Genomic DNA, 144179 nt, shown 5'->3' with positions numbered 1-144179 from the left:
GAATACCATGCCCTTGGTATAAGTCCTTCTTTGACTTATAAACATAATATTCTTTTCCTAGCACTTCAAAACCCTCGGGCTACTCCACATAAATTTCTTCATCCACATAACCATTTAGAAAAGTTTATTTAACATCCATCTGAAATATTGGCCATTTATATTATGAAACTAATGCAAGAACCATCCTGATTGTATCCAATTTTTCTACAGGAGAGTCTCAATGTAATCAATGTCTTCTTTATGTATATATCACTTTGCAACTAAACGACTCTTATACTTATCAGTTGTGCCATCATATTTATACTTGGTTTTATAAACCCACGTAGCGTCACTTCAATATTTTACCTTTAGTAAATTTACTAAGTCCTATGCATCATTTGTCACCAAGGCATTCAATTTTTCTTCCATAGCTTCATTTCATTAATTATTTCTTGATGCTTCTGCATAATCATGTGGTTCATCCATTTTAATTACCTATGCCATAAGTGCATAATTTATTAGAGAAATTTGGATCTAGTAATCCTTCTTTCAAAATTTCTATCCACCATACTGCTTTCTAAATGTATCATTTCAAGCCACTTAGGCTTCTTATATTGGTACAAAGTCCCTAACTTGTCCCACAAAGCCTTCACCGTAGCTTCCCCTGATACATTCAACAAATTGAATCTGAGATACATCATCGTATTGTGCTCTTAGCCTTCTGATCCAACTTCTTCCATTCTTCATTGGACACTCCCGTTGGTTTAGTACCTGGATCGACCGCGACCCACTGATCTTTATCCACTAATAGATCCTCCATCTTGAGTTTCCATAACTCAAAACTCTGACCATTAAATTTCTCGATCTCTATCTTTCCACTGCTCGCCATCTTCATTCACCACCAGAATCGATCCCACAGATCTCCCACTGAACAGGGTCTACCACAAGCCCGAGCGAAATCCCTCAGCAACAAAGGCATCCCCTTGAAGCCAAAACAACTCTGATACCAAATGTAGGTTTTAACCCTGTATAGAAATTACCTGCATACGAATTCAAAAAACCCAAAAAATAAAAAATGCGATAACATAACACATTAAACACATATACACAAAGATTTTTCCCCGGATCCCAAAACTGGGACTACCAGCTTGATTTTTCATTATGTTCCTTTCAATGTTACAACACATATTTATACATGTCGAAGCATCCAATACCATGGACCGAAAAACCATCACGTCCAAAACCATGGACCGAAAACCATCGCGTCTAAAACCATGTGTGAAAATCATGCAAAAAACCATAGGTAGGTACACCCAACCTAATATAGGGTCCAAAAACAAAATTTTCTAAGGCGCTGCCCTGGACCCCATAGAAGGGGGCTACCTGCACCCCTCAAACCCCCTGTGACCCCCCCGCTACGCAATCGGCACAGCGAAGTGGGGGGGCTCTGCTCCCCCTCTAACCCCCCCAGTTAACTACATGGGCTAGTCATTGAAAGAATATAACACAACCCAACATGGGGGAGATGTTGGTTCTCGTTTTGATACCCATTCCAATACAACATCAGCTTTAATTTCTCTTTACTTTCTCCATTTTTCATTCCATATCATCCATTTCATTATTATTTTAGCCCAAAAGTGCGAAGTAAAAAAATATTTTATCATTTCTTTTATTTCTTATAATTTTGACAAAAATTAGGCATTAGAAATAATTTTTTAACAGAAAAATTACAGGAAGTTGTTACTTCTATTAAATGCATATTTGTTGACATGTGTATTGGACACTTAGATCAATTCTGAGATATGGAACATATTCCTTGATGTGTAATTATGGTGAAATACCTATCAATCAACGAAAATATTCTCCACGTGTGCCAAGTCAAAGCTTGGTCAACTTAGTTACTTTACAAGAAAATCCCCTAATTTTGGGTAAAAGTAATAATTAATTCAGATTTCTTGGGACTTTTCCCCATTTTTGTGTATCTTGAAGATTGAACTCAACCTGTATAGAGCCAATAATAGTTTCTTATTGTTAGTTTTTATAAGTCTCATGTTATTAGTTTTAAACTTGATATAAATACCCAAGACTTTAAGGGAAAAGGACATGTCATTTTATTAATAATATTTTCAGATTTGGAACTTGGAGATATCAAACTTGCGTGGATGGTTTGAATTATTTATTTTCATTGATATATATATTGTTGTTTAAGTAAATCTAACTGCTAAGTTTTAAGGTTTACAAGTTGAGCATTGGAGGGACTCCTTTTCTAAGCATGTACACTCTTTCCTTTCTTTTTTTTCAATTGTATATAATTGGTATGTACATCTTTGACTTGATTTACTATTATCAATTTTTGTTTTATCACGAGCTCATGATGTGTACCTAATGACAAGCTAACTAATATATGTGTAAAAGACTATGAATGACCATCCTTAATAGGAAAAGGTTGTAGTTGCATGATATATACAAGTTGGTGTTGCATTAATGCATCATAGGTCCCGCTTTCATAGATTAAGAATGATTTGAGGAGCAAGCATATTATTGAGTTTTGTAAAAGATTAGGCGTGTCGAGCTCTTTGACAAAAGGCCCTAATCTATGCTATTTTAATTAAACTAGACATACTCAAATATTCATTTCAATTCCATTTGTGTGTATCTTCCTCTAAAACCCTTTCAAAGCCACTTTCACAAGTTGATGTGAGAAATGGAAACATAGTAACTATGTAACATGCGATGTTGTCACCTAAGGTCAAACTGAGCCCCAATTGATCTCACTAAAGTACTTGAAGAAGATTAATTGGTTTCATAAAGAGTTTTAGAATTTTTCAATTAGGATAAGTTGGTCAAGCTTTGATCTTGCACATATTGTGCTTGCACCTTGCATGCTTACGAGTCCCATTTGACATTTTAATGGTTGGAAAATTAAGTAACATAATCTTAACCAATAACTTTCAATTTAGTTTAAATTTCTTTGCAAATGGTTAGACAATTAGTATCAATTTGAGGTTTTATAAGACATGAGCATCCTTTTTCTTGTACCTTTGAATGAAAGAGATGTACTAGAAGAATTATATGTTAAAAAATGTTACTACTTTGTCTTTTTATTCATTTTAAATGATGGTCATAATTTCCAAGTATTTTTTTGAGAAACTCGTGCATAAAATGTTGGAGATGGAGAACTAACTACAAAACACAATATATTATGGACTACCAAACCCTCTCTTATTGTTTTACTGTTATTAGTTTTTTCTACTACTTGTGGATCCAATGCTTTTTATCGATATTGATCTCTATCCATTTTCTAAATGTAAGGAACTCTTTCCATTCCAAAATATTCATAGTGTTTAGAAAAGTATTTCATGTATTTAATATTTTTCCTATAATGGAATTTTGGCCATTGGACAAGCTTTATAAATTGAAATAGAATGGCTAAGAGGAGACCAAAGGGTTTGGAGAAGAACATCGAAGGAAAGGATTAAGATTAGACTTAAAAAGTTTACACATATTTTAGGTTAACATCACCTATAATTGGGTTTACCTAAAAATCCTTAACAATGGGAAATCTAATTTATTAATTGTTTTAATGAGAAAAATACCACACAATGGAAAATTTTCATTAAGATTCAAAAAGCTATAGTTTCAAATGAAAATGGCATAAAATGGAAGTAAACTTGAAAGGATATCTTGCTTCATAATATAAGATAATTTTCATTGGCTTAATATTGAAAGTTTTTAGTAAGCTTGAGTTTAATTTAAAACTTCATTTTCATTAGTAAGGGATTCATATCCTTATGAAGGCAGAACTTCCTTCCACTTCATATTTGAATGAAAAAGTTCAAAGGAAGCATATGCATTGCCAATGACATCCAACCTATCAAGGAGGATATTTTATTTATTAGGAATCATTTCAATTAAGTTGAAACTCAAATGGATGTAAATCTTGAGTGAATCCTAACAGTCAATAAGATTTAATAAAGCTAATATTTCTAATAAAAAATCTATACAATGTTAATATGCTTGGAAATTTATCTCTTTCCATGCTATGATTTCATCATCTTAAGATTCCTCTAAATCCACTAGGCCCTAAACCCCCTAAACCTACCTTAAACCCTAACCTATTAACCCCTAACCCTTTAAACATTAAGCCTTAATATGGCCTTATAACCCTTAAACCACTAAAATATTAACCCCTTACACCCTATACCCCTAATTCTTGAACCTCTTAAACCCTAAACCCTAATTAAAATCTACAACTTATGTCTACTTCTCAAGTTACTCTCAATTTATTGTGTACTTAGAATATATCAATAAAGAAAAAATAACACGTTATTTTTCTTCTACATTTAACATATAAACATTTATAAAAACAATCTACAATATAAAGAAATATAATGAATAACTTACCAAGGGACAATATTCATTCTTGTCTTCAACGTGTCCATACTCTCTACAATGTCTTTTAGTTATTTTTATTAAAATTTTCCTCCTTTTATAGCCCTTGCATTTATTACAAGGGCAATAACATTTTCGATCGCCCAAATCCTCCAATGCAGATCTCACATATCCTTGTCCTATTGGATGAATGTTATGTGACATTTTTCCTCACCAAACTTTCAGTGACTATTATCTTCAAAAATAAACCTCAATAGTGTTTAACTATTTGTAATGTAATTAGTAAAAAAAATATTTTTGTATTATGGCAAAAAATAACCATTATATACATTCATACATACATATATCACTTTTCATTGGAATTCCAACGAATATTGACTAGAGACACTTTTTTCAATAGGAAAAATATTGACTTCACTAAATGTTAGTATTCTAATAGATAGATTATTGACCTGGTCAAACATTAGATATGCCACAAAAGGTGAATTTTCTTCGAACATCCAACGAACATTCAATGTTTGTAGCATATCTAACGAACACAATTTTCATCAAATATTTTATGAATGTACCACCATATATCCAAAAAAAATTGCGTTCATCAGATATCTAATGAATGTTGGGGCTTTTTTGAAAAAATTACAAAAAATACAAGTAAAATACGATAGTACAACTGAATGTTTAGAGCACGATGTCACATTTTTCACCTATATGTATGAGTGAGCATAGATCCATGTTAACTCTGGATCTATCAAGCACAACTAAAGGGATCAAATATCTCAAGGTGAAAACCTCTTTTTTGAGTTCAAAATTTGAGGAAAGGTTTGCACCTCAAGAAATTTGATCTCTCTTAGTGCTTGATAGATCTGGAGTTAAGATGGATCTATGTTAGTTTAACTTTATATATATATATATATATATATATATATATATATATATATATATATATATATATATATATGTTGCTTTTCTCATAGTCACACTTGCTTATTTTTCCATATTTTCATATATTTTATATGAAAAGGGAGCTTAAATTCATAGAAGATTCATATCTTTAACTCAACATATCACAAGAAACGTCATGCCCTATCTCTCCTTCTTCTGAATATTAATTGTAGCTTGATCCTTGAAAGAAGGCAGCGGATAAAACCCCAGTCCACACTATCATATGCCTTTTTGAGATCAATTTTTAATAAAGCAGCTTCTAACTTCCTACAATGCATGGAATGTAGGCATTCTTGAGTGAGAGCCACCGCATCCAAAATATTCCTTTCCTTTAGAAATCCATGTTGTTCATGGGACAAATGAAGAGATAAGATATTCCTCATTCGAATAGCAATAATTTTTGAAATAATCTTATACAGGACGTTGCACAATGAAATTGGCCTATAATCTGAAAAAGAAGTGGAGAGTTTCTTCTTTGGAATCAATGTTATATAAGTGGAGGAAATATAATGGCTGATGAAACCTTTTAATCTTGATTCTTCAACCAATTTTAGGATATCAGACTTGAATAATTCGAAAAAATGGATAACGAAATCAATAGTCCAGCCGTCCGGCCCCGGACATTTATCTTTCTAAAAAGATTTCATTGTCGCCAATAATTCTTCCTCAGAAACTTCAGAAAATAGGGCAGTGTTTTGATTGTCATCAAACATGGTAGGGTATGGTTCTATACCCCATAGAATATCCTCAATGTTGCTGCCAATGTCTCTGCTGTATGCATTTTTGAAATATTTCACAGCTTCACACGCTATGGCCTCCTGGGAATAATATGCATTGCCAACTTCATCCTTGATTTCCCAAATAGTGTTTACCTCCCGCCGCTTATTTGCAAATCTATGGAAAAACTTTGTATTTTTGTCCCCCTCTCTGAGCCATATGGCTCGACTCTTAAGACGCCAAGAAGCTTCTTCCATTGCTAGAATCTTTTGCTTTCTTTTCTCTAGGTCCCATATTTTTTTCCGAATACAAGAGGACATGTAGGGATGTTTAAAGTGTGAGGATAAGTATTCCAAATTCCTACATATGTCCTTCAGGGCCATTCTATTGGAGGCAGCTTTCTCCCGTTGCCATCTTTTAACCTTACTTCGAAGAGAAGACAGTCGATCTAAAAAGACCGAGATTGATCTTGTGCCAGACAATATGGAGGGAGCCAAGATTCCATTATGAATTTATTGAACTGCTCATCAATGAACCAAGTCCTGTTAAATTTAAACGGATAACCGAATCTGCGCCCAATATATTTCCAATGTATAGAAATGGGGCGGTGATCTGATATAAATGTAGGAATAATTTTCACCGAAGGGGAACCAAATCTTTCAATCAATTTTTCATGTAAGAGGAATCTGTCTAGTCTTTTAGCCAGAAATGAGTCATTTGATCGCCCATTGTCCCACGTGGGCCCCTGACAAGATGGCAGAACATCTACGAAGTTATTTTGTATGATGGCATCCCGAATCAAGCGGCCAACCGGGTCATTTTTCCTGCCATTGCCCCATATCTCATCGTTACATAGAGTACAGTTAAAATTGCCTCCAATTAATAAGGAATCAATATCAAGAAGTTCCGATGATAGAAAATATTCCCAAAAAGGATAACAATCTTTGTATGGAACATAAATGTTTAATATGTGGACAGGATATGGAGGATCTCGAATATAGGCCATGATGAGTATACCAGCAAACGGAGCCGTGTGGTCAACAAAAAGCGAGCTATTCTTTCACCTTTTACTAAAAACATGTTTTTAGAGACACTTAATCATTTTAAGAAATATTTCTAAAAATTCAAATAAAATTATATTTTATTTTTACAATTATAAAGGTACATTTTTTCATCATTATATCGAGGTAAATAATGATGATGATTAATGTTTAATGGAGTTTATCTGATTTTAAGAAAAAAAAAAGAATTTAATTGTGATTCTTCAAACTTTTATTTCTGTGATAAAAAATAAAAAAAAGAAACGCTCATTATAATTGAACTGGCTTAATAAATTCGAAATGTAAACCATATAAAAAAAATGTTTTTCATTTTCCACTTTTTCCTGTAAATTAATATAAACACAATTATTTAAAAAAAAAAAATTTACAAAACATTTTAATTATTAGTTTTTAGCCTTTGCAAATCTACAAACCGACAATCACACCCAAGAAAAGAAGACGTTAAAGTTGGTTTTTTCGAAAAAATGAAACACAGATTTAAATGGAAGTTTTGAAGATAGGTTTAATGGTTATATGAAAAATTGGTCTCACAAATCAATCGCAAACAAAACTATTTTTTCAGAGAAAAAAAACAACATAGCTTTATATTAAGAGAATATAAAGGTCAAAATATACATATTCAGAAGAGACTGATTGGCTTGGATGCCCAGGCCTCTGTATAATGATGCAAGACTAAATCCATGGCAGCAGATAATACCTATCATCATTACAAAAACCCTGACAAAAGAACACATGTGAAGAAACAGTGACAAATACAGTGACAAAATATAAGCATCTCCCGGATCAAAAGTTTATGGAGATGAGACAAAACTTTAGTGGCTGTTCCAAAAAGGAAATCCCATCCAAAATACAAATAGGAAGACGGTAGCTACATCCTGCTTTATGAAAAGGAAACAGAAACAAAAGAAAGAGTGACAATCTGAAGACAAAGCCACTTCAAGGGTCACCACCCACAGCAAAACTAATGGGATCACATGTTGTAGCAGAAAGATGTTAACGATAGGAATCATGGCAAGCCAGAATACGCTGAAGAATAGCCTGGAGAGGCTCCTTAGAATCTTGGAAAATATGCGCATTCCTCCAATTCCACAGGTGCCAGCAAGTGATAATGAACAACGATCTCCAAGAGAGGGATTGTCTGCTCCACCAGAGAAAACCTTCCTGTACAGAAGAAAAAGAGATGAGAGGAAAAACAAAATATGTTGATAATTCATACCAGATTGTGAGGGACGTCGGGCACTGAAAGAACATGTGCAAATTTGTTTCCAATGCATTTCGGCACATGGAGCATCTACTTGGACCCTGCCAATTTTTCCTTTGCAGATTCTCCCATGAAAGATTTTTGTTCCGAAAAAGCAACCAGGAGAAGGTGATCATCTTCATCGGGCACTGAGCTTTCCAATAACATAGAGGAAAAAGAGGAGGAGGATTTCCGGCAGCAACAGAAATCATTTCCGCGTATATGTTCTTGACGCTCACAGGTTTATGAATTGACCATACCAGATTGTCTCTAGTGCCCGAGCGGGAGATTCCCAAGCAGTCAAGACTCGCTTTTACCCTCAGCCATAGAGGAGTCGACTGACGAGGCAGATGGAGCTCCTCCCCATCCTTCCAAATCGGAGAGGCTCCAGACCAACCTTTGATTAACTTGTCCCACGTAAAGATCCCCAATCTATGAAAATCATATAGCAGTGTAAGAGGAAATGTGAACCCCCGGCCAGATAAGATAGGATCAAAAGCAATAAAAATATGTGATCCTGAATATAAAGTCCAGCAGAATTTTTCAATGAAGAATGGATGGATTTTTCGCAGGCTGTTCCAGATCATGGAGCCGCGTCTGGTACCAAGGATCCGTTTCCTGTACCAGAATTCAACAGGCTTATCCCTCAGATATTTAGTCTTTACAAGACTACTCCACGGACCGTCCCCAAAAATTCCTCTGTAAAGAGACTTACAGAGAAGGGCGTTACCGAAAGAACGGAGGTGTATCAGGCCCCATCCACCCATACGTTTTGGAACAGAAATGGATGCCATCTTTACGAGATGAATTTTACACTGATATGCTTTTCCTCCCCACAAAAAATTTGCAATCAACCTGTTCATCTGCTTGATAATTTTGCTGGGAAGGTAGAAAATGTGAGCCCAGTAGACTGATAGTTGACAGAGGACAGATTGTGCTAGTGTAAGCCTGCCCGCAAGTGAGAGGAATTTATATTCCCATAGTGCAATCTTCTTGTAGAACCTTTCCAGCAGCCATTGCCAGTCCCTAGTAGAATATCCTTTTGCCTTTAAAGAGAAACCCAGGTATTTAAATCCCTGATGTAATGAGAGTGTAGATATACCCATCAGGTCTGAGATCCACTGAACAATATCCAGCCCGACTTCATTGTGATACAAGAAGGATTTTTCCTTGTTAATAAACAGGCCCGTAGCCTTCTGGAATCTTGTGAGAATGTCATTTATGCAAGCCCAGGAGGCCCGACAGAGCATTGCAAAAATAAGGACATCATCAACAAAAAGATTATGTGAGATGGAAATATTCTTACAGATCTTGACCGGAAGACATCTTTTGTCCGCAACAGCTTTGTTAATCTGAAGACTAAGTGAGTTCATCACCAGAATGAAGAGCAATGGAGAAAGGGGACATCCCTGCCGAAGGCCCCTCTCAGCCTGAAAAAAGACCGAGGGAATTCCATTCACAATTACCGAGTATTTTACATTCTCCACACAAGACATGACCCAATTGACACCTTGAGCCTTAAGTCCAATCTTTGCCAACAGAATTCTCAAAAAGCCCCAATCGACACAATCATAAGCTTTCTGTAAGTCTATCTTAAGGATTGCCGCTTCCACATTCTTTGATATCATTTTAAAAAGGCTTTCTTGTGTCATGGCAACCGCATCCAAGATGAATCTGCCCTTTAAAAAAGCATGCTGGTCTCTGGTGATAAAGGAATTCAGAAAGGGCTTCATTCTCTCTGCAACAATTTTTGATATGATTTTAAACATGATGTTACATAAAGAGATTGGCCGAAAATCCTGAAAGGATTCAGTCCTATGCTTCTTTGGGATAAGCGCAATGAATGTTGAGGTAGTGGCTGAATGAATGTTTCCTGCCATGCGGGATGCATCTACCATGCTCAGCAAATCCATCTTGAGGAGGTCAAAGAAATGTAGAAAAAATTCTATTGGCCAGCCGTCAGGCCCCGGGCTTTTATCCTTTTTGAAGGATTTCATGGCCTTAAGAAGTTCTTCCTCAGAGATGGGTTTAAAGAAGTCTTCATTTGCCTCTTCGTTAAACATTTCAGGCACATGCTCAACACCCCAAAGGGCATCCTGGAAAACAACCTCCCTTCTTCTGTATTGTCCTTGGAAATATCGCACTGCCTCTGACGAAATCTGGTCCTGTGCTAAGAGAATGTTCCCCTGATCATCTCTAATGCTCCAGATAGAATTTTTCTCCCTTCTTGCACTAGCAAATTTGTGGAAGAATTTTGAGTTCCTGTCTCCAGCTTTTATCCATATTGCTCTGCTCTTGAGGCGCCATGTTTCCTCCTCTTTTAGGAGGATCATGTTTTTTCTTTTTTCCAACTTTCTGATTGTATTTTTCATTTCAAATGAAAGGGAATTGGGGTCATGTAACTCCCAAAGGGAATCCAGTTCCTTGCGGATGCTATTCAGTTCCTCATTATCCCGCTTCTTCTTGTTTTTTTGCCATTCTTTGGAGACCACTTTCAGCCTTTTTAGCTTTTCACGGAATGGCATGAAAGGAGCCATTTCGGACTCCTGTATATGCTTCCAGTTTTCTGATACGAGTACATTATAGGATTGATCCTCCAAGAGAGTTCTATTAAATTTAAAGGAGTATCCAACTCTATAAGTATTCCCGTGCCAGGATAAAAAAATGGGCCTGTGATCGGATGTGTGATCTTTCCCAATTGATAACGAAGGCATGCCCAGAATACCAATGATGCTGGCATGAATAATAACCCTGTCAATTCTCTTAGCTACATATGCTTGCCCGGTCCTGCAGTTATCCCAAGACGGCATTAATCTTTCTGGAGCAACATCCGTCAAATCCCTGTTGAGTAGTTCCTTCTTTATTCTTTCTGACATAGAGTCAAATTTCCTGCAATTCCCCCAGCACTCATCAGCATTAAGAGTGAAGTTAAAATCGCCAGCTAATAGCAACGATTCTACCTCAAGTATGTGAGATTCAAAAAGCTTTTCCCAAAAGGGCAGTCTATTCTTATATGGAGCATAGATGTTCAGCAGATTGAGGGGCCAAGATTGTCCCCTGATTGAAGCATGAATTAAGATCCCAGCACAACATTTATATGCCTTCGCCATGATCCATATAGGATCCCATAGAACTACTAGACCACCCGACTGACCGGTTGCTTCAGTTGCCACCATATGCCATTTAGGGAACATTTTTCTAAAGTATACTATGGATGCTAGGCTGGGATGCATGGTCTCCTGAATGAATATGATCTTCGGATGGGCCGCATAGAAGACTTCTTTGAGCGCATTAAATTTGGGGGCTGCGCCCAAACCCCTGATGTTCATAGAGACAAGGAATGTCATTTTGATGATTCGCCAGCCTCGCATGCTCTAAGGGGCCGGAACTCAGGTGAATCCAAAATAGGAACTTCCACTAGAGAGAAATTCCTAACATCATGCTCTGTAGCAACAGTTCTCCCTCTGAAGTGACGGGTGCCTCCCTTTGTTTTCTTTCTAACAGTGATATTTTTTGCGGATTGAGGACTGATGATAGGATAGGGCGGGCTGGACGGTTTGTGAATAGTAAGCGGTTCAAGTTCCAGCGAGGTTCGATTGAGGAGGCAATCGATATCACTATCAAAATTATTTGCCAGAGAATCAGGGGAAGCATTTCCCGGGGAAGGAGAATGACACAGGTCATTTTCTTGTGACCGGATGGGTTCTTTACCCTTCGAATCAGCATGACAGTGATTGACAGGAGACGGAGTGGAGGATGAAATCTGAATGGGAAGGGAACCGACAACAAAGTCGTTTTTGTTCATATCAGGTGGAGGTGGCACGGGTGGGTCCACCCGAGGTTCAGGAATATAAGAGTGTAATGGTGGCGATGAGATTGAGTCTAATCGGATTTGAGAGTCTCTGTAGGAGCAATGAGGATCCAGCTGAGCAGATGGGTCTAATGGTTGGGAACACTCATGAGACGGTAAAATTGGATGCGCCTGCTTTCCGATGACCGGGATGTCCGCTTCCTGGGAAAACTCAGATTCATATCGTCTTGCCCGCCTGATATTAGATTTCCTGACTTTATGTGAGGATCGAAGGCTGCAATTCCTGATCAAGTGGCCTGTCTTATGACATAAGGAACATCTAAATGGGATACCCCAAAAGTCTAGCCTTTGCTGAATTTTGCTGTTGCCCCATATAATCTCTAAGTGATCTGGATAAGCGCCTTTATATGGCTTTTCGATAAGGACCCAGGCAATTCTTTTGTCTTTCTCTCCCCTGCACCAGGGATCGACGTAGACGAATTTGCCTATCGAGTTTCCTATCTTAGCAAGAGATTCTTCCGACCATAACTCCAAGGGAAAATTTGGTAGCTTCACCCAAATCAGGCAGTTTGAAGGGGTGTTCTTTAATGGATCAAATCCTATGTACCAGCGCGAGAGCGCTAAGAAGCTTCTTCCATATACCCAAGGATTTTTTAGGATAATATCTACGTCAGAGTCTTTCAGAAAGTGGAAGGAATACCATTCCTTCATCAGGCGGGAAATGATAGGGGTATAACCAATCAGGGGAGCCCATTTGTCCGTTAACCATTTACGCATATCCTGATCATCCATCTCGGGAAATTGCCACTTCCCAACCAGCGACAATTTCTTCAGGCTATCAATTCTCTCCGTGAGGGTGGCACCGTCCACACATATGGCTTTCGGAGGGGGATCAGTCTTGACAGGGTTCTTGGCCTTGTTAAAGAAGGAAGAAGGGGATCCGGTTAATTTAGAGGAGTCCTCTTTTGGTTTATGAATTCCTCTATGAGCTGGCTTGACAATCATGTGCTCCACCGTGGCTTGCCAGCCTGTTAAGGAAGGATGTTTATTCCGATCCTCCTCAGCTTGAATGGCAGCTTGTACAAGCACCCGCGTGGCAGAGGAGTCCGAGTCGTCCATTGCTTTTAATGGGAGAGGGTGTATATTAAAGCCAGTATCATACCAGTTGTACGAAAATCCGAGAGCATTCTCCCAATATCCCAGAAAAATCCCCAAATATAAAAGACCTGGAGGGAAAGGCCGTATAGAATTGACTGATCTGATGACAGTCACTAAATGAGGTAAGGCCCCAAGTGAATCACTGCTATTAGAAAAAACCAAGGAAATCAGAACCGTAGATTTCGGTTCTGACAAGAGCCGTGTCGGACAGGAAAGAATTTAAAGGTCCAGAAGGGAGAGGACGCGGGATCGGCACGGAAGAAGACTCCAGAATAGGAATAGGAGGCGGAGGTCGACGAGATGAGAAAAAATCTTCTAGCTGATATGATAAAAATGAAATCCCTGCCCCCGAGACAACTTCACATACGTACTATGCCGGCTATGGAAAGATTTCGAAAGAAAAAGATAGATACAGAACAATTAAAGCTTGTAAGGACCCAAGGAATTTTGAAATTTTCCGGTGGCCAGAAAGATAAGGTGCTGCCCGGAATTTCTCTGGTTTTCAGGCATCCCTGATAACCAGCGCACAGGAAGAATGGAAATGCTATGCTGGAGAACAGTCAACACAGCAGCATACAAGCTGAAAGACACACCACCACTTCCCTATTCTGATACGAAAATCAGTGCACGGGCTGTAGAAGACAATTGAGTTCTTAATCTTTGAAAAAAGGGATTTCAGCATTGTGTATGAGGACCAAAACCAACAACACTGTTAACTCGAAAACCCAAAAAGCTAAAACGAGACAAACTACAAATCGACCTCCATCAATTTTACCTTAACAACTAAGAAAACATGTAAGGAAAGGCAGATATAACTGACCTTATACGTGCTTCACCGGAACGAACGGGAGAGAGAGCGTCGTTTACATGACCATCCGCTTCCACGAGATGTTCAGGCATCCTCCAGAGCACGGAAACAGGAATTGAGCTGATTAAACCACTGAAGAGATGATAATAGAATTCCACAATCAGCCCCCCAGAAAACAGACAGAGAGAGAACCTTCCAATCACTAGGATAACAAAGCTAACACCTGAGACACGTTATCGCCTGATAGGAAAGCGACCATGTGAGCCTTCGTTTCGAAAGAGAAAGGACCAGACAGAGGGCTGTCGTGCAAGAAGCCGACGTTAAAGGCCTGTAATGGAAGGCGGAAACCACAGCTTGACTATCAGAGGACAATATATAGCCTGAACCCAGATAATAGAGAATGCTCCCAGACGTCCTCCTGCATGGATGTGCACCGTGGCAACGCGAAAGTGCATGCAGTGGCTCTTCTATACCTTGCCGAGTGTCACTGTCTAAAAGAAATCTGCCCTATCATAAGCAGGCGTGTTTACTCTATTAACCAATCAGATAAACACTCCCCACCTTCCTAACTTGGAAAACCAATAGACCGAAGGAGGAAAGTTCGCTGTCTGTCTCCGGGAATGGCGGGTGGCCGCAGACTATTGGGTTCTGTCAATCTTGTTCCGGCTCCGCAAACTCCGTAGACTCTCCCGCATTCCGGCTATGCTCCAGTCAGGTGAAGGTGAAGGCTTTGCCATGGAAACAACCCAAACCTTACCTAATATACTAACAACTGCTCCAAATAAAAAAAATCATTTAAAGAAAACAAACTGAATTTCTAAATCCCACATAGAGGCGAGAAAGAATAACAACACACCTTTATCATTCCACGATCCAGATCCATAGCTTCACTGTGTTCTCCTCTCGTTACGCTCTCTCACTGTTACCAGGGTGTGATTGCAGAAAGAAGTCAAAAGAACATATAAGAGCATCAATGCTCAGACAAACAATTTTTAAAATGGTAAACCACTCTACAAAACAATGGGCCACAAGACAATATCTGAAGACCAGTAGAAAGTGGTATTTAAGGTTTTTTGTCCACTACTTATCAAACATTGACAGTGGTCATGGAAAGTTTTGAAGGTTTTATATTAGCAATATTTAACTCCTATCAGGGTTGGAATTTCAAAACAAATTTATTTGTCGTTTTCACATTTTTTTCACAGTTTCATGATAAAGTTTTAAATGTTTTGTAATTTTTCAAGGAAGTGTTTAGGATGTTGAAAAATTGCCTGGACTATCAAAAGTGGGAATTTTTTTTCAAAAATTCTTGCACCAGCAGTGTTTGAATCATGTTTTTGACGGTGGAAATAGATTCAGCGCAATCAAAAATTTCTGGGCATCCAAAATCTTAAAATCTGACAGCTATAACTTGAATTTACAAAAATCCTCTTGACCTGATTTTATCAAAATTTCCATGATTTTCAGAACAAAAAAACAATTTGATAAACAACTGCATTTTACATTTTTTAAACATATACAACTCCCCTGACAAACCAATTATTTGTTGCCAAATTCTATCCGTGGAAGCCTGGATGCTTGCGGGCGTCTTAAATACCTGTACAACAGCGACGAACAAGAGAATTTTTTAAGACTGCACAGAAGTAACTCTGACTGTTGTGAATGTCAGCGGATTTGCTTAAATCCTGCATCCATATTTCGACCGAAGCCCCAAGATTCCATAACACTGTTGCGAATGTCAGAAGATTTGCATAATCCTACGTCCATTCTTTCATTTAAATCACACCAAACCCGAATCCCATAACACGAGTGATTGAGATAGGGAATTTAATGATTATTAGTGATTGAGATAGAGTAATTAATGATTTATTGGGTTATTTAGTGATGAAAATGGGTATTAAATGAGTGGGTGCTGTATGTATATGATCACTTTTGGATAACTCGCTTGCGAAAATCTAACGATGGATATATACAACCTCGGCTCATTTAAGGTCCATTAGCAGGGCTATTTATTTTCAGTAGTGAAAATGGCAACTGCGTTATTTACAATTTTAATAGGAATTTTATGAAAATAATTTGAAGAAATCTAATTCCAAGAGTGTTTGAATTGTTTTTTAATGGTGGAAATCGATTCAGCACCCATTAAGAACTTTTGGGGCACCCAAAATCCTCAAGTTTGGCAAGTGTAACCAGGATTGCCAAAATTTTCTGCCAAATTGATCAAAATCCTACCAAAATTTCCATTATTTTCCAGACAAAATTGTGACCTCTTTACACTACAGCGTTTCTCTCGAACCAAGCCCGATATGGCGCTGATGACTTTAACTTCAGATTGCAATATTGTATATCAATGTAAGATGGCTAATCAGACGAAGCAGCGGAGTAATGGATTGGCAATTAGTAAGAATATGACTATGACCGAGTCTTATATATAATATGGATATATAAAATGTATGTTGATTATTATTATTGGGTTTAGAGTATGCTTTAAAATTGTTTTTGTTCTAACTTATTTTCGTTACACTTTAGGGAAATGTTAATAGAATGCTTCCATTTTTATGGACCACCATAATAATTTCAGGTGATATGGTTTTTTTTAATTATAGATAGTAATCATTGTCTCCACTTTTGATTTAACAACTGAGTTATAATAATTTTCCACTTATTTAAAAAAATATATCAATTATTATAAAATTATTTATACTATAAAATTTTATCCAAATTTAATGAATTTTATATTTAGCTTGTTTTCTTTTGACTGAAAAAAGTTAACCACATGCCTGCGTTCTTAGATACCACCACCCTAATTTCAAATAACATGATTTTTTTAATAACAGATAAATTGTCACGGCTGATTATCATGACAACTGAATTAAAATAAATTTTTAACTATTTAAAAAATATATATCAATTATTATAGAACTATTTATACTATAAAATTTTATCAGATTTATGTGAATTTTATATTCTATATATTTAGACCAATGTGAATTTTATATTCTATATATTTAGACCAGGTTTTTTCATGGTAAAGATTTAAAAAAAAATGTCTTTCTGTCAACGACCTATCAAACATTGACATATTACCTAGCAAACAATGACATGTGATCATGGACAATTTAGTAACCCCAATAACACATACCAGTTTCTTTAGAGTCTTCAGAATTTTTTAAGACTATAAAATTTTTATTGCATTAAGATTGCTATCAGTAAGATTTCGACTTCATTCCGGTTGTCCTTTGAACTTGTTCCCACAATTTTCAGTTATAAATTTGATATACGAGTTTGGTTATTTTGACAAATTATTGCTTCTTTGAAATATTTTGCAAGTGTAAATTTTTGGATATTAAAGTTTTTTTTTTTTTTTTTTTAACAATTTTATTCTACAGTGTAATGTAAAAGCAATGTGTAAGTATGTTTCTATTTAATTGGGATCTTACTTAATTTGAAGTTAATATATATCTTTCTTAAAAGAAATAAAACTTTCTTTAAATAGAAAAGTATTATCACTATAACAAAAAAAAATAAAAAAATATGTTATGCATGTTTAATTAATGGTTTATTTGACTTAATATAATTTTATGTAAAATAATTAAAAGTAAAAAAAATATGTAAATAAGAAGTTTAAATCTTATACTTTTAAAAAATATTTCAAGTTATTTAAATAAATTATTTGAAGATCTATGTTAATCAACTTATTTGAATATCAAAATATTTAAATGTTGTATATAATAAAATATCTAATATAAGTTATGAATAAAATATTTTAATATAAATTATTATTGAGATACTTAAAAATATATATCATTCAAGAATACAATTTAAACAATGAAAAATTGAACATTGTTTTTTTTTCACTCTAAAATAAGTTTGCACTTAAAGAAATTTGATTTCTCGGTTGGATCTCTATTGATCCTTACACCTATTGTTATGTATAATTTTGGTTAACTATCTTCTAAACTTTTGGCACTAAATTTGTGAATTTTTTTTTGGAGAATATAGCAGAAACTGCAACTTGTAAAATTTGTGAAGTTATATTGGTTTTGAGAGAATACAGTGAGTATATTAAGTAATAGTAGTCTATGGTGGCGGAGGAATTTCTGGGATGGCCAAAAGTGGCCGGAATGCAAAAAAAAATTCAAAAAATCTTGTAAAGACATTTTTTGAATCATGTTTTTGATGGTGGAAATGATTCAGCACCATGAAAAACATCTAGAACACCTAAAATTATGAATTTTGACAGCTTTTACTTAGATTTACAAAAATCCCTGCTAGATTTTTTCAAAATATAACTGAAATTTCAATAACTTTCAAAACAAAAAAATATAATTATTAAACTACGAATTAAGTAATATATCAATTTTTTTTATAAAAATAATGTATTCAAACGATTTGAGTCCCAATTTGTTTTCAGAGAGCAAATCAAAAAATATAACTAGTTTGATCTTCCAATAGGTTCGTAAATCAATGTGATTTTAAGGATGTCTTTTTTGTCTCTTTATTTTCACTAAGAGGGACCAAAATATTTAATCTCGGCTTGCACTAGGTTAAATGGTTAAATAGATGGTTGATATATTTTTCAAGAAACTACATATCAATTTAAATAAATTGATCCCATACTAACGTTAGCTTTAATTCCAAATGTCCCCGTTGTCCTCTAAAAATGAATTTAATTAAATCAATTTGGTCAATTTTATTCTTCATGTTTGGAAGAGGACTTGTTTTATGATTGTTGCTAATGGCTGCTAATCTTGTTCGCAACAAAGGATGTGTACTTCTACCAATTAATCATGATTGAACCTTCTCGTCAGATATATATGTTGAAGTGAATAAACTACAAGAAAACTTATCATGTCAAATCAATAATAGGGACAATCATCACGGAATGTTATCCACTCATATAGATTAATTCATGCATATTGTTTTTTCACACATATATATATTATTTTTTTCATAAAAATAAGTTAAAATAATATAGATAAACATTTTCATAAAAATAAATTAAAAATAATTATGTTATTTAATTTTTTATATAAATAAATTAATATATTTAATAAAGATAAATTAAAATATTTAAAATATATTTGCATTGATTGATTTTTATATGCCATTCATATTCACATTCACAACTAGAGATGAATCTAATAGGGCTTTCTTGATCTTTGTGTCCCCATCTCTCTTTCTATCATTCCCTTTATATGATTCAAATTAATTTGCAATTAATTTGAATTTACTCTCCATAATAATGATGATCAAAATCAAACTACTAAACGCACTCAAATAACAATATAGATTTCAAATATTACAATTATTTATGCAGATTGTCATGGTAGGCATATTATTACATATTCCATTTCGTTTTGACTTGCATATTAGTTTGTTTTTATAAAAAAAATTTGCCATTTAAAAATCTAATTTTTGTGAATTTTTATTATTATTTAAATTTATTTATTTGTAAAGTGATTGGGTGAAGTTTTTTTATGGGTTATATATATAAAGCACATAATATATATAAAAAATACACACGCACACACACATATATATATATATATATATATATTAAAGTTTATATATGTTAATATAAGCAATATTAGTTAATCATATTTCTTACTTTCTAGTGATATTCAACAATACAAAATTTTATTTGTTTTTTTTTGTGATTAATTATTTGTTTTATTATTTTTTAGTTTAATTAAGCTATATTTAAGCTAAGCAACAAGTATTAGCTATTATGTAGCATTTGTTTATATTTCAAAAAAAAAATTACCGAAAATATAAATTAATTTTCCATTTTTTTTTGGTAAATAAACATCCACGGGCGATTTGAACCATGACCTATCACAAGCACTGGCTTAAAAGTGCACTTATTCACCGTCAACCCAAAACCCAATAAATAACTTTTCAAATTCAATTACACATAGACATACAAAAATAAAAATATTTAAAATGATTTTTTTTGAAAGAAAAATTTTAATTAGAAAAACAAGTACAAAGGCCACTTGCCTCTTCTTCACGCCAAACTCACCAAATCCATTTTGTAAAGCTCGCAGGTCAAACACTTTACTTCTAGGACGTCCTCCTCAAGTTGATCTCGACACTGGGCAAAGCATGGAAGGTGTGGCAATCCATGTTCCACGCACATGTTGAGTGGGTAAAAATATTGTGAATTATTATTGCCCTAAAGTGGCCATCTTTCCCTGCGCGAAAATTGTACATATCATCCTTGTCACCAAACTCGCGATCTGCCGCTTTGGAAGCCATGGACTCTTTGTATCCTTCATCACTTGTAAATGAGCGTTTACCCTCGCGTCAGGGGTAACTTATTTAGATAATAGGTGTTTTGGATATTTGGTGAATTTGTTATTGTTCGGATTAATCTAAGGGAGATCTAGGATCAATTATCATTGATGTCACTATAACATTAAGAGTATATTCAACAACATGTATGTTTGGACATGATTTATCATAGTTGATGCCACTATAACACCAAGAGTATATCCCCCAACATGCAAGCCAAATATACCAAATTATTATGATTTAGCAGGACACTATACTCCTTGAGTAGAAATCATAGGAACACACTATACTCAATGAGATTTGAAGATTTGAACGGCGGTTTGGTGGGCTTTACCCAACTAAACTTATCATTAAACCACCCATGGATATTGTCTAATTTGTTTTTTTTTTTTAACCACGTGGTGAATCGGTAACTGCCAGGCCTAATCTATGGGAGACCAAGGATCAAACCTCATAGCTGCCACTATAACACCAAGAGCATAACCAACCACCATACTAAGTTCCTATCTATGGGAGACCAAGGATCAAACCTCATAGCTGCCACTATAACACCAAGAGCATAACCAACCACCATACTAAGTTCCTATGATTTTAGCAAGAGGAGGTATACTAAGTTCCTATGATTTTAGCAAGAGCAGACTCACGGGAAAGGCGAATCCGCCTAAGTTCCTATGATTGCCAGGCCTAATCTATGGGAGACCAAGGATCAAACCTCATAGCTGCCACTATAACACCAAGAGCATAATCAACCACCTGCAAGTCGGGTATACTAAGTTCCTATGATTTTAGCAAGAGGAGGTATACTAAGTTCTAAGTTCCTATGATTGCCAGGCCTAATCTATGGGAGACCAAGGATCAAACCTCATAGCTGCCACTATAACACCAAGAGCATAATCAACCACCTGCAAGTCGGGTATACTAAGTTCCTATGATTTTAGCAAGAGGAGGTATAGTAAGTTCCTATGATTTTAGGAGACTCACGGGAAAGGGGAATCTGCCCCTCTAGCTGCCACTACAGCAGGTCATTGTACTCAATGAGATTTGAACTTCGGTCTGCCCGGGCTTCGCCCATGTGACTTACCGTCAAACCACACATCACTGTACGATATTGTCTAATTTGTTATTGACAAATGACTAAAAAATTTCGAGGTCAGTGTCCTTAAATGAATACCTTCAACACAATAAGAGAAATATGTAATTCATTCAATTCTTAATATAAAATTGATACGTGACATTTAAAAATATTCATAATTGAGTCCAAAAACTCATTCTACAATCAAGTATGAGAGAAATGTGTAATTTTGTTCGTACCCAACCATATATATATATATATATTTAAATTAACAAAATAATGTTAGCAATAATCAAAATAAAAAACAAATATACATATTTGGCCAGTTTTACTTAGAAGTATTATAAAACGTAATCCCATTCTCACTCTAACTATGCTTGCTTTTGCATGTCCATATGAAACAAGGAGCCACTGCCGTGGCGGTAGTCCCTGCCGAGGTGTGCAAGGACAACACAAATGGATTGTATACTGTGCAAGGACAACACAAATGGATTGTATACTGTCCAATTTGAAATGGGATTTGAAATGGAACTGAAATAGTTCACCTAGAGCTGTCAAATCGACGGTGATGTGCAGAATTTGATATGCAATTGGGTGTTATTCGAAACCTATGGATTTTGTTTTAGTTAGACCTACTGATTAGCTGAAACAGAGCTTATGAAGGGTGCAATTTTTCCTTTTCCTTTTGCTTTTGCAGTCACAGGGTGTATTTCTATTATATAAGCGTAGGGTTGCTTATTGAAAAGACAGAAACATAGGTAAAATAATACCAAATACAATACAAACCTCTGCGGTGCTGAGCCCTCCTTTCATGGCTCCACGTTTGAGCTTCATTTGAGCTTCTTCTGACATGGGAGCGTCATCCGAACTCATTTTTCCTACCAGATAATTAACTACCTATTACTCTGGGATCACCCTTTTCACTGGTTGATATCTCTATTCTATTCCGAACAATATGCAACATGATGTGCTCCATTGAGACAATGATGTATATATATATATATATATATAGATATAGGTTCCTCTGGTACTCTGAGGTATGTTCTATTGGATAAGCTTTAGTATTCGAACGACATGCAGCATGACAGGTATTAAATAACAGGTATTATATAATGCGTCTATTTCATATATGGGTATTTGTTTATCCACCATGTTTCACTCTGAAAGAAATATTCATGTTCGAAGGGTACAATCACACAAAACTATTTAATTAGAAATTATTGAATAATTTATAAGAGTGTATTTTTTTAAAAACAAAATATTAAAATAAATTTTTAAATGTGCAATTTATTAATGTCAGTGGAATTTTCCAATTTTACATCAAAATTTCATAAATAGATATTTATGGTTAAGTCTATGTAATATTTGAAGTTCTATTTGAACAACTAAGAAATGATTTGCTTGATTAATCTATATGTTTATACGATAGCTTTGTAAATTTTAAAAATATTTTAGAATTTAATGAAAAATAAGGCGATCAATTGTTTGACAATTGGTTTAATTTTAAAAATACATATAATCTTTTAAACTGAAATCAACATTAAAAAGTAAAATAATCTATCAATTTCAAACTCAAAATGTAGTAATATGTTTAATCTAGATGTAAAAGGACTAAAGTTACTATATTTAATTTTTTAATAACTATAATTATACATATTTTGAATTCCTATCATATTTTTACCAATACGGGAAACTATTGGTGTAGTTCAAGACTTTTAGTTGAACAAGGTATGAACTATATTTAATTTTGAACATTACTCTTTACCACTAATGTTTGAGTGGAACATATTATTATGCACCATTGTTGTATAATTATTTAGGATAATGTTCCTTTTCTCATAAGCCGACTCGTTTTCACGTTTTGTATCCTTGTAAAAAATAAATATTTCAGCTTAATAACTAATATAAATTCAATTTCCATAAATATTTGAGCTTCAACGTAAACCAAGTTAAACACTGAAATGCATAAATAAATATTTCCTCTTCAACGTGAACGAGGTAAAACACTGAAAACATAAATACATGTTTCTATTTGAACGTGAACAAGGTAGAAAACTGAAATAAATATGTAAAAATTGGTTTGAAGTAGCAATGGAATTTCAAATATTGAAAGTACATTTTAGTAGTACACACCATGAGTACGTGCAGTTCTACATCTTTACTTTCGATACAATTTTAAATACATGGTAGTTCTTTAGTTTCTTTGTTGCATTTCTTCGGCATTATCTTCTTAATTCTATCCTTACACAATTAAACATAATTTAAATGTTACTACTTTTATTTTTAGAGAGCTAGATTACTACATGTATATGCTTGAATATAAGATTGACAATTTTTGCATTTTTCTATATGTATACTATAATATAAGATTCACCACCAAGTAAATACTTAAACATTCAATCTTTACACCTTCCTTATTTGATTTTATTTAATGAGTGCCTATTCTGCATCGGTGTTTCCTCTTGTACAACATTCTTAGGTAGTAGTTCGATGCTACAGAAATATTTACATGTATGTTTTACTTCTTTATTAGAGTATGTTATACCTCCCTTGAACTTCCTATAACAACTTTATTTAATTTCTCTTTGTATTATCTTTCCATTTAGAACAAAGGATGGAATCACTTCTTCTGTTATTATACTTTATTCACGTCAGCTACAAGCTTAAAAGGGCTATGGGGTAATAATATTGAATTTTTAGTACTTAACACTGGACAATCTTAGTACACTCATTACATATCTCATCTACTATATATTGATATTTCATTCTTTTTAGATCTAAGCAGGTACATATATACTAGTAGCATGTTTTTGTTTTTTTTTTGGTATAACTACTCTATATAGATATCACCACCACATTCTCTTTTCTACTAGTCTCGTCCAATTTCTTTAAATCTAGTAGTGTTTTATTACGGTGTCTTTTGTTAATTTAACTTTCTGTATTGCATCTCACCTTACTAGGGGTCTTTTCGAATATACATATACACTCGAGCTTTTAATGTAATTGGTTTTTATTCTATTTTGTTATTCAGACCTTAATACAACTCATATCCTAGCTATAACTCTAGAAAATATTATGTTACTAATATCTCTCTTCCTCAACCTTCTTATGAATTGGTTTACTACTAGTTAGTTCCAGTATTCCAATCTTTTTCACACCTAAGTCTGATCTAGCTAGTGCTCATTCTTATTTTCTAGCTATAGGTTGGCCCATAGGCCTCAATATTGAACCTACCACTCTGATACCATATGTAATGTCTCCATTGCAACACTGCAATACTCTTATCTAATTTCAAGACATTTTTTTTTCTTTTTATTTAATTTTACTACAAAGCTCTTCGCTACCATTAATGTCTCCTCCTAACACTTACAATTAGTTAGTTTATTTACTTAATAACTATTTTATTTTCGTATCTTTATAACGATGTCAATTGTATACTCTTATTTATTTAGATACATAAATATATGTGTATAGTTCTATAATATTATTTCCTCTCATTTTCCAACATCAAAATATGGCTTACATTAACCGTACGTGATATTTAATTCACATAAAATTTAATACGTATAATTATTCCATTCCTTTGTGCCTTCGTTACTATATTTAATTTTTTAATAACTATAATTATACATATTTTGAATTCCTGTCATATTTTTACCAATACGGGAAACTATTGGTGTAGTTCAAGACTTTTAGTTGAACAAGGTATGAACTATATTTTATTCAGTAGTACTCTTAGCCCCAACAACAATTGGCTCATGAAGAGCAAAACATTTCACAAAGTGGGATATGAACCCATTGTTGGGGGCGGGGGAGGAGGTGGTGTCATTTTGAATGTAAATTCAAGCATTGCATAATATAAATACAAATGTTTTTCAAATGTAGTTTGATTTTTCAACAATCTTAAGTGTGAGTTATTTTGAAAGTGTTATCCTTTCATATGAGCTTTGAACTTTGAAGTAGTCTACATTCTCTTATGCATACTAAATTTAGAACATGAAAATGCCTTCATCTAAAAAACTTGGACAAACAAACAAAACAGTTGAATAAAACTGAATTCTTAAAAAAATTAAATGTTGTATAAGTAAAAGTTAAAACCCTACACATTAAATATGTGATTATATTTTCAATAAAAAATATTTTATTTCTTTAACACCTTCTTTATTCTAAAATATAAACAAACAAACAAAGGGTGGAATAAAACTGAATTCTTAAAAAAATTAATTGTTATATAAGTAAAAGTTAAAATGATTATATTTTCAATAAAAAATATTTTATTTCTTTAACACCACCTTTATTCTAAAATATAACTTGGACCAAATAACTTGCAACATGTTAAGAAATTAAATTAAATATCATCAAAAGCATAATTTAAACCAATGTTAACAAAATCCTTAATTATCCATCTAATATTAAATGGTTTCTTTTATTATTTGTTATTTTTTTGAAACTTTTACGAAACTCTTTATTGGCTTCACTTGAACCTCTGATTACATAACAAGAATCAATTATTTATGAAAATAAATATTGCATGAATAGAGTTTAAGATAAAAAAAGATATGTAAAGATAAGATGAATAGTGTCGAGAAACCGTCATAAACATAACAAAAAGAGAAACCATCATATTCATGATAAAATAGATATGTAAAATTAAGAAGAGTAGTGTAGAGAAACCATCATAAACACAACACCACTAATGTTTGAGTGGAACATATTATTATGCACCATTGTTGTATAATCATTGTTGTATAATTATTTAGGATAATGTTCATTTTCTCATAAGCCGACTCGTTTTCACGTTTTTTATCCTTGTAAAAAATAAATATTTCAGCTTAATAACTAATATAAATTCAATTTCCATAAATATTTCAGCCTCAACGTGAACCAAGTTAAACACTGAAATGCATAAATAAATATTTCCTCTTCAACGTGAACGAGGTAAAACACTGAAAACATAAATACATGTTTCTATTTAATATGTACCACTTACAAATTAAGTTGAACCATTGCTTGCATGGTCAAACATGGTCAATATAAACAAAAATGTTGAACAAGGCCAGATGTGGTTAAACTACGCTCAACCACTGTTTGCTTGGTAAACATTGTATGTATTGTAAACATATTCAAACATGGTTATTAAACCATTGTCATCCATTGTCAACCATGGCCAAACGTCATAAACTATAGTTAACTATACTCAATAAACTAAACCATGCCAATACATGGTCAACCATTGTCAGCATAGTTAAACATGGTTATCCATGGTCATCCATAATCAACCATAGTCAACCATGGTGAACCTAATCTATCATAGTCAACTATTGTTAAATGTGGACAACAATTGTCAACCATGGTCACTCATAGTCAATCATATTTTTAATGAAATAAACCCTCAATCATCATAACTTAACAAGGTAGAAAACTGAAATAAATATGTAAAAATTGGTTTGAAGTAGCAATGGAATTTCAAATATTGAAAGTACATTTTCTTGGTAAATGAGTGAAAATTGCAAGTTAAATAGTTCTATTACAGTAAGACCATAATCTGAAGAAACATATTCGTATCACTTTTGCATTTGCTGTATACATGAAGGCTGCCATGTTCCTGGATTTTGTAATCTGTATAACAAATAGTTAGTTATAATAAAATGATAACATTGTGGATTGAAGAGAGGACATATTTGAAACAAAAGATGTTAAGGCATATGTTGATGTACCTTCCATTTGTTAGCCGACATGTAATAGTTCACTATCTTCATTGAGTGTGAACTTGCTGTGAATTTTGAAGTCACGTAACATGTATACAGTGGTAGCTTTCTGTTGCAAATATGCCTCATATGACATTGCTTTTAAATCAGGAAGTAAGTCATGTAATAAGGGTTGCCTGATAATGCACTGTACAAAGTTATTTGTAATGGATTCTATTACAGCATTTATACAATGCTTGTAGATGAAAGGGCAATTATCATTGCATTGTGAACAGAAAATTGTCCCATTGGTTATCGCTATGGATGAATTGACTGGGGAGTTACAAATTGCACAAACAGGTTCGAAAGGAGTTGAATATGGATTTGTTGCCATCAGAATACCTTCGACCTGTTTATAAAATATTCAAACGTTAATCTACATTACTACATGGGAAATGCAAAGCTAGTAAAAACACCATTATTGTTATACTTACAGCATAGGTAGATGTAGTTAGTTTTCTGAGATTGTTTACTGCATCTGTGTTAAGTTCAGTCATGAACGTTGACTTTGATGCTCTGAATATTGTTTCTTTTGTGTTTACCTTTTTTGTTAAATTTTTGAAAAGGATGAGGGGGAAGTCTCCTTTCTGCAGTTGTTTTTCCATTGAAAGGAAAAATTGTTCATACGTGTCAAACAATTGCAACTGCAAGAGAGAAATTGTTATCCATTGAAAAATACGAAAAGTAATATGCAAGTACAAAGCAATATGCAACTACATTGTTCGTATGTGTTGAAAAATTGCAAGTGCAAGAGACAAATTACAATAACTATAGACAAATTACAATAACTATATATTGAAGTGATGCATGTTATCTACTGAAAATTAGGAATAAGTAACATGCAAATACATACAGTTGCGTTGTCATTTTCAGAATCTCCATCTTTGATATGGAGTATGTAATGCAATCCAACCCGTTTCGCAAGTGTAACGGCTGCAGCGATTGTGCCAATTGGGTACATTTCTTTTTTGTTTGCAAATTGCCTAATGGTTGTATTGGGAATGAAGCGATATTCTTTGCAAACTTCAGGTACAGTTTCTATGATACTTGATTCATTAAGCAAAATTATTTTGTCACAGTCACCGCGATCATAAACAGTTTTAGGCAATATCTTGAAATTTGTAATTGAGATGCTATTTCCTTGCAAAATTTTCTGTTCATGTCGCTCCACTAAATGTGCAGGTACAGTTAACGTTATAGTCATCATTCCTTGAGCATCTGTCAAATCAGCTCGTAATATTTGACGTGATTTGTTTGCTTTATCAAGGAATGCAGTATAGACAACCATTATGTCTCCAACAAATCGCTGCCCAATTCTACGACTATTGAGATCTTCAATTGATACTTTAATTGGCAGTATCTGTTTTTGCCTATAAAAATTTCTTAGTTAGATACTGCTATAAACATTTCTATGATGCTATGTTTCTCCTAAAAACTGAATAAGTATAAATAGATTACAATGTTGTGTTTCATATGCATACCTTTTTGATGTATCATTTTGTACATTTGTTGAATCAAGTTTTGTTGTCATTGTTTCAGTTGGACTAACACAAGTAAATGCACATTTCAATATGATGTGGATATTATCACATGTATTTTGTGATAAGCAATTAATAAACAAATTATGATATCTAACCTGTACATGTCTTCTTGCTGCATTGTCTGGGGGGACTTACTACAAGTGCTTTCTCCACTCGTCCAACATTTTCTAATTTATATAGATTTAAATATACATATGTAAAAAGAGAATGTATATATAATAAACATTAATATTCTAAATAGAAAATAACATATTTGTATAGTTGTCATAAACATACCTTTTCAAAACAAGCGGTTGGCTTGCCTTTTCTATTTGAGTTATGCCCTCTATTTCTTCAATTGTTTCTTTTCCTTTTTCAGAATTTATGCTATATTATAGAATAGCAACATATATTTAGTTCAATTTGAAAGAGCATATAGAACTAAAAAGTGAACAAGAACATTAAAACCATAAAACCATACATATGTAAAAATAGAATGCATATATAGTAAACATTAATATTCTAAATACAAATTAGCATATTTGTATAGTTTTCATAGACATACCTTTGCAAAACAAGCGGTTGGCTTGCCCTTTCTAATTGGGTTATGCATTCTATTTCTTCAATTGTTTCTTTTCCTCTTTCAAGATTTATGCTATGTTATAGAATAGTAAGATATATTCAGTGCAAATTAAAAGAACATATAAAAGTAAAAAGTGAAAAAGAACATAAGATCCATAGGAAAGGAAAGGCAAGAAGAATATACTCTGTTTGTTTATGTTCCATGTTGTTGTTCTTTTCTCTTGGTCGTTTTGTTCAATTGAAAAAGGTTTTACTGGTACAATCTGCATTCATAAATAGATGAGGTAATATCTGGAAATTTATGATAGGATTGTAAATGTACGATAGAATGCATAGTATGTATAGTGTTATTATTTGGTTTAGTACAAAAAGAATATTGTAATATGCTTTAGTAAAATAGAAATGGTAAAAACAATGAGGTATTGCAAAAATGTCAAAATTTGCAATTTTGTAAACTGTTTCATGTGTATATCATAGCTCAAGGACAAGAGATATTGTATCATGATCAGACCAATATGTATCCAATATGAAAATTCTATATTTTATATTAGCTAGATTTGCCCAAACATGGTCAATGAATGATTTATGCATGGTATTAGTTTTGTCAATAAGGAAATGAAGATTGTAGTTTTCCATGTAGGTTTCTAGCTGCTTTGTTTTTTGATTGCAATGTAGCATATCAATATTGAAGTCCCCTAATATAACTATGATATTGTTTAGATCTAAGTGGCATAAAGCTTTTGCAATGACATTCAAAATATTGTTTACATTTGCATGTGGCGATGCATATATATTGAGCACTGCAATTTGTAATCCGTGAACTTTTATTTTTGCGAGCAATGCTTCTACAAGTTGCTCTTCAAAATGGGTATGTTCAAGGATAATGATATTTTTCTTTATCAATATCATTACTCCATGCTTAATGCAACTTGAGATGCAATTGAAAATTTTGAAATATTCATTTTGCATACACAATGACATATGTGTTTCTTGTAAGCATAAGATATCAGATTGCATTGTGTCATAATCATTGCATATGTCAGTAAGATGTGCATGAAGATTACGAGTGTTCAATGAAAGAATAAAGATGGATCGCAATGATTGTATTGATGAATAGTCATATTCTAATTGCCATTTTGCAGTGGTTTGCAAACGTTGCATTTCACAATTTACTTTTTGCTTAACCTTAAAATTATTGTCTTTAAGAGGATTAAGCAAATACAATGATTCTATGTTTCTGACACGTGATAGTGCTGTGTATACTAGGCCATGCACTTGTACTCCAGTAGGGTCGAATGCAAGCCTATCCAAGGTTAAGCCTTGTGATCTATGTATTGTGCGTGCACATGCAAGCTGAATTGGAAATTGTTTCCGTATTTTCAACTGGGCCATATTTGATGTGATAGGCATTGCTTTTGATATTCGCAGTATTGGTGTCCAATTATGTGCTATGTCTGAAGTATACAAATGAGCCAGTTTTCTAGATTGTCGATGACCAATATTAGGGTCGTGGAACTTAATCCATAGAACATCGACCTTATCTGTATGGGTATATGATTTAACTATTCCATCTGCACCATTTACTAGCCCATCTGGTGCATCATAATTGCAAGCATACATTTCAACTAACATGTTCAACTTTATCAGAAGTTGCGAAGGCAAAGTAGCTGTATGTTGATGTGTTGGGAAATTGCCGTTATTCTCCTCATTTTCATCAATTGCATTAATTAAAATTTCTTTGCCAGGCATGAGCATTAACATTTTCTTGTTATGCATTGCAACATCTTTGTTTTTGTAAAATAAATAGGGAAATGTTGGATCATTTGGTACAGGGCGCATGCAACTTGTATTCATATATGTTATATCATCAGATGTTTGACAATTTGTTCGCATTCTATTTAAAACTGATATGAATCTCTCATTTGTTTGTCGCATAGTCATATGCAATTGGAAGCACTTGACATTATCCTTCCAGAAATCATGTGTTATTGTTTGATTGTTGATTCTTGGTTGTTCAAAAATAAGAGAGTCTTGAATAGGTTGTGCTTGATAGAAATCACCACAAAATATGATGTCAATGTTGCCAAAGTATTTGGTTTGGACATGTTTTATGTTTCTGAATCTATTGTCAATAGAATATAAGAACCGACTACCGATCATCGATACCTCATCTATCAAAGCTAGCTGCAATTCTTGATATAGCTTTGATAAGTTGTCCAATACTTCTTTGCTGAGTGGGAACAGATGAGACTTGTTAAAAGGCATTAGCAATGCAGAATGGATTGTTGTTCCACCTGCATTATATGCAGCCTTTCCTGTGTATGCTAATATTAGACCTTTTGGTTTCATAGGATCAGTTGTGTTTTGTGAATCATAAATTCGTATAAGCATTTGGAAAATTGCTTTCGCTGTGAATGTTTTACCTACGCCTGCTCCACCTGTAATAAAAAGGTAAATTGGTTCCTTGGGTTTTTTTTCTTTTTAATTGCAACGTCTTTTACAATTGCTTGTTGCTCTTTGTTCAACATTCTTCTAAGTTTGTAATACTCATTGTTCTCCATTAAAAATGGATGGGCAGTAATTTGAAATCCAAGATTGATTTTTTTCTTCATTTCAAACTGTTTTGGAAATTGCAAGTCCGATTGCAAATCATATTCTTCATAATGGAAACTGTTCTCTTGGTTTCGCATATTCATTTGGTTAGTATTCAAAGAACTAATTTGCTCATTTGTTGCAGTCTCTAAATCACCCCATGTTGGATTGATGTTATATGTAAATTTGGCTTCATTGGCTTGAATTGTTTTTTCATGTAATGTATATGCAGAGAGCCACGTAGGCAATTCTTGTTTCAATGTATTTTCAGAATTTTCAAATGGCATATATAATAATAATTTCTCTCGACAGAAGTTTTCAATATCATTGTGCTTGTTATATTTGACAAATCGTATAACATTTGGTTTTTTCCTTTTAGATATGGGTGTGCCATCTTTCCTGTAATTTGATACAAATTCTGCAAGGTAGATTTTGCTAATGGAACTTGGGCGTCCAATGTAGTAGTCAATAATGGAATGGCACATAACATCTTCTGAATCATCAGGTTCTTGTTTCAAAAGAATAGGCGGTTTAAGCATAAATGTGCGTTCATCAACTGGAGATGTGTTTATGAATATACATTCCCTTGAACTACAACTCAATGGCAATGAAAGTGCTATATGCACTGCTTGTTGAGCTGACATTTGTTGCAGATTGAGTAATGTATTTCCGAGTTTACGAATCATTTGCATAGCATCAATTTCATTTTTCTGATGCTCTTTGCGTATTCTTCTAAATGCATTTGTCATAGACTTGTCAATTTTGGTCATATATGAACTACAATATGATGCTGCGGCATATGCATTTAGCACAAATTGTGCATCTGTATTTGCATTCCATAAAGTAGGCATAGCCTTTGCAAAACTGTTATTCCAAATGTGAGAAGGTTTTCGTTTCAGGAAAATTGTTGGTTGCTTTACTGTATGTTGTAATAGTTCTATGTACTCACTTTCTGTTAGTCCTATTTCCAGGAGGAAATTGTCATGGGTTATTGAATCATTGTAGTCTGTTTGCTCCAAGAATGCCAAAAGTGATATTGATTTCTCGACGATTTTTTTATTTTGTGCATTGATTGGCTCGATGATCATTGTTGATTTCATTGGTGGCATGGGGAAGTTGTATCTGCAGTTTGAATTTTTTCGCTTCTTACAACTTCTTGTATGGTGATGTTTATGCAATTTAGCAACATCTGGCTCCAAATGATCTGTATTACAAGTTATGTAATTGTCAAGAAACTTCTCAATTTCTGAATTGCTTTGTTTTCCATATATTGGAGCATTCTCTATCCATAATAGTCCATGTTCATGTTCAGTTCCTCTATTTTGAAATTCTGTTACGAAATAGTAATCAGATATTTTTCCAAAGAATGTAGTATCTTGACATATCATTCGCTTTACAACATTAATTCTATGTCTATAGTACTGGCTACATGTGACTGGATATTTTCTTATAAGGTAGTCAATGTCATCATCTTCTAATATATCAATAGCATTTTTACTTGCTTTATTTCTAAACAATGTGACCAGTGTATCTACTAATGGTTTCCATCGATGTTCTGCACTTGTAAATGTCACAAAGAAAGTTGGAGGTCCCAATTGTCGTATCATTGCAAATATGTTTTTCTTAATCTGTTCCAAATGATCAGAAGATATGCGAATGTTTTTGAAATCTATGTATCCAATATCAGATTTCAATAACTTTTCCAAATTTGCTCGATACTTGACATCTTTTGCTAATATTTTCCTGCCTTTTAGTTGTCCTTTTCTTATTCGTACCCATATGCAAGAAATCACTTTATCAATTATTATTCGCATTGTCTTGAAAAACAAATTTGTTGTATGATATGAGAAGTCACCACTTGCTTGTAACAATTCCCATTGTACAATTTTTTGGTAGCTAAACCTATTTGTGATGTCATGATCACGTGCATCGCCATAAAATAATGTTGGAAAGTTCATTTCTTCTGCATATTTGTCCTTGAAAATCCCCAGTGGTCGTTGTCCTTCAGCAGGTGCTACTTCAATAATCTTGTCTTGCAAATCGTAGATGCGTTGTGACTCTATTAATCCATGCACCAATGTTTCAGTAGGTGCTTCGTTATTTGCATCACTGTCTGTATCACTTTCATTGTCGCTGTTTGAATTTTGTACAATGTATTCATTATTCTCTTGTAAAACATGGGCCCAATTCTCATTTATACAAATGTTCTCAGCTTTATAAAGACTTCTAGAACATAGTTCGTTCAATGCTTTCATGACAATAATTGGACGTACTTTACCTGTTTGGTATGCATTTTTGTATTGCAATCGTCTTTTTAATGCAACTGCAATTGTCATTGTATCACTTAGATATTGTGGCAATGCTTTTTGCACAATGTCCATATGAACCGGTACATTGATAATTGATCCTGTTAAGCCAATTTGTGATCGCCTATATCCCCATTGTCTGATTTGTGCAAATGCAATTCTCAATGATACAAGTCTTTCTTCTAGATCTGAAAGTGTATTTACAGTTGGCAATGGAATGTTACGTCTTATTTGTTCAGGTGTTGCAAATTGTGGAAGCTTTCCATTCTTGAGTGATTTTTTGCAAGCAACACATATATTTTCATTGCTGAAGGTCCTATTGTTCAATGTCAAATTCATATGCTTTTCTTGCAACTCTATAGTGAAGAATCTGATATTTTTTGCAAAATGCAATCTGGTACAAACTGCACATGTATTCCTAGGCGTGTCTTCAACTTGTTCCATATAAATCTGTACTGCATCTTTCTTTCTTGTCATTCTTGACTTCTTATTAGAAGATGCTTTTTTGCATATGTCATTGCATTTGCTTCTTGTACGTATGAATTGCTTCATTTCGTGATAAGTAAGCTTATGACACCTGGGCAATTTTTGTAAGCAAGATGCTATTTCAAATTCAATCTTGTTATTGAGATGTATGCGAGGACTAGATTGTTGATTTTGGAGTACATGCTTATGACAAAAGATGTTATCATTGTTATCTACATCACTCCATTTGCTTTTTGTACGTATGAATTGCTTCAGTTTATGATAATTAAGCCTACGACACTTAGTTGGTCGCATTTGTTCTAAATGAGATGCTAGCTCAAATTGAATATTATTGTTAAAATGTACTTGAGATATACATTGTTGTTTTTCTAGTAAAAAACAATCAATGTTGTCAGGCACAATGCATTGTAATTTGAATTTGTCATTGTCAACATCTATTGTTTCTTGCATCATTTCCAATTGCTTACCAAAGTTGCTAATGCAAGAACTAGGTTGTTGGTTTTCTAGTACATGATTATCACAAAAGATGTTATCATTGTTATGTACATTGGTGCATTTGCGTTTTGTACGTATGAATTGCTTTAGTTTGTGATAATTGAGCCTACGATGCTTAGTTGGCTGCATTTGTTCTAAATGAGATGCTATCTCAAATGCAATATTATTGTTAAAATGTACTTGAGATATACATTGTTGTTTTCCTAGTATATGCTTATGATGCAATTGATTACAATCCTCTTTTGCTTCCATGTACACTTGTTGAGAATTATGAACATATTTTTGTATCATTGCGTGGTAGTGAATATGTGATGTATCTGTCCTGAATGACATGATGTTAACAATATGATTGCATGTCGAATAAGCAGAACTGTAACTGACAAAGTTATTAGCAACAGAGGACCATACCTGGATATTGACTTTGAACATCACAGATATCCATTGCAAACAGAATGGTCCACCTTCTACCTGTCCTTTCTCATATGGCATTGCCATATTTATGAGATATTGTTTCCAGTTGTTATTCATTGCATAATGTATCACATCAAGTACTAGGTATTGTTCTAAACAATGTAATGCATCTCGATTCTTATGCATAAGTGCATTGCAAAAAGATTGGACAATGTAAAGTCGCAAACACTGTGCATCGAATTCTGTTGCCACTAAATAGCAAATTGCATTAAAGAGACTGTCACCACAATTAGATGTCATTTGCTTTGCAATCGTTAATTCATTTAAAAGCATATTATCTGTAATATGCATCCAATGGCTTTCAATATCTTTGCAAATAGATGACAGGTAGATATTAGACTGGTTGCAAATGCATATTGGAAACTTTTGGTAAAGCAATGGTTCATAATGACCACTAACAGGATTTGCATCATGAAAGAGAATGCAATATGGAATTGTATTTTCATGTTGATTAAAAAGAAAATATCTTGTTTTTCTTGTCAATGACCAAACTGCAATTGATATATCTAGCCATTTAGCTAACCAAAGTATGCAAAATGTATCGCCCCATAAACCTCGGTCAGACTCCTTTATATTTGTAGATGCAGAACAACGCATTCTATGAAGATATGTACCAATATCATTAATTCCATGTAACTCGTATAGGAAGTCAGGTGCTAGCTCATACTCATATGACTATATTGCTTCAACATCATTATTGTTTAAGCAAAAAAGAAAATGTTCTATTAACCCATTTCGTAGTTCATTTGAAGTATAACGAAAATGTAGAAGCATTTCGAATGAGTCAAATAGACAATCTCCTACAGTATATGAAAATGCATTTAATCTAAAAAGACCATTTCTTTTTAAGACAGTATCAATGCTGTCAGGCAAAATGCATTGTAATTTGAATTTGTAACTGTCAACATCTATTATTTCTTCCATCATTTGCAATTTCTTACCAAACTTGCCTTCTGCAATTGTCTTCTACAGCTTTGCAAAAAATATTGATCAAATTAGCAAAAAGTGAAGATGATTGTTTTGAACAAAATATATATATTAAAACAATAGGCTCTTGCATTATGTTGCTAGACAAATATCAAATTTGTAGCAACAAGTCATATTTATAAATAAATAAGGAATTGGAAATGGAGAAATTGCTTTGGAGAACAATATAACTTGACAAAAGGAAGCAGTGGAAAGACATAACGAAAAAAGGTAACATAACTTTGGGAGGCAAAGACATAATAAAAAATTGCAGCATAACTTTGGGAGGTAGGGAGTGACAAAGAAGCTCCAAAGGCAATGAAGCTTTTGTCTAAACTCTTACCTAACAAATTGACTGTGAAGATGCCTCAAATATTTAAATATTCTTCCAAATTTCTCATTTTAAATACAGGAAGAATCCTTAATTGTCATATGAATAATAAACAGGAGGTATGTCGTACAGAAGGTTTTGGGTTTGGAGATGAACATCCACTTCATTCATGTAAAGGATCTAAAAGGTCCCATGAGGCATGACTGTGGGAGTAACAATTTGACTAGAATAAGTGGATCCTAGAGTGGCTACATAGCCTTGCATTGGAAAGGGGTTTTGCAACATGGCAGGTTGTGACATCGAAGGTGGATTGGGTCACCTTGGCTGTAGTGCGATCAGCCCGCAGAGCCTGTTGAACAATCCACTTGGGGAGAGCCCTCTCACATAATAATACTAATGATTGTGAACAAATATTATGGACAATTGGAGGTTTATTTTCAAATATTTCAAGATTTCGAGCCTTCCGCCTATCCCATACTATAAATAAAGGTAATGCTTTATATCTACTTTTTCGATTAAACCACCACTTGAATAAGGAATCCAATGAATCAAAGGTGCTTAAAAACTTGAACATGTTACATTAGGCTACTCAAAACCTCCACAAACATAGGGCAGAATATGAAAAGATGTGAAACATCCTCCTAGGACTTATAATAGAAAATACACCTAATTTAAGTCATGCTCGCACTCCAAAAGTTCAGAATATCTTATTGAAAGTAGAATAAAATCCCTTAAAAAATTTCATGCATACAAAAAGTATACAGATTACATTCTCCTGGATACAACATTCTACCGTCCTCTGTAGTTAGCTATTGACATCTCAACCAACATGACAAGCCTACTAATAATGTAATGCAACTTGGAAAACTAAAGAGATGTTGATTATAGGTGGCCTCTTGAAAGTTGACTTGAAAATGCCCTACAAAATTACTTTCCTCTGTTCTCAGAGTAGGCAATATCATACTCGCCAATTTCAAAAATACATTGGCCTTCATAACTATTTCAGAGAGTAGCACAACTTTAGAGCTACTATGTTGAGTAAGTGTATTCTTGGATGTTGACGAGTGTTCACTGGAACTACTTTATCATCACAATCCTTTTTTTATAAATATGTAAAAGGTAATATCCATTTTCGTGAAAGAGAAGAGGGCTTTTTGTGTTTCTTCCAAAAAAGATATGGCATTATCCTTATATAATATCTCACATAAATCATTAGATGTATGAGGGCAGTAGATGGAAACAAACAAGTAATGCCAACTTTGTCATCTAGCCATTCCCACTATATTTAATCCGTTTTTGAAATTTTAGCCTCCTTTTCTAATCACCAAGTTGTGCAAGGAGACCAACTGGCTCCCCTTGAATTAAGGGGATCTCTTTTACATTATATTTGTTTCAAGTAGCCACAATCTAAATTATATATATTAAGTGAACACATGCATCAATTATGTTATTGAAATTCATCCTTGATACTTAGCTTGATAATTTGACAACCTATATCTATATTATAATTCTGATAGAGTTAGGGTTACTCTTATGATGAGGTAAATATGAGGTGTACCCACTAGGAAATATTAACTATTATAGTATAAATGATGACTCGATATACATGTTTCAAAGGGTGGAATTTTAAATTTGATGTGCAATTTAATATTATATAACTAATTATTTATTGTTTGATGGCTCATTAAGGCTAATCTACTAAACTATAAAGAGACTTGCAACTTCAGGTCATGTTCTAACTTCTCTGTCTAAGAAACATTATATGTCTTAACAACTCAATCTATGAGATGCAAGCAATCTCTCAAAAAATTGGGACCACATTCTTCGGAGTAGGATTTAAGTCATGCTCGCACTCCAAAAGTTCAGAATATCTTATTGAAAGTAGAGAGTCCATAGGTATAATAAGTGCATTAAAAACTATGGATATGGATTGATAGGTCTAAATTTTCACTATCCAATGATATAGTTTCTAACCAAGGAATATATGAAGGAGTACAAGTTGCCTAAAAGAGAATAATTAGACCACTAGAAGGAAATTCAAGAAAGATGAGGATATTCACATGCACATGACGCAGATTAGACTCATTACAACCTCAACAACGTCCATAGGAGCATCACCTTCTCAAAATCAGTTTGAATATTGGTTGCAGAGCATCACCTTCTCAAAATCAGTTTGAATATTGGTTGCATATGTACATGTAATGAATTTAGTTAGCGGGAGATTACTAGTGCCCAAATTTTCATATTTTTAGCACTTGTCCAATACATTTTTGTCAATATTTTTCTCATTTCCATCTCATATTAATACCTTGTTCATACACAATGATTCATTTTTGGTCAATCTATGATTATCCTATTAAAATTCCATTTCAGTGTTTATTCTTATGAAATGCTTATATTTTTAACAATGGTAGAATAAGTGTTGAAACTTGCTAAATAGTTATTGCAACTCCTATGTGTAGTATTTACAACTCTACTTCAGTATAGGTGTTTCAATTGTTGAGTGTATTTTATACAAATTTATTTGAGTTATGGACATAATTGCTACAACTTTGATTTGTTGCCATCATTGATACAAATTTGTTTGCAACAACTCCCACCTCACTATGACGTGGATCTTGCCTCAGTAGGGATGCTACAACTCCCCCCATGGTTTTTGTTGCAACTCTTTTTTTCGTTTTATTTTTACATAAACGTACAATTTATGAATATCGAAACTAGTTACATTCTCCGATACTCCCTCTTAACTAGGGGTATTCATAATTGTATACTCGATGCATGGATACTCTCAAACTGAAATATTCTCATAAGAAGAGTCGGATTGATAAGCCATCTTTAAGCATCGACATCATGACCAAAATTCTCAACATAGTAAGGCCTTAAGTTGACAAGCTCTTCTCATACCAGAGCATAATGTTGGGAGGCTTTGCGTGAGATACCACACTACCTCTTCAAGGTACATACCCCATCTTGATGTTCATTAGGTATGTCCTTTTAGGATTGTTCTTATCTTAGATTACCTATCCTTAAAGAATTCTATTCCTCATTGACCATGCTTATCTTGGATAAATGTCAAATCCTCAAACAATGTCAATTTACTTCCTACCATAGATTACAAGGTTTAGGATTGTTCTTATCTTAGATTACCTATCCTTAAAGAATTCTAGTCCTCATTGACCATGCTTATCTTGGATAAATGTCAAATCCTCCAACAATGTAAATTTACTTCCTACCATAGATTACAAGGTTTATACTTTGCTGTGGTTTTTATCATTATGATTTGGTTTAGAATATCTTATTGAAAGTAGAATAAAATCCCTTAAAAAATTTCATGCATACAAAAAGTATACAGATTACATTCTCCTGGATATAACATTCTACCATCGTCTGTAGTTAGCTATTGACATCTCAACCAACATGACAAGCCTACTAATAATGTAATTCAACTTGGAAAACTAAAGAGATGTTGATTATAGGTGGCCTCTTGAAAGTTCACTTGAAAATGCCCTACAAAATTACTTTCCTCTGTTCTCAGAGTAGGCAATATCATACTCGCCAATTTCAAAAATACATTGGCCTTCATAACTATTTAAGAGAGTAGCACAACTTTAGAGCTACTATGTTGAGTAAGTGTATTCTTGGATGTTGACGAGTGTTCACTGGAACTACTTTATCATCACAATCCTTTTTTTATAAATATGTAAAAGGTAATATCCATTTTCGTGAAAGAGAAGAGGGCTTTTTGTGTTTCTTCCAAAAAAGATATGGCATTATCCTTATATAATATCTCACATAAATCATTAGATGTATGAGGGCAGTAGATGGAAACAAACAAGTAATGCCAACTTTGTCATCTAGCCATTCCCACTATATTTAATCCATTTTTGAAATTTTAGCCTCCTTTTCTAATCACCAAGTTGTGCAAGGAGACCAACTGGCTCCCCTTGAATTAAGGGGATCTCTTTTACATTATATTTGTTTCAAGTAGCCACAATCTAAATTATATATATTAAGTGAACACATGCATCAATTATGTTATTGAAATTCATCCTTGATACTTAGCTTGATAATTTGACAACCTATATCTATATTATAATTCTGATGGATCCCACACTATCATTCCGGGGTATTGACCCGTAATAGGTTGAGGATACTGAGATCCGTAACCGGGTTGAGGGTAGGATTGATAATTGAAAGGTACATTTCCTATACCTTGAACATAAGCTTAACCTTGAGGTGGTAGATAACCTTGACTCGAGTACTGACCTTGGGGTTGATACCCTTGAGGCACGTACTGATACTGGGGTTGACCTTGACTCGAGTACTGACCTTGGGGTTGATACCCTTGAGGTGCGTACTGATACTGGGGTTGACCCTGGGGTACGTATTGAGGCTGGGGTTTACCTTGAGGAATGTATTGTACCACAGGTATATACTGTCCTTGAGGTTGCCCCCCAGACGCAATTTGTGTACCTTGAGGTTGCCCCCCAGGCGTTACTTGAGGCTGCCCCCCAGGCGGTAACTACGCACCTTGAGGTTGAGAACTAGGATTTGAACCTGGCTTCATGTAAATGTCTCCTACGCTCAACGGTTTATTACCATTGTTTCCAGTTAATAACCCATGTTCAATGGGTTGAGGAGATGCTCCCGCAAAAGTACCAGAAAGTGACTGATACCCAGTGGTAACAGAAGGACCGCCGTACAGAAATGATTCAGGCGATTGAGTAAACATGGACGACTGACCAACATATTTACAGGAGTATAAATACCTCCAGGTGGATAAGGAGTACGAGGTGGAGAAAAACTTGACCCTGAGTTGTCTAAATAATTAGTTAACGAAAGATACCAAGTAGTACTTCTAGGAGGACTGTAAAAAATAGATTCACGCTATTTCAGGTTCTTCGCCTATATCACTAGTAGATGAAAAACTACCAGCAAGCTCGGAAACTCTAACAACTTCAGGATTATAGCCTGTTTCTAGACTTTGGTAATTCGGATGAACTACCAATGAAGACTCTCCTTCTTCAGGTGACCCTACTTTACTGCCACTAGGAGTTACAAGGACTTTCAAACCTTCGTAATGACTCGGAACCTCTTAAGGAGGTTGGCCTCGAAGTCTACGAGACCTCCTCAACAAATCGGCCACGGTTACAACTTCAGGAGACTTGCCCCGAGTTCCAGGGGACTCTCTCAGTAATTCATCCACAGTTAAAAACTTTTAACTACTGCACACGCAAACAAAGTAAAATCTCAAAGCAAACCGCCTAAAGTCTCTAAAGAACCAAAAAAATTTGAATCACACGCCTAAAGAATCTAGGGCGTCAAACCATGCACAAACAGTAGCCTTCCGGACCGAAAACGCTAGTTGGTGATGAAGCCCAACATCGCCGGATTCAGTACAGAAGTGGCGGGCGGAATAGTTACCCCGGCAACCTGCTTAATGAATAGACCGGCACAAGTTCCTCCACTTTAACTGTCTCGAGTGAAGTGAACCCCCCGGAAAATCCAAGTGAGTCTAGCCAACGTCTGCTCCAGGTACAGTGGGATCTTCCCTCCACTGTCACCTCGGTAGAATCCTAAAGATAATGGTCACTAAGGTTACCAACAACAACAAATATACCTGGGGGAACAGTCTACGACCCAATAGCACACAAGGGCAGAGTAACAGGCTCAATCCCCTTGCCGGCTCCTTGACAATAATCCAAGGTTTATCGACAAGTGACCCCAGGCTCCTCGACAATAATCCGAGGTTTACCGTTTGTAGTACGTGCGTATCTGGCGTCTTTCCCAATGAAGGAGGATTGATCCCCTCACTGGTTCGGACACGGTCTCGTGCTTCTCCTTTAAGAGGAGCTTTCCCAGAGCATAAATGAAACAACTGGATTTATCCTATTACAAGATGAGCTATTTGTTTGGTTTTGTTGTCTTGGAGAGTTTATTACTCTCCTACTCCAAGACACTAGCCTGATTTATATTGGTGCTTCAGAGCCCTAGTAAATAAAAAGTTACTAAGTTAATTTTACTTTAAGCGTTAATTTTATGGCTTTTCTTTAGGACAAAAGGTAGTGGAGATGAAATTGGTGGTGTGTAGACTCGACTCGCAACCACTAAAAAGATGCACCTAACATTTAATAATTGATAATGAGAGGCTATGATATATAGATTTTTGAATTACTTGATAACATGCTCGATATACATGTTTCAAAGGGTGGAATTTTAAATTTGATGTGCAATTTAATATTATATAACTAATTATTTATTGTTTGATGGCTCATTAAGGCTAATCTACTAAACTATAAAGAGACTTGCAACTTCAGGTCATGTTCTAACTTCTCTGTCTAAGAAACATTATATGTCTTAACAACTCAATCTATGAGATGCAAGCAATCTCTCAAAAAATTGGGACCACATTCTTTGGAGTAGGATTTAAGTCATGCTCGCACTCCAAAAGTTCAGAATATCTTATTGAAAGTAGAGAGTCCATAGGTATAATAAGTGCATTAAAAACTATGGATATGGATTGATAGGTCTAAATTTTCACTATCCAATGATCTAGTTTCTAACCAAGGAATATATGAAGGAGTACAAGTTGCCTAAAAGAGAATAATTAGACCACTAGAAGGAAATTCAAGAAAGATGAGGATATTCACATGCACATGACGCAGATTAGACTCATTACAACCTCAACAACGTCCATAGGAGCATCACCTTCTCAAAATCAGTTTGAATATTGGTTGCAGAGCATCACCTTCTCAAAATCAGTTTGAATATTGGTTGCATATGTACATGTAATGAATTTAGTTAGCGGGAGATTACTACTTCCCAAATTTTCATATTTTTAGCACTTGTCCAATACATTTTTGTCAATATTTTTCTCATTTCCATCTCATATTAATACCTTGTTCATACATAATGATTCATTTTTGGTCAATCTATGATTATCCTATTAAAATTCCATTTCAGTGTTTATTCTTATGAAATGCTTATATTTTTGACAATGGTAGAATAAGTGTTGAAACTTGCTAAATAGTTATTGCAACTCCTATGTGTAGTATTTACAACTCTACTTCAGTATAGGTGTTTCAATTGTTGAGTGTATTTTATACAAATTTATTTGAGTTATGGACATAATTGCTACAGCTTTGATTTGTTGCCATCATTGATACAAATTTGTTTGCAACAACTCCCACCTCACTATGACGTGGATCTTGCCTCAGTAGGGATGCTACAACTCCCCCCATGGTTTTTGTTGCAACTCTTTTTTTCGTTTTATTTTTACATAAACGTACAATTTATGAATATCGAAACTAGTTACATTCTCCGATACTCCCTCTTAACTAGGGGTATTCATAATTGTATACTCGATACATGGATACTCTCAAACTGAAATATTCTCATAAGAAGAGTCGGATTGATAAGCCATCTTTAAGCATCGACATCATGACCAAAATTGTCAACATAGTAAGGCCTTAAGTTGACAAGCTCTTCTCATACCAGAGCATAATGTTGGGAGGCTTTGCGTGAGATACCACACTACCTCTTCAAGGTACATACCCCATCTTGATGTTCATTAGGTATGTCCTTTTAGGATTGTTCTTATCTTAGATTACCTATCCTTAAAGAATTCTAGTCCTCATTGACCATGCTTATCTTGGATAAATGTCAAATCCTCAAACAATGTCAATTTACTTCCTACCATAGATTACAAGGTTTATACTTTGCTGTGGTTTTTATCATTATGATTTGGGTGAGTATCCCTTGAAAAGCAGACAAGAATCATCTGTTATGTGTGACAGGACTTCCAGTGCCTACACAGTACCTCACCTCATCCCGACGCAATCCATTGATTTTGTGCTTAGGTTTATTCATTAACTTCTCAACATCTGGTTTTAGGAATATTCTTGTTTTGTGAGTATAATCGTTGTAGGATTTATAAGAGTCCTATCTTCTTGCAGTTAAATATAATGCTCGCTATCATAGCCACCAATTGTTGCATTCCCATTGGCTCTAACATTCATTCTAATACTCTTATGTTCATCTCTTAAGTTGCTCATGTTATGTTCTCTATGGTTGTCCATGAGAAAATATGAAGACTAATTGAAATCAACATTCTTAATTGAAAATTGTAGATATTTGTTGAAAATATGATGGTTACATGAGAGAATAGAAGTTGGATAAATTAGTTAACCTTCACTTACTATGCATTTTCCTCTTTTTGAATGGTTGAGAGGAAAGTACTGATCTCTTAAGAAATTCTAAAAAAAACACAAAAAGTTAGGATTTATTGACCCACACTAAAGAGAAAGGAGAATATCCCTAGGCACTTATATCAAGCACAGAAGGGAAAGAACTCACGGCGGTGGAAGAAAGGTTTTTAGTTGTTGATGGTTACATGAGATATCTTTAATGTTGTGTAGTGAGTAAATGAATTGAGCATGAGAGTAAAATGGTTCCGTAAAAAGATAAAGACGCATCCGAACATGTTTTCTTTGCCTTGATGGGTTCAACTTAGCTTAGGGGTAGTGTCTGGATACCTTGGTTAGAAAATCACGCTTTAGCATTTAGTTTCATGGACCTCTTACTTAAAAGATAAATGCGGTAATGTTGATTAGTGAATATGCAAAATTTATGTATATTTTCTTGTGTGGAAATTAATGTATTTTGCAGGTATGGTTATGATTATTACATATTCACACTGGCACATGAAACGCGTTATGATTTTTTATTTAATTAATGAGAAAGAATGCCAGCGACAGAAGGAAGAAACGAAACAGAGACCGTGGTATTCCTCAACATACGGCTGTCAGTTTTGCGGATTGAAGGGTTTGGCGGAAAGCTGAGCATATATTACTGAGTGTTCTTCTAAGACAGTGATGATAATGAGGGCAAGGCACTCCTACCATCCATGTGAGTCGCAAAGTTCGACACGACTTATGGAGGCCCTTCGGAATCGATATCGTCTTACGCTGCATTTTGGACGCTTGTAAAGGTGCCTATTATTCTCGGCGTCCTATTATTTATAAATCCCATAAAAATTAGAATCCAAATGGGACTGGACATCTCATTGCACGGCGACACCTACTGTAACGCGTCAATAACTACATCATTAACGGACTGTCGGCATGGGATGGAATTTCAAAATCAAATTGTACGGTTCAAATACAACTCTAGAAGCTTCACTGGAATAAGAAATATGCCAATGCTGTAAGGAATAACAACTGTTCATATACTACCAATTTATTTAATCTTTAGACTGCATCTAAAATTGTTTAGGAAAAAAAACAATTTTAATTCATTAAGAAATTGTTGTTTCCTTGTTGCAGTCCTTAATTTGAATAGTCATACAATGCTTGCAGGTATTGGATGGTCGACAGGGACCCCTATTGATTAATTATGCCAGACCACAAGTAGGTACATTAATGCTTACTACGGGATCAAAACTCTGTGAACATGTATGTTGTGTTACTAAATTCTTTTCACTTTGCATCTTCAAAGCAATATCTGTATGAATTCTATGATTTTCTTTTATTTAGAATCCTCTTAATGTGTATGTACATGGCTTCTTTTTCAGTAGTTTACTTAGCTACAAATTGTTTTGCAAGCCATGAAAACATTATTGGTGTAGAGGACTGGCCCTGTTTGTCTTTTTGTTTAAACCATGTGTTTACTAAATATTACTAAATGTTTATAAAGATATGCTTAGTTGATTAACCAGCTAGAAGTGGATCAAACGCAAACCTCAATATATGTTTAGATAGACCAATGATGGAAAGCTAGAAACAAACGAGGAAACATCAAAAGTGTGTAGTCAATCAAGTCTACTTAAGAAAGAAAAGATTAGACAGGCTAATTAAGCACCAGACAGTGCATCACATATTCACTGTTTGAGCTAGCGTTTAGGAGGCTAGACATAATCACTTGAAGATGTACTGCTTCTGTGTTGATTTTATGAAGGCCTTTCACCCTGCCTCTTTATATGCTTCCAAAGTTTCACTCTCCAAATTGCTCTCTGCAACAGGAAATTGATTGGGGGAAAATATTTCATCAAGGGGCGTGATGCTGAAAATAAACCTTTGAATCTCTCTGAAACAGGGGAATTTCTCTCTGCGCGAGACAAATCTGGACATGGAACTCATACTCTGTGTACAGCAGGGGGAATTTCGTGAAAAATGTAAGTATATATCGACATGCAAAAGGGATTGCAAAAGGAGGAGCCCCTCATGCTAGAGTTGCAAGTTATAAAGTTTGTTGGCCTACAGATTCAAGGGGCTACAATTGCTATGATGCAGATATTCTTGCAGCATTCGATGAAGGGATACATGACGGAGTTGATGTGTTCTCAGTTTCACTGGGAGATCAACCTCCCATTCCGGATTATTTTCAAGATTCAATTTCAATTCGATCGTTCCATGCAGTTCAATTCCTTCCACCAAACGTTCAACATGTCAATGAATGTAGAGTTGTCTACCAACAGAGAGAGAGAGTTCTTAATGGTTAAATATATGATTTTTGTGTTGATGAACTCCACTGCTGGAAGACAACCCATTAACCAAAGCCAAATAATATGAAAGGTGAGATATGATCATGACGATTTTGTAACACTTAGATGGAGATAGTAAACAACATGGATAATTAACCAATAGCTTTTCCCATCTGTTATCTTACTATGAAATCTACTTCACACAATCCAAACATCGCCATCTGCTGTTTACTATGAAGTCTACTTCACAAAATCCAAGCATGATGAACTGTACGTACTATGCGTTGAACTGAAAATAAGGTTTCTGGTTGTTTGATTTCAGATAAGTCTAAGGGTTTATGTTCAAGGTCAATAATTGGACTAGTCGCTGGTGTAGCAGCCTAGTTCCTTGGCATTGTTGCCCTAATATTTTACGCGTTACAGAATAGAAAGAATGCAGTGAAGGATTGTGAAACAACAAATCCATTTGGTAAGAAATCTTCATACAATTTTTTTTTTCATTTTTTCATACAAATTTCGTGTTAGATCTTCTTATTTGACTTCCTGATTTTATCATGTTCCACATAAATTCCGTGTTAGAGGAGGAAACTAATTCATGTTGGTTTTTCGTTAGCTTCTTGGGGTTTAGCATACGGTTGAGATAGTCGAGATGCTCCCAAACTAAAAAGTGCCAGATTGTTCTCATTTGAAGAACTGAAACTTGCTACTAATAATTTCTCCCCTAATAACGAGATTGGTGGAGGAGGTTACGGGAAGGTACGGGACTCCCTATGTTATTTTACTTAACCCAAAAAAATGCAATGCGTATATTTAACAGTGGATTACGTTAATTATCTTTATTTTTAAATCAAGATTTAATTTATTCTAATTGATTTGATATTTTTCATAGGATTATAATTTTTATGGTTTAAAATATATTTTGAAATATCTAAATAAACTCAATACGTGTAAAAATGTTTAAATTACTAAACTACAAAAATTATTGAAATTACATTATTCCAAATTTACCATTTTTAAAAACTGTTCAAAATATTAATCTCAACGACATAATAAATACGCTGAGAGCAGTCATATTTGTCAGAGGTATTTTTGCACGTTGCCTCTTTGTTTGAAGATGGAAACTCTGAGAGCAGCCATATTTGTCACAACCTCCCATTATATAACGTACATATAAATTTTAATTCATTAAGAAATTGTTGTTTCCTTGTTGCTGTCCTTAATTTGAATAGTCATACAATGCTTGCAGGTATTGGATGGTCGACAGGGACTCGTATTGACTAATTATGCCAGACCACAGGTAGGTACATTAATGGTTACTACGGGATCAAAACTCTGTCAACATGTATGTTGTCTTACTAAATTCTTTTCACTTTGCATCTTCAAAGCAATCTATGTATGAATTCTATGATTTTCTTTTATTTAGAATCCTCTTAATGTGTATGTACATGGCTTCTTTTTCAGTAGTTTACTTCTACAAATTGTTTTGCGAGCCATGAAAACATTATTGGTGCAGAGGACTGGCCCTGTTTGTCTTTTTGTTTAAACCATGTGTTTACTAAATATTACTAAATGTTTATAAAGATATGCTTAGTTGATAAACCAGTTAGAAGTGGATCAAACACAAACCTCAATATATGTTTAGATAGACCAATGATGGAAAGCTAGAAACGAGGAAACATCAAAAGAGTGTAGTCAATCAAGTCTACTTAAGAAAGAAAAGATTAGACAGGCTAATTGAGCACCAGACAGTGCATCACATATTCATTGTTTGAGCTAGCATTTAGGAGGCTAGACAGAATCACTTGACGCTGTACTGCTTCTGTGTTGATTTTATGAAGGCCTTTCACCCTGCCTCTTTATATGCTTCCAAAGTTTCACTCTTCAAATCGCTGTCTGCAACAGGAAATTGATTGGGGAAAATATCTCATCAAGGGGTGTGATGCTGAAAATAAACCTTTGAATCTCTCTGAAACAGGGGAATTTCTCTCTACATGAGACAAATCTGGACATGGAACTCATACTGTGTGTACAGCAGGGGGGAATTTCGTGAAAAATGTAAGTATATATCGACATGCAAAAGGGATTGCAAAAGGAGGAGCCCCTCATGCTAGAGTTGCAAGTTATAAAGTTTGTTGGCCTACAGATTCAAGCGCCTACAATTGCTATGATGCAGATATTCTTGCAGCACAGTTCAATTCCTCCCACCAAACGTTCAACATGTCAATGAATGTAGAGTTGCCTGCCAACAGAGAGAGAGAGAGAGTTCTTTATGGTTAAATATATGATTTTTGTGTTGATGAACTCCACTGTTGGAAGACAACCCATTAACCAAAGCCAAAGAATATGAAAGGTGAGATACGATCATGGCGATTTTGTAACACTTAGATGGAGATAGTAAACAACATGGATAATTAACCAATAGCTTTTCCCATCTGTTATCTTACTATGAAATCTACTTCACCCAATCCAAACATCGCCATCTGCTGTTTACTATGAAGTCTACTTCACAAAATCCAAGCATGATGAACTGTACGTACTATGCGTTGAACTGAAAATAAGGTTTCTGGTTGTTTGATTTCAGATAAGTCTAAGGGTTTATGTTCAAGGTCAATAATTGGACTAACCGTTGATGTAGCAGCTTCGTTCCTTGGCATTGGTAAGAAATCTTCATACAATTTTTTTTTCATTTTTTCATACAAATTTCGTGTTAGACCTTCTTATTTGACTTCCTGATTTTATCATGTTCCACATAAATTCTGTGTTAGAGGAGGAAACTAATTCATGTTGGTTTTTCGTTAGCTTCTTGGGGTTTAGCATATGGTGGAGATAGTCGAGATGCTCCCAAACTAAAAAGTGCCAGATTGTTCTCATTTGAAGAACTGAAACTTGCTACTAATAATTTCTCCCCTGATAACGAGATTGGTGGAGGAGGTTACGGGAAGGTACGGGACTCGCTATGTTATTTTACTTAACCCAAAAAAATGAAATGCGCATATTTAACATAGTGGATTACATTAATTATCTTTATTTTAAAATCAAGATTTAATTTATTCTAATTGATTTCATATTTTTCATAGGATTATAAATTTTTATGGTTTAAAATATATTTTGAAATATCTAAATAAACTCAATACTTGTAAAAATGTTTAAATTACTAAACTACAGAAATTATTCAAATTACATTATTCCAAATTTACCTTTTTAAAAACTGTTCAAAATATTAATTTCAACGACGTAATAAATACGCTGAGAGCAGTCACATTTGTCAGAGGTATTTTTGCATGTTGCCTCTTTGTTTGAAGATGGAAACTCTGAGAGCAGCCATATTTGTCACAAGTATTTTTGTAGGTTGTGTATTTGTTTAAAAATAGAGTTGTGTATTTGTTTAAAAATAGAAAGACTATAGCCAGAATACAAGTATCACAAAGTACTTAAGGGGAATATACATAAAGGAAAATACGACTTGTTTAGTACCTTATGCACATGCCTGAGTGGTATTTCCTTATGGTTCTTTTGTCTACATCATGTTTAGGTTTCTTCGTCGTCCATTGCACAGTAAATTAGGAAGGCACTTACCATGACTCTCTAGTAACATTGTTTTTTATCACATACTCAAGCATCTTGGCATGGACAAAATGGGGCACATTAATCTATCAAAAGCGTAATGCCTACTAGCATGAAAACCCACTAAACACCGATCCAATTCGAGAAGAGATGGAAGGGAAATCTATGTTGATATGGATACTTCAGGTCCTAGGAGACTCCAGGCCAGGCTGCACTCTAGAATCTATGCCCCTTTTGGTGAATAATTTGCAAACTTGTCTAGTAAATTTGAATTGTTTTATTTACCCCTAAAAAATGTTAGACTAAATTAAATAACTTATATTAAAGAATAGTTGCATTTGGAAGTCTCTTAAATACCATATTCTATTTTGGTTTAAACTGGAATATAAGAAGTGACCCTAACTACAATGATTAAACGAATTTAGTTCTGGATATATATGCAACCATGAAAGAAACAGGTACCATGATTCAAACAATTGAAATAATATGTTTACTGAATATTACTAAATGTTTATAAAGATATGCTTAGTTGATAAACCAGTTAGAAGTGGATCAAACGCAAACCTCAATATATGTTTAGATAGACCAATGATGGAAAGCTAGAAACGAGACGAGGAAACATCAAAAGAGTGTAGTCAATCAAGTCTACTTAAGAAAGAAAAGATTAGACAGGCTAATTGAGCACCAGACAGTGCATCACATATTCACTGTTTGAGCTAGCATTTAGGAGGCTAGACAGAATCACTTGAAGCTGTACTGCTTCTGTGTTGATTTTATGAAAGCCTTTCACCTTGCCTTTTAATATGCTTCCAAAGTTTCACTCTCCAAATTGCTCTCTGCAACAGGAAATTGATTGGGGGAAAATATTTGATCAAGGGGCGTGATGCTGAAAATAAACCTTTGAATCTCTCTGACACAGGGGAATTTCTCTCTCTGCGCGAGACAAATCTGGACATGTAATAACCCCTATGCGGGCCCACCCTAAGGGGCCTCACGCTTAGCGGATCCTGAATCTGATGCACTCAAGCAGAATTGAACCTGCGCCTTTGCTGACCCTATGGAGCTAGGGAAAATTGAACCTATGCACACCCTCAGGGCCAAAAACCTGACAGAGATTCAATCACTTGGACTACCCATCCAGATTCACAAATTAATTCAAGAAGTAAACTCTAACGCCGACTGAAACGACAAATGAAAACAGGTATATCGACTTTACAAAACTGGAAATGTTATGGGCCTAGCAGACAGGTGCAGAAGAAGAGGAGACATGCTGAGAAAGCGATTAAAATCACAAGAAATCCACATCTTAGTACGCTCAGCTTCCACTCTGCACCTTTTGGGACCTTCGATCTTGTGTGTTAGACAATTGAAATATTATTAGCCGCCTAATGTGAATGTTGATTAGATAGTGCGAGTTATAGTTAGTTAGGGTTATGTTAGTTGCCAATATTGCATATTTTGAATTCAGGTAAATAGATGACATATGAAAATTGTGACAACGATCCATGGGTAGTTAAAGAACTCAAACGCACACTACTCTTCCAGACAAATAGATGACATATGAAAATTGTGACAACGATCCATGGGTAGTTAAAGAACTCAAACGCACACTACTCTTCCAGACTCTGCTCACCACTTTTCCATGGAATACTCAGGGTAACTAATTATTATTCATATGTCTATCTTTGTGTAATATAAGATTGAGTTTTAGTTGGTTCAAGGATTACTACAACTTGGGGCGAATTTTGTTATGCATTTGGTCATTTTGAAATAAAGTTCGTAAACTTATTGCAATTGCCTAAATATAACATTTGTTTCAAGCTAAATCTATGAAATCTTCAAACTGAAATCTCCATATCCAGGAAGCCGCTAGTAAGAATACTTGCATTCTTACCGAAAACGAGGTTTATTTTGAGATAAATATAACAAATTTACAGAATTCACCTGATTGTATTCGTTTCCTTAAGATAAAAAGGCTAGACATCTGTAAATTCATTCTGCAGTAGAAATGTTTGCATCTTTACCAAACATTCATAATTCTATTTAAATTACCTGATATTTTCTTTGCCTATTTAGTGGTTTACCACCAAATTTCAGAATAAAAGAGATTTTCCAAATTTCAGAATAATAATTCTTTTCGAAATAGAAAGATGATACTATTTAATATAGTGAAAGCTTGAGTGATAGAAGCAAAACTATTACCATGAATAGACAAAGGGAACAGTGCAAAGAGTTACATGCCATCAAATAACCATGTTAAGCGTTTGTAGAAATTCAACATTTTTTTATGGTGAATATTACATTAAATGGCGAATGCTTCGTTCGGTCTGGGAACTTACAAGTTGTAAAGGTGAAGCTCCTCGACGCTCTCTGCTCCTTTGCTCCTCAAATTAGCTGCTCCACACTCTCTGCTCTGAACCTACTCTGGAGAATCAGCTACTCGACACTCTCTGCTCTGAACTTACCCCGCACTCCGGACAAGGCATTTGCTTACCCCGCACTCCGGACAAGGCATTTGTAGAGCACCGTGGACGCCTCTGCACATGCAAACAGCTGGCACTTGCAGGATGCAGGACACTGCATGCATGACACAGAGAACATGTAGCAAAAACTTAGGACAAACTAATAATGAATGATATTTTAATTTATTTTAAGACTTGATTTGCAATGAAACATTATATAATAATAACATGACATATATGTTAAACTACGATATCTTAAAATATATGTAATTATGAAATTTAATTTTTGCATCCTTGTATGCCATTTAAAATATGCTTGGTTATTTATAATTATTTATAGTTATTTATTTCACATATTCACATTGATGTTAAAATAGGAAATAAATTTCCTAAACCTTGAGGATCAACCATATTTCTTCCGCTTACTAATGGTAAAAATAATGGATAGAAAAAGATCAACTATTATTATCAAATGTATACATATACAATAAATTCTCATTTTGCATAATAATTGAGAGATATATTAGTTTGGTCCTATAGCACCAAAAATATATTGAGATTTAAGTGATTCTTGAAAATCACCACAATTTATAAAAGTGATGCTCCAAACATAAAGTTATGTCAATTAGAGAAGGACAACACCTAAAAATAAAATAATAATGAATGGTATTTTAATTTACTTCAAGACTTGATTTGCAATTAAACACTATAGAATAACATGACATATATGTTAAATCACACTATCTTAAAATATATGTAATTATAGAATTTAATGCCATTTAAAGCATGTTTGGTTATTTATAATTGTTTATTTCACATATACACATTAATATTAAATAAGGAAAAAATGGAAAAATTTATTACTAAAGATTTAATGAATAAGAAAAATTCAACTATTATCATCAAATATACTTATATACAATAAATTTTCATTTTTAATAAAAATGAATAAAGCACATTTTCAAAATTTTATAATTATTAAAGACATAGTTTAACAAATATATAACAACAATGTAAATCTAGAACCTGACACTACGAATTTTCTTACGTTTATATAACTTCCATTATCTTCGTCTATAAATTACTTATTAGCAAACTACTTATATAAATTACTCCATCTTTATCTGTAAATTACTTATTGGTAAACTACTCATTTATGACACGCACCCTAAATAATTGGACCTCAAATTTAAAGTAATTTTTGTTCACCCTCAAATACATTTGAGAATAAAAAATTGTTCCACAAAACGTCAAATTTCCGCGACCCAGACTCCAATTTTCACATTCCACTGGGTATTCCGGTCCACCGATATGGCTCTGATGTACATGGAAAACGTTTTTTCTTCCACTATTGATAGCACGAAGCACAATGTATGTAAAACTTTGGATAACAAAAACTTTTCATCTATGAAAACTTTGGATATCTTATATTTACCCCGAACATAATGTCTTGAAATCTGCGAAGCGCGCAATAAGACCCCCAACTTTATTGTCCAATCAAAAATTACATAATAAATTTTATATTATTTTGTAATATGAAAACTTTGGTTAAAGTTGTGATGTACATCAATATTTTTTGGTCAAACAAGTGATTAATACGCAGTCAACGCACAATGGATTGCTAAGAGTCCAGGCAGGGACTAATAACATAATAATTGATATTATTTATATGTTTATATTTCAATTGGAAACCTAAATAAACCATTTTAATATTCAGGTTAGTTAATTTATTTTAATATCAACTTTTAAAAAACATAAACATATAAAATATTTTAGAGTCAATAATTTTTTTTAAGCTTGACAAGACTTCAATTAATTTATTTTAATATCAACTTTAAAAAGCATAAACATATATGTATCTATATGAACCACAATAAAATATTTAAACATCAATAATTTTTTTTGTAAGTTTGGCAACGCTTCATCACGTGTCCAATATACATATTATATATGGTTTAAAATAATAATAATAATAATAATAATAAAATGTATATATGCTATATAAAGTAATTGAAAAACTAAATTCGTATTGTTATGACATTTCAAGTATTATTAATTTATATTTCGACCTTTTTATTAAGGATTAATTTTGAATGGAGCAAATATTTGTTGGAATTGCGTGCATATACAACAATTAAAAAAAAAACTTATTTATTTTTTGTCAATTTTCCCTGAAATAATTTAAACAATGAAAAATCTATATATAGAGAGATATTGGAATTTATAAGGGATGAGAGGGATGCAATTTCTTTTTATATTTCATATAAAATAATTGAAAGAAAAAAATTATGAAGTAGTCTTACTATTTTTACATTTTGGCTTTTTTTTTTTTGGCAGAGATTTTTTTGGGTAAATTTTCCCTAAAATCCAAGCAATAGAATTTAAACAATGAAAAATGCAAATCTTTTTCCAAATTCTGCACTTTAAAAGAGGTTTTCACCCTGAAGGGATTTGATCCCTTTCAGTTCATGCTAGATTCATGGTTAAGATGGATCTATACCTGTGATTAAAACATTTCAAGTAGTGACACTATTATACATTTTAAGCCTTTTTCAGATATATTTATTGATGAGCCTTGTTTTGAGCCTTTTTCAGATATATGTTTTGGTCAACTTTGTTTAAAATCCAACAAAGATTTGTTGGAATTGTAAGTTTAAAATCTACACAATGCATTCATATATATATATATCAAATTTTTAATCTTTTTTCAAGTTTTATATTCTAAAATAGGTTTGCACCTCAATATACTTAATCCTTCCATCCCTTGGTAGATTTGTGGTTAAGATGGGTCTATACTAGTTTAATTAAATTAAAAAGAAAAAAGGCATAACTACCTCTTCTTAAATAAATCTTAACTTTTATCTCTTGCTATTATTAAAATTATTCCATGAATATTTCATATGGTTAAATCCCTATCATCCACCTATTTATTTCTTTCTGTAAGATTGGTGGGACTACATCTTCATCATTCCAATATATTACTCGGATAAATGCCAGAAATTAAATAAGTAACGCCACATCAAAAAGTGCTTTAACAAGATATAATTTTTTAAATATTAAAGTGGGTCTCGGAGGGAAGGTGTGGCCGAAAGTTGGACGAGGGAGGATGGTGGTGACAGGGGAGGGTTTCTGCAAATGAGGGTAACAGCGGCATAGAGGAGAAGGACTAAGCGTACTGCATGCAGTCCCGCAACAAAGCGAGCAGGGAGCGCAACTTTCATTGTACTCGGGTGAAGCAGGGATTACTAAAGGGCATCACGAGGGAACGAAAGGAGAACTAGCACTGAGGGTTTCAAATGGAAACAAATCGGGGGAGGGGAGAGATCCCCTCCTACAAGAACATGACGACAGGAGAGGCAAGCAGGGATCGCACGAAGATAGGGATGGAGATAAACGACGGCGAAATTTCAGCAAGCGGAGCAAACTGGCAGGCGGGACTGAAAGGTAAATGTCTGCCCAGGGCTACGAAGAAACCCAGGTTCGTAATACCAAACAATAAACTCGAAGAATATAGGAGTTACATAAAAGACTATGCTTTAATATGCAAATTTATAGGGCTTTGGCCGTCAGAGAAAGATCTGTTCAAATGGATACAACAGAGATGGAAACCGAAGGGCCACGTAGAACTAAAACTAGGCGCAAAGGGTTTCTTTACAGTGATATTATCTAACTTAGAAGACAAGGAAAGGATCTTTGAGGGAGGACCCTATTTCATGAACAATGCAGGCCTATTTATGAGACATTGGGTGGATTGCTATAACCCAGACAAAGAGAAAATGTTGGTGGCCCCAGTTTGGGTCAGACTCTTTGGGCTCCCAATGGAGTTCTGGGACCCAGAAATCTTAAAAGGTATAGGGAATACAATAAGATCCTTTGTGAAGGTTGCAGAGTCCACAAAGAGAGGAAGATATACATCTTATGCCAGAATATGCGCATATATGAACATAACAGAACCCCTCCCAGACTTCATTGAGCTGGAATACCATGATGGAATCTGGAAACAACCAGTAGACTACGAGCACATACCCTTTCGTTGCAGGTGATGTCACGAATACGGGCATTTATTCAGGCAATGCCCTCTAAACAGAGCAGAGGAGGAAAGGGAGAGGGGGGAAGAAGAGAAAACAACAATAGAGGAAAAGGAACAGGGAGAAGAGGGTTTTAAAGAAGTTCAACAAAGAAAGAAACCAGGATCCAGCAAAACACAACGACAAGTTACAAAGGAAAACATTACCCTGGAGACTCAGAACAAATTCAAAGCCCTACAGGAAGAAGAGACTGAAATGGGGGAAAAGGAAGACAACGACGAAGAGAAAACAGAAAACCCAAAGGAAACAGGAAAACAAATATCAGAACAAAAAGGAATAGACCCTGGGGAGGCAGGAGAAAATAATGAACAACCAAATGAACAAATACAAATGGAGATAGACCCTCAAAAAGAGAGAGGAGGAGAAGAGGAATATATAATGAAGAAGCTACTGCAGGAGTGGCGAGAGTTAGATGAAAGGTTCATCGTGGAGGAGCAGAAGCAAATGTATAAAGAATCAATTCAAAAATACATAGAAAAAGTAGGGGGAGCAATAGCAACCAGTTTGGAGCTGATAGACCCACAGGGCAACCAGAACATGGGAATGAGCAGTGCTGGCAAAGGAGGGAGAAAAAGGGGCAGGAGGACATTGAACGAGACAATCCAGGAGGTAGGAGAAACACTGGTAAACTCCGAAAGGGTCATACCTCTATCAGAGGTATTCCAAATACCACCAAAATCATTAAAATGATCATTACAAGTTGGAACATCAGAGGCCTCAACAGCAGAGGCAAACAAAGATACCTGAAGGAGAGGCTAAATAGAGACAGACCGAGCATAATGATAATTCAAGAAACAAAGATTAGCACAGAAAGAATGAGGGAAATAATGAGCAAGGGCAATACCAGATATGAAATAATGGGGCAGGATGCAATAGGCAGCGCAGGAGGATTGGCAATCATATGGAACATGGAGGAAATACAATTTGAAAACTGGATAAGTCTCCCACGAATTTTATCAGGAACATTCAAGATTATAGGATCATCGAAATATGTGGTCCTAACGGGAGTGTATGGGCCACATACCCCAACAGAACGAAAAGGATTCTTGCAAAATCTAAAGATAATGAGAAATCTAATCCCAGAGAGGCCATGGATTATAGGGGGCGATTTCAATATGATCAAGACCCTAGAAGAGAAGAGAGGGGGGCTGAGAAGGATAGATCCAGATATGGAAGCGTTTGGAGATATGATAACAGAGCAAAGATTAGTGGATATCCAAACAATAAATGGATCCCATACATGGAATAACCGTAGAGGAGGATCGAACCAAATAGCCTCTAGGCTAGATAGATTCCTGATCTCCGAACAAATCATGATGAAAGATGTGTTTATAGAAGCCATGATCCTCCCAGTAGCAGGATCAGACCATTGGCCAATAAAGCTGGAGATAGACCTTAAGCAAAGTCCCAAAAGCAGACCTTTCAGGTTCGAAGCTTTCTGGCTCAGAGACCAGAAGCTTCTGCCGAAAATAGAAGAATGGTGGAATCAAAGCGAACAAAGAGGCAGAAACAAAATGCAAACCTTCCAACTCAAACTGAAAGAGTTAAAAGGAAGAATAAAAAAATGGAATAAGGAGGAATTTGGGGACATTTTCAAGGAGCAACAACGCTTAGAACAAAAGATGAGTGAGATGCAGCAGAAGGATATATTGGAAGGTAGAAATGAGGAGAGAACCAGAGAAGAAGGAATAATAATAAGCCAATTGGAAGAACGTAGGAAACAAGAAGAAATATTATGGAAAGAAAAGTCCAAAATACAATGGCTCAGAGAAGGAGAGAGAAACACAAAGTTTTTCCATAAGGCTATGATTCAGCACAGACAGAGAAATAGGATCTTCTCAATCAAAAACAAGGAAGGCCAACGCATAACACAACACGAGGAAATGGAAAAAAACTTGGTGAAGCATTTCAAAGACCTCCTCAATGAACCCCAGAGAAACAGATCAGGAGCCATTGCCAAGGTAGTAAAAGAAATACCCAAGTTGGTAACCAGAGATCAAAATCTAGCCCTGATGAGGAGTGCTACTTTAGAAGAAGTAGAGGAAGTAGTGAAGGGCCTGAAAAGAAATAAAGCCCCTGGTCCTGATGGATACATTGTGGAGTTCTACCAAGCCTATTGGAATTTCATAGGAGAAGAAATCCTAGAAGTGGTGGAGGAGGCACGCATTCACCAAAAAGTTTGGCCAGGGCTAAATTCCACTCTATTAACTCTAATCCCTAAATCGGCTCACTCAGAAACAACAGAAGGCTTCACACTGATCGCCCTTTGTAACGTTATTTACAAGATCATAGCTACTCTAATGGTCAATAGGCTCAAACTGATCCTACCTAATATAATATCCCCTGAACAAACATGGTTCGTGGAGGGCAGACAAATATTGGATGGACTGGTAGTTTCTCAAGAAGTTATACATACCTTAAAACAAAAAAAAGAGCCAGGCATGATGATCAAGCTGGACCTATCAAAAGATTATGACAGGTTAAACTGGAAGTATCTAGAAGCCACTCTTCGAGCCTATGGGTTCTGTAACAGATGGGTGAATTGGATACTCAGCATGATAGCCACACCGAACTTCTCCATTCTCCTAAACGGAACACCAACAACAACCTTTAATGCTACAAGAGGCCTGCGCCAAGGCGATCCGCTGTCCCCTTTTTTGTTTATAATAGCAGCTGAAGGACTAGGTAGGTACTTCAAGAAAGAACTAAGAGAAAGGAAAATCAAAGGGTTGCGCCTGTGGGGAAACAACATCTCAGTGACACACCAGCAGTTTGTCGACAATATCATGATCTTCTGCAAAGTATCTTTGAGAGAAGTGAAAAAGGTAAAGGAGATCTTGGAGGTATTTATGGAGGCTTCAGGGACTGAAATAAATAAGGAGAAATCGAGAACTTTCATATTCAATTCACCGGAGACTGTTAAAACCCACTTAACAAGAATTTTGGGGTTCAGAAAAGGAGAACTGCCTACCAAATACCTAGGAACTATGCTCGATCTCAGCTCTCATAGGATAGCCAACTGGCAACCAATTATAGATAAACTCAAAAATAGACTCAAAAACTGGTCTTTTTGGTCCTTGAATATTGCAGCTAGACTGGTTCTTCTCAAATCGACACTACAAGCTATCCATATTTACCCCCTATCGGTTATGGAGGTACCGAAAGGAGTCTGCACCAAAATGAATGAAATCTACAGGAAATTTTTATGGGGAGGACCTAAACAACAAAAGAAATGGGCTCTTTGCTCATGGAACAACTTAACAAAACCTAAGGAGGAAGGGGGGCTAGGGTTAAGAGATCCACTCACCCTAAATCAAGTCCTTGCGGCGAAGCTCTGGTGGAGGTGGTTGAAAGGAGGCAAAGATCTCTGGAAGGAAATATGGACATCAAAATATAGTATGCCCACTGCAACCGAAGAAATACTAAGAAAGGAAGAAATGCCAAAAGGCTCAGCAATATGGGAACTGGCATGCCAGAACAGGGACATCATAAGGGAGCACGCATTCTGGGAAATAAGAAATGGTCGCACATCAAAATTCTGGGAGGAAGCATGGCAGCAGAGGGGAAAAATGTTGGAAGACCAGGAGATGCAAAACACCTACAGGATAGCCAAGGCAAAAGGATTAACCCTAGTCAAAGACTACTGGAAGGAAGGAGGTGAAAACGAGGTATGGAGAGAGTGGAAAGGACCGGAAGAGTAGGATAATAACATAGAGGAATATCTAAAAACTTGGATAAACAAGGAATTGGACTGAAGAAGGATCAAAAGTAGAGAAGGCCCAGATATCCTCAGATGGGCAGGAAACACAAAAGGTACTTTCACAACTAAAGGGGCATACACCATAAAAATCAAAAGCAATTAGGATGATCGTAGTCAAGACTGGAAACAACTATGGAAGAACAGATGGTGGCCTAAGGTCAGAATATTTGCTTGGTTGGTAGGAAGGAAACGCATACTCACATGGGACCAAATTCAAAAAAGAGGATTCTCAGGACCACCAAGATGTAGCCTATGTAATCAAAGCAGTGAAAATCAGGAACATATCTTGAATGGATGCATAGTAGCTCAATACCAATGGGAAGAAACTAGAGGCCTCTTCGGACAGACAAAAAGAGACCCCCAGGATATAACTCAAACTATATTCCAATGGGGAAAGGGGCAATTCCAAAGTCCGGTGATCAGAAGAGCTTGGAACCTGGTAGTGGGTTTCAACATATGGAACATTTGGAAAGAGAGAAACAGAAGGATTTTTCAAGGTAAGATATCTACACCAGAGGAGGTTTGGAAAAGAACCCAGAACCAAATCAGGGAAACGATTCTATCGGAAACATGGGCTGAGGAAGACTGGAATACTCCGGAGGAAGAGACTCATATTTTAAGAAAATTAAATCTGGAATCAGGAATGGTTTTTCCACACCACCAAAAGAAACAGGTCTCGAAAGACCAAAGCCCAACTGTATTCACCCGACCACAAGAAGGCTTCACTAAACTAAACTTCGACGGAGCATCAAAAGGGAATCCAGGCCCGACGGGATATGGTGGAATCTTCAGAGATAGCCAAGGTCAAACCAGATGGATCTATGCAGACAGAGGAGGCATAATGAGTAACAACGAAGCCGAATTCATGGCGGCTTACCAAGGAATCAAGATCGCCATAAGGAATGGATACAGGAAATTAGAAATCGAAGGGGACTCCAATTTGGTTATAGAGACACTCAAAAAACTTAATCATGGCAAGTCATGGGAACAAGTGGCCAGGAGCTGGAGAACGACGGGCCTAGTACAGGACCTGGAAGAAACAATGAAAAGTATTGATTACAAAGTCATACACCATGTAAGGAGAGAAGGCAACAAGCCAGCAGATTATTTGGCAAACTGGGGATGCAACGAAACAGGTGGAAAAGTGGACAGCAGATGGACAGCCCAGCTGGCCACGACAAGATGGGAGCACTTAGATCGAATCATTGAACATGACTATAATGCAACAATATAACCATGAAAAGGATAGCTCTCAAGCCCCGATCGGGGTGGAGAACCACGGCCAATACAGGGCAGTGATGGGATGGGGAGGTGGTCGGCAGGCATCATTAAGATCGTCGATCATTAATAGAGCTGAGGTGAAAGGTGGTGGAGTAGTACGCGAACCAAGGAAAGCAGAGAAACAAATAATGGCAAGGGCAGGAGAAAGGTCCAGCGGCGAGTATCGGCAGTAGCAGATGCTAGGTGGCGAAACCAATTTAAGAAGAAACGCAGGTGGAATGACAGATAACTGGAAGGCAGGGAAGGTGGAGAGGGTAGAATTAGTTTGGCAGAGAGACGTAAATCAAAGACTCAGACGCTGCCTAAGTGTCAAGATGGAGGGAGGATGGCGGGGAATACAGGAGAAGGAAAGCGAGGGGAAGACCACCGGGAGAGAGCAGGTTCATATGACGGTGGAGACTGATAGTTCTGATGAAAAGGATATGGAGATAGAAAAGGAGGACGGCGGGGTGAAATTAACCTTTGAAGCCGGACAGAGCAGTAGAAGTAGCAACAGAGGGAGGCCAGGTAAAAGAGGGAAAGGAAGGAGACGTAGAGGACGAGGGCGAACTAGGCAGGGGGATTATGATGGAAGGGAGACTCCTGGTTCAGCTCAGCCGAAGAGAGGAATGCACTCCATCGGGCAGGTAGCTCAGGTAGCGGAGGCAGCCTACAACAATGAAACAAATGCAGATGTAAGAAGGATAATTGACGTGTTGGAGAACAGAGTGTTGGAAGAACCCTCGGACCCTGAAATGGAAGAGTGGGATACCTTGCTGCCGGACCCTGGGAACACGAGAGGGAGATTAACGCTGTATAAGCAAGCATTACATATGTACTGGGTGATGAAGCATTTGCTTGCCAGGGCCATGGAGCAAGTAGCAGTTGAGATGACAGAGATTGCACATGGGGTGCCGGATATGAAGAAAGAACTGGCCAGCCTGCAGTTTATGACCCGGAAACAAGACATCAAAATTGAGGAGATCAAAGGTATGCTGAAGGACCTGATAAAAGCAAAGCGAGAGGAGGAGCCCAAGCAAGAAATTACGGTAGATTGACATGTCTGCCCAGTCATCCTTTTTGTTTTTGCATGCTGTTATAAACTGTAGTGCCCTTAAGTTTATGGTAGCTTGGCATGTCTCTGATTATAAACAGTTAGGAACAAACTGCAAAAAGAAAAGTGTAAGGTTTTTTGATAGATGATGGTTGTATGTTGGACAAGTAAACTGCTCTAGACAATATTTTTGAGGGACCAACAGACCTGGTTTCCCTTTGGGGCAGGTTAAGGTCGCCTTTGCATGTAAACTTCATTTTCGTTGTATATAATAGAAATGGAAATACCACAACTTACAAAAAAAATGCTTTAACAAAAACCTGATCATCCCATAAACTTCATCCACTTATTAATTATTAATAATTAAATTAAAATTTTAAAAACTTTACTCCAAAATAAACACTTATCAATATAATAAATCTTATAAATATAAATCTCAAAATTATAATCAATATAATGCAATTTCATATAAATAACATTAATGCAATTTTTATATCAAGTAGAATTATAATAAATTTACAATTTGTTATTCATTTAACAAAATTAAAAGTTATAAACGAAATACTCAAGATTAACAACGCTTTTACCTTTTAAAAATTGCAAAACTAAAACTGGTAACAAAATATTATTAGATTTCAAAGTCCAAGATTTCCATTAAAATACAAAACACCATATACTTTATGATATGTGATTCATAAAATCATATTGAGAATAAAGGGTCTACACGTTTCGAACTTAAATCTAGGTTCATCATCACGATGATGGTGAGGGGAAAAATTAACTCACTAAAATATATAAATCTCAAAGATGAAACGGTAAATTCCCAATAGTTAAATAAAATATGTGAAAGATTAACTGCCTAAAATATATAAATCTCAGAGATGAAACGGTAAATTCCCAATAGTGAAATAAAACATGTGAACCTTAGAATCAAAGTCAAAACATTTAATTTTGATTTTAGTCTATTTTATTTTGAATTTTTGAATTCAAAAATTCAAAATAAAATAGACTAAAATAAAAATAAAAATTAAATGGTTTGACTTTGATTATGGAACATTCACATGTTTTATTTAACCATTGAGAATTATATATTTTGGTTAGTTAATCTTTCCCCTCATCGTAGTTTTGATGAATTTAACTTTGGGTTCAAAACGCGTCGATCCTTTATTTTCAATGTGATTTTTCTAAAAAATCCAAACAATATACCATATGATTTTGTTTACTTTATTTTTTAAATTATGGAAAAACGATAGAGGCCACATTTTTTCACCACCATCCTTATGTGAAAAACCATGGTAAAATAATTTGTGTGCACATATAAAAATCATTTGCGAAGCACATTAACCAATTTTGTCGTAAATTTTTTTAATCATATGATTTTGTTTACGTTATTTTTTAAATTATGGAAAAACGATAGAGGCCACATTTTTTCATCGCTATCTTATGTGAAAAACCATGGTAAAATAATTTGTGTGAACATATAAAAATCATTTGCGAAGCACATTAACAAATTTTGCCGTAAATTTTTTTAATCCTAAAAACATGTTTTTCAGCACGAAAAAAAGCTATCTATATATTTGTATTATATTCATCAAAGAAGATTGTACAATGAAATGCAGATATGAGTTCAAAGCCACACAAAGTGGAAAAGACTTAGAAAAGATATCATGTTCAGCTACATATAGAACATATGGAGAAAAATATATATAAGAACAACGAATAGTGAGGAAACTGATCCTTATGACAAAATATATGAGAATTCCTTCACAATGGAAAGGCAAATAAGGGGAAAAAGATACATACCAGATATTCATCATTAGAAAGAAAATTATGTACCCGGTAAGCAAAAGTCCTGGATCTGGTAGGAGATGTTGTCCACCGTGATCTGCATCCTCCAGACACCTTGGGGAGAAGATAGGCCCATTTTGGATAAAGCATCTGCCCTTTTGTTTTTATCCCTGTCAATATGTGAAATAGTGTAGTCCCTCCTGCTACTCCATAAAGCCTCTATCCTGTTCAGCCATCCAGAAAGATTGATATTTTTTATAATGTGTTTTGACTGAACATGATCGATGATGACTTTCGAATCTCCAAAAATTTGTAGTTCAAAAAGTCAAGAAAGACACAAAGGGATAGAAGACCAGCGAGGGCCATCGCCTCAGCTCTATTGTTGGACCCCGGTCCACCATTCCAATGAATTTCAAAGGCTTGTCCAGCTTCTGGAATAATGTATACTCCACATGCGCACGAACCATGTTGTGCAGCTCCGTAAAAAAAGCGCATGGAATAGCCGTGGGCTCCCATGTCGAAAAACTTCTTCCATTTCTGACCCTGGTTTGACCTGGTAAACCGAGTGCGTTGTATAGACAAAGGATAGATTCAAAAACAAAAGAAAGAGATTCCATTTTGGAATTGAAAATCATCCCATTTCGCCATTTCCAAATGGCCCAAATAGCCAATAATGGAATGGGCCGCCACTCTTTGTTCATAATACTCCACCCTTTGAAAGCCTCAGGAATGGAAGGGAAAGAGCTGTGGATGTAACCAAAGTGTGCAGCAAGTTTCTGCCAAATTATCTGAGCTTGTGGACAAAGGAGAAAGAGGTGTAAGTTGTTCTCAAAGTTTGATCTACAAAGGGGGCATATAGCAGGCCCGCACCAATTTCGATTTTGTAAATTTTCCCATGTGAGATTCCTGTTATGAAACACCAACCAGGCAAATATTATGATCTTTAAGGGCAACCTATTTTCCAAAAAGATGTAGGAAAGGTGTTATCTGTATGTTCTGATTCTGAGATTAGAAGCTGTTGATAAATATGTTTGATATATACAGTCGAGGAGCCACCATGTCCCTTCCAAATGAGGAAGTCCTTGTCCACAGAGCGATATATACCATGAGCCCGCAGCAAAGTTATGATAGAATTCCATTGCATTGCCAGATCATCACTTAGGTGCAATTCTGTTGCGGATTTCCAAATTGGAATTGCTCCTTCCCATTTTCGGATGGCACTGACCCAGAAAAAAATACCCCTGTTGTGTAACGATCTTAATAACTGAGTGGATATTTGGATCTTTCCAGCCACTCCAACAAATTCATCCCAACCGATAATAATTTTTGATCCGGTCTGAAATTTCCAGATCAGATTTTGTCTGAAGAAAGGCTCCAATTTCCTGAAGCCTCTCCATATTGCAGAGCCGAGATAGGATCCAATGCTGTTTTCCCTAACCCAGTAAGACATATCTTTATTGTCCATGTACTTAGCACGAATGGCCATGCTCCAAATAGACATACCCATAATTGCTTTCCACATAGTTTTACATAGTAGAGCCTTCCGAAAAATATTTAGGTCCAAAATGCCCCATCCTCCCATTTTTTTAGGGCGAGCCAGCATAGAAAGTTTTGACAGATGATATTTTTTTTGTTCTTTGTGTCCTCCCCATATGAAATTGGCAGTCATCCTGTTTAGGCTGTTGATGATGGCTGTAGGGATATAGAAAAGGTGTGCCCAATATACCATTATTTGCACGAGCACAGCTTGAGTCAGAATCGCGCGACCACCAATGGATAAACATTTATACTCCCATGCTGCAATTTTCTTATAAAAACGGTCAGGAATCCAAGACCAATCAGCCACACGATATCCAACAGATTTCAAATTGAAACCCAAGTATTTTAGCCCATTCCGAAGAGGAATTGCTTTAATATTGAAAAGTTGTGTTAGGAAAATAATCAGTTCCCCATTTACATCTTCGACATGAAATGATGATTTACCTTCATTTACACACATGCCGGTGGCTTTTTGAAACCTCCCCAAGATTTCATGAAGACAAATCCAGGTTGCTCTGCACAGAATTGCTGTTAATAGAATATCATCAACAAAAAAATTATGGGAAATGTAGATTCCCCTACAGATGGGAAGGGGCCTGCATTTATTTTGAAGAATCACCCTCTTGATATGAAGACTCAAAGAGTCCATTACAAGGATGAAAAGGAGCGGAGACAAGGAGCAGCCTTGTCTTAACCCCCTGGCCGCTTTGAAAAAAGGAGTAGGGATTCCATTAATAAGGACTGCATAATTAACATCAACCACACACGCCATAATCCATCTGGAGCACTTGTTATCAAGGTCGATCCTTGCAAGAAGGCAATTTATAAAACCCCAGTCCACACTATCATATGCCTTTTTGAGATCAATTTTTAATAAAGCAGCTTCTAACTTCCTACAATGCATGGAATGTAGACATTCTTGAGTGAGAGCCACCGCGTCCAAAATATTCCTTTCCTTTAGAAATCCGTGTTGTTCATGGGATAGATGAAGAGATAAGATATTCCTCATTTGAATAGCAATGATTTTTGAAATAATCTTATACAGGACGTTGCACAATGAAATTGGCCTATAATTTGAAAAAGAAGTGGAGAGTTCCTTCTTTGGAATCAATGCTATATAAGTGGAGGAAATATAATGGCTGATGAAACCTTTTAATATTGATTCTTCGACCAATTTTAGGATATTAGACTTGAATAAGTCGAAAAAATGGATAACGAAATCAATAGTCCAGCCGTCCGGCCCCGGACATTTATCTTTCTGAAAAGATTTCATTGTCGCCAATAATTCTTCCTCAGAAACTTCAGAAAATAGGGCAGCATTTTGATTGTCATCAAACATGGTAGGGTATGGTTCTATACCCCATAGAATATCCTCAATGTCGTTGCCAATGTCTCTGCTATATGCATTTTTGAAATATTTCACAGCTTCACACGCTATGGCCTCATGGGAATAATACGCATTGCCAACTTCATCCTTGATTTCCAAAATAGTGTTTACCTCCCACCGCTTATTTGCAAATCTATGGAAAAACTTTGTATTTTTGTCCCCCTTTCTAAGCCATATGGCTCGACTCTTAAGACGCCAAGAAGCTTCTTCCATTGCTAGAATCTTTTGCTTTCTTTTCTCTAGGTTCCATATTTTTTTCCAAATACAAGAGGACATGTAGGGATGTTTAAAATGTGAGGATAAGTATTCCAAATTCCTACATATGTCCTTTAGGGCCATTCTATTGGAGGCAGCTTTCTCCCGTTGCCATCTTTTAACCTTACATCAAAGAGAAGACAGTTGATCTAAAAGACCGAGATTGATCTTGTGCCAGACAATATGGAGGGAGCCAAGATTCCATTATGAATTTATTGAACTGCTCATCAGCGAACCAAGTCCTGTTAAATTTAAACGGATAACCAATGGGGTGGTGATTTGATATAAATGTAGGAATAATTTTCACCGAAGGGGAACCAAATCTTTCAATCATTTTTTCATGTAAGAGGAATCTGTCTAGTCTTTTAGCCAGAAATGAGTCATTTGATCGCCCATTGTCCCACGTGGGCCCCTGACAAGATGGCAGAACATCTACGAAGTTATTTTGTATGATGGCATCCCGAATCAAGCGGCCAACTGGGTCATTTTTCCTACCATTGCCCCATATCTCATCGTTACATAGAGTGCAGTTAAAATCGCCTCCAATTAATAAGGAATCAATATCAAGAAGTTTCGATGATAGAAAATATTCCCAAAAAAGATAACAATCTTTGTATGGAGCATAAATGTTTAATATGTGGACAGGATCTGGAGAATCTCGAATATAGGCCATGATGAGAATACCAGCAAACGGAGCCATGTGGTCAACACAAAGCGAACTATTCTTTCACCTTTTACTAAAAACATGTTTTTAAAGACACTTTATCATTTTAAAAAATATTTCTAAAAATTCAAATAAAATTATATTTTATTTTTACAATTATAAAGGTACATTTTTTCATCATTACATCGAGGTAAATAATGATGATAATGATGACGATTAATGTTTAATGGAGTTTATCTGATTTTAAGAAGAAGAAAAAAGAATTTAATTGTGATTTTTCAAACTTTTATTTCTGTGATAAAAAATAAGAAAAAGAAACACTAGTGAACTGGATTAATAAATTCGAAATGTAAACAATATAAAAAAAAAATGTTTTTCCTTTTCCACTTTTTCCTGTAAATAAATATAAACACAATTATTTAAAAAAAAAATTATTTACAAAACATTTTAATTTTTAGTTTTTAGCCTTTCCAAATCTACAAACCGACAATCACACCCAAGAAAAGAACGTTAAACTTGGTTTTTTTCTAAAAAATGAAACACAGAGTTAAACGGAAGTTTTGAAGATAGGTTTGATGGTTATGTGAAAAATTGGTCCTGCTCCTCCAAATAAAAAAATAATTTAAAGAAAACAAACTGAATTTCTAAACCCCACATAGAGGCGACAAAGAATAACAACACACCTTTATCATTCCACGATCCAGATCCATAGGTTTAGTGTGTTCTCCTCTCGTTACGCTCTCTCACCGTTACCAGGGTGTGATTGCAGGAATAAGTCAAGAGAATATATAAGAGCATCAATGCTCAGGCAAACAAATTTTAAAATGGTAAACCACTCTACAAAACAATGGGCCACAAGACAATCTCTGAAGACCAGGTAAAATGTGGTATTTTAAGTTTTTTTGTCCGCGACTTATCCAACATTGACATGTGGTCACTGAAAGTTTTGAAGATTTCATATTAGCAATATTTAACTCTTATCATGGTTGGTTCAAAACAAATTTATTTGTGGTTTTCACATTTTTTTTCACAGTTTCATGACAAAATTTTAAAGGTTTTGTAATCTTTTAAGGAAGTGTTTAGGAGGCTGAAAAATGATAATTTAAAATTTCAACAGCGATTCTGTATGCGGAAAACTCAAAGAATCGTTAAAACTTAATGCCCAGAAATATAAATTACCTCCAGCCATTGGTGATGTTCTTGATGCAAACCATAGTCCACTTGCTTCTTTACTTCAGCACTCCAGCTTCAATCCAAGCAAAAAGAAAAGAATACAGAAAGTCTAAAGGCACTTCCAAGCCCTGCTCTCTCAACTAGATGGTGTAAAAAACTGAAGGGGATTGAGATGCAAGCTTGGGGACCAAACAGATAAATTTATAGCCAAGCTTCCATCAAGCTTCTGATGGCTATGTGTCAGGTGTTCCACAGATCAAGGTAGAGAACTCCAGATGGAGTAATGGACTACTTCAGAAGCTCCAACAAGAAAATTAATTAACTGCAATTGATTTCCTTAATTTAAGGAAATTACTGCAGTTGGTTTCCAGAAATTAAGGAAAGACTGCAGTTAGCTTCCACAATTGTAGGCAACAGTTGGTAAATAACTTAATGGAGCTTAACATTCTCCCACTTGGTCCATGCTTCCAAACTTAATGTCTCAACTTAAAACCCATTGATAATCTGTATTAAGTAATAGATACATGAATCATGACGATAAGTCCTTTAAAGACGAGTATTATCTTCCATGTATTAGTATGTATTTATTCTTATTATAATTTATGTGGCAACAATTTCTTAATGAATAAACCTTATGTTTATTCTTGGTCCTTCTTAAATGAATTTTCTCAAATCAACTTAAGGTGCACATAATTATGAGAAAAAACATCACAATAATTAAGAATTTCATTAAAATAACATTGTCCATACAATGAGAAACTACATAATGGAACCAAGTCCCATATTCATTACATGCTCCTTGAATTTAAATGGTGGCATGCCCTTAGTCAAAGGATCAGCAATCATCAACTCAGTGCTGACGTGGTCAATGACCACTTTCTTTTCTTTAACACGTTCCCTTATAGCTAAATACTTAATGTCGATGTGTTTATTTCGACTCCCACTTTTGTTGTTTTTAGCCATAAAAACAGCAACTGAATTATCACAATAGATTCTCAATGGCTTAGAGATAGAATTCATAATTCTAAGCCCAGAAATGAAACTCTTAAGCCATACACCATGTAAAGTAGCCTCAAAACATGAGACGAACTCGGCTTCAATAGTGGAAGTGGCAATCAAGGTCTGCTTGGCACTCCTCCATGATACAGCTCCACCGGCCATCATAAAAATGTAACCTGATGTTGATTTGCGTGAATCAACACATCCAGCAAAGTCAGAATCTGAGTAGCCAATTACTTCCAAGTTGTCCGTCCGTCTGTACATAAGCATGTAGTCTTTGGTTTCTTGAAGGTACCTTATTACTTTCTTTGCAGCTCTCCAGTGGTCTAAACCTGGATCACTCTGATATCGTCCCAACATTCCCACAACAAATGCAATGTCAGGTCTTGTGCAGACTTGAGCATACATTAGGCTTCCGACAGCAGAAGCATATGGAATGTTTTTCATTTGCTCCCTTTCAAATTCGTTCTTCGGGCATTGGTTCAAATTGAATCTATCACCCTTCACAATGGGAGCTACACTTGGTGAACAATCCTTCATCCGAAATCTCTTTAAAATTTCATTAATATAGGTTTCCTGTGACAGACCCAAGATGCCTCGAAATCTGTCTCTATGGATCTTAATGCCAATGACATAAGATGCCTCACCCATATCCTTCATATCAAAATTTTTAGAGAGGAATTGTTTCATCTCATGTAGCAAACCCTTATCATTGGTTGCTAGCAAAATGTCATCCACATATAAAACAAGAAAACAAATTTTACTCCCACTAACTTTCATGTATATACATTGATCCATAATGTTTTCTACAAAACCAAAAGAAGAAATTACATTATGGAATTTCGAATACCATTGGCGGGATGCTTGTTTTAAACCATATAATGACTTCTTGAGCTTGCAAACCAATTGCTCACCATCACTAGAGGGGAATCCTTCAGGTTGTTTCATGTAAACCTCCTCCTCTAGATCTCCATTAAGAAACGCCGTTTTCACATCCATTTGTTGCAACTCCAAGTCAAAATGGGCTACTAATGCCATAATTATGCGCAAAGAATCTTTCTTAGATACAGGAGAAAAAGTCTCCGTGTAGTCGATTCCTTCTTTCTGAGTGAATCCCTTAGCAACAAGTCTTGCCTTGTATCTCTCAATGTTGCCCAATGAGTCTTTCTTTGTCTTAAAGACCCATTTACATCCAATGGCTTTTGCACCATTAGGCAACTCAACAAGATCCCAGACTTCGTTACTCTTTATGGAATTCATCTCTTCCTTCATGGCATTGTACCATAGTTCTCATTCTTTGCAACTCATGGCTTGTGAAAATGACTCGGGATCATTTTCAGCTCCAATGTTGTAGTCAGATTCTTGTAGATACACAACATAATCATTAGGAATTGCTGATCTCTTAGGTCTAGTAGATCTTCTTAATGTTGTACCATCATCTTCCTGAGAAGTATGTTGTTCAACTTGTTCAAAAGTTCTTGGCAACTCTTGAACTCCTTGATCTACTGGAATATCGTCAGCAGCTTGTGGAACTTCAACAATTGGTTGTTCAACACTAGTTTGTACTTGAGGGGTGCTATGAACAATAACCAATCTATCACTTGAAGTGGAAGGTTGAGATTCTGAATGATCCTTTTCAAAAGCTATGTTTTTGATTTGATCGCTCCCACTGATCAAGTCATTTTCAAGAAACTTTGCATTTCTTGATTCCACAATCCTAGTGCTGTGAGATGGACAATAAAATCTGTAACCTTTAGACCTTTCAACATATCCAATGAAGGCCATTGATGATCAATTCGTCACTTCAGACAAGGCACTAGCAAGCACCCTAATCATGAAGTTCTCATCCCTAAGGCTCACCAGTGTGAAAGGTGTGCGCGAGCACATCATGCAGATGAGGGACACTGTGCTATAGGGCGAAATGTTTTTTTGGAAGACCGATTGATTATTCATGCGATTTTAGTGGTAATTGTTTCCGCCTTCCATATATATATATATATATATTTGTTTATGCAATTTATAATGGATAATGTCTAATGATCCATATAATTTTAATTAATTAAAGAATAGCCACAACATCTTTAATTAAATAAAATTATATATTATGATTGGTTAGATCACATAAAGATTATTTAGACATTAAATTGTAATTAATTAGACTAAATATAATAAATTTTATCCCACAGGAATTTTTATTATATTTATGTAATTAATTAGGATAAAAATTTCATAACCTACCCACAGGAGTTATGAATTAATAAGTTTTATCATAAAGTTTTATTGAATTTGTTTGAATTGAAAATTTAGCCCATGGGGAATTTTTATGTCATTAGATTCAATTTTTGAGCATGATTTACATTGGTAAAACATGGAAGTTTATTAAGCTCTGATACCAAATGATAATTTAAAATTTCAACAGCGATTCTGTATGCGGAAAACTCAAAGAATCGTTAAAACTTAATGCCTAGAAATATAAATTATCTCCAGCCATTGGTGATGTTCTTGATGCAAACCACAGTCCACTTGCTTCTTTACTTCAGCACTCCAGCTTCAATCCAAGCAAAAAGAAAAGAATACAAAAAGTCTGAAGGCACTTCCAAGCTCTGCTCTCTCAGCTAGATGGTGTAAAAAACTGAAAGGGATTGAGATGCAAGCTTGGGGACCAAACAGATAAATTTATAGCCAAGCTTCCATCAAGCTTCTGATGGCTATGTGTCAGGTGTTCCACAGATCAAGGTAGAGAACTCCAGATGGAGTAATGGACCACTTCAGAAGCTCCAACAAGAAAATTAATTAACTGCAGTTGATTTCCTTAATTTAAGGAAATTACTGTTGGTTTCCAGAAATTAAGGAAAGACTGCAGTTAGCTTTTACAATTGTAGGCAGCAGTAAATTCTCTGGACGATCAAAAGTAGCAAAAAAATTCCAAAAAATCTTGCACCAGCAGTGTTTGAATCATGTTTTTGATAGTGGAAATAGATTCAGCACCATAAAAAATTTCTGGGGCATCCAAAACCTTGAAATCTGACCAGTATAACTTAAATTTACAAAAATCCTTTTGACTTGATTATATCAAAATTTCCATGATTTTCAAAACAAAAAACAATATACAACATATAGGACTCCATGATTTTGCATTTTTTAAACATATACACCTCCCCTAACAAACCAATTATTTGTTGCCAAATTCTATCCGTGGAAGCCTGGATGCCTGCGGGCGTCTTCAATACCTGTACAACAGCGGCGAACAAGAGAATTTTTTAAGACTGCACAGAAGTAACTCTAACTGTTGTGAATGTCAGCTGATTCGCTTAAATCCTGCGTCCATAATTCCACCGGAAATCACAACAGCCCCAAGATTCCATAACACTGTTGCGAATGTCAGAAGATTTGCATAATCCTACGTCCATTCTTTCATTTAAATCACACCAAACCCGAATCCCATAACACGAGTGATTGAGATAGGGAATTTAATGATTCATTAGTGATTGAGATAGTAATTAATGATTTATTGGGTTATTTAGTGATGAAAATGGAATTAAATGAGTGGGCACTGTATGTATATGATTACTCTTGGATAACTAGCTTGCCAGATATATACAACTTCGGCTCATTGAAGGTTCATTAGCAGGGCTATTTATTTTCAGTAGTGAAAATGACAACTGCTTTGTCTACAATTTTAATAGGATTTTATGAAAATAATTTGAAGAAATCTAATTCCAAGAGTGTTTGAATTGTTTTTTAATGGTGGAAATGGATTCAGCGCCCATCAAGAACTTTTGGGGCACCCAAATTCCTCAAGTTTGGCAAGTGTAACCAGATTGCCAAAATTTTCTGCCAAATTGATCAAAATCCTACCAAAATTTCCATTATTTTCCAGACAAAATTGTGACCTCTTTACACTACAGCGTTTCTCTCGAACCAAGCCCCATATGGCGCTGATGACTTTAACTTCACATTGCAATATTGTATATCAATGTGTAAGAATATGACTATGACCGAGTCTTATATATAATATGGATATATAAAATGTATGTTGATTATTATTATTGGGTTTGGAGTATGCTTTAAAATTGTTCTTGTTCTAACTTATTTTCGTTAGACTTTAGGGAAATGTTAATAGGATGCTTCCATTTTTATGGACCACCATAATAATTTCAGGCGATATGGTTTTTTTTTAATTATAGATAGTAATTATTGTCTCCACTTTTGATTTAACAACTGAGTTATAATAATTTTCTACTTATTTAAAAATATATATCAATTATTATAAAATTATTTATACTATAAAATTTTATCCAAATTTAATAAATTTTATATTTAGCTTGTTTTCTTTTGACTGAAAAAAGTTAACCACATGCCTGCGTTCTTAGATACCACCACCCTAATTTCAAATAACATGATTTTTTTAATAACAGATAACAATACCTGTTCTCACGGCTGATTATCATGACAACTGAATTAAAATAAATTTTTAACTATTTAAAAAAAATATATCAATTATTATAGAACTATTTATACTATAAAATTTTATCAGATTTATGTGAATTTTATATTCTATATATTTAGACCAGATGTGTTTTTTCATGGTAAAGATTTAAAAAAAAAATGTCTTTCTGTCAACGACCTATCAAACATTGACATATTACCTAGCAAACAATGACATGTGATCATGGACAATTTAGTAACCCCAATAACACATACCAGTTTCTTTAGAGTCTTCAGACTTTTTTAAGACTATAAATTTTTTATTGCATTAAGATTGCTATCAGTAAGATTTCGACTTCATTCCGGCTGTCCTTTGAACTTGTTCCCACAATTTTCAGTTATAAATTTGATATACGAGTTTGGTTGCTTTGACAAATTATTGCTTCTATGAAATATTTTGTATTTACACTTCTCAGAGTGTAAATTTTTGGATGTTAAAGTATTTTTTTTTTCCTTTTGTTTGAATTTTATTCTACAGTGTAATGTAAAAGCAATGGGTAAGTATGTCTCTACTTAATTGGGATCTAATTATTTAATTTGGAGTGCGTATATATCTTTCTTACTTTTAAATAGAAAAGCATTATCACTATAATAGAAAATAAAAATAAAAAATATGTTATGCATGTTTAATTAATGGTCTATATGGCATAATATAATTTCATGTAAAGTAATTAAAGTAAAAAAATATGTAAATAAGAAGTTTAAATCTTATACTTTTCAAAAATATTTAAGTTATTTAAATAAATTATTTGAAGATTTATGTTAATCAACTTATTTGAATATCAAAATATTTAAATGTTGTATATAATAAAATATCTAATATAAGTTATGAATAAAATATTTTAATATAAATTATTATTAAAATATTTTAATATAAATTATTATTGACATACTTAAAAATATATATCATTCAAGAATACAATTTAAACAATGAAAATTTGAACATTGTTTTTTTCACTCTAAAATAAGTTTGCACCTAAATAAATTTGATTTTTCGGTTGGATCTCTATTGATCCTTACACCCATTGTTATGTATAATTTTGGTTAACTATCTTCTAAACTTTTGGCGCTAAATTTGTGATTTTTTTTTTTTGGAGAATATAGCAGAAACTGCAACTTGTAAAATTTGTGAAGTTATATTGGTTTTGAGAGAATACAGTGAGTATATTAAGTAATAGTAGTCTATGGAGGCAGGAATTGTCGGGACGGCCAAAAGTGGCCAATTTCAAAAAATCTTGTAAAGACAGTTTTTGAATCATGTTTTTATGGTGGAAATGGATTCAGCACCATGAAAAACATCTAAAAACACCTAAAATTATGAATTTTGACAGCTTTTACTTAGATTTACAAAACTCCCTGCTGGATTTTTTCAAAATATAACTGAAATTTCGATAACTTTCAAAACAAAAAAAAAAATTATGGTTAGACTACGGCTTAAGTAATATGTCAGAACCTTTTTTATAAAAATATTGTATTCAAACTATTTGAGTCCCAATTTGTTTTCTAAGAGCAAATCAAAAAATATAACTAAATTGATCTTCCAATAGGTTCGTAAATCAATGTGATTTTAAGGATGTCTTTTTTGTCTCTTTATTTTCACTAGGAGGGACCAAATTTTTAAATCTCGGCTTGCACTAAGTTAAATAGTTAAATAGATGGTTGATATATTTTCCAAGAAACTTCATATCAATTTAAATAAATTGATCCCATACTAACCTTACCTTTAATTCCAAATGTCCCCGTTGTCCTCTAAAAATGAATTTAATTAAATCAACTTGGTCAATTTTATTCTTCATGTTTGGAAGAGTGGACTTGTTTTATGATTGTTGCTAATGGCTGCTAATCTTGTTCGCAACAAAGGATGTGCACTTCCACCAATTAACCATGGTCATTTTTTCCTTGTCCAGATTTTCCTTGCTGTCAGATCACCATATTTATTTTGAAAAATAATTTTATCACATAATACATTGTTATTAATAATTCTGATTTAATATATAAATTATTATAATAATTTTTTAATCAATAATTATCATAAATAATTAAATATTAATAATAATTTTAATTTTATATATAAAATATATAATACTTTTAACCTGAAATATTATAATAATAAAAAATGGAATGCTATACACTGACTAAGAATACATCTTAAATTTCTTTAGAATGAAGACTCAAATGATTTAAACCAGAATAAGAAACATCTTAAATTTCTTGAGAATGAAGACTTAAACGATTTAAACCAGAATAAGAATTTATTGAGAATGAAGTTATTTATGTAGAATAAGTTTATTTGTTTTTTAATAATAAAAAGTGAAAAGTAGTCTGAGATTTCTATAGTCAATTATGTTGTTGATTTTTTTTTAAAGAGAAATGTATAATTCTTGACAATATTCTCTTCCAGAATTTTTTAACAAAACTCTTTCTACATAAATTTAATATATAATTTTTGACACTGTTCTCTTTAAGAAAATTTCAGCAAAACTCCTCCTGATATAAATTTAATATGATAACCATTAAAAATTTATATTACAATTAATATGTTTGTGAAGTTGAAATCAAAATAATTTATAACTAGAGTAGATTTTAATTAGTAAATTTAAATGCATATAAGTAATCAACATTAAAAAAGAAATAAGACAATTAGAAAATTTGTTAAGTAATTAACATTTAAAAAACAATTGGACATAAAAAAATTTAAAGTGTAAAAAAATGTAACATTAAAAAAAAATATCTATAGTTAATACATTAGAAAATATAAAGTGTCAAAAATTGCATACATTTAAAAACAAATATTTATATTTGATACATAAGAAAATTTAAAGTGTCAAAAATATGCTCCGAAAAAAAATATATGTATTCTGCATCACCACTTTTCAAAATCGGTTGACTTTTTTGCTACCTCAACGAAATGGGTAATTGTATCAGTTCTTGTTTCAAAGTTTACATTGTTCTTCACATAAGACGACCGATAGATGGATTTTTTGTACTCGGACCACATAACCCCTTCTCAATTGACCATCGATCAAAGTGATGTGTTTGGAACCCAATTGAAGACCTTCGTTTGACTATCGATCAAAGTGACGTGATTGGAACCATGTGTGTGTTGTGGTCAATATTTTATTCATATAAAATATTGGGATACAGTGACATCACCAGATTCGAACTCACAACCTTCTGTATGTTTATTAAAGGTTTATTATTTTATCATACGTTTGTCTCCAACCAAGGTATTTTTCCTTAATTTTCATCAGTATCTCAATGTTGGTGACGTGTTCTACTTATCTAAATTCCCTATTTAAAGCTTCCAACTTTAGCTTTTGCAATAGAGTAATATTTTCTCAAAGAAACACTAAGATTGAATAGAGAAGTCACGCTTGAATATGGGCATTGAATAAGTATATACCAGTGACTTTGTTGATCGAATAAGTATACACCTCTGACTTTGCTCATTGAATAAGTTACACACCCGTGAATTTGTTGATCGATTAAGTATACGCCTCTAACTTGGTCATGAATAAGTTATACACTAGTTACACACTAGTGGTCATGAATAACTTTTCCTTAGATAATTATTTGGTGAATATATCAACGACATGTTCATCTGTTCTATAGTACTCAATCTCGATCACTCCATGTTGAACTAAATCCCGAACAAAATGATATTGAATATCTACATGCTTGGTATTCTTATGAAAAACTAGATTCTTGGTGATTTGAATAGCACTTTGATTATTACATATCAACTGAATGGATTACTCTTGTTGCTCATGTAGATCCTCTAAAATTCTTCTCAACTAAACTGCTTCACATGTTGTTGTTGTTTCCGCTTTATACTCTGCTTCTACTGTGGAGAGCGAAATTGTGGGTTGCTTGTTAGTACTCCAAGCAACTGTTGTTGAACCCATACTAAAACAATACCCTGAAGTTGATTTCCTTTCATCCATGCATCCAACCCTATCTGAATCAGTATAACCAATCAACCTGAAATATTCTATAGATCTATATACCAAACCATATCCAATTGTTCCACGCAAATATCTTGAAATCCTCTTTGTTACTTTCCAATGCAATTCATTGGGTTCTGCCATAAATATTAATACCATACTAACCATAAAAGAAATATTTGGTTGAGTTGTAGTTAAGTAGATCAAACTTCCAACCAATTGACACTACAAAGTAACATCAATTGAACTGAAGTCATCATGTCCATATAACTTCAACCCAACTTCTAAAGGAGTTACTGCTAGCTTGCACCACAACATTCTGAACATCTTCGTGTAGAAATTTTGAATAATATGACACATATTCACAGAGATTATCCTGATTATACACTTATAAGCGGAACATGCATAATACATAACCTCCTCTACGTTGATCATCAATTTACAGAAGCAGAAACATTCACAGGCGCACATAGAAGCATCAATCACACATATCAACACAGTATTTTCCCGGGGAAAGCATCTCGCTAAAAACCCTAACTATCTGTATATTATAATGATTGAATCATGTAACATTACAAAGTACAATGCTTATCACAAGCAATCTAGTACCATCTCCACCTGTTACACACAATACAGCTCAGATTTGATCTCCAAATCTATTCCACTGCTTGCCTGCCTCCACAGCTCAATACCTGCTCAAGAACTAATGAGAATGGTTTACCAAACTCGTATTTCACCTACAAAGAATCACTCACACTGTGTTGGACGTGAGCACAGGCTACAATTCTTGGTATTGGCCAATTCATTGGCATACTCAATCTCTTTGATTGTGCAAATCATCATACACAGCTATAGTCACAACTGATAGCAATCTGATCCTCTAACACCTGTCCCTGCTGAACTGAACATGCACTGACATGCAACTGAGTTAACTGATGTATTCTATAGTTGCATTATGAGTTAATAACTTGTGAATTAATTAATAACTCATTCACCCAACTCATCTCTAGTCTATTGATCAGTTAGACTAAATACAACTAGTTTAACAAAGTTAAACTGAACACAACTCCATCAACTACACCTCCAGTCCACTAAACTCAACTCACTTGAGTTCTAACTGAAGTCCTGCATGCAAATATTAGTCATCCCATAGGTAACCACGTATTTCCTTCTGGGATCTGCATGTACCACATCCATAGCTCATCCTGAAGTGCTCAAAGAGAATAAGACAAAGTTTATAGTCCAAATATTATTATGAGACAATAATATTTGACTTTTCTATTTTTGACAGCCAGTCTAAAAATAGACTTTGATCACTCATACTGTGATCACTCATACTGTGGTCACCCATACTGTGGTCACCCATACTGTGATCATCCCTGCTAGGACCAAAAATAGAACTTGCGCCATAATTTGCCTGCGGGCCCACTTAGTGAAGGCGACTCCTTTCCACTAAGCTCCATCATCTTGTTGCATTCTCAACAAGAATTTCTTGTTGCACACTTTTCAACACTCCCTCTCAACAAGAAAGGCTTCCTCTCAAACCCGATCCTGTAACTCTGGAATGTTCTGCATGCAACACATCTGCCCGCTCCACTTTGCTCCAATAACACTTGGAACAAAAACACTCCCAACTAACCATTCTGTTGGGCTAGGAACATACTCTGATGCTGAAGCTCTACCTGTTGCTGACAAGTGCTCCCTCTCTGACATCTGCGCTACTGCAACATCTCCATGCATCTCGCACCATTGCACACCTCTCTGTGCCACCTAGCACTGTGTAAAACACTTGTGCCTCTCGCATTGCTGCAACCTGCTAGCTATGCGCTGTCCTGGGATTCCCTGCATTGTCGCTCTCTCTGCCGCTCCATCCGCATCTGTCTCTACCCAATCAGTCAGTTCATGCTACTACACATCTGGGGCTCCCGTAGCAAGGTCTCATCCAAGAGGTTGGGTACCTCAAGGATCTTGCCCCTCCTCCTTGGGACAATCAATCCACATCAGCCCACCTCCTACCTGGAGGTATGGCTGCATGCGATCCCTCAGCCCACCTGGCTTGAAGTTTCCCCCTACTGGAGGTCTCTGGATGAGTAGATGTCTCTACTCGATCTCCTCTCAGCTTCCCTTGTTGTGGCTCCTCCACAACCTCCTGAAGCTGCTGCACCAATCGTGGCTCCTCCACAATCGTCTGAGACTTCTTCTGGCTCTGCATGTTGAAAGGTAACATACCTTCCGTCTCAACCACCAAGTCTCCATCAATTGTCTCGCTGCTTAAGGCTTTGCATGCATCTTGAACCTCAAGAGCATACAGGTTCTTGACCCGTGAACCCTCCTCATGACAACGAAAGCATCTCACCTTCGACTTGTCAACCTTCTTCCCATCACTGGAAGAACAAGATTCAGAAAGAGAAACCTTCTCCTTCCCCTTCTTCACCTTACTCGCTAAGGCACAGTTCTCCTCATCCTGCATGGATGAAGAACCGTCTCTGGTGCTCCGTCTGATCTCCTCCTGCATCAAATCCGACCATAGTCGTTCCCAATTTGGCAGTTTCTCCCTTCCATTCACCGAGTCCTGGTAGCTATGCCAACTCTTAGGAAGGTCAAGGAGTGCTAGACTCACCATCCTCATCCGACAGTCACCCCCACACTTCCCAGCTCATCCCGGCATTGGGTGAACTTCGTGAGATACTGGGGCATACTGTCTCCATTCTCACACTGAATGTTTCTGAGTTTTGCTCTTGCTTTGGAATTAAATTCGAATTCCACCAGCTCAAAACTCAACCGCTTCTGATCTAAAATTCGTGAGAACAAAGTATTTCTTGTACAGAGATTGACTGTATGGGCTTTTACCGAATATCTCACCTTCCAAAAGAAGGATGAATCCAGAGGCTACCTGGCCCGATTACAGACTCTGCCTGAAGAAATAAATTGTAAACACTTTTTGAATAATAGATCCGATGATCAATCCTCGCTTGATATCCTGTAAAAATCTCTTCTACAAATCAAGTAGCTCTGATACCATGTAGAAACTTTTTCTACAAATCATCTAGCTCTGATACCATGTAGAAATTTTGAATAATATGACACATATTCACAGAGATTATCCTGATTATACACTTATAAGCGGAACATGCATAATACATAACCTCCTCTACGTTGATCATCAATTTACAGAAGCAGAAACATTCACAGGCGCACATAGAAGCATTAATCACACATATCAACACAGTATTTTCCCGGGGAAAGCATCTCGCTAAAAACCCCAACTATCTGTATATTATAATGATTGAATCATGTAACATTACAAAGTACAATTCTTATCACAAGCAATCCAGTACCAGCTCCACCTGTTACACACAATACAGCTCAGATTTGATCTCCAAATCTATTCCACTGCTTGCCTGCCTCCACAGCTCAATACCTGCTCAAGAACTAATGAGAATGGTTTACCAAACTCGTATTTCACCTGCAAAGAATCACTCACATTGTGTTGGACGTGAGCACAGGCTACAATTCTTGGTATTGGCCAATTCATTGGCATACTCAATCCCTCTGATTGTGCAAATCATCATGCACAACTATAGTCACAACTGATAGCAATATGATCCTCTAACACCTGTCCCTGCTGAACTGAACATGCACTGACATGAAACTGAGTTAACTGATGTATTCTATAGTTGCATTATGAGTTAATAACTTGTGAATTAATTAATAACTAATTCACCCAACTCATCTCTAGTCTATTGATCAGTTAGACTAAATACAACTAGTTTAACAAAGTTAAACTGAACACAACTCCATCAACTGCACCTCTAGTCCACTAAACTCAACTCACTTGAGTTCTAACTGAAGTCCTGCATGCAAATATTAGTCATCCCATAGGTAACCACGTATTTCCTTCTGGGATCTGCATGTACCACATCTGTAGCTCATCCTGAAGTGCTCCAAGAGAACAAGACAAAGTTTATAGTCCAAATATTATTATGAGACAATAATATTTGACTTTTCTATTTTTGACAGCCAGTCTAAAAATAGACTTTGATCACTCATACTGTGATCACCCATACTGTGGTCACCCATACTGTGATCATCCCTGCTGGGACCAAAAATAGAACTTGCGCCATAATTTGCCTGCGGGCCCACTTAGTGAAGGCGACTCCTTTCCACTAAGCTCCATCATCTTGTTGCATTCTCAACAAGCATTTGTCCCAAATATACTTAGCATGTGAAAATACCATCCTCCTTCTACCAAACTTCAATACCCAAGAAATAATGCAACTCACCAAGATCTGTCATCTCAAACCCATCAATCATATGTGACTTAAAATTTTGAAATAATTCATCATTGTTCTCTATGTAGATCAGATTATCAACATATAAGATAACTATCAAAATGTCTAGTCCTAAGTGAAATATATAGAGATTGGGATCAGATAAACTTTTAACTAAGCCATGATCCTAAAAATACTTATCAATTCTAGAATACCATGCCCTTGGTATAAGTCCTTCTTTGACTTATAAACATAATCTTCTTTTCCTGGCACTTCAAAACCCTCGGGCTACTCCACATAAATTTCTTCATCCACATAACCATTTAGAAAAGTTTATTTAACATCCATCTGAAAGATTGGCCATTTATGTTATGAAACTAATGCAAGAACCATCCTGATTGTATCCAATTTTTCCACAGGAGAGTCTCAATGTAATCAATGTCTTCTTTATGTGCATATCACTTTGCAACTAAATGACTCTTATACTTATCAATTGTGCCATCATATTTATACTTGGTTTTATAAACCCACGTAGTGCCAATTAAATATTTTACCTTTAGTAAATTTACTAAGTCCCATGCATCATTTGTCACTAAGGCATTCAATTTTTCTTCCATAGCTTCATTCCATTCATTATTTCTTGATGCTTCTGCATAATTATGTGGTTCATCCATTTTAATTACCTATGCCATAAGTGCATAATTTATTAGAGAACTTTGGGATCTAGTAATCCTTCTTTCAAAATTTCTATCCACCATACTGCTTTCTAAATGTATCATTTCAAGCCACTTAGGTTTCTTAGATTGGTACAAAGTCCCTAACTTGTCCCACAGAACCTTCATCGTAGCTTCCCCTGATACATTCAACAATACTGAATCTGAGACACATAATCGTATTGTGCTCTTAGCCTTCTGATCCAACTTCTTCCATTCTTCATTGGACACTCCCGTTGGTTTAGTACATGGATCGACCGCGACCCACTGATCTTTATCCACTAATAGATCCTCCATCTTGAGTTTCCATAACTCAAAAATCTGACCATTAAATTTCTTGATCTCTATCTTTCCACTGCTCGCCATCTTCATTCACCACCAGAATCGATCCCGCAGATCTCCCACTGAACAGGGTCTGCCAAGATCGAGCGAAACCCCTCAGCAACAAAGGCATCCCCTTGAAGCCAAAACAACTCTGATACCAAATGTAGGTTTTAACCCTGTACAGAAATTACCTGCATACGAATTCTAAAACACAGAAAATAAACAATGCGAGAACATAACACATTAAACACATATACACAGAGATTTTTCCCTGGATCCCAAAATTGGGACTACCAGCTTGATTTTTCATTATGTTCCTTTCAATGTTACAACACATATTTATACATGTCAAAGCATCCAATACCATGGACCAAAAAACCATCACGTCCAAAACCATGGACCGAAAACCATCGCGTCCAAAACCATGTGCGAAAATCATGCAAAAAACCATAGGTAGGTACACCCAACCTAATATAGGGTCCATAAACAAAATTTTCTAAGGTGCTGCCTTGGACCCCATAGAAGGGGGCTACCTGCACCCCTCAAACCCCCTGTGACCCCCCCCACTACGCAATCGGCACAACAAAGTGGGGGGGCTCCACCCCCCCTCTAACCCCCCCAGTTAACTACGTGGGCTAGTCGTGGAAAGAATATAACACAACCCAACATGGGGGAGATGTTGGTTATTGTTTTGATACCCATTCCAATACAACATCAGTTTTAATTTCTCTTTACTTTCTCCATTTTTCATTCCATATCATCCATTTCATTATTATTTTAGCCCAAAAGTGCGAAGTAAAAAAATATTTTATCATTTCTTTTATTTCTTATAATTTTGACAAAAATTAGGCATTAGAAATAATTTTTTTACAGAAAAATTACAGGAAGTTGTTACTTCTATTAAATGCATATTTGTTGACATGTGTATTGGACACTTAGATCAATTCTGAGAGATGGAACATATTCCTTGATGTATAATTATGGTGAAATACCTATCAATCAACAAAAATATTCTCCACATGTGCCAAGTCAAAGCTTGGTCAACTTAGTTACTTTACAAGAAAATCCCCTAATTTTGGGTAAAAGTAATAATTAATTCAGATTTCTTGGGACTTTTCCCCATTTTTGTGTATCTTGAAGATTGAACTCAACTTGTATAGAGCCAATAATAGTTTCTTATTGTTAGTTTTTATAAGTCTCATGTTATTAGTTTTAAACTTGATATAAATACCCAAGACTTTGAAGGAAAAAGACAGGTCTTTTTATTAATAATATTTTCAGATTTGGAACTTGGAGATATCAAACTTGTGTGGATGGTTTGAATTATTTATTTTCATTGATATATATTGTTGGTTAAGTAAATCTAACTGCTAAGTTTTAAGGTGTACAAGTTGAGCATTGGAGGGACTCCTTTTCTAAGCATGTACACTCTTTCCTTTCTTTGTTTTCAATTGTATATAATTGGTATGTACATCTTTGACTTGATTTACTATTATCAATTTTTGTTTTATCATGAGCTCATGATGTGTACCTAATGACAAGCTAACTAATATATGTGTAAAAGACTATGAATGACCATCCTTAATAGGAAAAGGTTGTAGTGCATGCATGATATATACAAGTTAGTGTTGCATTAATGAATCATAGGTCCCGCTTTCATAGATTAAGAATGATTTGAGGAGCAAGCATATTATTGAGTTTTGTAAAAGATTAGGAGTGTCCAACTCTTTTACAAAAGGCCCTAATCTATGCTATTTTAATTAAACTAGACATACTCAAACATTCATTTCAATTCCATTTGTGTGTGTATCTTCCTCTAAAGCCCTTTCAAAGCCACTTTCACAAGTTGATGTGAGAAATGGAAACATAGTAACTGTGTAACATGCGACGTTGTCACCTAAGGTCAAAGTGAGCCCCAATTGATCTCACTAAAGTACTTGAAGAAGATTAATTGGTTTCATAAAGAGTTTTAGAATTTTTCAATTAGGATAAGTTGGTCAAGCTTTGATCTTGCACATATTTTGCTTGCACCTTGCATGCTTACGAGTCCCATTTGACATTTTAATGGTTGGAAAATTAAGTAACATAATTTTAACCAATAACTTTCAATTTAGTTTAAATTTCTTTGCAAATGGTTAGACAATTAGTATCAATTTGAGGTTCTATAAGACATGAACATCCTTTTTCTTGTACATTTGAATGAAAGAGATGTACTAGAAGAATTATATGTTAAAAAATGTTACTACTTTGTCTTTTTATTCATTTTAAATGATGGTCATAATTTCCAAGTATTGTTTTGAGAAACTCATGCACAAAATGTTGGAGATGGAGAACCAACTACAAAAACACAATATATTATGGACTACCAAACCCTCTCTTATTGTTTTACTGTTATTAGTTTTTCTACTACTTGTGGATCCAATGCTTTTTATCGATGTTGAGCTCTATCCATTTTCTAAATGTAAGGAACTCTTTCCATTTCAAATTATTCATAGTGTTTAGAAAAGTATTTCATGTATTTAATATTTTTCCTATAATGGAATTTTGGCCATTGGACAAGCTTTCTAAATTGAAATAGAATGGATAAGAGGAGGCCAAAGGGTTTGGAGAAGAACATCGAAGGAAAGGATTAAGATTAGACTTGAAAAGTTTACACATATTTTAGGTTAACATCACCTATAATTGGGTTTACCTGAAAATCCTTAACAATGGGAAATCTAATTTATTAATTGTATTTAATGAGAAAAATACCACACAATGGAAAATTTTCATTAAGATTCATAAGCTGTAGTTTCAAATGAAAATGGCATAAAATGGAAGTAAACTTGAAAGGATATCTTGCTTCATAATATAAGATCATTTTCATTGGCTTAATATTGAAAGTTTTCAGTAAGCTTGAGTTTAATCTAAAACTTCATTTTCATTAGTAAGGGATTCATATCCTTATGAAGGCAGAACTTCCTTCCACTTCATATTTGAATGAAAAAGTTCAAAGGAAGCATATGCATTGCCAATGGCATCCAACCTATCAAGGAGGATATTTTATTTATTAGGAATCAGTTCAATTAAGTTGAAACTCAAATGAATGTAAATCTTGAGTGAATCCTAGCAGTCAATAAGATTCAATAAAGCTAATATTTCTAATAAAAAATATATACAATGTTAATATGCTTGGAAATTTATCTCTTTCCATGCTATGATTTCATCATCTTAAGATTCCTCTAGATCCACTAAGCCCTAAACCCCCTAAACCTACCTTAAACCCTAACTATTAACCCCTAACACTTTAAACATTGAGCCTTAATATGGCCTTATAACCCTTAAACCACTAAAATATTAACCCCTTACACCCTATACCCCTAATTCTTAAACCCCTTAAACCCTAAACACTACCCTAAACCCTAATTAAAATCTACAACTTATGTCTACTTCTCAAGTTATTCTCAATTTATTGTGTACGTAGAATATATCAATAAAGAAAAAATAACACGTTATTTTTCTTCTACATTTAACATATAAACATTTATAAAAACAATCGACAATATAAAGAAATATAATGAATAACTTACCAAGGGACAATATTCATTCTTGTCTTCAACGTGTCCATACTCTCTACAATGTCTTTTAGTTATTTTTATTAAAATTTTCCTCCTTTTATAGCCCTTGCATTTATTACAAGGGCAATAACATTTTCGATCGCCCAAATCCTCCAATGCAGATCTCACGTATCCTTCTCCTATTGGATGAATGTTATGTGACATTTTTCCTCCCCAAACTTTCAGTCACTATTATCTTCAAAAATAAACCTCAATAGTGTTTAACTATTTGTAATGTGATTAGTAAAAAAAATATTTTTGTATTATGGCAAAAAATAACCATTATATACATTCATACATACATATATCACTTTTCATTGGAATTCCAACGAATATTGACTAGAGAGACCTTTTTCAATAGGAAAAATATTGACTTCACTAAATGTTAGTATTCTAATAGATAGATTATTGACCTGGTCAAACATTAGATATGCCACAAAAGGTGAAATTTCTTCGAAGATTCAATGTTTGTAGCATATCTAACGAACACAATTTTCATCAAATATTTTATGAATGTACCACCATATATCCAAAAACAATCGCGTTCATCAAATATCTAATGAATGTTGGGGCTTTTTTGAAAAAATTACAAAAAATACAAGTAAAATACGATAGTACAACTGAATGTTTGGAGCATGACGTCACATTTTTCACCTATATGTATGAGTGAGCATAGATCCATGTTAACTCTGGATCTATCAAGCACAACTAAAGGGATCAAATCTCTCAAGGTGAAAACCTCTTTTTTGAGTTCAAAATTTGAGGAAAGGTTTGCAGCTCAAGAAATTTGATCTCTCTTAGTGCTTGATAGATTTGGAGTTAAGATGGATCTATGTTGGTTTAACTTTATATATAGATATGTTGCTTTTATCATAGTCACACTCGCTGATTTTTCCATATTTTCATATATTTTATATGAAAAGGGAGCTTAAATTCATAGAAGATTCATATCTTTAACTCAACATATCACAAGAAACGTCATGCCATATCTCTCCTTCTTATGAATATTAATTGTAGCTTTCTCCAAAGTCAATACTTGTGACTTATGGATTTTTAATCCCCAAGCAAGTTTCAAAGGTAAATGTTTTCTTTTACCTCTTTCAATAGGTGTAATAAGAACTTTTTGAGGTGATGATTCATGCCATCGTACTCCCGTAGACTTATCAAATATTACTAAAACATATGTGGGTGGTTTTGGGGGTGAATCTCTAGGGTTATACACAAACTTTTCTACAATTCCAAGAGCACCATTTACGAGTCATGTATTAGTCCATATGTTTGATGTAAGCATCAGTGAGCTCCAACTGCAATAAGTAACTCAACTTCGATTTATTCCTCATCTATTTCCATGTACTTTTTTTTCCTTTTTGTGATGACATTGGATACAATGAGACAATTTAGATTTATAAACAAAGTTTATTATGATTGTGTACATCATCATTTGTCACAATCAAAGGTATTTCATTATCAAATGAATCTATTATGGAAAGATCCAAGAATGTATTTGTATGAGTCATAAGTAATTTCTAATCTTCCATAGTTTGCATTGCATCCCTTAAATTCATCAACAAATGACAAAATTGTATTGTTAGTTGCTTTGTCTATCTTGTCGAAACACAATATTAAGCATCAAAATCTTTGTGAATGAGTTTCATAATTCTCTTGCAACATCATCACATTCATATATAGGTTTATCCATAACAGTAAGCAATTGTTCCAAATCACCAACCAATATAATTGACTTCCCACCAAAAGGAATATTACCATTTTTTGGGAAAACCCATCGAATTCTTGAATCCATGTTTTTTAAAAAATTTCTTCCAATGAAACTCATTTCATCTATCATAATATATTTCATATACCTAATCTCTTCCTGTAATTTAATTAAACATGATTCTTCTAGAGGTATTATGCCTTTGATTTGCAGCTGAAGTGTAGAATGAATTGTTGTTGCATATATGTTGAAAGTTGCAATCCTTGAAGGAGCTAAAAGGAGTAATGGAATCTTCTTAGCAAAAGACTTGGTTTCATGTGCATTTTTAATAGTTCCAATCAAGTTATAATTTATTGCACCTATAGTTGCTTGGGTTATCCAACACAGTGGATCAACCCCTAATTTGTAATGGTCAAGGATAATATCAAATGATTTTCTTTGTTGAACCCCAATACATCCAAAGGAATAAGCCTTTCCATGTTGGCTAGTGTGAATGGAATTCAACTTTCTCTTTTCAGATAAGAAATTAATAGTGAAATTGGAAGTGGAAACATCAACAAAATTTCTGTTCCAATTATGCTCACGATCATAATATATATGCTCCAACATCTCATACTCATTGTAATGTATATATTTATTCTTATATAATGCACACATGATCTCCCACTCATTCTCTCTAGAATCTGCAAGCGGATTTGAAACTTCTTCCTCATTGGATTCAACTAGATCAATTGGAGTCATTAGATTGTGATAAACATGATATGGTTCATATCATATATTTTCTCAATTATGTGCTATCTCATCATATGTGTGACCAATATCTCTCCTAAACTCATGAAATTACTTGTCTAATACCAACTCAAACCAACACAATTTAACAAACTTGTCATATGTTCAATTGGGAATTGAGTTAAATCAAAGGAACACATGTATAATAGCTTCATTCTTTCATAGTCACCATTTTTCCTCATGACGATGTTTGTCATATGACCATGATATTTCCACATCTATCAATGCATGGTGCTCAATGTGGGTAGGTCGCTTGGTATATGTATCAATAAGTGAATTTTCATTTTCAGTATTGTATGTCTCAACCTGTACTTCTTTGAAAACCTTCATATAAACATTTAGAACCTAAAATCAATGGCTAGATTCAGAAAGAGGGATCTCTAGAAGTAAATGACTTGTCTCATGTGCACTTATATCTCTATCAACAATGGTTTCACAAAAAAAACTCCTATATGCATGTGCTGCAAGTTCATCTGTATTTTTAATAGAAGAGAGACACATCAACATATCATGAAATGTTTTTGATCCTTCTTTAGATTTTGTTGTATATTTTTCTATGTATTTTTTTATGACATGCTTCAAAAGAACAAGTTTTCGATCTATATTAGCCCTGCACATAATCAACATTTCACAATTGCTTGTATTCATTATATTATTTCTTCATCTTGGTTCATACTTCTTTTCTCAATTTTCATCAACATAAAGTTTTGACTCATCACATATATCTCATGGTGCCTTATATCAATATAACAATCTTCCTTCCTTATTTCAAAGGAAAGATCTCTCATTCTAGGTGATGTGACACTCAATGCAATTAATAAGTTCTTCATAATCAATCATAGACCCTTAGTTTGAATTTATTTTTTTTGTGTCTTTTAAGCAAGGATGATCATCGACATTGAGTCTAACCCAAATATATCTTTGACATTGATCACGTGGATTCATTGCATGTACACATCCATACAAATATTTTTTTGCAATTATAAACTGAATAAGATTATCCCAATTTAATGTGTCCATGTTAGGAGCATTTTTTAACCATAGAAATCCATGCACATGCAAAGATCCATGATGTTGCCACTCATAGTGACACCAATAATTTGTAGATTTACAAAAACATTTGAAAATTTCATCTCGAAACATTGTATGTCTAAAGTGCATATAATGTGCTACAATATGAGGATTATCAATTAAATTTTTACGTCTCCATTTCCTAGCTTCCAACGAATCTACAAGACATGTACCCAACATTTATTTATGCAAATATGGCAATTGCATACCTGCTGCACTTAATGTAAAGAATATTGTAGGACTCCCAATCTGTTGAATCAATTCAAATAAATCATCACGACACTTATTCAAATATGCATGTGTGCCTCTTAATACAGTTCAAAACTGCATTAATCTTTCTCCAAGTCGTGATTCTAACAAATTTTGCAAATGTTATCTTAATTATTCCATGGTTGTTGGTAGATTTGTCATATTCTTCTTTAAAAAAATTGTAGATGAGGACTGGGCACGATGTCTCATGATAATATTGAGTAAAAAGCATATAAAGTGTGGGTTCTTTCCAGACATGTTGTCATGATATCGAAGAAGATGTTATGCATACTCATGTAGATGGACATTTCGCTTTCATGCTTGCAACCAATTTGCTTCACCATTTTGGAACGATGTTGGAAATTCCATATTGAATAATCCCACAATGTTATACTCATTGATTCGAGATGAGTCAATGTCAGGCCAACTAAGCACTTACTCTCGATTCTGGTTATATTCCTCTACATTAGGGTTATTTGGACAATCTCGAATAATATCAATCTCTTGTCTTGGATTTGAATATTTTGCTACAAAAAAAGTTGTTTGTAAGACATGTAATGTATCATCAATCTATGGAACCCCTTCCAACATTGCAAATTCAATGTCATTGTCTATCTCTAAAAATGTAACACATTTAATCAAATGTGATATCATTTGTTGCAATTTCAAGTAATTCTTTAAGTGCATTCTCATCAACTTGAACTCCATGATAATATGGATAATTCTTAATCTTATAATTCAATGCACACAATACTTTATCTTTTCTGACAACAATTATCAAATCCAAGTCTTGAATATGTCGAGGTAATCTCATGTCAAGATTTCCAACCTCTTGTGGAAAACTAATGGTGTATCCTCTATATTTGTATTTTCCACCTATTGAATGCATAACCTAGAAAATTGGACTTGCATGTGCTATCAAGATCTCCTGAACTTATCTGAGATCTTGAAGAACTTTATATTGTTCTCTAAGATTCATATGATTATCAGATGGAAATTTGTGATGAGTTTATTCTCTTTCACATCTCATGCATATTGGAATTGTAGTTTTTTTAAATATATGAATTCTAGTATATGAATCCATCCATACATAACACATTTGAACTTGAGCTAATCGATCAATTCTATCATGAAGTTTTCGATGTGCGATATCCATATCATTGAGAATTTAAGACTAAACTTGGACATAGATATTTGTTAAACAATTTTTTTTCGTAGTGTTTTATTCTACATCATTTAAACAACTTTTATGTAGGAATTTCTAATACATTATTTAAAGATAGTTTTTCTATATGATTTTATTCTACATTTTCTTTTATTCTTCGCTCTTCACACTCTTTATATGTCACTTGTTGCATCGTTGTCTATTGATATTATATTCGATGTGCTCTTTGTTATTTGATTTGTTCTTTCATCTCATCTTGTTGTTGTTTTGTTGTCATTCATTGTGATCTTCTTTCTTGATATGCTCTTTGATATTCTTCGATGTGCTCTTTGTTGTTCAATTTGTTCTTTCATCAATTCTTGCTATTGTTTTATTATCATTTGTTTCACTTTCTTTCTCTATATGATCTTTTCTATTATCTTCGATGTGATTTTTGTCATTCAATTTGTTCTTGCATCTCTTCTTATTGTTTTTATGTTGCCATTTGTTGTCTCTTTTTTTATTTTCTCTCTATTTTCTGTTTTAATTTCTCCTTGATGTGCTCTTTGTTGCTCAATTTGTTCTTTCATCTCTTCTTCTTGTTATTTTGTTGTCATTTGTTGCTCCTTTATTTGTCGGTATTCTCTTTGATATGCTCTTCGTCGTTCAATTTGTTCTTTCATCTTTTATTGATGTTGTTCCCTTGTCATTTGTTGTGACTATTTTTGTTGATATTCCTTAGTTGCCATTTTCTCTCTGTTTCTTTGTGGACTTTATATTTTTTGTTCATTCCTATTCATTTTGTATTCTTCACACTCCCCAACTTCCACATCAACCATATTGTTATTATTGTGACACATAAATCATTACACATCATCATAAATTAATATCTACACTAAAATGAATGTGTATAATGAAACATTCAAATATTAACTAATATTACTAAGAATTTTTCCATAATCCCTCTCCATTGAGAGACCTTTATTTAATATTTAGGCATTTTCTAATCATTTGCACAAATATATATCCTTCAAAATAGGATAATAATCTCACTTTATTTGGAAATAATAAGGTGGTTGCAATTTCTGGAAAAATGATGGTAGAACAAATTTTGGTTGAATAGAGATGTTAGTTGGAGTTGAGATGATTCAATTTTCTATTTTGTATAATGGGTGTAGATTTATTTTAGCCATATATATAAGGCATGTTAAAATAATAAAGGAATTCCAATCACTTATCACCATTCTTTGGAAAAACTTTAAAATATAATTTTAAAAAGTATAAAAATAAAGAGAAAATAAAAACATACATTATCATGTTCTCTCCTTCAAAATTGTATTGATAAAAAGAGGTTTTATTGATGGACTATGTTATTTCTGAGATGAGAAACAATGAAGCATATTTTATAGGAATGATCCTTTGTAAGATCTTGTTCAACTTTGGTTGAATCTCAATTCAATGACATTTTCTAAGGTTATTTATATTGGTTGGTGGTATTGTTTTCATTTAAAACTTAATGAGACAAAAAAACACATTATTAATTAAAATGTCAAACTATTAAAACTAAATTCTTATTAAAATATATACTTTTATTTTTTTTATATAATTACTATATATACAATTTTTTTTGATCTAACCATGGGGATTTGAACTTTGAATATCATGCTTTACATATTACTTCATAACCAAGGACTCACCAATTGAGCTACACCCTGCACTATATATATATATATATATATATATATATATATATATATATATATATATATATATATATATATATATATATATAGATAGATAGATAGATAGATATATAGATATATATTTCATGTAACACATGAAAATAAACATGACACTGCAAAATTATACATCAATAATTTTCCATATCCCCTTGACAATTGTTTGAAAATACTATTTAGCCATCTGAGGTAAACGACCTTTTGAGATTTCATAACATGTTTACCTTTTGAGATTTCATAAGATGTTTATAAAATTACAGCCTTGGTGAACGATGATAAGAGGTTGAATAATGATGTTAGTTGTATTTGAGACAATTCAATTTTCTATCTTATATAATTGGTGTAGATTTATTTTAGCCAAATATAAAAAGTTTGTTAAAATAATAAAGGCATTGCAATCACTTATCACAAATAATCATCATCACCAATTTTTGAAAAAACTTTAAAATATAGTTTAAAAACATTTATATATAAATAGAGAGAATAACAACATACTAGGATTACAAAAAATGAAATATATTTTATAAGAATGTTCTTTTTTAAAATATAATTTAAAAAATAAAATAAAAATAAAGAGAATAAAATTATCCTAGGATTACAAACAATGAAATATATTTTATGGGAGTGTTCCTTTGTAAGATCTTGTTCAACTTTGGTTGAACCTAAATTCAATACATTTTCTAAGACTATTTAAATTGCCTGGTGGTATTTTTGTCATTTATAACTTTATGAGACAAAAAAAATATTAATTAAAAATGTCAAATTATTAAAAATAAACATGTCAAACATGTAATGGATCTCAATGCTAGGTTGAAAATAGGGTCAGATCTTTACCTATCCATTCATTAAACATGCAAATGCCATTCAGTGTGGTAGACAATCATGTTACTATTGTTATTAATTATGGACTTAGATTTGCCAAACATTTATTAGATCTCAATGTTGGGTTAATATAGGGTTATATCTCTACCTATCCAGCCATAAAAAAATTATAAAGATGCATGACCAATACACATAAGTAATCATTAGATTTTTTATTTATATAAAAGATAATTAATCATACAATAATAAAGCCAAAAATGTAAATGTATTTAAAGAAAAAAGTTATTCACATGAAACCTCCCAATGTATAACCTATGATTTTGGCGTTCTACACAAAAGACATGAATTCTATGTTCAAGTATCAATCTAGTGGGTCTGAGGAAATATATTATAATCAAGGATTATATTTTGAGGTAAGTTATATGTACTGCAAGTTTTGTCTAATTTTGGGGCTTTTTTGGAAGGTATTCACCTCCAAAGACCCATATATGCTTAGCATTGGTTGTATTACTCTTCAAAGAATAATTTTAGTTCATGAGTTTGTAGATGATACTGAAGATGGAAGAAATTCATAATGTAGCTCTCAATATATAGCTATAATCTCCCCTTAGTTTTTGCAATTAATGTAAAATTTTGTCTAATTTTGAGGCTTTGTTGAAAGGTATTCACCCCAAAGACCCGTATATTCTTATTATATGTTGTATTCCTCTTAAGAGAATCATTTCAGTTCATGAGTTTGTAGATGATACTGAAGATGAAAGAAAATCATAATATAACTCCCAATAGATAATTATAATCTCCCCTTAAATTTTGCAATTAATATAAAGTTTTTTATAATACTTCCAATATAGAATTATAATCTCCCCCTTTTATATATATATATATATATATATAAAATAAAAATAAAAAATTTATTAAAATTTGCATTAAAAAACACATTTTATATAATGATGCAATTTTTTTTGAATTTGATTAAACTCTTTATATAAATAATAAATACTATAATTTCAATACTAACTTTGCTAATAGCAATTGCCACCTTCCTCTTTATCTTTTCACATGTCATGTAAATTATGACTAGCAGAAATATAAAAATAATGTGAAATTTGGATAAATAAATATAAATCATCATTCCATGTAGCTTGTTGTCCATGGAATATATGGTTGCTTGATATGTTTGTTATATTTTTAGATAAATAAATAAAAAAATATTATGAGTTTTTTTGTTTAATTGTTTTTATGTTAAAAATATTAAGATATATTTAATAATTATAATAGTAGTGCACAAAATCAATCTCATTTTATAAAAAACGATCTCAATTATCAAATCCATACTTAAAAAAAAAAAAAATTAACTTAAAATAAATAATAAATTAAATTATTTTTATAGATTATCACTCTAAATCCAAAAATATTTATATATTATGACTTTAAATCCAAAAAGCTATTTTTAATATAACAATTTTATTTGAAATATAGCAATTTTATTTAAACATATTTAAGATAACTAAGATAAGTCTAAAAATATAGTTAAATAGTTATATTTATTTTTTAATTATTGTGAAATATATGATAAATTAAATTATATATCTATATATATATATAATTTGATTGGAAATTATATATATATATATATATATTATTTGATTGGAAATTAATTAATTGTGATAAAAAATGAATAAAAGATATAAATAAAATTAAGGCTATTCTGAAAATGCAAAAAAATTATATGTGAGAAGATAATACATCATAAGTATTATTTAGTATTTACATGGCAATTTAATTCACTACATAATAGAGCCAACAACTATTGTTTGGATCTCTATGTGGGGAATCGATACAATCCATAGAAGAGTCGTGGTGTGTTAGGAGGTAGACCCAACACCCATAGTTTGGCTCTCTTGCAAAAGATGAACACACCAACTACTCCCCAAATTCCAATTCCAAATCCAATTCCCAATGCCATTAATGACATCTTGTCATCTAGATGCTCCAGCCATCCCACTTTAATATGGGCACTGCTACTATTATTGTGAGCTTCTGTCCCTGGGTTTTCCTTTCCATTACATGAATCTAAAGGACACCCATGTAAGCATTTATTCCTTTGAAATGATGTTGCACTGAATGTGGAAAATTGTGTTCCTTTAGGGATTGGCCCACAAAGGTTATTAGATGAAACATCGAGAACAGCCAAACTATATAGTTTAGAGAGCTCTTCAGGAATGTGTCCACTCAGATTATTCTTGCTCAAGTCTAACTGCTCCAGAGTAGATATGTTACTGAGAGATGATGGGATTGGCCCTTCCAACTGGTTGCCGGATAAATTTAGCAATCGCAAGCCACTCAAAGTTCCTATGCTTGCAGGTATTTGTCCAATAAGATTATTGCTGGACAAATCAAATATAGTGTTTTTATCTGACAAGTATGATAGAGTATATTCACTTCTTTTGATGTCAACTGGCATTTCATTATAATCATTACTACCAGGTAATGAATTGTTGTTTACAAATCTTGCAAGTCTTTCAAAATGTAATGGCATTCTTCCAGTGAATTTGTTATTGGATAAATCCAAGATAGACAAATAGGTGAAATTTGTTACCCATCAAGAATGTCACCATGGAAATTATTGTACCCAAAGTTTAAAAATTTCAAGCCAACAAAAAAGGTGAAGTAAGAAGGAAGCTTTCCTGTCAAAATTTAATCTTAATGCAATTAGACAAAGATATTAAAAAAATCTCAGAAAAATTATTAGTATGAGCAGAAAAATATGATAAAGAAATACAATTGCCAATAATTTTAGGAATTGATCCTTGAAAATTATTCTTTGACAAATCTAAATATTCAAGAGAAACTAAACCACTAAAACTATTAGGTATATTGCCAGAAATATTATTATTATATATATCTAAAACCTTTAAAGCATTTAGTTGGCCTATGCTAGGTGGAAGAGGTCCAATTAAATGGTTGTTTGATAAAGAAAGAAACTGCAATGACATACTGGCGTCGGGAATACTAGGAATGGTGCCTACAAGGTCATTATTGTCTAGGTACAAGGAATATAGCGGAGAACAATTGAATAGCGTGGGAGGGATGTTGCCACTTAGTGAGTTGTGGGATAAACCAATAAAATATATGTTTTTCATCAAACCGATTACTGAAGGGATTGGACCACTCAATTTGTTTCCCCTACCTGATAATCTTAGGAGTGAAGTGCAGTTGCTAATCGAAGCTGGAATGCTTCCACTTATACTATTGATGTGAAAGTGGAGTGTTTGCAACCTGACCAGGCGACCCAATTCCCATGGGATTGGACCACTCAAATTGTTGTGGCTAATATCCAGTTGTGCAAGTGAAGTGCAGTTGCCCAGAGAAGTTGGGATGCTTCCATTCAGATCTATGCCATACAACGAGAGAGTGTCCAACTGGACCAGACGACCGAGTTCTGGTGGGATTTGACCACTCAAAGCATTCTATGCCATACAACGAGAGAGTGTCCAACTGGACCAGATGGCCGAGTTCTGGTGGGATTTGACCACTCAAAGCATTGTGGGACAACCGGAGATATTCCAACTGGACCAGACGGCCAAGTTCCGGTGGGATTTGACCCCTCAAATAGTTGTATCCAATATTCAATGTTTGAAGACGTGTACAATTACACAATTCTTTTGGAATAGAGCCGTGGAGCGCATTATCATGGAGGTCAAGCATTCCTAGCGCTTTTAGCTGCCCAACTTCGGGTGGAATTCTTCCACTGAAATCATTACCGGAAAGAATTAAAGTCTGCAACAGAGAGAGGTTGCCAATAGACGGGGATAGCGTACCATTCAATCCGCAGCCAAAGAGTGAAATTGCAACTACTCGTTTCGTGTTTGGTGTGCACGAAATTCCGTTCCAGCGGCAGACGTTATCTGAGTTATGGTCCGTCCAGTCGGAGAGCGATCCAAGTGGATCTGATATGATGCCCCTTTTGAAGCTCAGAAGTGCCTCCACGTCCCTTTTATCGGCCATGGAGGAAGAGGGTTCCCCCGTCATATGAGCTTCTGTATGGTAATGAAGAAAGCACACAAACATGGTGATGAGCAAAACAATAGATTTATGATCCATTTCTCTCTCTTCAACTTCTTTCAAAGCCAAAGGCTGTGAGTGTTGTTGTTATTCAACATGTATTTATTTATAATCACAGCAGCCTGTGTGTGAAAACTGTAATGCAATGAGAAAATTCAGAGAAAAGAGAAAATGGCTGTGTAGTCAATTGGAATTGGAATTTTGTGTGATGCACATAAATGCAATTCTACATGATCAGAGAAGCAATACAGAGGGAGAAATGGACGGTTGATTTGGGAAAATAAAAAATTGTTGCACCGGAAAATCATTCAAATTTTGTAACCTGGAAAAATGGGCCTATTGATCTTGACTCGGAAAAAGGAGAATGGAGACCGACATAATTCATATAAAATTCCAATTCTACCTATTGGGGAAAAAAGGCGAGACGGGGTGGGCGTTTCCACTGCCCGGGAAAAAGAGTTAACGTTGATGGCGGTGGTGGGGAAAAAAACGTTGATGGCGGTGGTGGGGAAAAAAGGCCTGACGGGGTGGGCGTTTCCACTGGAAAGGCGCGGGGAGACGGGGAAATGGGCGTCTCCACTGGACCGGGAAAAAGAGTTAACGTTGATGGTGAACTTCACTGAATTTTTTTAGGTTTATTATTTTTTTTAAATGTGTTTTTTTAGATTTTTAAATTTAGTTTTAATAGTTTTTAATTTTAATTTTGTGTTTTTAATTATTTAAGAATTATTTATTTTCTTTTAATAGTTTGTTTTTAATTTTTTTTAATAGTTTTTTTAAAGGGTTGTATTTTGATTTATTTATTTTTTTAGTTTTTATAAGAAAAATTGGTTTTTTTTTTTGTTTTTTTTTTGTTTTTTCATGATTTATAAGATAATTATTTTTAACTCTTTATGTTTTTTATATAATTTATATATATATATATATATATATATATATTTTAAGTGGTGATGATGATGATGATGGTGGTTAACGTCCGTTGAAACCAAACATTGGTCTATTGGACCTAAAGAAACAAATTATTTATTTTGATTTAAGATTTTATTCCTATGCTCAAAAAGCTTGGAGAGAAGCCTCCCCAGCTCACTATAATTTGACATTGTAAAAGGCTAAGAAGGTCAGTATTGTAACATAGATTGTAAAACTGAGATATAATGTGGTTGTACGCGGGGCACTCTAAGAGGAAGTGGTTTTCATCCTCGATGTTGCTATTCTCACATATATGGCAAATCTTTTCCATCCATGGCGTTTTGGGAACTGCCCAACAACCTGTTTCACTATGGAGCTCATGAGAATTCGTTCTAATCTTTGCTATATTAATTTTCTTCTTTGAGCTAGTTAAAATAGAGAAATAATTTTGATCTTCTAGGGTGGGGTTGATGACCTTCTTATAATAACTTAATTTTTTTTTAGCCACTAAATCATTCTCACACCACATTTTTTCTTTGAACTTAGAAGTAACAATATCTTTAACGTTATTTATGTTTTGCAATGCATCATTCTCGTTGATCTCCCAATAGTTTGACCAGGCCCTTGTGTCTTTATGCCACCCCCAATTGAGCCTTAGGTGGTTTTGGCTGGAATTTAAAGCTAGCTTAGGAAGTCTATGATCGTCTATGTTATTGAGTTTGTGCTTGTACAACAAAACCTAATCATAGGTAGGCTCTCAATAGGGGAAAGACCTGCTTCTATAAGGAGAATAGGATAGGGTGTATTACTTTTAATTTTTAGGTTATAAGTTATAAAACGCTTCTGGATTTGCTCAATCTTTCTCCATGATTCTCTGGAGATGCTGCAACCCCAAACCTCACAGCCATATAAGATAATAGGAGTGACTAAAGTTTCAAAGAGGAACTTATTTTTATCCCACATTACGAGGTTTGTTGTTTTACAATTATTTTCAAGACCAAAATAAGCTTTCCACCCCCCATTAATCCTTTTCTCAATGCTATGGTTCCAGTTGAGCTTGTGATGAATATCAATTCCTAGGTACTTGTAAGAATACACTTCCTCCAAGTTATTATTGTCATACATAAAATTAGCATAAGTGTCCTTCTTGGATTTGATAATCATACCTTTTGTTTTGTCAGTGTTAACAGTCATACCCATGGTAGAGCAAAAATCCTTAAGAAGCCTGAGTTGCTTATCAAGATCAAATGGGAACCTTGCCAAAAGAACAATATCGTCAGCATAGAGAAGAATGATGATGACTATCCCAGCTAAGATCGTGCCATCACATCCTGGTTCCTCTAAATAGCCTTCAAGCTTATCGATGTAAATGCCAAATAGGGTAGGGGAGAGGGGCAAACTTGTTTAACTCCGATGTTACACTTAATATCTTTCGACCACCCCTCATTGCTCTTTATCTTGGCAATTACATTCTTGTATAACCTTATAGCGACAGCTCTCAACTCGAGAGGAACCTTTAGCTCTTCTAATCTATTCTAAAGTTTGTATCTAGGAACCGTATCTAAAGCCTTTCTAAAGTCCACAAAGCAACAAAATAAATTGGATTTATCATTACGACATTCCTCTGCAATGATCCTAAGTGTAACGAGGTGGTTTGTTGTTGAGTGATGCCTTGCAAAACACAAATAACATTAAAGATAGTTTTACTTCTAAGTTCAAAGAAAAAATGTGGTGTGAGAAAGATTTAGCGGCTAAAAGAAAATTAAGTTATTATAAGAAGGTCATCAACCCCACCCTAGAAGATCAAAAGTATCTCTTTATTTTAACTAGCTCAAAGAAGAAAATTAATATAGCAAATATTAGAACAAATTCTCATGAGCTCCATAGTGAAACAGGTCATTGGGCAGTTCCTAAAATGCCATGGATGGAAAGGATCTGCCATATATGCGAGAATAGGAACATTGAGGATGAAAACCTCTTCCTCTTAGAGTGCCCCGTGTACAACCGCATTAGATCTCAGTTTTACAATCTTTGTTACAATACTGACCTTCCTAGCCTTTTACAATGTCAAAATTATAGTGAGCTCGGGAGGCTTCTCTCCAAGCTTTTTGAGCATAGGAATAAAATCTTAAATCAAAATAAATAGTTTGTTTCTTTAGGTTTGATAGAACAATGTTTGGTCTCAGCGGACGTTAACCATCATCATCATCATCATAAGTGTAGATTAGTTAAATAGTATATAAGATTGAACTTTTAGTTGATTTGTATATAAGGTTGAACTTTTATTTAATTTCAAATGAGAATTTGAAAATAGAAATTTAGTAATTATTTATAGTAAAATTAAGAACGAATAAAATTTAAATCACACAAAAATTTAAATATATGTTATTTATAAACACTTTAAATTATATATATATATATATATATATATATATATATATATATATATATATATATATATATATATATAAGTATTGATGTCATCTAATTAATACATAAAAATATTAATATTCTTCATATTTTTAAGATTTGAATTTTCTTATAAAATATTTTAAATTAGTATAGTTATACAAATTAATTTGGTTGGTAGATGTTGATAGGCATCAATTATAACAAAAATCAAAACACTTATTTCATGATACATCTCATATTATAAATTTAATTAAATTATAACTTTATTTTAAATTAGTATTATTAATAATTATAAAAAATTAATGTGTTAAACATATATACATTTTAAAAAACAAGTAACAAAATTTGTATCTATGGAGATTTACCTTAGTTTACCATGGAGATTCTTAATTTCGAAATAAGCTTTGTTACAATAAGCTGACTTATTAATACCACATGCCCAAAAAATCAAAATCCTTGCTAAAATCCAAATATTTTATATATATTTTGTTTAATTTAATACCATTGAGATAAATCACAACTCTCTATGTGACTACTACTAAAAATATTTCATGGATATTTGGTAGAGGCTAAATCATTACCATCAACTTATTAGTTATTGATAATTAAATTAAATTTTTGAAAGCCCTATTTTTAAATAAAGAAGCCTTTTAATGTAAATAGTATGTCAATGTTAATGGAAAAATAGAAAATAAATAATGATTTTCCAATTTTTTCACCTACATGAAAAACAACCTAATGAAGAAGAAAAAGAGGAAAATGTTTTGAAAAGTGCGTAATTTTTTTTTTCTTTTTTTGTCAAAAGATTAATGGTCTTACTCTTACTAGATTTGTTGGACAACATATAGTTACCAAAACAAATAGTGATTTTCCAAAATACCTTTGTTGACTAGAACTGGAAAGACACCTGATACCTAAAGACCTTCAAAATCAGAATGCAACTAGTTATCATTACAAATTGGATGAATTGACCATAGAGAGATGCTCTCGTCCAGAGCTTGAAGATGGAGGAGGTTTGAATTCACAGTGAACATGCTTCTCCATATGGGCCAATCTCACTTCTAAGTGATTCAGTTTCCCCTGTAAGTGCCATTGTCTCCTTTGTGTGTTGGCCATATAGTCAAGCATATGCCACTAATTGCATTGCAAATCATTCATGAAACCAATAATTTTGTTCCTATAATCATGTCAATATATGCTGAGTTTCTCAACAAGTTGAGTGATATGTCTCAATTGATTGGTAGGGTTGTCATGTGAAGGAACTGCTTCCTCCATGTTGAGTTTTCATACCCTTCTTACCTAATAAATACTTCAATGATATTCATTTAAATTATCTTCTATTCAAATTTATCATAAAGTAATTACACGAAAGATCTTCAATAATAGAGCAATAGAATCATAAAGAGACAACCAAACCAGAGACACAAGCCTTTACCCTAGGAAAATCCACATGGGGGAAAACCCAACAACCTTTTCCTTAAAGAAATATTTCAATTCAACATAAATACATATAATTCTTCTAGCCTAGTACAAGGTCAAACTGACCAGCAAAATCAATATGGTCAAACCTAGTCAAATTTCCTCCTAGTCAAGTCAAACAACTGCTCACTAAACTCAATCTGGTTTGATATTTTAGGGTCGAATTTCAGCCTGCTCCTGCACTAGAAAAATACTCAGACTTGATGCCCAAAGATACCCATAAATTTTGTCACATGCAAAGTGAGCAACAGAGAAGAATACCACATGTATGCAATCTACAGAGAGTGATTGCGAGTTAGAGAACTTCGACCTTATTCACCCTTCTTCTTGTATCCATATCTTCTTCGTTGGATGCCCAAAATATGTCCTTTTGTTGTGTGATTTGAATTTTGTCTAGGAGAGGAGGTCGAGTGCCTTATATATAGAATATTGGCTAGTTGAAGGGGTGCCTCTTTGACTAGAGTTGAATTGACTAGGAGGAGGTCGACTTGACCTTATAGCAGCCAAAAACTCAAATTTAAAAATTAAACCTTTCTCTTTTTAAAAGGACATGAAGAACATGCCTTAAAATTTATTATTACATATACATTAAGATATAAAATATTGATTATAAAGGCCGACCATAACTATAAAATTCAACACACCCTCCTAGCTAGGGAGGTATTCATAATGACTATCTAGATGTTCTCTTGTTAAAAATTTCTCTAAGAAAAAGGTTATAACAATTCATCATCAACATCAACATCATTCCATTACCATAATCTTGGTCAACAACTTTGACCTATGGTAAAAACCTGTGGTGCATCATCACCATAATTTTGGTTGGTACTCCTAACACATGGTACATCATTAGCATCAACTAGTCACCATAATTCCAATCTCTCTAACACATGGTATACATACTAGTCTTGGTTCACCATCATATTGGTCAATATCTTTGACTCATAGTCAATCTCCAAAGGCCTCACTCTTCATGGGTAATTCTGGGCCTAATGCAAAATATGCTCACTCAACCTATCTGGAGAGTTTGATTGATCTGGACTTATGTAGGAATGAAATAAATTAAAGATATAAACATAAACACAGAGATGCAACAAAAATAAATCTCCATTTTATTAATATCAAAGAACTAAAAGGCGCTTACATACAGAATAAAAATAAACTAGCTTAGGCGATGGTAGCTTATCTCTGATAAGAGATGTGGCCGCTACATGCCTCTGAACTGTGTTACAATGACGCTCGAAGGCCTATTTATTATTTAGAAACAATGAAAAATCCTAAACGTCCAAAAACATAGCCCTAGGAGATGAAACACCAAAATTGTGGGCCCTATTGGGGTAAATTGGTACATCAACTTCCTGGGGTTGTAACTTTGGCATATGATCTTCGTTTGACACGCACGATACCTCGTTAGAAATATATATCAAAGGACTATAAATTTTGACTACATTTGTTTTTCAATGTCTCATGTTTGCCCATTTTCCAAAAAAGCGTTGTTTAGGGCCTTAGAATGGTTCCAGAAGTTCAGGATTCGAAAAACTGCCAAAAATAGTAAATTGTGCTATAATTAATGAAACTGAAAGAAAAAATGGTAGGGGTACAAGTGAAATAGGTAGGTGGCCACCAATATACACCTGGATTAGTGCTTTACCCTTAGGAAGTAAAGGTCCCCGTTGTGTTGAGTGCCTCCATGAGATGGGGAAACTTCTGTTGAACTTGGTCCTTGGTGAGCGCCTTGCCTTGGTGTAGGAGTTGGCCAACTTTGACAACCCAATACAATTGGATCTTTTGTTGACGAGTGTTCTTGATTTGCGTGTCCATGATCTAATTAGTTGTGGCTTGTTCCATGCAATCTGGGCTTAGCTCTGTTGGTGTGAGTTTTTCTGCAATGTCTAATGTGTCTAGTAATGGTGGAAAGTATGGTTGAAGGCAGTCCACATTGAACATTGGGTGCAGGCCAAGGAACGGTGGAATGTTGAGCTTAAAATCATTGTATCCTACAATATTAGTGATGGTGTAAGGTCCATATCGAAGCGGGTGAAGCTTGCAGTGGGCCCCAACAAGGCTCTCCTTCTGCAATTGTAACCAAACTTTGTCGCCCACCTGAAACTTGTGTGGCACCCAATGTTGATCATGACGTTGTTTGTACTTAACATTTTCTCTATCCAGCATGTTGTGGACTTACTGGCGGATGTGATGAATGCGTTCAATGAAGCTGTTAGCTTTGTTAGCTTCGGGCTGGACATGAGCTGATCTTACCTGAGTAGCTGCAAATGGTATGGCAACATCAATGGGACATAGTGGCTGGAATCTCAATCCCACTTGAAATGGGTCATGGCCAGTTAAGCTGTGGAGAGTTCTATTGTAGTTGTGTTGGACATATGGGAGGATTTCATCCCATGTGCATGGATTCTTCAAGTTGTACATGCGCAGGATGTGCACGACCATCTTGTTGATGACCTTTGTCTGGTCATTAATTTGGGGGTGGAAGGTTGTGGAATTAGTCAACTTGGTATCCAAAAAATACCAGAGGACTGATTAGAATGTACTTGGGAACCTGTTGTCCCGATGTTGGGCACAGGATCCCCCAAGGGAAGTTTTGGGGCTTAAAGCCCAGATTTTGACTAAATCCAATGTAAAGACTCCACATTTTGTGGGCGTGGAGCGCGAAGTTGTAAATGAGTCATAGGGTTCTCCGCCCTCATTTTTGTAATGTAATGTCAGCTTGAGAGATCTACCCATGGTCCGCGGACCATGGGATTGTATAAATAGAGTGAGGCTCTAAGTTATAAAACAATTCATGGACGTAATGATCTAATACGAAGAATTGAGTCTTAGCTGAAGTGTAAGGTCAAGTCTTTGGGTCATAGAGTAAGGGAGGGCTCTGCAGCTGAGTGCGTAGAGACCTAGTAGTCTGCAACTAAGTGCGTGGACCCCTGCAGCTGAGTGCACAGGGTGAGTCGAGTCTGTAACTGTTGAAGCATTAATAAAGAGAAGTTTTCATATCAATTATGTGTATCTATTTCCTGTTTTATGCATTGAGTATATTGTGTATGAATTGAAAGTTTACTATTTATATGGTGTGCAAACATGTATGATTGTATTGATTAAGTAAATATAATATAAAGTATCTGTTACGCGAAGTTAACTAACATTTGGAGGAAGATAAGTAAGATGTGTGGTGTAACTTGGGGAAATAGCACAGATCGTTGCCTTAGCAGTGCGATATCACCTCAGCACCTGGTTAGGGTTGCGCGAAGGCGATTGTAATGGACCGCGAAGGTCTTGCAGGTTAGGACAGTGCGCGAAGTGACCTGTGCGAAGATATTCACGGTTGGACTAAATCGACACCTTAGACATCTTCAGGGTGCGGAAACTTGGTTCCAACATCCACCCATGCTGCTTCGGGTGAGACCTCAGTTCGTGCTCCACAGGTTGTTGCCAAAAGGGCCAGTAGTGTAGGGATTTGTTTGGCTAATTAACTCTGAACTTGGGTTAGGCCCCAACAAGCCAACAAATGGTTCCGTTTCCGAGACCAGAATCTGCATAGAGATGTCTGATGTTGTATCATTGGAATCCAACTAAGAAGGAAATTGTAGGCTGGTTGGACATGAGGATTCACAAGTTCACGGCGCAGGAGAATAGGAATCCGCGACTGACAAAAGAAGAGTGCTTAGATTGCTACTTGTACACAAAGATTCAAGAAATCTTCTTCGCGTCTTTCTCTACTGAGTTATATGAGTGGATCGCGAAGTTGGCAGATAGCCAAGGAAGGTGGAAGCTCGACGGTCCTATTGTCTGGACCCTTGAGTTGGTGCGCATATTGGAAACATCAGAGGATAAGATCGTGTGCACTGTTGATCACTGGCTTGATCGGATTATAGGAGGATTCATTATTGAGTTCGCAGTAGACACTGCCACCAGCTTCACCACCATCACCTCCATCTTCACCCGTACCACCTCCGCCACCACCGCGTTTCAATATGGTGAGCACGATAAAGTTACCTGTGTTCAAAGGATTGGGAAATGAAGATCTGGACTAGTTTTGGTTCGTTGTAAATGTTGTATGGGAAGCGCAGGGAGTTACAGATGATAATATCAAAAAAGCGACGCTGGTTAGCGCTCTACAGGATCGCGCATTGACCTGGTACATTAAGCACTCAAATGATAATCCGAATGCAAGAATCGCAGATATCCAAACTGCGCTAAATAAGGAATTTAGCAGGCCAAAGTCAGAAGCTCAGTCGATCATCGGATTCAAAGAGATCACAATGCTACCAGACGAGACTCCTTGGGAGCTGGATCAAAGGCTGAAGTGTACGATTCGCGAAGCTAATATGAATTTGACGGATGGAAAACATCGCGAATGGTTTGTAGTGTCGCTAACGCCACATTTGAGAAGCACGTTGCAGCAGAAGTTAATGACTCAGGCAGAGGCCTTAGAGATTGCGATGAGGCTGCATGAGACCCCAATGCAGGATCCTAACTTGGGAGTTCAACAGATCCACGTGCAGTTGAAAAACTTATGCGTTGAAATGCAGAGTCTGAAACAAGATAGGAAAGCTCAACCAGAAGTGCGTGAAGAGGTACGGTGTGTAAAATGTAAGGGTCAGGGTCATGGCAAGGACCACTGCGCGGTGTTCACAAATTATCTCACGGGAGGAGGACCGATGCCGTTGAGACGGAAGTGCCAGCAGGACCTAGTGCAACGTCTACTTTGTGGTGCACAATTTGTCAAATAGGTGGAAAGCATGCAACGAACAACTGCCATTTGTTACATAAGTACACACAGAATTCACAACAGTTGTTCTGTAATTTTTGTAGATCAGTGGGACAGGATGAGCACACTTGTAGAAGCTATGAGTTAATGATGGACAGAACTCCTACCTACAGAGTTCGGGTCGAAACACGGCCCCTAGATCAGAGTGAAGGAATGGTGTGAACTAGATTTCAAGGGTGCGGACAAGACCGAGGTGGAGGAGGACCTGGAAGAGGTCACGGACAGCTGATATGCTACAATTACGGAGGGCCAGGACATTATGCCCGCGATTATACAAACCCAACGCGTCCATCATGTCTATATTGCACCTTAATTGATCATGAGATGGAAGATTTTCCTACGCTGATAGCTAGGATACGTGACAAGGGAGCACTACCGCCTCCCTCAACTTAGAACCTACGAATGATGAGGTCTGAGCCGTGCGAGGAAGATCCACATGTGAACATTGTGCTTTGAAGTGGAATCGCAACGGGAGATGACAAAGGCAAACAACCCAAAGATAGTACTTGGGTTCGCAAAGCTATGCGAAAGAAGCGGAGTTTGATTTGGAGCACGCTCGAGAATCCTTTATGGAAGCTAAGAAGAGCTTCGTTGATGCCTCCACTTCAGAAAGCAAAGATAGACCGGAGCCAGAGATGGACCCATCCATGCTCACGATGTTCCTAGAAAAATGTATGAAGTTACTGCGCATCAGTAAGGTTGTAAAGGGATTACAGGAACTCATTAACAGTTGCGCTAGGACTGCACCAGGAGAACCGCGCGTAGTCCGGAAGATTAGAAAGCATAAGACTAGGATGGGGAGAGAAATGAGGTTAACCGTGCAAATTGGAGAATATGAGATGGACCAAGTAATTTTGGATTTAGGATCAGATGCGAACGTGCTGCCGAAGTAGACATTGGAGCGCATGGGAAGGCCTATGCTGCAATGGTCTCCTTTTCAACTGCGAATGGCGAACCAATAGAAGATAATACCCATGGGGTGATTGCAGGGAATCACTGTGGATATTGAGGGAGCGAGCACGCTAGCAGTCTTCAAGGTGATAGAAATTGTGGATGACAGCAATCCCTACCCTGCGCTCTTAGGAATTGATTGGGCCAATGACATGAATGGGGTGATTAATCTAAAGGAGCGTAAGATGATTTTTGAGAAGAAGTCTCTACGCGTAGTTATACCCTTGGACCCTGCTAAGGGATTGCGCTATACAGAGCCAGTGCGCGACTATGAAAGTGATGACAATTTGGACTGCATCTACAAGATAACTGCGCGAGAGAAAGACTGGGTAAATCCCACAGCGGATGGACGAATTTCATGGGAGATTGAAAGCTCCTGTACTTCGGATTCATATGAGGAGATAGAGCGATGGCAGAACTGGTTACACCAGGTAACCACGCTTAATTGTAATATGATGACAAGATCACTGCACTGCGTATCGACGAAAGTGAGAGATATGCCTACTTATGATGGATTAGGTGAGGTAGATGCCTTCTTGGATAGATTTAAAAGGGAAGTGCCAGAAAAAAAAAAACATTTCCAGGCCTTGAATTGGGTATTGCACGCTATGCCCGCGAGGAGGTGGGGTACGCACAAAGGAAGCTTTGATGACTGGCGCGCATGTAGGAGGATGATGTGCACACAGTTTGGGAAGCCTAGAATGTGATTGACATATGAATACAATGGACGGGGTGGTCCGTGCACGCATCTGGACCGGTGGGTATAGGCATATGGCAAACAGCCTCTGCGGATGCACATGAACTTCGCGTTGGGAGATACGGTCAATAAGCATGTGTTGGGGGGGCAAATGCGCAAACGAATCTTCACTTTGGAACGACAATATGTGGGGAAAACAGTCGCGCAAAAGGTTATCCACGGGGAAGCATTTAAAAAGGTGTGCGAAGCACTGAACAAGGTATGTAGTGCACAACGAAGTGATTGGGACCTACGCGTACTACCAGTACTATGGGCTTATATGGCGACGTGCAAGAAATTGACGCAACAAATGCCTCCTAGGCTAGTCTATGGAGCGAACACTGTAATGCCGATGGAGTATATCATGCCTAGTCCACGCATAGCAGTGCCCATGGATATGATGGATTGCGAAGCCTTGGAAGAAGGGATCACACAGTTGGAAGAGCTCGAAGAAGAATGCTTGGGACCTGATGAAGAGATCCAGCAGGGTGATCTTAGGCTCCAAAAACTCATGAATGAAAGAGTTTGGTTGAGGGAGAAAAGCGCCATGGCGGAAGAAGAAGTCAAGAAGCTTGAGAAAGGAATAAAGAAGGACTTTCTTGATAAAAAGACCGTGGTGATAGAACAGGATGAGCTCGATTACGTGGACGAACTTGGGGACTATCGCCAAGAGTTTATCAGTTTGATGCATAGGATTGAACCGTATATTATTAAGGAGCTCACAGATGGTGGCACGATGCAGTTGGTGAAGTTAAATGGTGAACTCTTCCTAGGAAAAGTAAATGGTAGTCGGTTCAAGCCATATATAGGTGGCCCGGCGACCTGACTAGCCACGGGAAGCACAGTCTTAGTGCTCCAGGGAGTTGAAAGGAGGCATGAGACCATAAAATAGTCTACCCAAGAGCTGCACAATGACAGGACTATGCACAGGAGTGAAGTGTCACAAGGTTTGGGACAACGCAAGGGTAGTTGCACTGCTGTGCGGGTTGGTTGGAAAGTGACCATTATAATCACTATTCACGATGTGATGCTTGGTTTGAGACCAAATGCAGTGGGTGACAGGCATTTAAGGCAAACTTTATGGGCTAGATTTGAGAAAATCTACCGCCAAGGGAGCATTAATGGAACGGATTTGAGGGTAACAGTCAATTTCAAATTCAAAAGGCACTATAAATTGCAAAGGGCTGCCCAGAAAACAACACTTGGCTATTTGAGAATTGAGTTTTCATGTGCCCAGAGATTTCTAAACCCAGACCTATTTGACCTGTTGAAGTCGAAGGCGTTGTTTGAGCACTTACCTGAGTAGTTGAGATATTTGTGGAACAACAATATGGTAGTGTCTGAAGAAGCCAGGGATATCAGGGAGATGACCGCTGAAGAAGTCGCGCAGGCCATGATGATAGAAGATGCCCCAGAAAGCACCGTGATAGTCGCGGAAATCCCTAAATCACCGCAGGTCGAGACCCAAGAAAGACAAGCAGCCTATGGTTCTAATATGCGTGTCCCCTAGAAACCTGCTGAGAACTAAACTGACCATGGAAGAAAAGGGGAAAGCGGTCAATTTGGAAACCGATGAGGAGGAGGAAGACCTTGAGGAAATCTTGGTAGAAGAGGAGGAGGACGAAGAAATGGAGGTGGAAACCCAGGGTGCGGACCCTCTGACTAGGTGCCCACCTATGTTCCTCCACGGAAGGGGCAACAGAGGGTGCCCAAGGACCTAGATGAGAGCAAAAGCTCTCTATAGACTCCGCTGCTCCCCCATGATATCATTTTTGATGGAGCGCACTTAGAATGGGTGCTAGTTCTAAAATTTGAAGTTTGGGATCTCACGGACCATGAGAAATTCCCACACTTGGCAACCGCGCAACTCATGCGGCCGAAGAAAAACACCGCGACGGGAGTCATAGAGTTGGAGCCGCACACGTGGTTGCGTGGAGTAGAGAAAGCAGGTTTGTTAAACCTGCTTTGGGTGCTGCATTACCATCGTGCCCCATTAACTATCTTTGTCATCAGACAGCTATTCTACCTGGTATATGATGGGTGTTTGTGGCTGGAGGAGCCCATCCCCATCACGGACCACCTAATTCATAGAATTATCGGGCTCCCTTGCAAAGGGGAGGATCCAACGAGCATATTCGAGGGTAAAAGTGATGACTCAGCCATCGCGGAGGCCATGAAGAAAAAATTCAAGCTAGAGAAGAAGAAGAGAGGCTACGCGATCTCCAATATCAACAACGCTGCGGTCCGAGTCGCGATCCAGATACTAGCTAGGAGGGTTATGTGGAAGTGTCACACAGATGAGGTGCCTGCACCAGTGGTTGCATTTGCCGTGCAGTGTGCAGAGGGGGTCCAGTTTAACTGGTCAGAGTACTTGTGTAGAGAGTTCTTGGAGAATTGCCGCGAGGCACAGGAATAGGGGAAGACTTTCCACTATGCATGGCTTCTGCTGTCCATAGTGCTAGTGGCTTGGGAATTGCCTGAGGACAGCTAGTTCCCCACAATTACGCAGGATCTTTCGGAGGTAGCGAAGTATGCTTCGCTGTGGGCAACTAAAGATGCGCAAAGGATCAAAGACAGTAAGATATTTTGGGTGTTCATGGAGATGAACATCAGAATGAGGATTAACCGCAAGCCACGGCTATCACCCACTGTCTACAATAGTTTGCAAAGCTTCGTGGAGTTCAAGGCGAACTTCCATCATGTATATATTAGAGTGCGAAAGGACCCCGTGAAGAAATGGAATGAGCTCCCTTACTTGGCCACGGATGATGTCATATTCGTCGTGCTTGAGTTGTGGCCGCCAGAGTGGCACACTCCATCCAGCTACGCATTGGAATTAGAGAAGTTTTCTGCACAGAGGAAGAAGGAGGAGGCAAAACTGCTTATGGCACAGTTGGCATAGAAGAGAAGGAACGAATCAATAGCAGCAAAGGCACAGGAGGTGCGGGACGCTGCGAAGGCAACAATAGAACAATAGAAGGCAACAGAGAAGGAGCGTGAGGGCCAAAAGTAGCCTTCACTTTAACAAGAGACAGAAATAGAGGAAGTTAGTGCGGACCCACAGACAACGTCCACATAGCTGAAGAGGCAGCACTCGAGAGAGCGAGTGGGGCCGCGGAAGAAGTCAAAAGCCTCTAAGACTTCTTTTGACCTAATCACCCTCATTGAGGGAGATCTTTATGACATAGGGGAGACAGTGTGGGATGTCACCCTAGAGGCCCTCCAGCAGTTCGTGGAGGAAAATCAGATGTTGTTGGGGGCCCTCTGGGCACAGATACAGGAGTTACAGGTGCACACTCCTTAGGTTAGTACTCTGTCAACCAACCTCGTAGTAAGAATGGTTGTGGCTGAGGAAATGCTACGCCCGCATGACCAACACTATAGTGCTACTAGAGGGGGCACTAGTTACAGAAAATGAGGTCGACAGGCCTATGGTCAGTGCGCTGAAGGGAGTTGGGATTAACATGGTTGCACTCCCACGGGAGACGCTCTATGTTCTACAGGATGGAGTGACTGCAGAACTGCAGGCTAGGGAGGGCCGCGTGCTCCAGGTGATGAGCAAACAACGAATTAACATGGAACAACTGAGCCTGTAGCACGATGAGGTTGTGACATAGAATAGGAAGCTAATGTAGGTGGTTGAAGAAGCTTGCCATATGGTCCCTAAATTGGCCATCCCAACAGAGGCACACATCCGGAGACTAGCAGCAGGGGTGCGCGAGGCGAAAGAAGAGATGGCTAAGGTTCAACTGGAGCTGAACCTTCAGATAGCTGAGCTACAATTGAAGGCACAGCCTTCAACTCCACCAGAGGTGAGGGAACAGCGCGCCAGTGCCATTACAACGGGAATAGAGGAGATCAACAGTGCAGTGAAGGACTGCACCAAACTATTTGAAGAGTCGTTCGAGGTCCTCACCACTCTGCAGGAGGACCCGAACATACAATGCTTAGAAATAGAGGTGCGTGAGCTGCAACAAAAGTACGATGATATAAAAGGGACCACGCAGACGGTGGCCCTTACACAGAGGCTTGTGCGGATGCAGCAGGCGAAAGCACTCATGGAGCAGGTAGACGTTGCGCGACATAAGGAAGTTGTCTTGAAGGCGTGCATACAACCATGGATTGATGAGGCCTTCATTATTACAACCTTGATTGAAGCCAAGCTCGCGATGATGCAGGGAACGCAGGAGCAGATGCAGGGAAGTAGTTCAACAGTCTTTGAACAGAGCGTCCAGGAGATATAGCAGGAAACTGCTAAGTGTGTTGCCGATCTTTCAGCGGTCTGGGCAGAGTTGGGAGGTCTCCGCGCGAAGATCTCTGCACCAACAGAGTGACTCGAGGGCGAGTCATGATGTTTGTGTTGGGGGCCTGTTGGGCACGGGATCCCCTAAGGGAATTTTTGGGGCTTAAAGCCCAGATTTTGACTAAATCCGATGTAAAGACTCCGCATTTTGTGGGCACAGAGCGCGAAGTTGTAAATGAGTCATAGGGTTGTCCGCCCTCATTTTTGTAATGTAATGTTGGCTTGAGAGATCTACCCATGGTCGGCGGACCATTGGATTATATAAATAGAGCGAGGCTCTAAGTTGTAAAACAATTCATGGAAGTAATGATCTAAGATGAAGAATTGAGTCTTAGCTGAAGTGTAAGGTCGAGTCTTTGGGTCGTAGAGTAGGGGAAGGCTCTGCAACTAAGTGCGCAGAGGCCTAGTAGCCCGCAGCTGAGTGCGCGGACCCCTGCAGCTGAGTGCGCAGGTTGAGTCAAGTCTGTAACCATTGAAGCATTAATAAAGATAAGTTTTCATATCAATTCTGTGTATCTATTTCTTGTTTTATGCATTGAGTATATTGGGTATGAATTGCAAGTTTACTATTTATATGGTGCGCGAACATGTATGATTGTGTTGATTAAGTAAATATAAGATAAAGTATCTATTACGCAAAGTTAACTAACATTTGGAGGAAGATAAGTAAGATAGGCGGTGTAACTTGGGGAAATAGCACAAATCGCTGCCTTAACAACGTGATATCACCTCAACCCCTGGTTAGGGCTGCGCGAAGGTGATTGTAACGGATCGCGAAGGTCTCGTAGGTCAGGACAGTGTGCGGAGTGACCTGTGTGAAGATATTCACGGTTGGACTAAATCAACACCTCAGACATCTCCGGTGTGTGGAAAATTGGTTCCAGCATCCCCCCATACTGCTTCAGGTGAGACCTCGGTCCCCGCTCCACAGGCTGTTGCCAAAAGGGGCAGTAGTGTAGGGATTTGTTTGGCTAATTAACTCTGAACCTGGGTCAGGCCCCAACAAGCCAACACCCGATTTGAGATAATGGACTGTGGGATCCAAAAGTGTTCCCATACTTGTTCAAAGAATATTTTGCAGTGACTTCTGTTATGATTCTCTTCTTGCAGATTGCCCGAATGGCCATGTTAGAGAACATGTCGATGACCATGAAAACACAGTTGTTTTCATGCTTGGTAGAAGGAAGGTCTGAGATGTAATCCATGGAGATGGATTCCCAAAGACGGATAGTAGTAGGCAAAGGAGTATACATGCTTTGCTTCTTGATTTTAGGTTTGAAAATGGCACAGACAGTGCATGATCCGATACAATTCCAAACATCCTATTGAAGGTTCGGCCAATAAAAATACTTCTTCAACACTTCCACTCTTTTCTACCCCAAAATGTCCACCGAACTCACTGTATTGCGCCTCCAAAATCATCTTGGCACGCTTGCTTGAAGGAACATAGAGGTGCCCCAAGTGGCATAACAATGCATCTTGGAGGTGAAAGTCAGGAACTTGCTCACCTTCCAGGAGCATTTGGTATGTGGTGTTGAATTCTGGATCACTCTTGTAAATATGCGGTCGTCTCAAAGTCTCGTGTCCATAAGAGTCGAGCATAGTGGTCAGCGCCATAACTGGTGGTCGGTTGAGGCAATCTACAACATTATTGGTGCTACCCTTCTTGTACTTAATGTTCAAATGGAATTGTTGTAGATATGTGAACCATTTCTGATGGTGATCATTCTGCAACTTTCCTTGTGTTTGTATGAACTACAGGGGTCAGTTGTCTGTGTGGATGATTGTTTCCTTACCCAGAATGTAATGCTTCCATTGTTGGTAGGCCTACACATTGGAATACATATCTTTGTCATAGGTTGGATACTTTCAAACTGTTATTGAAAGTGTCTCACCGTGATATTCCATCGGATTCCCCTATTGGGTAAGAACTACACCAACAACATAGTTGGAGGCATCTGTCTCAATTTCAAATGGTTGTTGTGGGTCTAGTAGTGTGAGAACTAGTGCAGCGAAGATGTGATGCTTCAAATCAGAAAATGCCTTCTATTGGAATTCATACCAAAAGAAATTTTCTTTCACTCCACCCTTGGTGACTTGACTCAAAGGCCAAGCGATATGAGATAATCCCAACACAAACCTACGATAGAAATTGGCAAGGCCCAAAAAGTTGTGAATCTCTGTTAGAGTGGTTAGGGATGGCCAATCCTGAATAACTTGTATCTTCGTTGGGTCCACATGCACACCCCACTCATCAATGATGTACCCAAGATATTTAACCTGAATCATACCAAAAGTGTATTTCTCCAAATTGGCACACAATTTTTGTTTTCGTAGGGTTTGGAGGACATGTCGAATATGGTATATGTGATCTTCCCAACTCTAGCTAAAGATCATGATGTCGTCTAGATACACTACCATGAACGAGTTGGTGAGGTGCTGCAAGATGTCTTCCATCAGGCGCATGAAGTTTGCGGGGTAATTCGTGAACACGAAAGGCATGACGAGCCATTTGAGAAGGACCTCCTTGGATTAGAAGGCAATTTTCCACACATTAGAGGGTTCAATTTGTACCTGGTGATAATTGGAATTCAATTCAATCTTGTTGAAATATTTGGCACCCTTGAGTTGGTCCAATCCATGGGATTGGATACCTACTCTGAACAGTGATCTTATTCAGTACTCGATAGTCAATACAGAGCCTCCAGGTTTCATATTTCTTCTGTACAAACACAATCGAGCTCCCACAGGGTGAAGAACTTGGCCCTGATGTGCCCTTTCTACAACAACTCCTAAATCCACTTCTTGATTTCATCATTCACTAGAATAGAGCGTAAATAGATTGGTCCAATAGGTAGAAGCGCACTCGGGGTCAGATCGATGGAGTGCTTAACTTGAAAGTGTAGGGGTACCCTTGTGGGTGAGGTGAAGATGTCACTGTACTCCTCCATGACCTTATCCATATGTTGTTGTTGTGCATAGGTGCCTTGTCTGGAGGTTGTGTATGTGGCCACAATCTTCCTCTTGCTCTAAGGGCAAATCACAAGGAAGAAAAATTTCTCGGTGTGGGATATGATCTTAATGCATTATTTTGCAAAGATCAAATAAAGGGCAGTGGGTGGCACTACCTCTTGTATTTTGTACAATTTATGACCCAAAGTAATAATAACAGAACGAGGTCTAGATTCATATACAACATGATGATTCCATAGGTATGACTGACCTAATAAAACATCACAGACTTCTAGAGGGGAAACATCACAAAACACCTCGTCTATAAAGGGATTGATTCTATAAGGCAGGTGAGACTGTTGGCTGACATGACAATCTCATTCTTGGTGGAGCCACCCGGTGGTGTACAACTGTGGGTGCGGTGTTATTTCCAGCTTCAATCTCTTAATGACCTCAACTGATATCAAGATCTTTTGGTTCTTGCTATCAACGATGAACTGCACCAGCGAACCCTTTACCCACATATGCGAGTGGAAGAGGAGCTCCCCCTCCTCTCGATCCTCAAGTTCAACCTTTTGGAGCTTGGTGGTGAATATTGTCATAGTGGGTTCAGCATCAATAATCTTCTTTCCCTTATCGGTTCTCTTGTTGGGTTTCGACTCATAATCAGAGCATGCATCTATTTCTGAGTCTTTTAGCTCAGCCCCCAGCACCTACTTCGTGCGACATTCATTCGTGCTGTGAGTGGGAATTGTATGGAACTCATACCACTTGTCGATGTATTTCTTCACTTTCCCATTATTCTTTGCTTATGGTTTCTAGGATTTGTCATGGGGGGTTGCAGCTCGACTCTATCCTTTGCTCTGTGGCTTGGGGTTGCCTTTGCTCTGCTTTGGATTCGCAGATCCAAAGTCTCGCTTCTTCTGCTTGAATTTCTCTTCAATCTTGGCAACATATCAGTATGTTGCACCAAGCGAGGAGATGTCCAAGAGCTCCATTTACTCCTAAATGTATTTGTGCAAACAATTGTGATACTTGAGCACTAGATCTTCCTCAGAATATTTGATAACCAACTTTTTGCAGAGGGTATGGAAAATATTCATCAGCTCATGCACATCTTGATCCCTTTGTTGTTGTAACGTAGTCCATTGTATGTACTTGTCCTCATAGCTCCCCATGGGGTAATATTGTTCCTTGATGGCATCTCGGAAATAATTCCAAGTGGGTGTGGCTGAAAAAATGAGGGTTCTCTCTTGTCCCTCTGTTCACAGTAGGTTTCCCACCAGTCCTTGACATGGGGGGGGGGGTTGGATTTTAGGAGTTCAAAAGTAATATTTTCCCTATTGGAAAAATCAAGAACCAAAAAACATCCTTCCAACATATTTAACCATGTATCTATGACGTTTGCATCTATCTGGCCTTCAAATACGGGAATGTCAAATTTGATTTGTACTTTGAAGGGAGTGACCCCTCCAGAGTGGCTTCTAGACGAATATGCATCACTTGTGGGCATCCATCGAAGGATATGGGAAAAGTTGTCTATTATCACGTTACTATGTCACTCGAGGGCTTCTTCGAGCAATATTTTAAAGGATATCCAGCTACCTCAACTTTTGTTTCTTTGGCCATGGGAGGCCATCAGGGTTTGTGAGGCTGGTCTTGTAAAAGTTCAACCAGTTCGAGCCCTAACTCCTAATACTTCGACCTTGTTGGGGACATGCAAAGAAAAAAATTGAAAGAGCATATCGCTCTAGTACCAATGATCTGGAATTATGTAGGAACAAAAAAAATATAGATATAAACACAAACACAAAGATGAAACAGAAATGAATCTTCATTTCATTAATATCAGAGAACTAAAAGGTGCTTACATACAGAATGGGAATAAACTAGCTCGGGCGATGGTAGCTTATCTATGAGAAGAGACGTGGCAGCTACATGCCTCTTAAATGTGTTACAATGAGGCTCAAAGGCCTATTTATTTTTGAGAAATAATGGAAAACCCTAAACTCCAAGAACATAACCCTAGGAGATGAAACACCAAAACTATGGGCCCTGATAGGGTAAATTGGTACATCAACTTCCTAGGGTTGTAACTTTGGCATATGATCTTCATTTTACGCCCACGATTCCTCATTAGAAATTTCTATCCGGGGACTATAAATTTAGATTTCTAATGTTTTTTAATGATTCATGTTTTCCCATTTTCCAAAAAAACGTCGTTTAAGGCCTCAAAATGGATCCGGGAGTTCATGACCCGAAAAACTGACAAAACTAGTAAATTATGTTACAATTAAGGAAACTAAAAGAAACAATGGTGGGGGTCAAAGTGGGATCGGCGAGTGGCCACCAATCTCCACCTGTATCACTAATCCTAATACTAAAATGCACCCACTCAACTGAGTGATTCTGGGCCTCTAGGACAATTCTTCCTAGTTTCGGTCAACATTCTTGACACAAGAAGAATGGATGTCCTCTATTGAACCATTCTGACTAATTCCAGTAAACATACTTCACTTAGAGAGAATAAATATCATAAATGATCTAGCTACGTTGATGTGTCAATACACTACCTGTGGAAAGCATACTACATCCACATCATGCTTAGCAAATCGTCACTTGGAGAAATTCACCAATTATCCAAGTTGTCACCTTGAACCTGGTCAACACCTATTACCTATGGTGAAAACCTTAGGATATTACCATTCCTACATGCGAATTGAATGGTAACTCTCCTTCCCGTTCCTACATGCGAATTGAATGGTAACTCTCCTTCCCGATGCTAGAGGCACTCACTCGCCCACCTACGGAGCACTTTGGGCCATTCCCACTATTCTATATTCTATATTCTAACCTAGGGAGAATATCTTCCCCTTGATGCAACAACATCACCACTCCCTTTAACTAAGGAAATAATTTTCAACCACTCCATCTTGTTCCTGAAGTATTCAAACTTCTAAAGATTGTACCTGAAGTATTACAAACTTCTCAAGAAGTATCACCCAATCGAACCTGTCCAAAATCTCCTTGAACATAATCATGAAAATGTTTCCTATCAGGTGTGGCATGGAATGAGGCCCCTAAATCTACCACCCAGGTATCAATAATATTTTTTAAAGAAAGAACCAAAGCATCTTGCAACACATCACCTGTCACATTCGCTTCATGAATGTTTTCTTGCTACACGTCTCCTTCTTTTCCCTTCCGAGACTTGCAGTCTTTCTTCAAGTGCCCTTTCTTCCTGCATTTTCAGCACACTATCCCTAATCTAGACTTGGATCTGCCTTTCCTTGACTTACTGCGATATCCTAGGCTCTTTCCTCTTTCCATTTTTCTTCCCCTAGTCTCTGCAGTCAAAGCATTACCTGATGTCTCACCAGAGCTTTTCCGTCACATTTCCTCGCTAAGGATTGCACCGACAACATCATCAAACTTTAAAGTACTAGATCCAGAGATAGAGTTACTAATGGCCATAACTAAACCATTCCAACTTTCTGGTAATGAGCACATAAATAATAGAGCCCTAACTTTATCATCAAAAGTTACCCTAAAGAACTTAATTGACTGGTAACTGTATTAAATTTATTTAAATGATCAGCAACAGATCCACCTTCTAACATTTTTCATATTAAATAAACGCTTCATAAGAAATACCTTTTGAGGCCAAGGTTTTTTCATATAGTTTGGCCAATATCGACATCAAACCCTCTATTGTCATTTCCTTTGAAATATTAAACGCTACCGACATTGCTAGGCACAACCGTATTGTTCCAAGTGCCTTTCTGTCAAGAATATCCCATTTTGTGTTTGTCATACTCGTCGGCTTCTTTGCCTTTCCGCTCAATGGTTGGTACAGATCTCTCTGATACATATAATATTCCATCTGCATCTTCCACAACAGGTAGTTTTGGCTGTTAAATTTTTCCACCATAAACCTACCATATTCCACCATTGCTCCCACTCGAACCAGGAACCCTTCTCTCCTGCGAGTTTATCAGCCAAATAGACCTTCGGCTGTGATACCAGTTGTTAGAAAATTATATATATTACAGAGCAATGGAACACATAAAATATATTGCAGAAATACAAACACATAAAACAAGGGAGACACAGATATACGTGGTTCACCCAATTTGGGCTACGTCCACGGAGAAACAACCAGTCCTTCCTTTTATATTATCCAACAAACTGAAAAGATACAACCTACAACAGATCTATTGTGATTCCCTCTTTGCTCTCACACAATCTCCTCTATCTTTCTCACTCAGAATACAGATCTACATAGATGCAATACAATTCCCTCATATATAGTGAGGGGGTTGCCTTCTAGGGCAAAAACCCTAAATTAAACATAACTTCTACCGTCAAATCTCCGCCTAATAAACAGCCCAGATTGACTATGAAATTACAACATTTTACAAGGTAATTTTATATCTATTTTTAGCTTCGGGGGCGCTGCCCGGCTCCCAAAGGTCACAACCACCCCCCGTGGACACCCCCTGTAGCGCAAATATTACGGGAGGCGTTTCCGCCCCATTACGAAGTAGGGTCTAATGCGCGATACCTCTAAATAAAGAAGATAATTAGGCTCCACACCCAACAATATATATATATATATATATATGGTTTAACTTTATAAAACATATTGGTCAAAGCTCAACTAATGTGTAGTGAAAAGAAAATCTATTGCTAAAGTCGTGCCATGGTAGGGACTAAAAAGCTATTTTATTTTAATGACATAGGTCAATTGCTAAGTTCCAACTAAATCATCTTGTTTTAAGTGTTATTTTCAAAGCTTTTGCTATAAAATTATTATACTATTAAATTTGTACTTTCATTAAATGATATTGTTATAATATTAAATTGTTAATCTTTAAGTTCAAATTAAATCATCTCATTTTAAGTGTTATTTAGAATTTATTATAAAAAAAAAAATGTTATCTCTCTCATTTATTCATTCATATATATATAAATTTCAACATATGTATATGTATAAGGAAAATAATATTTAAAAATTTAAATGAATCAAATAATTTTATATTAAGTTATTGGAAAAAATAAATAACTTCATATTAAAAAATTTAAAAATCAATCTCATTTAAACTTATTTGAAATAGGAATGGTTTATATATATATAATCATTTTATTATAAAAAAAATTAATATATTATAAAATTATAATTATATATATGGATGTTAGGTTATCATTTAAAATTTTATTTATTTATTTTTATTATGTAAAAGTAAAAGATTCATATAAATGTTTTAATAAATTTAAATAGTAATAAAATTAAAATAAATCATGACAAGAAGAAATTATAGGAAAATATTAAATTATTTTTTTATATATGTCATGAAGAAATGATATGAAAATATTAAATTATTTTTTTATATATGAACTTTATAAATTATCATAATTTTGTTTGGAAAGAGGGTTATATATATATATATATATATATATATATATTTCATTATCATTTAAAAATAAATAATTGTTTTTATTATGTAAAAGTAAAAGTTTTATGTAAAAGTTTTAATAAATTTAAATAGTAACTAAATTAAAATAAATCATTGTATGACAATGTTGATAGTGTTGGACCCGCCAACAAAAGGGGATCTTCCTAATGTGAAGTCCCAATTAGACCTCACACCGTTTGGTGTAGGAGTCTCATCTGGTATGAAGGTCTGGTTGCCATATACTTAGAAATTTGTCTTGGCTCTAGTTGTCAGCACATGAGAGTGTTACACTGGTATCTTCAAACATCAAGGTACGTGTGCCTGGTGAGTGCGTAATATAACTGTGTCAAGCTTCTCTTACTACAATTTAAGGGGGAGAGTAAAGTGAGCCTCTAAATGAGATGTAGTAGTACCACCCAAGAAGAGACACACACGAACCAGAAAGGGTATGTCCAACATCCAACGGAATAGTCCACAGCAGGCGCGGCAGTCGTTAAAAGCGAAGTGAAGGGGACAACACGTACACCACCCAGTGGAGTAGTCCACATGGATGTGACGATCGTTATAACCAGAAAACAAAGATGGTCTATCGAGTATCTCGCGGAGTAGTCCACAAGGATGTGACAAAAGTGATAGCCAATACATAAAGGTGGTTTGTCTAGTATCCCGTGGAGTAGTCCACATGGATGAGACAACAGTGATAAGAAATAGAACACATCTTCAACAATGTAAGTACTAAAACAACCAAAATAGTTCAACTATATTAGTAGAGGTTTAGCAAACATGCATTACAAACGTTTGAAGAGTAGTCTTCCAAACATGTATAAAACATGCGTTAAAACATGTTGGCCTTAACAGGTTTCTGAATTAAGAAAAAGTCCCAAGACACATATGTACACTATACTTCACTAGTCCCAACAGTGGGACATTGAAGCCACTCCTCGCTCCTCAAAGAACAAACTACAGACTCTCAAGGATATGTGGGAGGAGCCAAGGTGAAAATTCCTTGCTCATACAATGGGAGGGGTATATATAGCCAAGGGTGATGCTTAGCCCTTGTGACTCTTGGACTTCCCTCATGACCGTTCAAATTCCAATGACTTTTCAACTGACATTACTCTTCAACTTCATGTGTGCATCCATTAGAACTCACTTTACATTACATTGGGTTACAATGGATATGGCCCATATTGGTGATGTGGCCAAGACAACTCACAACACAAATCAACATGACACTGCTGACATGTACTGGCTCACTGTGGTGTCCATGTCAAATTGCTGCACTGTTGAGTGATGGATGTATTCTCGATGTGCTTTGTCTTCTCCTCCGCATGTCATAGTGTTGTGGGGTTTTCGATGGTCTTGGTCTTGCATGACGGTTCAATGCATATGTTCCTTTTGCTTGTTGCTTGATGTGCTTGGTATGTTCATCCAGCTGCAAGTAAGTCTTCTAGCATGTGCACTCCTTCTTCATCCTTTTCATCATCTTGCCATGATCTATTAGTGTACCCGTTCCTGCAATTCACTCATGACGAGACTACATCAAATCCAAAACCTCATAGTCTAGCATGATGCATTGTTATCGTGTTTCGGGTGACAGGGAGGAAGGATAACTCACTGAGACAACGCAGAGCGCAGCTCAGGCTGGAATGAGGAACTCCAGGAGGAAAACCTGCAATGTTGAGAAAAAATACGCAATGACCGCCAGGAGGAAGAAATGCGTAGTGAAGGACACCAGTGGCACCTGCAAGGTGGGACCCTAAGGGGGGCACTTTTGCGTAGTTCCTAGAGGGAAGAAGACATAGCTGCAGGGGACCTGATGGGCAGTTCTGCACAATTTCTCAAAGCAGTGCAGGATAGGCAGTAGAGGGTCAGTTGGGCATGTCTGCGCAGTTTTGGAGATCAATGCAAAGCAAGGAAACAAAGGGTTTGCTAGGCATGTTTACGCAATTTCAAAGAGCAAGGCATGACAGCGCTGCAAGGGACCTGTTCAACATGACTGCTTAATTTTGGAGAATAGTGCATGAAGGCAGCAAAGGGTCTGCTAGACTTGTTTGCAAAATTTCTGAAGGAAATGCAAAGAAGTCAGCAGAGGACCAACTGCGCATGTCTGCACAATTTTGGAGAATAATACAGACCAGGTCTCAGAGAAGTGCAGGCTTTCGACAAACAAGAAATAGGATTGATGATTATGCTTGAGAAATGTGCAGTTCAGTGTGGACATGGAGGTAGTTTCTGCGCAGTTCTGGGAGGTAGATAGGCTGCTCACCTCCATGATTGTGCAATGCAACTGACCCGGAGGACAACCTCAAGCATTGCGCAGTTCCAGGTAACAGAGCAAGGTCACCGAGTGTTGAGACTGCGCAGTGCAGCTCAGTCGGGGTCTGGTGGAAGAGGGTTGTCTGGTCAAACAAATTTTCAGGAAAATGACTAAGTGTTGAAAGCAAGTGGACTCGTGCAGAATTGACATTGTGATCATACAATTAACAAACTTTGACGAAGAGACAACATAAACCACCAGTACAAAAAGACAAAACATGCCCTCGGAGAGATTGTCTTAGAGCTAAGAGCAACAAGTGTGACACTTGGGATAGACCTTCGGATGACTGTGACAACAATTGCATGACAATGATCAACTTTGTGTGTGAGTACGACAGATGTTCACATAGTGAAGAAAACCCAAGCACACAAAGACAAATCTTCAAACTCACTAGAGTAAGATCGCAAGCATGACAAAGTAATTAATATGCCAAAAGACGATCGTTGGTCAAACAAGAAAAATGGTGAAAATACTTCATAAGAGCTCATGGCGTGAGCTCGAGTGTTTGCAACCATCAAAGGAAAAATCAAGGAAAGCTCCGAAATTTGGATGCAAACCAAAATTTTGGAGGGTGTTGCTGCCGCTACAACAAACAACAAAAGATGATAGGAAAATATTAAATTATCTTTTTATATTTGAAATGTTATAATTATCATAATTTTGTTTGGAGAGAGGGTCATAAATTGAAGAAAATCGATTATAATTTAATTAAATATAAGTTTTGTTTTATTTTCATTACAAGATGTCAACCATGATCCCCATGAAAATTGGTGAATTTTCAAAGTTATCAAATTTCTCGGATGACATAGAACACATGTCAAAAAAATTGAAATAATGCACATCAACTTTTAAGTCAATTACAACCTAACAAATTATTATTTTTAATTAAAATAAAAAAAACAAATTAATTATTTATAAAATTAAACATTAGAAGTTGTTATGGTCAACCGTAAACTATCAATAGTGAGTAGGAAAATCTATTGCTATAGTCCTGCCTTGGCAGGGACTGATAATTTCAATGTTCGAATATAATTATTTTTAAAATCAACTTTAAATGTATTTTTATGAAGAAAAGTGATAGATGAAGAAACCATAAAAAGAATAACATATGCATCTATTATAGAAATAATATTAATGTTCAAATTTAATTATTTTTATAAGAAAATTTAAATGTATGGTTAGAAGAAAAGTGATAGATGAAGAAATTACATATATATAAGAGAAGGTTCAAGGTGGCTAACCCTATCTGCTTCGACCCTAGTTCATGCCTCTCTTTCTTTCCCGTCATCATTGTCTTCTTTTGTAGGTTCTGTTGCTGACTCATGGTGTCGTTGCATCGATGCGAGGTCTAGTTTGCGTTGAGTTTAGTGGGTGGAGTTTAAAAGTTCTTTCTCATGCATTTTCCTACTATATTAGTCGCTACCTCATGGAATGGGCTATCATGCAAAGGGTTTTGTCTATTACAAGGGGTCTTCTGTTGAAAATAGCAACAAGAAATGTTAAAAATAACATATAGAAATTCCAATTTAATTTGTCCTTGAATTAAATTGTAATTCTTTTGTCATAAAAACTTGTAATAGTTAACTAAGTTAAGTTGACTTAGTTAACTTAGGAATTTCGAGTTGGAAGTCTATTTGAAGTCATGCAAGTGTGATCCCTAAGTTTTAGGGGTCTAGATTGAGTTTATTGGATTTGTAATTAGATAACTTTGTTCAACTAATTTATAGTCAGTTAAACTTGTTCTAACTGTTGGATGAACTAATAGAGGTCTAGTAGTGAGTTGGTGCACTGGTGCATCCTCAGTGCCACACTAGCTAACTGAAGATTTACTCAAGACTAATTCAAGCATGTCAGTTCATAGGAAGACCTAGTTGAGACTAGAGTGCAGGGACAATGTGTTTCAGGGAAAACTAGTGTATATTCAAACTGCTAGTCCCACTAAGACGGGTAGCTATCTTAGAAACAAACAATGAAAGTTTTTTAAGAGTTCCTTTAAGTGTGATAGATGGAAGATAAGAAAAGAGGACCAACTTGGATCTTTCGCTTTGATCCTAGCTTAATTTCTCCTTTCCTTGATAGAATTTGCCACTCCTCTCCTACTTGTCCCGCTTCAAAGAGTACCTGTAGAGTCAAAGTAACAGCAAACTATATCAAAGCATCTCTATCTAAAACATCATAAGCAATGCAGAATCAGAGACACATTGACCATAGAATTGCATTCATAAACAAGAAGATTCACAAATACAAGATCATATGGAGGAAAACTCAAAGAACTTTATTAATAGTAATGTAAGAGAGGATTACAGCCCAGCTGTCTGATCCAACATCATCCTCCCAGTCGTAAAAGCCCTCTTCACCTCATGAACAAGCAAATCACCCAACAATGCAATGTCTCTTTTCACCAACAAACCAACAACACTTCCTTACAAAATACAAAATTCCAACCTCCAGATCTCTCAGATGAGAGATCCATTTATAGATGTCTTGCAAGGGTGTGATTCAGCTCTGGGTTTTTTTATTAGTGTCATTCCACTGATAGTTCTTGGTTCCACTTGGAGATTTCATGATCTCTTACTCATCCCTGGGCGAATTCAGAGAGGCAAGTGTCACAGGAGAAGTTTCTGGAAGATTCCATGATAATCCACCTTGCAAACTGTCTTTGCCATTTGTCTATTCTCGCTCATCACACCCCACTGAAGGCCATTTCAGCATGCATCACACCTGGCCAGTTAGGCAGTCAGTATGCATCACACCTTGCCCATGGAGCAGTCTATATGGTCCAGTTTTGGCCAGTTCTGAGTAGTTTTTTTAGGTGGAACTTCTAGGAAATGATGTAATCAGTTGACCATGATCTTTTAGGGTATGAAACAACACTTTTAGGGACTTAAGGATCCCTTAGTTTATGGACATATGAGTTTGGAGTTGCAGTGCCCAAATATGTCTATAACAGCTGCCCCCTAAAGTATGAGGTCGTAAATCTTCTGATGTCGGGTGAAATGCTTTATTCATGAGGATCTGAGGTATTCGAACTGGAAGGTGACCTGTATAAGATACAATACAATACATCATCATCATATTATTTTCATGATCTAGCTGAGGCGGGCATTCCCATGCTCAGCTTTATAAATTCATTTTCATGTACATAGGACAGACAATTGTCTGCTGTTGTAGACTGGTGATTCTTCGTGTGAACAGTAATCTTCCCTGGCTTAGATGACTATCTGTGCAGCTTCTGTGTACAATTGATGTCTTTATTTTCATGAATATATCGCAGCCTGGATGGATGAAACTAGATCCGAGGTCTTCAAAGCTCATCCAATCTTCGCCCGATGTACAAGTCGATCTATGTGAAAATATGTTCTGAAGTCGAACATGGAAAGACATTGCCTGATTACCAGCCAATAATGTAAGTTGTTAACAGACGCGAAAGGAGTCACCAATAATGATGATGATCCTCAAGGTACTACAGTACAATTCACATGGTGTGAATACATGAGCCGATGTCGAACACCACACAAATTCTTTCGGTCGAAGGTCATTGATGTAAACCTGTCATTGGAAGTGAGAAACTTGCCATTAAGGCATGCAAGCTTCAAAGTACTGAAAGGGTTGTTTCTAAGTCAACTTCTTGGATAATGAGTTGATGTCGACAAGAAGTGACCTATCATAGGAAGGCCTTGATGTATCCCACATCTACGACGTGAAATGGAGCAAATGATTTTTGTGGAGGTGAAAATGATTTGATGATATAGGGTTCAGGAATGGCGGTCATGAAAAATGAAGGGTAGATGTAATGCAGTGGATGAGGCATTTGCTGGATGGTGAATTCTTTGAATGACTTCTCTTGAACATATTGGTGACACTGATATGGACTGGTAGCGTTAACCCCATGGATGGAACGACGAACCAATGGTGATGGTGAACGGAAAAACCCAACCCAACTCAATCACAGTGATGGAGTAAAAGTGTCATGTTCAAGAGCGACCTGCTACCAATAGAGTTCTTCAAGTTTTCTTCCCATTTTTCCCCAGTCATTGCTGACCAGTACCTCTTTATTTTTTGACAAGCTTGAGGAGGATAACATATGCTTGGTCTATAATTTTCCCTTCGGGCAAACCTGTCGCTTTGTTTTTAGCGAGCCTAGCGTCAGTGAGACTCATTCTTGTCTGGGTGGACAAGTTTGTCGCTATTGTTTTAACGAGTTTAACGACAAAGATAACTCGGTCCTTTTCATGTTTAAAGAGTTTGAAAATGGATGAAAAGGAGACTCCAATAGTCCTTTTTCGTGGCATAATCCCTTAAGTCCAAAAAAGTGTAAAATAATACGAAAGGGATGACTTTTCGATAGTTTTGACGAGTCGACAAAGACAAGCACTCGATCTTTTTGTTTAATAATCCCTTAAGTCCAAAAATATTAAAATAAATGAGAGGGATGGCGTTCCCTTTACTTTAACGAGCTGGAAAGGCCAATAGCTCGACAATATTTTTATATTTAATGAGTCTAAAAAGAGTTTAAAAGAGACTTGTTTTTTAGGAACAAATGGTATTTCTGGGTAGCAGCTGGTTCCAGGTAAGTTTGGAACTTCTCAAAACATGGCAGTGTGAAGAGGGTGGCAATCAGAATCACTCGTCGTAGATGTTCCTCAAAAGGGTAAACAATCAAGTGGAAGTGTATGGTCGTCCAAATGAAATGGAGGTGACGAGGGAACACAACCAAAGTTCAAAACGACAGATAGCAAAGTGATCACAAGAGGTTATTTACCAAAGGCGAGTTTATTTTTTAATGAGCTTGAACCTTGTGCCAACATGTGCTCAGTGTAGGTTGATTTTTTAACGAGCTTGAACCTTACGGGAACATTGCTCTTACTAGTCTTTTGATAATGTCTCTTGGTAGATTTATTTTTTAATGAGCTTGAACACTACTATAACATGTGCTCATGACCTTTTTATGCAAGCTAGAAACGACCGAGCTACGAGGTTAAAGGGTTGAGAACCTACAAACTAAGAAAATCAAAGGTCGTTTTTCACTTGCACGCAAAGGTTTGCATGCCCCCAGGTCTTTCAGTAAAAGGAGAGTTTCTAGGTTATCAAATGGAAGTCCCTACGGTTAGGCAGGATTGTTTCTGTCGGCAAACAAAAACTCTTCCTTTGCTTTGTCCATCGAAATAGACGAAGGTGATTGTTGTGAGCTTCCAATCACATAACGTACGAAGGTGAATGCTGTGAGCTTCCATTCACAATCATACAAAGGAAATAATCGCGTCAGACTGATCACATAACCTATATGGGAATGTTATTCGATCCAAGTATTATGACCTTTCAAGAAAATCTCTCTTTTCCTCTGGGTTCGCCTGCCGAAGCAGACTAGGGTGCATGCCCCCTAACCTTCATCACACTCACCAAACTACTCGCGGTAATTAGGTGGATGGGATGAAGGTTGAAGAGACATTGTTGATGCGAAGAGACCATTTAGGGATGATGGTTGATTTATAACTGTGTTTGAACCGGGAAATGAAAGCTGGTCGACAAGTTGCACCAGTCTACCTTCATGTGGAAAACACATCACTTGAAAGAATGTGGAAACAATAGCTTCCATGCTATATATATAGTCACATCCAAGGAGTAGATTGTAATCTAGTGGACCTTGGACTACCATCACGTTCAAATGAATGGTTTTCTTTCTCAAAGTTATCAGCAACTTTGGAAGGATCCCTAATGGTCCACTGGTTCCTTTGTTGAAGCCCGACAATTTTGTTTCTCAGGCAAAAGCGATGGCGAACCAAGCGCTTTCCAAGAAGTTGAGGAAAGGATACTCACCGAAGCCCCTTCATCTTTGATAGTGCCAGACACGATCATTTTGTAAACTTGTACTATGATTCGGAATGGTACATTAAGTGGAACGCGAGGTTTCACTAGTTGATTCTAATCAAAGAAAACGACTAGACTGCTCGGAGGAGGTACCAGATAAATGTTCAGATAAGTTTCATGAACTGGGGGGGTCTCTTCCTATTGTGAAGGAATGGGTGGACTTCCCCCAAGTTCATTAGACTCTGTATCGACAAAAAGAATCTGAACGGTTTCGTTCTCATTCTCTTTGGAAAATATATCATCTAAAAGTGGATTTTCTGAAGGCAAGACTGGGTCGACTACCATCTCGACCAGTTGACTTTGATCCGGTATGGACTCAGAAGGTTCACTTTCAATGATAGGCGATTCGATCGACAATTGAGTTATGTCAATAAGGTTTTCAACTAGTGAAGGATTTGGCAAGAGTTTCTTGTATCCAGGTGGAAGTTGTTGCGGTGAAGCACGCCGGTTATCCAAAATGCTTTCGGCTTTGTCAAGAAAATGACAACGGTGAAGAGTATGATCACCTTCACATAACCTACATGGAATTATAACTTTTCCTTTTTGTCTATTGACTTTGTTTTCACTAGTTGATGGTGCGTTGTCAACCTGACTGTCAGGGGTTGATGGCACTGAATGGTGCAACCAAGGAGACCATTCTCTCAAGATCCGCGGGATGCAAGGGCAATATCGATGGTAATGGATCCCTTTGCAAATTGCGCATGGAGTTTTTGGTTTGGAAACTTTAGTGTGCGGATTTTCTCCAGATGATGAATTGTTGTTCCCTTGTTTAGTTGGCTTCTTCTTCTTCTCCTTTCCTTTCTTTTTCTTCTCAACTACTTGGTTTTTAGTGTTACTAGTTTCACCAAGCGAAGAGGAAGAAGGTGAAGGAGAAACAAACGAAGTAGAAGGTGAAGGGGTAACTTCAGTGTCATTTGGTTTCTGATTAGATTGTTGAGGAATTATGGTGTTTTGAACGACAAAGGTCGAGAAAAGCCATATCGGCAGGCTGATTGTGATTCCTGGAAGGGACAATGTAGCCATATATGGAGAACCAATATCTCTCCAAGAGGAGAAAGGACTAGGATTCCCTCCAAGAGGGATTCCTTGATTGGTAGACTCCATTATCTCAACCTCAGATCAACGAAGGAACATGGATGTTATTCCAATTAAAATAAATTTTAAAGACACTTTGACGCAACTTGCTTTTTCAATTTTTAAGAGTCGAGAAAAAGCTAAAGGTGACTCTAGTCGCCTTCGATTTTTAATGATCCTGAAGTGACAAATGCTCAGGTGGACCTTTTCTTTTAAGAAGTCGAAAAGGAACGAAAGTGACTGCTCTGGAAATCTAGACAGAGGGTTTACCAAATGGATCGTAAAACTGCAAAATACACCTTGGTGATAAATGATAGATAAATTACCAAGGACTTATGTACGGCAGTTAATCTTCCCGAATGTTGTGTTCAGTGCATTACGATCGATAGGGCAGCAGACACGACTTCCTAAGGATAAAGGATATCAGCCTATTATGGTCTCCCAATATATACTCGACAGTACGGGGAGCACAAGTCCATACTGGCACTTGTCGTATCAAAGAGGAGGAATCACCCAACCTTCGATGAAAACGATAGTTACCAGGTTTTACGACGCCGGAACACGTCTCTAGCCTAGACTTCTAAATGTGTTGCATTAGGTTCCAAAGCGTTTTTATGTTCATTGAGGTTTATTTTAGAGTTTATCTTGCTTAGAAGTTCGTCTTTCAAGGTTCACCGCGTGATGTAGATGTGAAATTCCTAAATATGCAATCTAAAATGATAAACAGTCGTTTATGTTCTTTTAGCAATGAAAATCCTAGCTACAAAGGAAAGAAGATAACGATTTTTCTTTTAGCAGAGAGCATAGAGCACACACTAAATGCACTTTCCTAAATCAAATTTCGCAAGTAGTCAAAATGCAGATGCACATGCATGTATTTGTTTTCCACTTTCTTAATGTGTGAATGGCAAAAAAGAAAGCTAAGTACAGATCTGAACTATTTTCTTTCAAAGCGATAGTACTAACAATTTTCTTTTCAAAATAAAAGGAAGACTAAGACGACACTTTTCGATTTTCGAATTGAAAACTGTTTTCGACACTTCAAATGCTAATAATTTCAAATCAAGTACAATGACAAAATTACAATCAACTATCTAGAAAAGGAAGACTTTATGACACTCTTCTTTGGATTCAGAATGACAATTACGACACTTGCATCAAAAACGACAGTTCAATTAGGCTACTTTCGACAAAGGAAGACTGTAAATGATTGACAAATACACAAAAACATTTACAATTCCTAACTGATGGAGGCTGAAATAATGTGAAGGAAGATGGTTTCAGCAAGAAGGTACTGATCATGTACAGCAAAACTACTGAATAAAGCTAAAAACAAGGAGGAAAAAACCAAATTTTAGAGAAGAAAAACAGTTCACTCAATCATCGCACCTGCAACATAGGGAAACAGGGATGCATCTCACTTACAACACATGGGAGGTGCAATGCATCTAGGTTGCATAGTTATACACAGTGCGATGGGCCAGGGAGCGAAACTGAGCTTGGTTTGTGCTCAAAACTTGCAGCTAAGTTCATTGATTTAGGCTGAGTAATGATGGACAGTAAACACAAAGCATAAGGGTAGGATCTGATGAGGTTCTGAGCTACCACAAGGGCACTTAGAATGCTTTGTAAGTCCAATGTTCAGTTCATAAACCAACTCAGAGATTGACTGAAGTAGCATTCATCTACTTCCCAATTGCATAGCGAAGGCATTTCAAAGGCTAGCTGGCTAACTTCATGCTCCGTCTGTAGTTTATAAAGCAAACAATAAACAAACAAAACAAACTATTCATTCCCCAGCAGAGTCACCATTTTGTTTTAGGGAAAACTAGTGTCGATTTGAACTGCTAGTCCCACTAAGATGGGTAGCTATCTTAGAAACAAACAATGAAATATTTTTAAGAGTTCCTTTAAGTGTGATAGATGGAAAAGAAGAAAAGAGGACCAACCTGGATCTTCCGCTTTGATCCTAGCTTGATTTCTCCTTTCCTTGATAGAATTTGCCACTCCTCTCCTACTTGTCCCGCTTCAAAGAGTACCTGTAGAGTCAAAGTAACAGCAAACTATCAAAGCATCTCTATCTAAAACATCATAAACAATGCAGAATCAGAAACACATTGACCATACAATTGCATTCATAAACAAGAAGATTCACAAATACAAGATCATATGGAGGAAAACTCAAAGAACTTTATTAATAGTAATGTAAGAGAGGATTACAGCCCAGCTGTCTAATCCAACATCATCCTCCCAGTTGTAGAAGCCCTCTTCACCTCATGAACAAGCAAATCACCCAACAATGTAATGCCTCTTTTCACCAACAAACCAACATCACTTCCTTACAAAATACAAAATTCCAGCCTCCAGATCTCTCAGATGAGGGATCCATTTATAGATGTCTTGCAAGGGTGTGAGTCAGCTCTGGGTTTTTTATTAGTGTCATTCCACTGATAGTTCTTGGTTCCACTTGGAGATTTCATGATCTCTTACTCATCCCTGGGCGAATTCAGAGAGGCAAGTGTCACAGGAGAAGTTTTTGGAAGATTCCATGATCATCCACCTTGCAAACTGTCTCTTCCATTTGTCTATTCTCGCTCATCACACCCCACAGAAGGCCATTTCAGTATGCATCGCACCTGGCCAGTTAGGCAGTCAGTATGCATCGCACCTTGCCCATGGAGCAGTCTGTATGGTCCAGTTTTGGCCAGTTCTGAGTAGTTTTTCAGGTGGAACTTCTAGGAAATGATGTAATCAGTTGACCATGATCCTTTAGGGTATGAAACAACACTTTTAGGGACTTAAGGAGCCCTTAGTTTATGGACATATGAGTTTGGGGTTGCAATGCCCAAATATGTTTATAACACAATGTACTATCAATTGTATAATTTTTCGAGTTATACAGATGGTGCATGAAATGAGTTGAGGACCTAAGTTCGGATTGTGCAATTATGGAAGAAGAATTTCCTCATTAAATAGAAGCTAATTCATCTAGAATTTGAGCAAGGAAGTAGGGGCTTGGTAGGCAACAAAATTGGCTAAGTGTTGGATATAGTGTGCTTGTGAGGCAGAGAGTTAGATCATACTTCTGCAAAAATTGTTATAGTGAGAACAAGCATTGTCTTTTTTTCTCAGAGATTCTGGTTAATGTAATATAGATAGTAAGGGTTTTGAGTAATTTTTTTCCCCAGAGAAATATTGTGTTAGGTGCGATTGATATTCTTCCTCTATCTGATTATTGTTTTCATTGATCATTTTTTGTTTCCATTGTAAAGGGTAGAGTAGATTCTTGTCTTCTGTTTTAGTACATCACATGATTTGTTGAATCCATAGTACAAATCTACATGGTATCGGAGCTGATGACAATATAGAAGAGGAGATTTCGAGTTTGGTTGTGTAGGTGAAATTCGAATTTGCAATTCATATTTCAGAGTCAGAAAATGGCTTTCGACGGTTTGAGACTTGAGTATGCTTTGGATGGCAACTCGAATTACATAGCCTGGAAGGACAGGATGGATGCAGTGCTGAAAGACAATGGCCTCAAGCATTAGGGGATTTTTGAGGTCTAAAATGGGTCTCCTATGGAAATTATAAAATAATAGTGGAAATAGTAAAATAAGATTAGATTGCATCATCAAATTTTAAAAGGAAGAAAGAAAAAACTACTTTTTCAACTCGTATTTTCAACTTATCTCCCTATGGGTTTACTCAAATTTCGAGTGAGAACACTCATTGGATTCAAAATTTGATTCCTCGTCCAAGGATTACCCATGTTACATACTTTCGATGGAACCTGCTACACGAAAAATGAGAAATACATGAAAAACGTGATTGCAATCACATTTTTTCATGTATTTCTCATTTTTCGTGTAGCAGGGTCTATCAAAGTATGCAACATGGGTACTATTTGGATTAGGAATTAAATTTTGCATCCAATGAGTACTCTTGCTTGAAATTTGAGTAAAACATTAGGGAGATAAGTTAAAAATACGAGTTCAAAAAGTAGTTTTATTATTTTATTATTTTTTAATCTTTTTACTCTTTTCCTCAAAAAATGGTGAATCATCCCCCATGGTTGATATCATCATCTTGAATTATATTGGTTCTTATAAAGTATATTTTGGTTGTGCATTTTTCTTAGGAGACCATTTTAGACCTCAAAATTTCCCTAATGGAATTCATTGATCAAGACATTCTTAAGCCTCCAGCATCGGATGCTAAAGATCTGGCTGACTGGAGCAAGTGTGTGGCAAGGGCGAGAAGGATTATCTTGGAGGGAGTTCGAGACCACATTGTCTCGAGTCTCCATGGCAAGGATTTCTATAATCAATGTGGAAGACATTAACGGACCTACTTCAGAATAATGGTGACTATAAGAAGTTGGCACTGAAGGACAAACTCAAAAAGATCAAGATGGAGAAGGGTGACTGAATTCTGAATTAATTGACCAAGTCCACCCATTGTCGAGATTAGCTTGGAAGTGTCGGGATTACTTTTGCCGAGGACGATATGGTGACCCTAGCTCTTCTAGGACTTCCCAAGAGTTGGAATAGTTATCAAGACTCTGTCAATGGGAGGGAGGCGCTGCCAGATTGGGAATGACTGTGGTCAGATTTGGTACAGGAAGAGTTTCGATGTAACACTAGAGATAGAACCTTTTCCAAAGAAGTGGAAAATGAATTTGCATTAACAAGTAAGGAAAATAAATCCAAGGGGAAGAAGTCCCAAGGCAAGGAGGGTGGCAAGAAGATGGACTTGTCAAAAGTTAAGTGTTGTCACTATCACGAGCACGGGCACTATGCCACAAATTTCCCACAGAAGAAAGCAAGAAAGAAGGAGCCAGTAGTAGCGGCAACAGGTGAAGCTCTAGCTTCACAATTCGAACTTGATTTCACTTTCATTGCGTGCATAGACAACACTATAATAGGAAGCGTGTGGTATCTTGACATCGGTGTCTCATTCCATTGATGGGGAACAAATATCTCTTTAGTGGTTTTGAGGAGAAATACCTCGAGCAGAATATAGATTTTGGAGATTACGGGAGGTATAGAGTTACCAGGATCGGTACAGTTACCTTTCAGAGGGAGTCTGGCTCCCCTTTCAGAATCACAGATGTGATGTATGTTTCCATTGAGGTATTGGAAAACCGTGGCTATGATGTGAATTTTAGTAAGGGAAAGGTTTTCCTTAGACACATTGCCATGAGACAAGTGAAACATATCAGTGTACGAGTCAAGAACTTGTATGCTCTTGAGGTACAAGATGCATGCAAAGCCTTGAGGAGCAAGACAAAGGTTAGAGACTTGGTGGTTGAGAGGGAGAGTGAATTACCTCTCAACATGCAACCTCAGAAGAAGCCTTAGAAGCAGTGTCAGACAATTGTGGAGCAGCCACAATTTAAGAATCAGAGAGGAGACTGAGTGGAGAGATCCACTCAAGCAAAGAAGAAGTAGTCTCAGACAATTGTGGAGCAACCACAATTGGAGAAGCAGATAGGAGACCGAGTGGATGCATCCACTCATGTACAAACCTTTAATAAGAGGAAATTTCGAATCAGGTGGGCAAAGGGAGCACATGTAGCCATACTTCCAGGTAAGAGGTGGTGTGACATGATATGATAGTCCCAAGTGAGAAGAAGTTGGGCAAGATCCATTGACAAGTTGTCTCGTGGATCATACCTTGCTACAGGGACCCACAATACATAGTAGCAGGATGGATCAAAGGTGGTTGATGCAGTCAAATGTCAGAGCGACAAAGGCAGAGGCTAGTAGGAGTTAGATATTGGAGAGCGTAGAGGAGAGTCGACAATAATGTAGATAGGCAGAGTTAGCAAAAGTGCAGAGTTTTCATTTGACAAAGGCAGAGCTAGTAGCAGTCAGAAACTGGTAACAGAAACATTATATTGATTCACATTGATTTTCTTTTTATTTGTTTTTCACAAGTTGCAGTAGCAACAACACTAGAAAGAAGTGTTGCATGCAAAACATTCCAAAGGTTCAGGATAGGGATAGAGTTGAATTTATTTCTTGTTGAGAGGGAGTGTTGAAAATAACAACAATAAATGTTAAAAATAGCATATAGAAATTCCAATTTAATGTCTTTGAATTAAATTGTAATTATTTTCTCATAGAAACTTGTAATAGTTAACTAAGTGAATTTGACTTAGTTAACTTAGGAATTTCAAGTTGGAAGTCTATCTAGAGTCATGCAAGTGTGATCCTAAGTTTTAGGGGTCCAAATTGACTTTATTGGAATTGTAATTACATAACTCAGTTCCACTGAGTTATAGTCAGTTAAACTAGTTCTAACTGTTGGAGAAACTAGTAGAGGTCTAGTAGTGAGTTGGTGCACTAGTTCATCCTCACTGCCATACGAGCGAACCTTATATTCACTCAAGAATAACTCATGCATATCAGTTCAGAGGAAGACCCAGTTGAGACTAGAGTGCAGAGACAATGTACTATCAGTTGTATAATTTTTCGAGTTGTACAAATTGTGCATGTAATCAGTTGAAGACCTAAGTTTGGATTGTGCAGTTATGGAAAAAGGATTTCCTCATTAAATAGAGGCTAATTCCTCTAGGAATTGGGCAAGGAACAAGGGGCTTGGTAGATAACAGAATTGGCCAGGTGTTCGCTATAGCGGGCTTGTGATGCAAAGAATATATATATATATATATATATATGAATATATATATATATATATATATATATATATATAGAAATTATATTTTATTTCTTCTCTTGAATATATATATATATATATATATATTATTAATTATAAACAAAAATTAATATATAAGTTAAACATATATATACATTTAAAAAAAATACGAAACAAGATTTTTAACTATGGAGATTATCTCCTCTTTATAATGACCCAAATTCTTACCTTGTAAATAGGCTTTGTTTTAATACCACATGCTCAAAAATCATAACTTACTTCATAAGACACTAGTTATATGGCATTTTAATTAATTAATCAATTTAATTAAAAAGGAAAAAAATGCATAACTACTTTGGAGATAAATTCCAACTTTAAATTTTTGTATATTTTCCTAAATATTCTTGAATATTCTATAGAAATTAAATCCCTACCATCCATTTAATAATTATTGATCATTTATTTATAGAAAGTTTCATATAACTGACATTAATACACAACGTTTACACCATCTAAAATCATTGTAAATTTGGAATCATGCCATACAATTTCAAGTAAGAATGTGATTTTTTGTTGTTTAAAATATATATATTTTAATGCATAAATGAATGAATTAACGCCCTTATACAAAACAATTTTTTTAACAAGAACTCAATCATACAATTTCAAACAAAAATGTAATTTTTGTTCTTTACAATACATTTTCTAATGCAAAATGGATGAATCAACACCTTGAAAAACCCCATGGCACTCAAAATTCTACAAATTAAACAACTTAAACTCAAGTTTTTTAAAACTTCAAACAAATTTTGATTAAAAATAATTAGACAAAAACTAAAACTCATCAACAACATTAAAAATTAATAACAATGTGTTTGCATCTTAAAAAAATTATAAAACTTCCATTAAAATAAAATAGCACAACATGATCAACCCTTTTTCATCATTATCCTATATGAATGAACACATGGTATATTCATGTGTGAACACATTTATTTACCCAAAAAATAATTTATTCAAAAATCATTTGCAAAATAAACTAAAATAAATTTTTGGCCGACGTGTTTAGAACCAACAAGTGTGGTTCATCATCAGGACACTTGTTGATTTGAAATGCGTCCACCAAAAATTTCTCTTACTTGATTTCTACCAAAAGACTTTTCTTAATTCATTATGGATCACAGAAACCTAAATACATACAGAACAACTATGATATTACCCTTACAAACTAAACCAAATAGTAAGAAACGTTTAATTAAAGATGATAATAATAATTATTATTATTACTAAAAACATTTAGAAATATTTTTAATTGTTAAAAATATAAAAACAATATTTTGAATTCTTGCATAGACATAACTATTAGGTTTAATTCTTGAATTCATTTGGGTTTCATTTTCAACAAAAATGGTAAATTATGTTACAAAAATTTAAACATCTTGATTTGATATACCAATTGTCCAAAACAACATTTTAAAATTACCAATTCATTATCTCAATTATATATATATATATATATATATTTTGATTGCATTCATTTGGATTTCACTTTCAACAAAAATTTAAACATCTTGATTTGATATACCAATTGTCCACAACAACATTTTAAAATTACCAATTCATTATCTCAATTAATGATAGATATATATACACTAGCACAACCACATTATTAAATGTGGTTGATATATGTCATAGAAATATGATGTATCATAGACATAAGCTTCAAATGTATAATAACACAATGCAATTTAATTTCAAAATTTATTTAACAATAAAATAATAATTTTATATAACATAATTTAATTTAATTTTTTTAAACTAAAATTAATAAAATTTAATAATAAAACAAATAACTAAACAAAACTATTTTTAAATAATAAACTCAAAACTAACCTAATAAAAGATACTAATTAAATTAAAGTGATACTATACTCAACAAAATAATTGAATTAAAAATAAAACAAATAATACACACTTTTTTTAAAATAAGTAAAGTAAAATTACTTATAAACTAAATTAAATTAGAATAAATAATTAAATAAAAATGAATTTAAATTAAAATAGTTGTGAATTAAACCTAAAATATAAACAAACGCCACTAAATTAAAAATATTTACAAAATTAAACATAAAACTACTTAATTCTGAACAAGTAGAATGAAACACAAATAATGAAAACCCAAAACTAGAGTAAAATAATTCAAAATAAAATCAGAATGCTTTTTAATCCGAACTAGCTCTTTCATGATCTTATTACATCAGCTTTCCTCCCTCGTTTAACGTCCTTTGCGGCCTCGTTAATTCTTTTACTGTCTGGCTTTAAATCTTAAAAATGCATGTCTAGACTTTTTACCAGGAATTTTGTTATCCTTACCAGCCTTATCTTCACGTTTGTTTATCTGATCTACATTTGTATGTGGAATCAATTTGCAAAAAATATTTTAATTTTTAGTGTATATTACTATAAATATTTCAAAAGATAATTTAATTATTATTATGTAATTTTATATTTTAAAAAAATTTAAAATATTTGTTAAAGTTATTAAATTTTTTACCATTCACTTAATTATTATTATCTTATAAAATTACATTATAAAAAAATTAAAATAATGAAAATAAAAAATAATATTAAATATCAGTGTCATTAAAAATTTTAATGAAAATATATATATCTATAACAATATTATTGATAATAAAAAATAAATAATATAAATAATATTCATGAAAACACAAAAAAATTATGTTCCTTTTTTCATTTAACAAACAAATATCAATGCAAAAAATATTTAGAAAGAACCATATATATGTTTATTCTTAAAAAGTTATTCAACTATATAATGTAACAAATACATTTTTATAAGCTTCAAGGGTTAGCTCAACTGATCGAGTCTCCATTGTTATAAGGTCAACTCTCCTCGAGGCCTTTGGGGTTAGGCCCTATTAGTCTAGCCGACAGGCTTTAAAAGGTTTTCCTATGGAAAAAAACAAACATATGTTTATTTGTCAAAAACTTTTAACCCATAGTAATGAATTATGAATTTGGTCTATAAATCAATTTGGCCTAGCTTCATATTGGGACAACCAACTCATAGCTATAAAACTTGTAGCTAACACCCCATTTCTCATTTTGATTTACTTTGATCATGATCAAAGCATTATATAAAAATTAATAGGTTAAAATTCCTTGCAATGTACAAAATTATATAAAATCTAAAGTGAAAGTGATTAAACAAAAGGGTTAAAATATTGTTGCTTAGTTAAAACTAAAAAATAATTAATATTTGAGATGTAGAATTATAAAATTAAGTAATTTGACATGATAATTTATAATATTTTCATGCGAGTTAAATTTTATTAATAATGTAAAAAATAAAATTGTATAGTTAGCGTTTCTCATTGTTTAGTCTAATCGCTGAATTTTGAAATGTATGAACCAAATTCCACATTTGAACCAAAATAAAGTAGCTATTCTAACTTAAATTTAGACATAATTAAAAAATAAAATAATAATATTAAAAAAAAAAAAAAAAAATATTTCACTTACAAAATTAAATTATAAATGACTCTTTAATTTTTAGTGAATTGAAATTTAATGTCACAATTCTCAATGGTTATTACCCTACTGCGAAAATAATAAAATACAATAAAAAATAGTAAATATATAAATATAAAAAACTCCATATGGAATGTATTAGGCTCATTTTCGGTTTGAAAGTCAAAATTCGCCATCTCTGAACGGTTTTCAAACAAATTCGATCCAAGTTCAGTGAATATCAAATCGATACTAACTCTATGATTTCGTGCCTTAACTTCAACGCAAGGGCGGCCTAGTCTACGGAGGGGGAGGAGTTGCCTAAAAAGTTAGGGAAATTTCAGTCATATTTATTTTTGTAAATTTAAATTAT

Source organism: Pinus tabuliformis, chromosome 3_2 (genome assembly GCF_031772625.1).
Source record: "Pinus tabuliformis cultivar Carrire ecotype Pingquan chromosome 3_2, CPIR1, whole genome shotgun sequence".
Taxonomy (NCBI): domain Eukaryota; kingdom Viridiplantae; phylum Streptophyta; class Pinopsida; order Pinales; family Pinaceae; genus Pinus; species Pinus tabuliformis.
Note: the sequence above shows the minus strand (reverse complement) of the source record.